Below are 144,179 nucleotides of genomic sequence, written 5' to 3' on the forward strand. Positions count from 1 at the left end.
GCAGGTACAGATTTCTTCATCTACCATACAGGATTCTCTCAGCGCCAGAGGTCTACCACAAAACAATCCACATGATCTTCGAGCACATTCCAGGAGTAGAGACCATGATGGACGACATCATCAACTGGGGGTCCACAAAAGAAGAACATGACGCGAGAGCGAGACAAGTGCTGGACCTGACACGGAAAGTCCAACCTGAAACTAAACAAGGCAAATGCGAGTTTGGTGTGAAAACACTTACCTTCGTGAGAGACGTACACTCAGAGGAGGGAGTCAAACCAGACCAGAGGAAAAGTAGCGGTCATGACATTTTGTCAGCCGGTTATTGTCATGCAAATGACTGCCGGTCTCACGATAATTGATCGTTAATTAACATAAACATGTTAAGCATCTCCAAGCCTCCACTCATACAAGCTGCATTCAAGCCCTGATGCACACCTTTGGAACATCTACATATTAAAACTTGAATAAATCAATTTAATATACAACATCACAATAAATTCATTATTTATTTTAGGCAGGTCTAAAGAAACATTATGATATGAAGAAAATGTATTTCAGAAGAACAGAATATGAGTTGACCTACTGTATGTTATCTGTCTATGCTCCATGCCATAGGCTGTAGGCTTGTTCATTTAGCTGACAAGATATGCTTATAAGTCCCGTGCCATTGTTTTATATTACATGATTTTATAGTAAGAATAATATAATTGAACTTAGCTGAATAAAATAGAAAGGATATTTTTCCCATTTCGAGCGAGTGCGCATATGAAGTGGCTATGTTGAGCATAAAAGTGATCATTTGAAACAGGTCCTATACGCCAGATTTAGAGTTATTTCTCAACTTTAGTTGTGAATGGAATGATACAATCCTTAGAATGTCTTGGAAATCCAAACATATAAGGGCTGCATGATGCGGCTATAGGCTATTGATGATTTGAGAAAGTCACAAAAAAAGTTTGCTCTCTGTTCCTTGCCTCACACGCTGTTCTCTCATCAAAACCCTGCTTTCAATAGCCATCACTAGGTGGCTTCCACCCGGTTAAATAACCCTGCACCTTAGAGGCTGCTGCCCTATATACAGTTGAAGTCGGAAGTTTACATACACTTAGGTTGGAGTCATTAAAACTTGTTTTTCAACCACTCCACAAATGTCTTGTTAACAAACTATAATTTTGGCAAGTCGGTTAGGACATGTACTTTGTGCATGACACAAGTAATTTTTCCGACAATTGTTTACAGACAGATTATTTAATTTATAATTCACTGTATCACAATTCCAGTGGGTCAGAATATTACATACAGTAAGTTGACTGTGCCTTTAAACAGCTGGGAAAATTCCAGAAAATGATGTCATGGCTTTAGAAGCTTCTGATAGGCTAATTGACATCATTTGAGTCAATTGGAGGTGTACCTGTGGATGTATTTTAAGGCCTACCTTCAAACTCAGTGCCTCTTTGCTTGACATCATGGAGAAAAAAAAAAAAATCAGCCAAGACCTCAGAAAAAAAATTGTAGACCTCCACAATCTGTTTTGTCCTTGGGAGCAATTTCCAAACGCCTGAAGGTACCACGTTCATCTGTAGAAACAATAGTACGCAAGTATAAACACCATGGGACCATGCAGCCGTCATACCGCTCAGGAAGGAGACGCGTTCTGTCTCCTAGAGATGAACGTACTTTGGTGCGGAAAGTGCAAATCAATCCCAGAACAACAGCAAAGGACCTTGTGAAGATGCTGGAGGAAACAGGTGCAAAAGTATCTATATGAGTCCTATATCAACATAACCTGAAAGGCCGCTAAGCAAGGAAGAAGCCACTGCTCCAAAACCACCATCAAAAAGCCAGACTACGGTTTACAACTGCACATGGGGACGAAGATCGTACTTTTTGGAGAAATGTCCTCTGGTCTGAAGAAACAAAAATAGAACTGTTTGGCCATAATGACCATCGTTATGTTTGGAGGAAAAAGGGGGACGCTTGCAAGCCCAAGAACACCATCCCAACCGTGAAGCACGGGGATGGCAGCATCATGCTGTGGGGGTGCTTTGCTGCAGGAGGGAATGGTGCACGTCACAAAATAGATTGCATCATGAGGAAGGAAAATTATGTGGATATATTGAAGCAACATCTCAAGACATCAGTCAGGAAGTTAAAGCTTGGTCGCAAATGGGTCTTCCAAATCGACAATGACACCAAGCATTCTTCCAAAGTTGTGGCAAAATGGCTTAAGGACAACAAAGTCAAGGTATTGGAGAGGCCATCACAAAGCCCTGACCTCAATCCTATAGAAAATTGGTGGGCAGAACTGAAAAAGCGTGTGCGAGCAAGGCGGCCTACAAACCTGATTTAGTTACACCAGCTCTGTCAGGAGGAATGGGCCAAAATTCACCCAACTTATTGTGGGAAGCTTGTGGAAGGCTACCCGAAACGTTTGACCCAAGTTAAACAATTTAAAGGCAATGCTACCAAATACTAAGCGAGTGTATGTAAACTTCTGACCCACTGGGAATGTGATGAAAGAAATAAAAGCTGAAATAAATCATTCTCTCTACTATTATTCTGACATTTCACATTCTTAAAATAAAGTGGTGATCCTAACTGACCTAAGACAGGGAATTTTTACTAGGATTAAATGTCAGGAATTGTGAAAAACAGAGTTTAAATGTATTTGGCTAAGGTGAATGTAAACTTCCGACTTCAACTGTACATAGACTTGAAATCACTGGCCACTTTAATAATGGAACACTAGTCACTTGAATAATGTTTACCTATTTTTGCTTTACTCATCTCATATGTATATACTGTATTCTATTCTACTGTATTTTACTCTATGTCACTCCGACATTGCTCGTCCTAATATTTATATATTTTACTTTTAGATTGGTGATGTGTATTGTTGTGAATTGTTAGACATTACTGCACTGTTGGAGTTATAAACACAAGCGTTTCGCTACACCCGCAATAACATCTACTAAACATGTGTATGTGACCAATAAAAGTTGATTTGATTTGAAGTGATCATATTTTCACCCATGAGACTATTCTCAATTTAATCTTGTCTTTACTAATATGTGAAATTAGTTTAGATTTAGAATGGCCCATTGTCAAATGGGCAGGAACAGGGACAGGGAAAAAAATACATGTCATCCGTATGCACTCCAATAACGAATGGAGGCCGCTTTCACGCAGTTAGTTTTTCAGGTTGCTCCGGTTTTATAGCAGCTGAGAAATAAATATAGTAGCAACTGGGATCCTCCTCTTTTTAGTGGCAACCATCAAAACCCTGCTTTCAAACGGGATTGCATAAAGAAATGTCTGGGCTGATAAGAACACTTATTTCACTCCACACATCAATCATATTTCATTAAACTGTTGACAGCCACCCTCTCTGCGCGCTCGACAAAAGGAATGAAGGAGAGAGAGGAGATGGAAACGCATGGTGGTGAGACATTCTGTAGCTAAAGGTAATGTGTCAGCCTATTAATTATGAAAATATAAAAAAATGCCCCATTACCAGGCTATTCAAAATAAAATACAAATTCACTATAATTGTAGGCGAACTCCGCCCTGCGCAATCAATGAAACAATAGCATTGCCTAGGCCTATACGTTCTCTCCCACACTCATGGATAGAAAGTTTAGAGCGTAGCCTAAGTCCATCCAGTATGCATAATAATATAGTCCACACTCAAAGGCCATTACTCGAATTTGTTTAATTTTTGAGTATAGAGTATTGGCTACACCAATTATGTATTAAAGACAACTTTCTGTTTTTCTTCCATAAGTAATATGCAGTACTGTATTGTATAATGGTACAATCATTATTTTAATTCAGGTTTTTTGGCGGGCTTGGGCTCATATATACAGTGCCTTGCAAGTGTTCATCCCCCTTGGCGTTTTTCCTATTTTGTTGCAATACAACCTGCAATTTAAATTGATTTTTATTTGGATTTCATGTAATGGACATACACAAAATTGTCCAAATTGGTGAAGTGAAATAAAAAAAATTACTTGTTTCAAAAAATTCTAAAAAATAAATAATGGAAAAGTGGTGCGTGCATATGTTTTCACCCCCTTTGCTATGAAGGCCCTAAATAAGATCTGGTGCAACAAATTACCTTCAGAAGTCACATAATTAGTTAAATAAAGTCCACCTGTGTGCAATCTAAGTGTCACATGATCTGTAACATGATCTCAGTATGTATACACCTGTTCTGAAAGGCCCCAGAGTCTGCAACACCACTAAGCAAGGGGCTCTCCAAACAGGTCAGGGACAAAGTTGTGGAGAAGTACAGATCAGGGTTGGGTTATAAAAAAATATCTGAAACTTTGAACATCCCATGGAGCACCATTAAATCCATTGTAAAAAAATTGAAAGAATATGGCACCACAACAAACCTGCCAAGAGAGGGCCGCCCACCAAAACTCATGGACCAGGCAAGGAGGGCATTAATCAGAGAGGCAACAAAGAGACCAAAGATAACCCGAAGGCGCTGCAAAGCTCCACAGCGGAGATTGGAATATGTGTCCACAGGACCACTTTAAGACGTACACTCCACAGAGCTGAGTTATACGGAAGAGTGGCCAGAAAAAAAGCCATTGCTTAAAGAAAAAAATAAGCTAACACATTTGGTGTTTGCCAAAAGGCTTGTGGGAGACTCCCCAAACATATGGAAGATGGTACTCTGGTCAGATGAGACTAAAATTGAGCTTTTTGGCCATCAAGGAAAACGCTATGTCTGGCGCAAACCCAACACCTCTCACCACCCTGAGAACACCATGTTTTTCATGGGACTGGGAAAATGGTCAGAATTGAAGGAATGATGAATGGCGCTAAATACAGGGAATTTCTTGAGGGAAACCTGTTTCAGTCTTGCAGAGATTTGAGACTGGGACGGAGGTTCACCTTCCAGCAGGACAATCACCCTAAGCATACTGCTAAAGCAACACTCGAGTGGTTTAAGGGGAAACATTTAAATGTTGTGGAATGGCCTAGTCAAAGCCCAGACCTCAATCCAATTGAGAATCTGTGGTAAGATTTAAAGATTGCTGTACACCAGCGGAACCCATCCAACTTGAAGGAGATGGAGCAGTTTTACCTTGAAGAATGGGCAAAAATCCCAGTGGCTAGATGTGCCAAGCTTATAGAGACATACCCCAAGAGACTTGCAGCTGTAATTGCTGCAAAAGGTGGCTCAATAAAGTATTGACTTTGGGGTGTGGGGGGTGAATAGTTATGCACGCTCAAGTTTTCAGTTTTTTTGTCTTATTTCTTATTTGTTTCACAATAAAATATATTTTGCATCTTCAAAGTGGTAGGCATGTTGTGTAAATCAAATGATACAAACCCCCCAAAAATCCATTTTAATTCCTGGTTGTAAGGCAACAAAATAGGAAAAATGCCAAGGGGGGTGAATACCTTCGCAAGCCACTGTTGGCCTATGTGTATGCATAAACTCTAGTAATATGGATGTTTTGAATGAATCATCACCTTAGAAAGAGCTGTCCATTTAGTTTTACATTTACATCATTTAGCAGACGCTCTTATCCAGAGCTATGCTTTGAAACAACATCCACAACGACCATGTTTTCCACTCAGTTGAGTGAACTTGAACTTCTCTCTTCAAATTAATCCATCACAGTGAGGTGAGTTTTAAAAGCATGATACTGTTTTGATGATAAGTGTGTGATGAGATTTTTGATTGATGTCAGAGTGGTTAGAGGGACAATAGAGCGCTGAGTACCAGTCCATTAGCGACCTGATGGTCGTTGGCGAGTTAGGTACTACCAACGCATGTCCAGAGTGCATAAGAGGAGATTACCGAGACTCAACGGTTATGTGGAATTTTACTGCGGTCCTGACTCATGACTGCCGGTTTGGTGGTAATACGGTCACTGCAATAGCCTTAACCAGACCCAAGGAAAACATCAGCCATCAACAACATGGAGCGCCCGCAAAACAAGGACGACGTGAGATGCATGATCACCTAGCTTGCGAAGTTCATACCTCAACTATAACCACTCAGATGTCTTCTGGAACAGAAAAGCGAATGGGAATGGTATACCATGAGCAGACAAAATTGCTTCACAAACCTGAAAAAAGACAATCACAGAAGAGCTATTGCTCAGGTTCTACGATCCAGATAAAAGCACAAGGATTTCTGCAGACGTGTCACAGTTTGGTCTGGGAGCAGTTCTTCTGCAACAGCATGACGACACCTGGCAACCCATCGCTTATGCATCCAGAGCCTTGACAGGAGCATCCAGAGGATCCAGAACCTTGACAGGAGAATTCAGAGCCTTGACAGGAGAATTCAGAGCATCCAGAACCTTGACAGGAGCATCCAGAGCCTTGACAGGAGCATCCAGAGGATCCAGAACCTTGTCAGGAGCATCCAGAGCATTGAAGGGAGCATCCAGATGATCCAGAACCTTGACAGGAGCATCCAGTGCATATATAGCCTTGACAGGAACATCCAGAGCATCTAGAGCCTTGATAGGAACATCCAGAGGATCCAGAACCTTGACGGGAGCAGAAACAAGGTACGCACAAATAGAGAAAGAACTACTGGCGAGGACCAACCCGTGCAAAAGGTTTCACCAAGACGTCTACGGACAAGCCTTCGAAGTATAAACCGACCACAAACCATTGGTGTCAATCATGTCCAAGCCACTGAATGATTGTCCAATGAGAATCCAGATAATGTTGATCAGACCGCAAAAGTTTGATGTGAAGATGATCTACACCCCGGGAAAGTTCATGTTCACCGCCGACACTCTTTCTCGAGCAGTCGACAAGAAAGAGAGCGCCGACACACAGACAAGCGTTGAGATCCAGGCCTACGTCCACATGATCGTAGTGTCACTTCCTGTGTCTGCCGAGAGAATAGTGCAGATCAAAAGAGAGACTGCAGCTGACCAAACAATGACAGAGTTGAAAGAAACAATACTGAAAGGGTGGCCTTCACAGAAAAACAGCTGTACAAGGAGTACACAGGATTGCTGGATGTGTCATGATTCCTCTTGTCCTTCCTACCTCCAGCAGAGCTTGTATTCACCTACCTGAAAACAGTATTCTCAAGACACCGGGTTGCATCAAAACTGTACTCTGTCAATGGCCTGCAGTTCTCCAGTTCCGTATTCCAATCTTTCACCAAAGACTGGGGATTCCGACACGACACCTCCAGCCCCAACTACCCAAGGTCCAATGGCTTAGCAGAGAGTTCAGTTAAAGTAGTCAAAGGTCTGATGAAACACGATGATCTACCGCAGCGCACCGCTGTAGAGTGGACTTCACCTGCACAAATGTTGATAGGACGTTGCATCAGAACCAACCTACCCATCCATGAGGACTTGCTAACACCCAGAGGTGATCACAAAGTCAAACTCGCAAAGGAAAAACAGGAAGACAAACAAAAACAGCGACACAACAAAAGTGCAAGACACTTACCTGAACTGAAACCTGGAGATTAGGGCCAGGACCATACCAGTATCGCGGTATTGTTTTCCATGGCAAAAAATGAAAACACGAAGCAGACCAATCTCTTTGGTCCTTTAAACACCTGCTGTATGTAAAGTATTGTGTGCTATAGCTTGGAAAATAAATAAATGTGACTCTGGGTGACAACATAATGATGTTTGTTTACAACATTAGGACTAAATCCGCTTCCTTGCCACGATAGTAACGAGTATCGCGATACTGGAATCGTCCCGGCCCTACTGAAGATCATGTACAGCAAGGACGTGTGCAGAGAGAAGTTGCCCCTCGATCCTACGAGATCCAAGGGTCACAACATCTCAGATGAAACCCAGATGGATTCTGGATCTTAGGATTCAGCCTTTCACTCAAGTGACTGAGAAGCTTCCGGATTACAACCCTGAAATGCTTTCAGTAATGAACAAAACAGTCAGAACACTCACTGACAACGAACACTGTCCAACTGCTTCAGTAAGCACTCTGGCATGAGATTTGATACGTTACAGAGAAAAGTGGTTTTCTTTTAAACGAAGGAAGATACTGTATGTTGCCATGTGTTAATAACATTAAGACTATGTTACCCATGAGGCAATGCGCCACCCACAAGGGGTTGTTGGGAGTATGCCTTGCATGTCTACACACAGTGATATTGCTAGCTGAAGTGTCTGTTTATTAAAAGTAGTTAAACCTACGCCCCGGTTTGTCATTAAACAAGAAACATACATAGTACCATGTACAAATACTATTTTCCTTCACAGTCTGATGCAGTATCAGACTCAAATGAAACATTTTGATATCTTGAATGGGATTATATAATTGTATAATTATATAATTGTGAGTACAGTGAGGGAAATAATTATTTGATCCCCTACTGATTTTGTACGTTTTTCCACTGACAAAGACATGATCAGTCTATAATTTCAATGGTAGGTTTATTTGAACAGTGAGAGACAGAATAACAACAAAATCCAGAAAAACGCATGTCAAAAATTTTATAAATTGATTTGCATTTTAATGAGGGAAATAAGTATTTGACCCCTCTGCAAAACATTACTTAGTGCTTGGTGGCAACACCCTTGTTGGCAATCACAGAGGTCAGACGTTTCATGTAGTTGGCCACCAGGTTTGCACACATCTCAGGAGGGCTTTTGTTCCACTCCTCTTTGCAGATCTTCTCCAAGTCATTAAGGTTTCGAGGCTGACGTTTGGCAACTCGAACCTTCAGCTCCCTCCACAGATTTTCTATGGGATTAAGGTCTGGAGACTGGATAGGCCACTCCAGGACCTTAATGTGCTTCATCTTGAGCCACTCCTTTGTTGCCTTGGCAGTGTGTTTTGGGTCATTGTCATGCTGGAATCCCCATCCATGACCCATTTTCAATGCCCTGGCAATGTACCGTCAAATCATCACCCAAGATTTGACGGTACATTGCCCCGTCCATCGTCCCTTTGATGCGGTGAAGTTGTCCTGTCCCCTTAGCAGAAAAACACCCCCAAAGCATAATGTTTCCACCTCCATGTTTGACGGTGGGGATGGTGTTCTTGGGGTCATAGGCAGCATTCCTCCTCCTCCAAACACGGCGAGTTGAGTTGATGCCAAATAACTCGATTTTGGTCTCATCTGACCACAACACTTTCACCCAGTTCTCCTCTGAATCATTCAGATGTTCATTGGCAAACTTCAGATGGCCCTGTATATGTGCTTTCTTGAGCAGGGGGACCTTGTGGGCGCTGCAGGATTTCAGTCCTTCACGGCGTAGTGTGTTACCAATTGTTTTCTTGGTGACTATGGTCCCAGCTGCCTTGAGATCATTGACAGGATCCTCCCGTGTAGTTCTGAGCTGATTCCTCACCGTTCTCATGATCATTGCAACTCCACGAGGTGAGATCTTGCATGGAGCCCCAGGCCGAGGGAGATTGACAGTTCTTTTATGTTTCTTCCATTTGCGAAAAATCGCACCAACTGTTGTCACCTTCTCACCAAGCTGCTTGGCAATGGTCTTGTAGCCCATTCCAGCCTCGTGTAGGTCTACAATCTTGTCCCTGACATCCTTTGAGAGCTCTTTGGTCTTGGCCATGGTGGAGAGTTTGGAATCTGATTGATTGATTGCTTCTGTGCACATGTGTCTTTTATACAGGTAACAAACTGAGATTAGGAGCACTCCTTTTAAGAGTGAGCTCCTAATCTCAGCTCGTTACCTGTATAAAAGACACCTGGGAGCCAGAAATCTTTCTGATTGAGAGGGGGTCAAATACTTATTTCCCTCATTAAAATGCAAATCAATTTATAACATTTTTGACATGCGTTTTTCTGGAATTTTTTGTTGTTATTCTGTCTCTCACTGTTCAAATAAACCTATCATTAAAATTATAGACTGATCATTTCTTTGTCAGTGGGCAAACGTACAAAATCAGCAGGGGATCAATTACTTGTTTCCCTCACTGTATGTGCTGTTCTTAAATCACTGTAAATACGCTAAATTCCCAACGTGATTATTCCATAGCCTCCTGCTTATAGGTCTTATTTTAACATTCTTAGTGAACATCTTGAGCCAAACTCTGGACTTGCAGAATTTAGCTTATCACGGGTGGATTTTTAATATCCCAGTGTCGTCAAAGACTGAAATCAGCTCTTTTTAAAACGAGCTCAGGGAGAGAAGAAGCTAGGTTAGGGATCAGAGTGGAAGCTTTGATTGGTTCAAGGCCTGGGTCACACTCTCCCTAGACGTCCCTCCCGTCTGACCTTAATATCCTCTGCCACTCTGCTGGCCTCTGGGCCCAAATGGACAAACAGCCCAGAATACGCTGAGTCTCTCCTTCTCCCCCCGCAGATCCATGGGACACAGTGTGTGCAGATCCATGGGACACAGCGTGTGCAGATCAAGCAGGCTGTCAGACATGGTCCACTCACTGATCTGATCTGGGTGTACTAGATGCACTGGCTGTTTGTGCCCTTATGAAAAAAAAGGATTGCAGTCAGAGCGCAGTATAACTGCAGTATTATTGCAAACACTGTGACCAAAATACTACAGTTGTCTTTACTGCAGTACTTTTGCACTGTAAATGCAGTTAGACTGCAGTTAATTCTGCAATTACTGCGTCCAAAATACTACAGTCGACTGCAGTGACTGCGCTTTTACTGCAGTTTCAAAACTGCAATCTTTTTTTGTAAGGGGGACCTGAATGTGATCTGCACCATATATTCCTAAGATGGTTATGCCTCTATATTTCAGACTGTTGTGCCTGTGAGCCTGTTATGATGCTGAGCTTTCCTTGTTGTCAAGTTTTATTAACCAACCGTCTGCAGAATGAGACATTTCCTTACTGGTTACTGATGAGCTTTAGAAGTTACAAAGTCCTAGAATGTCAGGATTCCTGAGGCCCAAGGTCTGAAATCATATCGTCATTTTATTTGTCACATGCGCCGAATAAAACTGGTGTAGACTTTACCGGGAAATGCTTACTTACGAGTCTTTCCCAACAATGCAGAGACAACGAGCGACAGCTGTCTCTGATTGGGAATCACACCCGGCCAAACATAGAAACACAACCTAGAACTGCAACATAGAAATAGACTAACTAGAACATAAACATAGAATATATAACATAGAAACTCACGCCCTGACCAAACCAACTAAAGACAACCAGCCTCTCAAGGCCAGGGCGTGACAACAATAAAACACAAGAGGAATAAAATAAAATACACAAGAATGGTGTGAGCTCCAAAAGTACTGGGACAGTGACTCATTTTTTGTTGTTTTGGCTCTGTACTCCAGCACTTTGTATTTGAAATTATACAATTACTATGAGGTTAAAGTTCAGACTGAGGGTATTTTCATCCATATCAGGTGAACTGTTTAGAAATTACAGCACTTTTTGTACATAGTCCCTTCATTTTAGAAGACCAAAATTATTGGGACAAATTCACTTATATGTATTAAAGTATTCAAAAGTTTAGTATTTGGTCCCATATTTATAGCATGCTTGATGGATTTGCTGTTTGTTCGAGAGCCGCTGCTCCAGTACTGTTTACTGGACAGTAGCAGAGTGAACAGTCAATAACTTGGGTGGCTTGAGTCTATACAGTGCATTCAAAAAGTATTCAGACCCCTTCCCTTTTTCCACATTTTGTTAAGTTATTCTAAAATTGATTAAATAAATAAAATAATGAAAAAATGACCAAGCGAAAACAGGTTTTTATAAATTTTTGCACATTTATAAACAATTAAAAACAGAAATACTTTATTTACAGAAGTATTCAGACCCTTTGCTATGAGACTCGAAATTGAGCTCAGGTGCATCCTGTTTCCATTGATCATCCTTCAGATGTTTCTACAACTTGATTGAAGTCCACCTGTGGTAAATTCAATTGATTGGACATGATTTGGAAAGGCACACACCTGTCTATATAAGGTCCCACAGTTGACAGTGCACGTCAGAGCAAAAACCAAGCCATGAGGTCGAAGGAATTGTCTGTATAGCTCAGAGACAGGATTTTGTCAAGGCACAGATCTGGGGAAGGGTACAAAAGAATTTGGCAGCATTGAAGGTCCCCAAGATCACAATGGCCTTCATTATTCTTAAATGGAAGAAGTTTAGAACCACCAACACACTTCCTAGCTGGCCGCTCGGCCAAACTGAGCAATCGGGGGAGAAGGGCCTTGGTCAAAGAGGTGACCAAGAACCCGATGGTCACTCTGACAGAGCTCCAAAGTTCCTCTGTGGAGATGGGAGAACCTTCCAGAAGGACAACCATCTCTGAGGACTCCACCAATCAGGCCTTTATGATAGAGTGGCCAGAGGGAAGCCACTCCTCAGTAAAAGGCATATGACAGCCCACTTGGAGTTTGCCAAAAGGCACCTAAAGGACTCTCAGACCATCAGAAACAAGATTTTCTGGTCTGATGAAACCAAGATTGAACTCTTTGTCCTGAATGCCAAGCGTCACATCTGGAGGAAACCTGGCACCATCCATATGGTGAAGTATGGTGGTGGCAGCATCATGCTGTGGGGATGTTTTTCAGTGGCAGGGACTGGGAGACTAGTCAGGATCGAGGGAAAGATGAACAGAGCAAAGTACAGAGAGATCCTTAATGAAAACCTGCTCCAGAGCGTTCAGGATCTCAGAATGGGGCGAAGGTTCACCTACGAACAGGACACCGACCCTAGGCACACAGCCAAGACAATGCAGGAGTGGCTTCGGGACAAGTCTCTGAATGTCCTTGAGTGGTCCAGCCAGAGCCCGGACCTGAACCCGATCTAACATCTCTGGAGAGACCTGAAAATAGCTGTGCAGCGACGCTCCCCATCCAACCTGACAGAGCTTGAGAGGATCTGCAGAGAAGAATGGGAGAAAGTCCCCAAATACAGGTGTGCCAAGCTTGTAGCGTCATACCCAAGAAGACTCGAGGCTGTAATCGCTGACAAAGGTGCTTCAACATAGTACTGAGTAAAGACATTTTACATTTACATTTTAGTCATTTAGCAGACGCTCTTATCCAGAGCGACTTACAGTTAGTGAGTGCAGACATTTTTTTTTTTTTCATACTGGAATCGAACCCACAACCCTGGCGTTGCAAATGCCATGCTCTACCAACTGAGCTACATCCCTGCCGGCCATTCCCTCGCCTACCCTGGACGACGCTGGGCCAATTGTGCGCCGCCCCATGGGTCTCCCGGTCGCGGCCGGCTATGACAGAGCCTGGAATCGAACCAGGATCTCTAATGGCACAGCTAGCACTGCGATGCAGTGCCTTAGACCACTGCACCACTCGGGAGCATCTGAATACTTATTTAAATGTGGTATTTCAATTTTTTACTTTTAATACATTTGCAAAAATTTCTAAAAACCTGTTTTTGCTTCGTCATTATGGGGTATTGTGTGTAGATTGATGAGGGAAAATAAAAGTTAAGTGGTCTGAATACTTTGCGAATTCACTTTAGATGTCCTGAAGGGCAGGCAACATGGCCCTAGTGATGTACTGTGCTGTCTGCACCACCCTTTGTAGCGCTTTGCGGTCAAGGGCGGTGCATTTGCCATACCAAGCGTTGATGCAGCCAGTCAAGATGCTCTCGATGGTGCAGCTGAGGATCCGAGGGCCCATGCCATATCTTTCCAGCCTCCAGAGGGGGAAGAGGCGCTGCCATGCCCTCTTCACAACTGTGTGGGTGTGTGTGTTCCATGTTATGTCCTTAGTAATGTGGATGCCGAGGAACTTGAAGCTCTACATGGGCAGTGGGGTTTTCTGACAAATCTGTCTGATCAACCACATTTCTGCCTTACATTAACGACCGCAGCCTAATCATGAGTCTGACTAGAGTGGGAATGACAACGTTGTTTACTGCACGCCTCACCACCAGCAAAGGCACTCTGAGTCACTCTCCAGACACTAACAATCTGTGGCATTTTTAATATAGAATGGTTGCTATGTGTCTGCAGGGAAACGGTTACAAATCATTGTTTTAAATGCCTTGGCCCAAGCATCCCAATATTATATTTAACATTGCAGTGTGGGATAATATTATTGAAGAGACTGCTTAATATTCTGTCATGCCTACATATAGTCATAATTATTCCTCCTGTTAGAAACTGGGTGGGATATAGGAGTAACTCATTATGGGCTTGCAATGGGCATTATTAGGAGTATCGTGGCCTCTTGGTCTGCTGTAATGTCAATAGCTATAACTGACACACTGAGTGTACAAAACATTAGGAACACTTTCCTAATATTGAATTGCACCCCGTTTTGCCCTCAGAACAGCCTCAATTTGTTGGGGCATGGACTCGAAAGCGTGCCACAGTTGTGTCAAGTTGGCTGGATAACCTTTGGGTGGTGGACCATTCTTGATACACACAGGAAACTGTAGAGCTTGAAAAAAACCTTCAGCTTTGCAGTTCTTGACACACTCAAACCAGTGCACCTTGCACCTACTACAATACCCTGTTTAAAGGCACTTCAATATTTTGTCTTGACCATGTCTTGACCATTCACCCTCTGAATGGCACACATGCACAATCCATTTGTCTCAAGGCTTAAAAATCCTTCTTTAACCTGTCTCCTCCCCTTGGATTTAACAAGTGACATCAATAAGGGATCATAGCTTTCACCTGGATTCACCTGGTCAGTCAATGTCATGTTCCTAATGTTTTGCACACTCAGTGTATAGCCAACCTCCTGTCAGATGAGAATGTCATTCTTTGTAAAAGAAAGACTGTAGTAGCTGGTGCCTTCATCTACATGGCTGGTTTAATTCAAGACGTTATAAAGTAAGACTAGGATTTGTTTTAGCTACTTCTTAGAAATGTAAAACGCATTGTGATGGCACTTCACGAGAGAGAGAGAGAGCGAGAAAGAGAGAGGGAGAGAGGGAGAGAGAGAGAGAGAGAGAGAGAGAGAGAGAGAGAGAGAGAGAGAGAGAGAGAGAGAGAGAGAGAGAGAGAGAGAGAGAGAGAGAGAGAGAGAGAGAGAGAGAGAGAGAGAGAGAGAGAGAGAGAGAGAGAGAGAGAGAGAGAGAGAGAGTCTGAGTAGATTGTCGTTATTACCAAGGAGAGGAGCACGTTTTATCAGGATAACGGTGGCCTCTTGGTGCTTTTTGACACAAGGGCCAGGTCTGCAGTGTAGGGTGTAATTAATGAGGGACGATCCTTCCTCAATTGGAAAATAGACATTCAGTGACCCATCATTTGCATGTGAGACTGCACAGTGGGCTGACTCTGGTCCAAGGTGGTATAGGCTACATTCCAATATGTTTCCTTTGCTAATATCCTCACATCCATCAACATGATCAATTCCGTAGACCATATTGAAAATGATTTTTTTTAAAGCAATGGCTTTACATGAAATATAGGAACCTTTACATGGAATATAGGAACCTTTACATGGAATATAGGAACCTTTACATGGAATATAGGAACCTTTACATGGAATATAGGAACCTTTACATGGAATATAGGAACCTTTACATGGAATACAGGAACCTTTACATGAAATATAGGAACCTTTACATGAAATATAGGAACCTTTACATGGAATATAGGAACCTTTACATGAAATATAGGAACCTTTACATGGAATATAGGAACCTTTACATGAAATATAGGAACCTTTACATGGAATACAGGAACCTTTACATGGAATATAGGAACCTTTACATGGAATACAGGAAACATGGAAAAGATTCAAACTCAAAATGTGAAAAATGACTCCATTGCTTGAAGCATACAGTTGACATGCTGCTGACTAGTTCAATGGCTAGGAATCATAGGAGCACCATTGATTAATCACACATCCTCATCTTTCATTATCCTCCACCTAATAGGTTAGGTGCCCTGAATACCACCAGGTTACATAGCATTTCAGGACTGAGGTCTGTGCAAAAAAAAATACTATTTCAGTGGTTTTACAATGTAGGAATCATGTCCTGAGTTGTTAGACTGAAATACTGCAGTCTCTGTGTGTCCTATCACATGGTCATATCAATGTGTTTGGAGATGGTGTTTTTGTGAGCGGCTGTGGAGGGTGGAGGCCTTGGTTATCCAGCCTCTGAGGAGAATGACAGGCTCGCTTTCACTTCTAGTCCCTCTGCTCCTCTATGGCCTTGGTGCTCCTTTATTGTTTAGTTCATCTCTCTCTCTGTCACCTCCTCTGCTGCTGTGGATTCTCCTCCTTCATCCTGTCCTCTCCTTTCTGAAAACACGACACATGATGTCAGGAATTGATGAGTATGTCCTTTCTAGAGGAGAGGAGGAATTGATGAAACTATCCTTTCTAGAGGAGAGGAGGAATTGATGAGAACGTCCTTTCCAGAGGAGAGGAATTGATGAGACTGTCCTTTCTAGAGAAGAGGAGCAATTCAAGGGAGCCGGCTGCATCCATCAGCAGTGATTTGTGTCCCCACAACCCCAGCTTCCCCTTGCATCCCCCTACAGCCCCAGCTTCACCAAGCTTCCCCCTATAACCCAGCTTCCTCCTATAACCCAGCTTCCCCCTACAACCCCAGCTTCCCCCAGCTTCCCCCTACAACCCCAGCTTCCCCCTATAACCCCAACCTCCACCTACAACCCCAGCTTCCCCCAGCTTACCCCTACATCCCACCCCCTCTCTCTCTCTCTCTCTCTCCCTCGCTCTCTCTCTCTCTCTCTCTCTCTCTCTCTCTCTCTCTCTCTCTCTCTCTGTGTGACTCTCCCTCTCGCTCTCTCTCTCTCTCTCTCTGTGTGACTCTCCCTCGCTCTCTCGCTCTCTCTCTCTCTCTCTCCTCGCTCTCTCTCTCTCTCTCTCTCTCTCTCTCTCTCTGTGTGACTCTCTCTCTCTCCCTCTCTCCCTCTCTCCTCTCTCTCTCTCTCTCTCTCTCTCTCTCTCTCTCTCTCTCTCTCTCTCTCTCTCTCTCTCTCTCTCTCTCTCTCTCTCTCTCTCTCTCTCTCTCTCTCTGTGTGACTCTCTCTCTCTCCCTCTCTCCCTCTCTCCCTCGCGCTCTCTCTCACCGTGTCTCTTCAGAGCGGTTGTTACTGCACGGCCCCTGCACATCATTCCACTGCGATGGAAATTAAATGAAGGTGGCTTAACGAACGCATCCGAACGGATCCAGGCATGCTTTGAAGGATGTAGGTGAGGTAGCGCCACTGCCAGATCCTTTTCCACAGGCTGTGGGATTTGTACCGCTGATGCGAGGACACAGCGATCACTCAGCCATGCAGAAGCCCCGACAAGAGGACTAATCTCTCCACCTGACTTGTGGAAGCTCCAGATTTTTTTCTCCCTGTATTATTTATCCCCACTGCTAAAGACAGTGGGACAATGGAGCCAGCTACCTGAAGTAGATGGTCGATTTGTAGCCCGACGGACGGACGGACCACAGTCTGCTGCACACATGGATGTGTTTAGCTTTGTGAAGATGCCAAAGCTGTCAGGGTGAGTCTAATGGATGCTGTTTAATTTGCCTGTCTGCTTCCATACCACTTGTGTAATAAGCGGTGGTGGATCCACAGGCAGGATTCACATAGAAACAGGGGATTTAAAAAGCACCATTTAGAATGGAATCTGGTGTAATGTTTGTAGATACGGCACATCCTGTTAAATTATTATTATAATGACTTAGTGCAAGTGCTGTCACATGCGATTCATGTGAGATGTATAGAGAGAGAGAAAAAGAGGGACAGAGAGGGGGAGGAGGAGAGGGGGAGGAGGAGAGGAGGAGGAGGAGAGGGGAAGGAGGAGAGGGGGAAGGAGGAAGGAGGAAGGAGGAGAGGGGAAGGAGGAGAGGGGAAGGAGGAGAGGGGGAGGAGGAGAGGAGGAAGGAGGAGAGGGGGAGGGGAAGAGGGGGAGTTAGCAACAGAGACTGAAGTGAAGTGTTCCATGTGTCTAAACTTAATGAGGTGCTTTTTTCAGAATGTGAATATATGGTCAGTTTTCAATCTGGCACATTCAGACTCAGTTGCATATGTAATGGATGTTTTATGGTAGGGTTTATAGCATATGTACATACCCATGAACTATTGGGTGGCAATGACACTTACTGTAACTGAAAATCATATTTTAATGAATTATATAGTTGCATGGAATATTAGATATTTATACAGGAGTGTTTATAAGGTTTTATTTCTGAATAAATCAACCATGTATAATGACAAAGATATAGTAATATGTTATGAGTACATTGTATGAGTGTATATTTTAGCTTATTGTGTCTACAGATTGAACTGGGTAAAACTTTTGTCAATGATTGCAATAGTGCGCTATGAGGCAGACATCTTGCAGTGTTATGTTATTTTAAGCAAATAGTGAGCACCTAGAAGACAACAACTCCATATGAAGTGTGTTGAGCCTCCATGAATCAGGGTGAGCTGCCAAACTCTAATGTCATTGGTCATTGACTGAAGGACAGGCCTGTCTCTGATGACTCTAATAAGGTTGCAACATTATGTTTTCAACACATTACTTGCACATACAAGTCATTTGTAATCCTCTGAGGTTCTAGGGACCCACTGGCTGATTGTAGCTTGACTACAGTGCAATGCAGTTATAAATAAGCAACAGCATAAAATGAGAGGAAAGGTGACTGGAATTTGTACACTACCAGTCAAAGTTGTAGATGTTTTTCTTTATTTTGACTATTTCCCAGAGGTGTGGACTCGAGTCATGTGACTTGGACTCGAGTCAGACTCGAGTCATGAATTTGATGACTTCAGACTCGACTCGACAAAATGTACAAAGACTTGCAACTCGACTTGGACTTTAACATCAATGACTCGTGACTTCACTTGGACTTGCGCCTTATGACTCGAGAAGACTTGCTACTTCCCATGAAAACTGGGGAAAAAAAAATTTCTACACGGCCGCGCCCTCCGTTTATCTGCATCTGTGAAAAAAATGTGCACCATCCACCTGTATGCATACAGAGAGCGCGCGCTGCCTGCACGTTATCCAATCACTGTAGTCCCACGTTGTTTTGATTCGACAGCATCTAAGCAGGCACATTGCAAGACAACCAATGAAGCACATCAAGCAACAACGCGCCAGTTGTCAAAATGATACCGAAGATAGTTTGGTTTGGCTATAAAAATTACGAGGTAGTCGACAAAAACTAGTTGCAATCTGCAAAACATGCGGATCGAAGATTACAGACGGAGCTGCCACAACGTCCAACTTTGTTCGACACCTGAAGTTGCACAAAGAAAGGTAAGTTTTTGAACAGATGCTACGCACCTTATCGGATGTACCGTAACTTACTAGCTAGCTGCTGCATATTTACTGTATCAACGAGACAAACGCACGTCTCCCTTGCTGGTTCATGCTTACAAAAAATATGGATTTTTGAACTGCTATTATATGGACATTCTAAAACGCTTCGTAGAAAAAACGCTTAACGTTCTTTAATGTACTAAGACAGTGTTATTAAAAGACCAAACTCTGTAAATATCATATTAATAAAGTATACTATGTACAAAACATCAGATGAGCCCAGAATATGAACGCAAACACGTTTAATAACACGTTGCGTTTTTCCTCCCATAGAAAACTATTATAAGAAAAGGCTTAACGTGTCTTAATATACTGAGACAGTAATATTAAAAGACCAAACTATAAATATCATATTAATAAAGTATACTAAATGTACAAAACATCAGATGAGGCCAGAATATGAACGCAAACACGTTTAACAACACGTTAAGTGTTTTCCTCCCATAGAAAACCATTATAAGAAAAGGCTTAACATGTCTTATGTAGGCTACTATGTATTCTGGGCTCATCTGATGTTTTGTACATAGTATACTTTATTGATATGATATTTACTTAGTTTGGTCTTTTTAATAACACTGTCTTAGTACATAAGACACGTTAAGCCTTTTCTTATAATGGTTTTCTATGGGAGGAAAACGCAACGTGTTATTAAACGTGTTTGCGTTCATATTCTGGGCTCATCTGATGTTTTGTACATAGTATGCTTTATTAATATGATATTTGCAGAGTTTGGTCTTATAATATTACTGTCTTAGTATATTGAGCATTAAGCAACGTTAAGCGTTTTTCACGTTAAGCGTTTTAGAATTCAGTTTCAGAGTTGCTGGTGTGCTGCCTCATTGAGGTCGTTTATGTAATTTTGGTTAATCACAACTAAGCAGAACTGTCGCTGAAGACAAAATATCACAATTAAACAATGAATGCACCCCCTTTCACAACTCGGATGTAGTTGGTGCATCCCTAAACCCATCCAAGTACAACAGGAAACATAGTAAGACGTATACATTGTAAAGAGGAAAATGATAACACAGTCACAGTAGATCCACCATTAGCCTTCCCTTTTCATATCATGCCCAAACAGCAGACAGCGCATGGACAGAGTGCTACCGTAGTCTACAGTAGGTCTGTGAGGCAGCGCACCACTGGGATATATACAGTATATAATAAAATAATAACGATTATAGTAGTAATGTTCAGAGATGCAATAGATGATTATAGTGCAGTTCTTAACTAATGGGAATATTGTTTAGCTTATTTTTGGTTTAATTTGGTTTACTTTAGTTATTTAATTTATTCAATTATTTTGTTTTTCTATACTTTTCATGCCAACTTGCCATGGCCCCCTAGAACCCCCTCGCGGCACCCAAGGGTCCCCGTCCCCACTTTGAAAACCACTGCTATAAAGCATATGACTTCAGTTTCTTGAGGGAAAGGGCTTTCTTATGAATTTTGAAGCAGTGAAAATATTCTTAATATTGCATACACTGAAACTGAAATGTATTATCGTAAACCGTAGTGTACAATAGGCAATGAATATTAACACAACAACATTGATATGAGTAAAGAGTAGTTTCAAATACAACATGTGTGGCTGTAAAGGATTTTCTGACATCTGTTTCATATTCTTCTCTGTTACAGGTATGAAGAATACCAGATGAACAAAATCATCGTAGATGAACCACAACAGCCTTCAATCTCACAATTCCTTGACACTCGTGTAGGGCGTTACAGCCTGACCCACCCACAGCAGAAGGCCATCTCCAATGCGATACTGTCTGACTTGATTATTGATTGCAATTTCCCTCTGTCTATTGTGGAAAATAAGAGCTTTCGTCACTTTCTGGCTGTGCTGGACAGCAAGTATACCCCAGTATGTCGCCGAACGCTGACCACAAAAACAGAGAGCCTTGCTGAGGAGAGACGGTCAAAGTTAAAAACTCAATTGAGCAACACTGACCATGTTTCAGTCACTGTGGACATTTGGTCTGATCGAAAGATGAGGGGATTCCTTGGTGTCACTGTGCACTGGATGGAGCGAGATGCAGAGAGGGTACAGCTAAAGACTAATCTCTTGGCCTGCAACCGCTTCAAAGGCTCTCACACAGCAGAGCGAATCTGTGACCAATTTGAGGCAATATGTGATGAATACAACATCAAAGCTAAATTGGACTATATAATTAGTGACAATGCTGCTAACATGCGCAAGGCATTTACAGTCTGCTTCCCCAGCGAACAGGAGGAAGATGAAGATGCTGGAGATAATCTTGATGATCCTGAGCTATGGCATGACTTAACCCAAGAAGACCAGCAAACCGTCGATGCTGCTATGGCAAAGAAACAGCGCCTGCAGTGTTTTGCACACACATTGCAGCTGGTTGTGGGAGACGGTTTGAAAGAAACAAAAGCGGCATGTCCTTCTCTCTCCAAGTTATCAAAACTTAGCTCCCTGCTCCACACAAGCACAACGGTTTAAAGACATCTTCGATGGTGAATTTGGGGAGCACAGAGGCATCCCTGCTGCAGTGAGCACGAGGTGGAATTCCACACTGCGGCAGGTAAAAGCAGTCCTTCATTGTGATCAGCAAAAGCTCTGCGCAGTTCTTGAGAAGGCCGGGCATAAAGAACTGTCATTCACACCACGAGAGTGGAATCTGCTGAAGGAGTTGGTGGACATCTTAAAACCGTTCGGAGAAGCAACTGATTTGACACAGGGGAGAAAGTCATTACAATCAGTGCAGTTGTTCCATCCATCTTGTCCCTCAATCACCATCTTGAGAAGCTGAAGCCTCAAGTTCGTTTCCTGAGTGGCCTGGTCAGAGGTCTGCAGGCATCCCTGAAAAAAAAGATTTCTTGGGATCTTCATTAATGTAAAAAATGGCCCAGTCTCAAGAAGGGATCACTGCCCCCTTTTTCAGACACAGTCTACCTGAAAGCAGCTGCCTTGGATCCAGCCTTTTGTCTGCTGTGGATTGAGCCCCATGTGCTGGTCAACCGTGACATCAAGGCAGAGGTGGCACAACGAGTTAAAGGTAAATATTATTGACTTGCAATGCAACTTAAAATGCAACGTACAATAATTTGATCTTAATCTGATATAGGATCTAATGTGATATTAATCTGACTTTAACAATAATAAAAATTTCAGTCTTGAACAGTATCATCAACATCAGAAATAAGGGCTCTTTTGTTTCTGCTGTTGTGACACGTTTTTATTTTTATTTTTAGAATTGATCCTGCAAGATGCTGCAGAGACAGAGCAGCCTGTGCGGGTGCCTGCTGAAGAAGAACTAGAGGACATGGAAGGAGAAGGGCTGTTTGCTGCATACCATAAGAGGCAGAAAAGGGATGTTGGGACCCCCACCAGCAGTACAGCTAAGTCACTACATTGACATGGCAGAAGGACAGAATGCCCTTTTGTTCTGGGCACTGAACAGTAAGACTCTTCCTTCACTCTTTCAAGTAGCCATCCGAGTCTTGGCAGTGCCTGCTTCTAGTGCTCCAGTGGAGCGAGTTTTCAGCCATGGTGGCATCATTCTGCGTCCCCCATCGTGCACAAATGACTGACAGACTTTTGGCCAATTTGATCTTTTGCAAATGCAATGCAGTATAGGGGCCTCCCTCCACCTGTCCACAGCACGCATGCGCGCACACACACTCACTCTCTGCTCATCACCTGTCCACACAGCTCTCTCTCCCTGTGGTAGGAGTTTCACATGGAGTAAGATCTGTTCATTTGCAGTGCAGGTTCCCACACTGTTTTTACTTCCAGAGCTTTGGTGTTTGTCCTTCCCCGTAAACCATTTTCTCTCTCTCTCTCTCTCTCTCTCTCTCTCTCTCTCTCTCTCTCTCTCTTTCTTCTCTCTCTCTCTCTCTCTCTCTCTCTCTCTGCATTGTTCTAGTGCAATATGCTGTTCAAATACAAGCATTTTTTTTGTGAAAATTAAATGTTATGTTTTTTGCTGTATTTGATTAATGTTATTGTATAAAAAGGTTTAAATAAATACAAATCTTACAGACATACATGATTTGTATACATTTTATTTCTGTGGTAAGAGGACTTGAAATGACTCGAAACTAAAATGGTAGGACTTTGGACTCGACTTGAGACTTGATGGCTTTGACTTTTGACTCGACTTGGGACTTGCCTCATCTTTGACTCGACTTGACTCGGGACTCGAGGGCAAAGACTTGAGACTTACTTGTGACTTGCATAACAATGACTTTGTCCCACCTCTGCTATTTCCTATATTGTAGAATAATGGTGAAGACATCAAAACTATGAAATAACACATAGGGAATCATTTAGGAACCAAAAAAGTGTTAAACAAATCAAAATATATTTTATATTTGAGATTCTTCAAATAGCCACCCTTTACCTTGATGACAGCTTTGCACACTCTTGGCATTCTCTTAACCAGCTTCACCTGGATTGCTTTTCCAACAGTCTTGAATGAGTTCCCACATATTCTGAGCACTTGTTTGATGATTTTCCTTCACTCTGCGGTCCGACTCATCCCAAACCATCTCAATTTGGTTGAGGTTGGGGGATTGTGGAGGCCAGGTCATCTGATGCAGCACTCCATCACTCTCCTTCTTGGTCAAATAGCCCTTACACAGCCTGGAGGTGTGTTGGGTCATTGTCCTGGTGAAAAACAAATGATAGTCCCACTAATGGATGCTGTTTAATTCGCCTGTCTGCTTCCATGCCACTTGTGTAATAAGCGGTGGTGGATCCTTTACCCACAGGCAGGATTCACATAGAAACAGGGGATTTAAAAAGCACCATTTAGAATGGAACCATACCACCTCCTCCTCCATGCTTTACGGTGGGAAATACACATGCGGAGATCATCCGTTCACCCACACGCGTCTCACAAAGACACGGTGGTTGGAACCAAAAATCTCCAATTTGGATCCCAGCCCAAAGGACACATTTCCACCGGTCTAATGTCCATTGCTCGTGTTTCTTGGCCCAAGCAAGTCTCTTCTTCTTATTGGTGTCCTTTAGTAGTGGTTTCTTTGCAGCAATTCAACCATGAAGACCTGATTCACACAGTCTCATCTGAACAGTTGATGTTGAGATGTGTCTGTTACTTGAACTCTGTGAAGCATTTATTTGGGCAGCAATTTCTGAGGCTAGTAACTCTAATGAACTTATCCTCTGCAGCAGAGGTAACTAAGTCTTCCATTCCTGTGGTGGTCCTCATGAGAGCCAGTTTCATCAAAGCGCTTGATGGTTTTTGCCACTGCACTTTAAGAAACGTTCAAAGTAATTTTTTATCGTATTGACTGACCTTCATGTCAAAAAGTAATGATGGACTGTCAATTTTGTTTTTTTATTTGAGCTGTTCTTGCCATAATATGGACTTGGTCTTTTACCAAATAGGGCTATCTTCTGTATATCACCCCTACCTTGTCACAACACAACTGATTGGCTCAAACGCATTAAGAAGGAAAGAAATTCCACAAATTAACTTTTAAGAAGGCACACCTGTTAATTTAAATGCATTCCAGGTGACTACCTCATGAAGCTGGTTGAGAGAATGCCAAGAGTGTGCAAAGCTGTCTGTATGTCGTAACAATTCTGAGTGAGATTAATTAATTTCCCAGACAGACAGTCACCTTTTTGCCCCTGTTGGGATTTCTGCATTTTCTTGATCTGAATCTAGGTAATCTTCCTGAGGGATTAGCAACACTACATGTCTATGGCGGGGATGTAATCAGTTTATCATCTAACAATATCACATTTCATCAAATTTCACATTCAACTCATTTCCTGTTAAAACAAACACAAGTGCCTCAATGAAACACAAGTAGGATGATTCACTGTCCATACCTATTGAATGACAAATTAAAAACAAATTAGAAAAATGAATGGCATTGATTTCTGAATATTCCCTATCTTTGTACTAGGAATGATTAATTGATGAGTTTATCCAAAACGCTATATCCACCAATTTTTCACATTTATGTTTTTTTCCCCCAGAAATTATTGCTAATGAGAACCTTTGTGTGTGTAAAATAGGACTGTTCTATCATTTTTTTATTCATACATTTTAGATGTGTACGAAAATAGTATTTTAGATTTTTTACACTATATTGTCCATTGTTTAGCTGGAATGGAGTGTTTGTATCCTGTATATTTGACTGTGATATGTGGTTGTCTCACCTAGCGATCTTAAGATCAATGCACGTTTGCCACTTACTGTAAGTGGCTCTGGATAAAAGGATCTGTGAAATGACAAAAATGTCAAATGTACTGTAAATGTTTACATACAGATCTCCTATTTCTGTATTAAATTATTTTGTATGTATACATTTAAATATTGATGTCACACATGTATCATTTGTACATTTCTTTATAAAAAAGTTAGTTATTAGTTACATTTATTGACTGTGTGTCAGGCGATCAGTGTGATGCGGTAGGATGAAGTCAGGCGCAGGACACAGAGCTAATCGAAAACGTACTTTATTCGTAGGTAACGTAAATAACATAACCTCCACGCAGGGAGGAACAAACCCACTCACCAGACGACAACCAAACATGAACAAACACGCACAAAATACAGTGGGAGCCAGAGGGTTAAATAGGGAAGAAATCAATACATAATGGGAACCATGTGTGAACAATAAAGACAAAACAAGTAGAACACAGAAATATAGATCGGTAGCAGCTAGTACTCCGGCGACGACGAACGCCGAAGCCTGCCTGAGCAAGGAGGAGGAGCAGCCTCGGCTGAATCCGTCACAGTACCCACCCCTTGACGTGCGGCTCCAGCCGTGCGCCGACACCGGCCTCGGGGACGGCCAGGAGGACGCGGCGCAGGGCGAGTCGGATGACGATGGTGGAAATCCCTCAAAATGGAGGGATTGAGGATGTCCCCTCCCACTCCACGAGATACTGCCTGTCCCCCACCCGACGCCTCGAATTCCAGGATGGAACGGACCGAGTACGCCGGTGCCCCCTCGATGTCCAGTGGGGGCGGAGGAACCTCCCGTACCTCAGAATCCTGGAGTGGACCAGCTACCACCGGCCTGAAGAGAGACACATGGAACGAAGGGTTAATACGATACTCAGGAGGAAGCTGTAACCTATAACAAACCTTGTTCAATCTCCTCAGGACTTTAAATGGCCCCACAAACCGCCGACCCAGCTTCCGGCAGGGCAGGCGAGGGGGCAGGTTTCGGGTCGAGAGCCAGACCCGGTCCCCCGGTGCATACACCGGAGCCTCACTGCGGTGGCGGTCGGCGCTCGCCTTCTGTCGCCTGATGGCCCGTTGCAGGCGTACATGGGCAGCGTTCCACGTCTCTTCGCACGCTGAAACCACTCCTCCACCGCAGGTGCCTCGATCTGGCTCTGATGCCACGGTGCCAGGACCGGCTGATACACACTGGAATGGAGACAGGTTAGTGGAGGAGTGGCGGAGGGAGTTTTGGGCCATCTCTGCCCAGGGGAGGAAAACCGACCACTCCCCCCGCCGGTCCTGGCAATAGGACCGCAGAAACCTACCCACATCTTGGTTCACTCTCTCCACCTGCCCATTACTCTCAGGGTGAAAACCTGAGGTCAGGCTGACCGAGATCCCCAGATGTTCCATGAACGCCCTCCAGACCCTTGAAGTGAACTGGGGAAGCCGATCAGATACAAAATCCTCAGGTACCCCGTAGTGCCGGAAGACGTGTGTAAATAGGGCCTCCGCAGTCTGTAGGGCCGTAGGGAGACCGGGCATAGGAATGAGACGGCAGGACTTAGAAAACCGATCCACAACGACCAGGATCGTGGTGTTCCCTTGTGACGGGGGAAGGTCCGTAACAAAATCCACCGATAGGTGGGACCACGGCCATTGTGGAATGGGTAGGGGTTGTAATTTCCCTCTGGGCAGGTGTCTAGGTGCCTTACACTGAGCGCACACTGAGCAGGAGGAAACATAAACCCTCACATCCTTGGCTAAAGTGGGCCCCCAGTATTTCCCACTAGGTGCACTGTCCGACCGTTGCCAGGATGACCAGAGGAGGGTGACGTGTGAGCCCAATAGATCAATCGATCACGGACCTCTAACGGCACGTACATACGACCCTCTGGACACTGGGGGGAGTGGGCTCTGTACGTAACGCCCGCTCGATGACTGCGTCAACCTCCCACACCACCGGTGCCACCAGACATGACGCCGGAAGTATGGGAGTGGGCTCAATGGACCTCTCCTCTGTGTCATACAGTCGGGACAGGGCGTCTGCCTTAGCGTTCTGGGAACCTGGTCTGTAAGAAAGGGTGAACACAAAATGAATGAAAAACATGGCCCACCTTGCCTGGTGAGGGTTCAATCTCCTCGCCGCCCGGATGTACTCCAGATTGCGGTGGTCAGTCAAAATGAGAAAAGGGTGTTTAGCCCTCTCAAGCCAATGCCTCCACACTTTCAGAGCTTTAACCACAGCTAACAGCTCCCGGTCCCCCACATCATAGTTGCGCTCCGGTGGCTGAGCTTCTTCGAAAAGAAAGCACAGGGGCAGAGTTTTGGTGGCGTACCCGAGCGCTGAGACAGTACAGCTCCTATCCCAGCCTCTGATGCGTCCACCTCTACTGAGAATGCTAAGGAGGGATCCAGATGAGCCAGCACTGGAGCCAAGGTAAACAGGTCCTTCAGGTGACCAAACGCCCTGTCCGCCTCGGCTGACCACTGCAGGCGCACCGGTCCCCCCTTCAGCAAGGAGGTAATGGGAGCCGCTACCTGACCAAAGCCCCGGATAAACCTCCGGTAGTAGTTGGAAAACCCTAAGAATCGCTGCACCTCCTTAACCGTGGTTGGAGTCGGCCATTTACGCACGGCTGAAATGCAGTCGATCTCCATCTCCACCCCTGACACGGACAGGCGGTGCCCTAGGAAGGAGACGGACTTTTGAAAGAACAGAAATTTCTCTGCCTTGACGTACAGGTCATGTTCCAACAGTCAACCAAGCACCTTGCGCACCAGGGACACATGCTCGGCTCGTGTAGCGGAGTATATGAAAATGTCATCTATATACACCACTACACCCTGTCAGTGCAGGTCCCTGAAAATCTAATCTACAAAGGATTGGAAGACTGATGGAGCGTTCATCAACCCGTACGGCATGACGAGGTACTCATAGTGCCCAGATGTGGTACTATATGCCATCTTCCACTCATCTCCCTCCCGGATACGCACCAGGTTGTACGCGCTCCTGAGATCCAATTTTGTGAAGAAGCGCGCCCCGTGCAATGACTCCGTCATACTAGCAATGAGCGGTAGTGGATAACTGTACTTGACAGTGATCTGATTGAGACCCCGGTAGTTAATGCATGGGCTTAAACCTCCATCCTTCTTCTTCACAAAAAAGAAACTCGAGGAGACAGGTGAAGTGGATGACCGAATGTATCCCTGCCCCAGAGATTCGGAGACATATGTTTCCATAGCCGCCGTCTCTTCCTGTGACAGGGGATACACGTGACTCCGGGGAAGTGCAGCGCCTACCTGGAGATTTATCGCACAATTCCCCTGTCGATGGGGTGGTAATTGAGTCGCCTTCTTTTTACAGAAGGCGAGAGCCAAATCGGCATATTCGGGTGGAATGTGCATGGTGGAGACCTGGTTTGGACTTTCAACCGTAGTTGCCCCTATGGAAACACCTACACACCTCCCCGAGCACAGACTTGACCATCCCTTGAGAGCCCTCTGTTGCCATGAAATCGTGGGGTCATGAGAAGTTAACCAGGGAAGCCCCAACACCACTGGAAATGCAGGAGAATCAATCAGATGGAGACTAATTTTCTCCTCATGACCGTCCTGTGTCGTCATCCAGAGTGGAGCTGTGACCTCCCTAATCAGGCCTGACCCTAAAGGGCGACTATCTAAGGCATGTACAGGGAAGGGCACATCAACAAGAACAATATGAATCCCTAAACTACGGGAAAACTGACGATCAATAAAGTTCCCAGCTGCGCCTGAATCTACGAGTGCCTTATGCTGGGAATGAGGGGAAAACTCTGGAAATACGATATCAATACACATATGCGCAACAGGCAGCTCTGGGTGAGTCGGGTGCCTACTCACCTGAGACGGTCCACCAGTGCTCTGCCTACTGCCTCGACTCCCTAAAGACCCTCCCCAGCACCGACCAGCAGTGTGTCCTCTGCGGCCACAGTTGGTGCAGGAGATGGCCCTTCTTCCGGTCTCCCTAAGCGCAGCACCTCCGAGCTCCATAGGGGTAGGGTCGGAGGTGCTGGGGGATGGAATTGACGGCCCCTGATCCGGACGTCCGCAGGTTGCCAACAGGTTATCCAGCCTTATCGACATGTCCACCAGTTGGACCAGGTTAAGGGTGGTGTCCCTGCAGGCCAGTTCCCGACGAAGTCCTCCCGTAGACTGCATCGGTAGTGGTCGATCAGGGCCCTCTCATTCCATCCTGAGCTGGCAGCCAGAGTCCTGAAGTCCAGTGCAAAGTCCTGTGCGCTCCTCTTCCCCTGTCTGAGGTGGAATAGACAATCCCCCGCCACTCTCCCCTCCGGTGGATGATCGAATACCGCCCGAAAGCGGCGGGTGAAATCCTCATAGCGTACTGACGCTGCATCTATTCCTCCCCACTCTGCGTTGGCCCACTCGAGCGCTCTTCCCGACAGACAGGAGATGAGGGCAGACACACTCTCGTATCCCAAGGGAGCCGGGTGGATGGTAGCCAGGTAGTAATCTACCTGGAGCAGAAAACCCTGACACCCGGCAGCTGTACCATCGTATGCCCTCGGGAGCGAGAGCCGAATCCCACTGGACCCAGGTGACGAAGGGGTGGAAATCAATACATAATAGAACCAGGTGTGAACTATAAAGATAAAACAAGTAGAACACAGAAACATAGATCGGTAGCAGCTTGTACTCCGGCGACGACAAACGCCGAAGCCTGCCCGAGCAAGGAGGAGGAGCAGCCTAGCCTGAATCCGTGACACTGTGTAAACCTAGCAGTACTACTTATTGCACAGAGAGTGAGGCGGATATATAGCATCTCGCAAACAAACACGATTATTTGTCTCTCTGAAATGAAACCATCAAGTGTAATTGAACAACCCCATGGCATGATTAGATAGTAAAAAAACACACCAATCTCTTTCATAATTTATTTAAATAATAAAAGCTCAATTGCCGTCAATTCTGAAAACGGATATATAGCGTTTTGGAATAAAACTCGTTAATTGTTATCTCAAGTAATTTTTGTGGATGTCAGTTGATTCACCAAATCTCTTAATATCTAAATATTGATGCAGAATATAGCCTAACTGTAAAACAATGCACTGCTGCGTGTTTTGGGAAACAAAATGTAAATGTCTTATTTGGAAGGAAGAAGGAAGAAGGAAGAAGGACATACATCTTTTTAAGTGGAACTGACAGCGTTTTAACTACTTTTTAGATATGAAACAAACAGACAATCATAATATCAGTCAAAAATATCAAATTCCCAGTTTATGCTTCAAAGCCAACAGTATAAGAGGTTTTAAAAATAGGGTCTATTTGACTCTAAATTCCATGACGTATAGTTTAGGCATTGTTCGCGGAATAATAACCCATTTGGGATGCACTGTTGCAGTTTCAATCACTCAATATTTTTGAACAAAAACGGACAACTGTAACTAAGGCTGGGAATGTCAATACAATCAAACTAGCAAGGGCAATGATCACAAGTCAGTCATAACGTGGCTAATAGGCCATGTCAAACACAAGGCCCACGGGCCGAATAGGACACACAGGCGAGTATAAATGAGTCAACAGTTGAGTCATCTGCTAATTACAGCCTGATGCGCTCGCATTGGGGAATTAACCTTTTACTGCAGTGGGCTAAATCAACAAAATGAAACAAAAGTATACATCCCAGTATTACAGTTAACGTACACTACCAGTCAAAAGTTTGGACACACCTACTCATTCAAGGGTTTTTCTTTATTTTTACTATTTTATACATTGTAGAATAATAGTGAAGACATCAAAACTATGAAATAACACATATGGAATCATGTAGTAACCAAAACAGTGATAAACAAATCAAAATGTATTTTATATTTGAGATTCTTCAAATAGCCACCCTTTGCCTTGATGACAGCTTTGCAGACTGTTGGCATTCTCGCAAACCAGCTTCATGAGGTAGTCACCTGGAATGCATTTCAATTAACAGGTGTGCCTTCTTAAAAGTTAAATTGTGGAATTTCTTTCCTTCTTAATGCATTTGAGCCAATCAGTTGTGTTCACATTGATACACTGTGATACATTGCCGGCTAAAGAAATGAGAGAATAGAACTCAGAGATAGCCTATAGGCCAACGCAGCAGTAGGCATATAACTTCCATCATCAACTAAGTAAAATACATAGGCCTAAAGCTAACAAATAAAAACAGTAGAAAATATCTTGATGAAAATTCTGGTTCTTTCGACGACATTCATCTCTCCTCTCTGCCTGTCTGCCTCCTTTTCTATCTGTCTTGATTTGAGCTATTGCTAGTGAAGTTCAACATTGTATCAAATCATCACAGCGTCCGGCACCGAAGCTGTCGCCGTTAGCAACATTGTATCAAATCATCACAGGTTCGGCCTGAAGCTGTCGCCGTTAGCAACATTGTAGATCTCGGGACAGAAAGCTTTTTTCTTATGACGTTTCTGCTGGATATTTGGGATCATCAGATCATGGTATTTTGTTCTTTCACACCGAGGCTTGGTGATTATCGAGGCTGGGCGTGTTGGAAAGATGTTTTAAATACTGAGGAACTATCATTCGCAATGGATGTTAAAAAAAAACAGACTTTGTTGACTTGTGTGAGGCGAAGAAAAAATTATTGGTGTACGTGGTGAGTTAAGACGATCAGAAATAAGACATTGCCAAACACTTTCCTACATATTCATGCATTCTGGAGACGCACAATATCTTCGCCACACCCCCCTCCCCTTCATCTTGACTCATCATACACTATCACCACTTTCCACTACAACACAACACTACTCTTGCTTCCCACCTTGGCCCTCTTTATGCTTTCTTTACTAGACGCTCCACTGCTTTCTGTATCATGATCTCTCTTTTTCCTGTGTCTTTCCACTTTTTTTTAAGAAGCTAATGATCCTCTGTCATGCTCCCTGGTGAAGTATTTTGAATTATTTTATTTACATTTACATTTACGTCATTTAGCAGACGCTTTTATCCAGAGCGACTTACAAATTGGTGCATTCACCTTATAGCCAGTGGGATAACCACTTTACAATGTGTTTAATTTTTTATTGTATTTTTTTATTTTTTCCCCCTTTTAAATGTATAGTTTTTAAATCTTTATTTTTTTATATTATTATATATTTTTTAATTTTTTAAATATTTTTTAAATATATTTTTTATTTATATGTTATTTAAATTTTTTAAATATTTTTTTGGGGGGGGTGGGTTCGGGTAAGGGAGGGGTAGAAGGATTACTTTATCCTATCCCAGGTATTCCTTAAAGAGGTGGGGTTTCAAATGTCTCTGGAAGGTGGTGAGTGACTCCGCTGTCCTGGCGTCGTGAGGGAGCTTGTTCCACCATTGGGGTGCCAGAGCAGCGAACAGTTTTGACTGGGCTGAGTGGGAACTATGCTTCCGCAGAGGAAGGGGAGCCAGCAGGCCAGAGGTGGATGAACGCAATGCCCTCGTTTGGGTGTAGGGACTGATCAGAGCCTGAAGGTACGGAGGTGCCGTTCCCCTCACAGCTCCATAGGCAAGCACCATGGTCTTGTAACAGATGCGAGCTTCAACTGGAAGCCAGTGGAGTGTGCGGAGGAGGGGGGTGACGTGAGAGAACTTGGGAAGGTTGAACACCAGACGGGCTGCGGCATTCTGGATGAGTTGTAGGGGTTTAATGGCACAGGCAGGGAGCCCAGCCAACAGCGAGTTGCAGTAATCCAGACGGGAGATGACAAGTGCCTGGATTAGGACCTGTGCCGCTTCCTGTGTAAGGCAGGGTCGTACTCTCCGAATGTTGTAGAGCATGAACCTACAGGATCGGGTCACCGCCTTGATGTTAGCGGAGAACGACAGGGTGTTGTCCAGGGTCACGCCAAGGCTCTTCGCACTCTGGGAGGAGGACACAACGGAGTTGTCAACCGTGATGGCGAGATCATGGAACAGGCAGTCCTTCCCCGGGAGAAAGAGCAGCTCCGTCTTGCCAAGGTTCAGCTTGAGGTGGTGATCCGTCATCCATACTGATATGTCTGCCAGACATGCAGAGACGCGATTCGCCACCTGGTTATCAGAAGGGGGAAAGGAGAAGATTAGTTGTGTGTCGTCAGCGTAGCAATGATAGGAGAGGCCATGTGAGGATATGACAGTACCAAGTGACTTGGTGTATAGCGAGAATAGGAGAGGGCCTAGAACTGAGCCCTGGGGGACACCAGTGGTGAGAGCTCGTGGTGCGGAGACAGCTTCTCGCCACGCCACTTGGTAGGAGCGACCGGTCAGGTAGGACGCAATCCAAGAGTGAGCCGCGCCGGAGATGCCCAGCTCGGAGAGGGTGGAGAGGAGGATCTGATGGTTCACAGTATCAAAGGCAGCAGACAGGTCTAGAAGGACAAGAGCAGAGGACAGGGAAAACATAAATTTAGTTCAGGGCAATCCAGTATCATAACAGTGCACTGTGCACACACCAACTTTCCAATTTGCAAGAGGCTGAAAGCAGAGATCTGTATAGATCTGAGTCTTTGTCCCAAAGGGGGGGGGAAGGCAGGCGACAAGCTTAGGTATGCATATTATTCCCATAGAAACGCATTGGGTTTATACTGTAAAGATTTTGGTGAGAGTGAGCCCTCTCGCTTAGGCTCTTCCCCTCTGCTGAAACTATATCACCAGAGAAAGCATCCGAGTGAGCGAAACAGCACCCCTCTATTTGCAGCCCATGTATCTGATGCTGTCTGGCCATAAATAGTATGACATGCCATACTCTTTTTGTCCAGACAGTACCAGATACATGGTCTACACATACTGAGACAGAGGGGCGCTGTTTTGCTCAATCGGATTCATTAACTGAGATTAATGCGTCTTTCTGTCGGCGCACGTATCGGTCAAATAAATGATCAATATTTCAATATTTTATTTGGACGGGCAAGGAGGTACGGTAGGGTGGGCCAGGCCCCCTAAGGCCTGCCCATAACGCCGGCCCTGGTGAGTAACCGACTTTTCCCCCTCACATCGTTGTTCTATGGCTAAAGCTAACGATTCAGGTGTCATTTGGTTAGCTAGCAAGACATCGTATTGCTAGCTATGCTGAACTTGAACAGCTGTTATCCACAGTTAGGATATCTATATATAACTCAGCAAAAAAAGAAACTTCCCTTTCTCAGGACCCTGTCTTTCAAAGGTAATTCGTAGAAATCAAAATAACTTCACAGATCTTCACTGTAAAGGCTTTAAACACTGTTTCCCATGCTTGTTCAATGAACCATAAACAATTAATGAACATGCACCTGTGGAACGGTCGTTAAGACACTAACAGCTTACAGACGGTAGGCAGTTAAGGTCACAGTTATGAAAACTTAGGACACTAAAGAGGCCTTTCTACTGACTCTGAAAAACACCAAAGGAAAGATGCCCAGGGTCCCTGCTCATCTGTGTGAACGTGCCTTAGGCATACTGCAAGGAGGCATGAGGACTGCAGATGTGGCCAGGGCAATAAATTGCAATGTCCGTACTGTGAGACGCCTAAGACAGCGCTACAGGGAGACAGGATGGACAGCTGATCATCCTCGCAGTGGCAGACCACGTGTAACAACACCTGCACAGGATCGGTACATCCAAACATCACACCTGCAGGACAGGTACAGGATGGCAACAACAACTGCCCGAGTTACACCAGGAACGCACAATCCCTCCATCAGTGCTCAGACTGTCCGCAATAGGCTGAGAGAGGCTGGACTGAGGGCTTGTAGGCCTGTTGTAAGGCAGGTCCTTAGTTGCGGTTTTGTCTCACCAGGGGTGATGGTCGGATTCGCGTTTATCATCGAAGGAATGAGCGTTACACGAGGCCTGTACTCTGGAGCGGGATCGATTTGGAGGTGGAAGGTACGTCATGGTCTGGGGTGGTGTGTCACAGCATCATCGGACTGAGCTTGTTGTCATTACAGGCAATCTCAACGCTATGCGTTACAGGGAAGACCTCCTCCTCCCTCATGTGGTACCCTTCCTGCAGGCTCATCCTGACATGACCCTCCAGCATGACAATGCCACCAGCCATACTGCTCGTTCTGTGCGTGATTTCCTGCAAGACAGGAATGTCAGTGTTCTGCCATGTCCAGCGAAGAGCCTGGATCTCAATCCCATTGAGCATGTCTGGGACCTGTTGGATCGGTGAGGGTGAGGGCTAGGGCCATTCCCCCCAGAAATGTCCGGGAACTTGCAGGTGCCTTGGTGGAAGAGTGGGGTAACATCTCACAGCAAGTACCAGCAAATCTGGTGCATGCAATGAGGAGGAGATGCACTGCAGTACTTAATGCAGCTGGTGGCTACACCAGATACTGACCAGATACTGTCAGTGGATACATGTCTGTGGAACTTGTTCATTTTATGTCTCAGTTGTTGAATCTTGTTATGTTCGGTCTCCTGAGTGGCGCAGTGGTCTAAGGCATCGTATGCAGTGCTAACTGTGCCATTAGAGATCCTGGTTCAAATCCGGCAGGGATGTAGCTCAGTTGATAGAGCATGGCGTTTGCAACGCCAGGGTTGTGGGTTCGATTCCCATGGGGGGCCAGTATAAAAAAAAATATGTATTCACTAACTGTAAGTCGCTCTGGATAAGAGTGTCTGCTAAATGACTAAAATGTAATGTTCATACAAATATTTACACGTTAAAACATGGGTTGGGACAAACATGCATTGGCAGGCAAGCTGCAGAAGGATGACCAGGCTACTATTCCCCATCGTTTATCAGTGCAATTTTGATGGCCAATCAGGTGAAAAAGTTTGAAAAGGTTTATCTAATGGTCACTCGTTAGATTTGAGCTCATCTCGCTCTGGCTAGCATTAGTTGTTGATCTTGTTGTTGTTGATGTGCTTAAGCAACTTTGGGAGAGAGAGAGCCTACCTTTTCATGGTTGTTTGATCAATAGGACTGAAGTTCCCAAATGTAAGAGGACTCCCTTGGTATTTACATATTTGCAGAAATCCATTAAGGTGGCTTTTGGCGAATGCGTTATAATGATCTAGTTGCGCTGTTGCTACTGCCTGTAAACACACAGTCCAGTTCAAAGTGAATGATGGCAGGACCGTGTGCCAAATGCCTTATTTGCATATAGGCCTACTGTAGCTCTGATTGGCTATGGCGCACCGGTCTGTGTTGACTCTGAACAAGACAGAGTTTTTTGGTTTTATTTATTGCAGTGTCTATTAATTGTGCAAACGCATTGCCACTTTCCAACTCTATATTGCTATATGAAAATGTGAAAATGACCATATATAAGTGCTCGTGTCCATATTCTTCCTGGGGGTGTATATGAACAGATTTTAATAAACAGTTTACGATGTTACTCCTAACGTGAGTGCACCACTATCACTGTAAAAACATGTATTTATCTAGGCAAGTCAGTTAGGAACAAATTCTTATTTACAATGAATCCCTACCCCGGACGACACTGGGCGCCGCCCTATGGGACACCCAATCACGGCCAGATTGTGATACAGCCTGGAATCGAACCAGGGGGTCTGTAGTGACGCCTCCAGCACTGAAATGCAGTGCCTTAGACCGCTGCGCCACTCAGGAGCCCTAATTATTATAATAATAATAATAATAATAATAATAATAATAATAATAATAATAATAATAATAATAATAATAATAATAATAATAATAATAATAATAATAATACAAATGGAACCTGTGATTATGGGCTCATACTGTACTGCTGCATGGGCTTCCTCTACTGCCAGCCTACATAGCAGTCTACCCTATAGTTATCTTATTATTAATAGACTGTACATGTATGTGTTTCAGAGACCCAGGAGAATACAGGGCTCTTTTATTCTCATCTCTGCCTCACGATGTTCTTTCGTCTCAGCTGGCACACAAAAGAGCTTGTTCTAGCCTTGATTTTCTGCCACTGCAACAATGGGCTGAATGCTTTACGTGGCTCATTTCGCACTGGTTTTTAGAGTCCCACTATAAGAGCTAAGACGTTAATATTTGTGTAAACTCTACACAGTTGTGCTCTGTGAGTGTCAGAGAGTAGGCTGATACACCATTTCATGGGGGCGACATCCATAGGTTAGGCTTTAAGTCTGCCCCCAATGCAATTGTAGAGTCTGACACATCCACAGTGAACTTCTTTTGTTGAATTTATTTAACAACATTCGGACCTCGTTTAGCATTATCTCGTCCAAATATGGCATGATTCCACTATTTGTATCCGTTTGAATCACTTTCAATGGCGGACTTTTTATTTTTTCAAGGTGAACCACAAATTACACTATTGTGGCTAATCCTTTTTACTCGCCCATGCACCTCTGCCATGCACGGCCATTCCAGTGGCACGGTACTAGGGGTGGGGGAGGGCTAATGCCCCCCTCCAAACCCAGATTATATAATTGTATAGGATGCATAACTCGGCAACGCTTTAGGCTAGAAACAAGCTGTTAAAGTAACAAGAAAGACACGGCTCTAATGTTCATGGGGATATCTTTGTTTAGTATGGCTAGTATGGTTTAGTATGGCTAGTATGGTTTCAATGCTCCAGTCCCTTCTGACCGTTTTTTAAATTGAATAACTACCTGTAATAGGTCAGTCTGCCGTGTGACATCATGGGTATAAGTCTTGTTTTACCACAGTATGAGGGTTAAGTAGGAAGGCCAATCTGTCAGAGCAGGACCAGAAATGATTCCTCTTCCGGAAGGTTCACCAGCCCATACTGTGCATCAGCCACCGGACAGATCAAGGAAGTAGAATAGCAACATGTCAGGAGGATATAAAAGTAAGAGTTATGTCTATCCATTGCTGTACTATGATTGTGGTAAAATACAATTTTTTGGCAGTCGAAATTTCACCCGGTTTCTACAGCCCCAGATATTTTGCATTTACAAATACACATTTTTGACAAAAGGTCCCAAACAGTTTCTCACTTGTAGACGTGTTATGTAAAACTAGTTGGAGTCAGCCAAGCATGTCTTTATTAGGGCGGCAGGTAGCTTAGTGGTTAAGAGCGTTGTGCCAGTAACCGAAAGGTCGCTGGTTCTAATCCCCGAGCCGACTAGGTGAAAAATCTGTCGATGTGCCCTTGAGCAAGGCACTTAACCCTAATTGCTCCTGTAAGTCGCTCTGGATAAGAGCGTCTGCTAAATGTCTCAAATGTAAATTTTTATGGTAAAAGCTCTAATATTTGGTTTATGAAAAAGAAGCACGGGCAGATGTATGGAACATGTTTAATGCATGATTCCCCCATGCCTTAGTTTAAAAATAAAATAAATAGGTCTAAATATACTGTAGCGAGATTGCAATTCAGCCCCACCAGTGGTTGTTTGGCTCACAGCACTTTGACTTTTTAGAACCATGAAGCCTACTTATAAAACAAAGCCACAGTGTGTTGAATATGTGACAACTAGACATGTAGGCACTTGAGTACTTTCTGTTGTTTACTCAATGTTCTCTGTGCCTAGATCAAGACTATTTTAGCTATCCAGAGTTTCCACATACATAACTCACTGGACTGGACACCGTTCGATTAAATGTTTCATTAGACCAACATTTATTTGTTGAAAAATTGCTGTTTTAGAAACTGAGGCCTCAGGGGGACAAGTGTAGCGGAGATAGCATGGTAGAGGACACAACTGGCTTTTGAAGAGAGAGAGAGAGAGAGAGAGAGAGAGAGAGAGAGAGAGAGAGAGAGATAAAGAGAGAGATAAAGAGAGAGATAAAGAGAAAGAGAGAGAGAGAGAGAGAGAGAGAGAGAGAGAGAGAGAGAGAGAGAGAGAGAGAGAGAGAGAGAGAGAGAGAGAGAGAGAGAGAGAGAGAGAGAGAGAGAGAGAGAGAGAGCTTGTGCATGAAAGCATCAGCACAATAGTGTGCAGTAGAATTCAAAGGCAACCCTGTGGCCAAGAGGCGATTACATCACTGGGTCTGGGATGGTTTATACTTTACAGTCTGAAATGGTCTGGGGAGGTTTATACTGTACGTCTGAAGGGGTCTGGGGAGGTTTATACTGTACAGACTGAAAGGGTCTGGGGAGGTTTATACTGTACAGTCTGAAAGGGTCTGGGATGGTTTATACTTTACAGTCTGAAATGGTCTGGGGAGGTTTATACTGTACAGTCTGAAAGGGTCTGGGATGGTTTATACTTTACAGTCTGAAATGGTCTGGGGAGGTTTATACTGTACAGTCTGAAAGGGTCTGGGGAGGTTTATACTGTACAGTCTGAAAGGGTCTGGGATGGTTTATACTTTACAGTCTGAAATGGTCTGGGGAGGTTTATACTGTACAGTCTGAAAGGGTCTGGGGTGGTTTATACTGTACAGTCTGAAAGGGTCTGGGGTGGTTTATACTGTACAGTCTGAAAGGGTCTGGGGAGGTTTATACTGTACAGTCTGAAAGGGTCTGGGGAGGTTTATACTGTACAGTCTGAAAGGGTCTGGGATGGTTTATACTGTACAGTCTGAAAGGGTCTGGGGAGGTTTATACTGTACGGTCTGAAAGGGTCTGGGGAGGTTTATACTGTACAGTCTGAAAGGGTCTGGCCAGGTTTATACTGTACAGTCTGAAATGGCCTACCTGTCTTTCTGTCTGTCTATCTGTCTGCCTGTCTTCCTGTCTGCCTGTCGGTCTGTCTTCCTGTCTGTGTACAACTGATGTCCAATTATATAGTATCTTCTTCCCACTACCAGTTGCAATGGCATAGTGCATTGTATTAGTTGTACAGTACATTGACTGGTGCAATGAGAGTTATTGATTGGTTTGATGGGGGATGTTCTAACATAATTGGTGCGGAGCCCAGTGGGTTCCTGCAACTAGTGTAAGAAAGAAAACAAGTAGGCAGCCAGTACGATGCAGAACAGGATGCACAATCACAATGGAACTGGTGTAGACAGACACAGTTCCTCCCATGCTCCAGGAGGAAGAACATCTCTACTGGATGATGTTCTGGCTAGGCCTGAACAACAGGTCGACAGCAGTGGAGGCTGCTGAGGGGAGGGCGGCTCGTAATAATGGCTGGAACGGAGCCAATGGAATGGCATCAAACACTTGGAAACCATGTGATTGATGTTGTTGATACCTTTACACCCATTCCGCTCCAGCCATTACCAGGTGCCCGTCCTCGCCAATTCAGGAGCCACCAATCTCCTGTGGTAGACAGTGTTCAGACTCAGAGCCAGCAGGATTTCAACCACACTCACACAACAATAAAACTAAGATGTTGGCGGATGGGTTCATTCCCAGATATAGTTTTCTCAACACAGAGGAGATTAGTCCTGAGACCACGTAAACAATGTCGTCTCAAGGCAATTTGTATTATTGTGTCAGTAAATCTGTGACACTTCATTTAGTATGATATGTTACGTTATGTTAGGTTACATTATGAATGGAATAGCGGTTGTACAATATCATACGGAATTAGAAGGCGTATGTTATCATAAGTCTTACCCAGTCGTACAATAGCATACGAATTGGATGATGTAACTTATCATACCTGTTGGAGGACGGATAATATTGCACGTGTTTATCTGAGACCAGGTTGCGCCATAACACCAAAAGAGAATTATAGGGAGAATTTACGTTGGCGATTAGAGGAACTAAAACGACCGAGGTTAGGTGAATTTACGTAGCAGGTTAGGTGAACTGGGTTAAGTTTAGAATAAGGGTTAGGGGAAGGGTTATCTAAAATGCTACAGTTGTCCCTGACGCGACTCGAACACGCAACCTTTGAATTGCTAGAGAGTCGCAGATTATGCCAACCCGTCCTCCCCAATCAACCTCCCTACTTTTAGTTTCTGTCTAAAGTAACTAGACCATTAGTAGGTAATATTAGTCTGGGAGGTCCTCAGAAATACATAAAGTATGTTTCGTATGGCTCTGAGGCCAGGCTCAAGTAAATTGTCCTATAATGAAATGGTAGAGAGAGAGAGAGCTGCCTGCCATGATGTAGCAGCTGCCCATGGCAACAATATCAGCACTTACAAAGACAAATAGGGAAATGTAATATTCAGCTCTTTTGAAATTAATGTTAAAATATGTAATAAATGGTGTTGCCCAGGGGCAGAATCCAAATGCAAAGCGTTAGATACCAATACCTCCCTTCCTTACTGTATGGAAGACAATTGTGAAAAATACATACCACTCTTGGGTCTGGATTTGGTTTCGTTTGCTGCGTTGATTATTCTCTCCCCCTGCTGATCACGTGTGATGTAGGTGGTTTACATCATATTGTTAGCAGTACAGATGCAAAAAAAAAATGGCACACAAAATGGACCTTATGCTCACCATGACAGAAAGTGGTTATACGTTTCGACTGCATGGCAAGCATTCAAGTGTAGCGTTCATACTTTTAGCTTGAAATGAGACAAGGTTTTCATTGGTTTCAGTGAAATGCATTTGTGACTGAATGGAGATAGAGAAACTATCTGTATTAACTGTCATTGGCCTACGGTAGGGACTCCTTTAGATGGGTCAAACAGAGGTGAGACGTTACTTTTACACTGTGTCTCAAATAGGGTGCCATTTGGGATGCATCCAGGGAGTCTAAACGTTCCGATCAACTCCCCCTGGCTCTCTCTCGGTCTCCTCCTCCCCGGGGGACGCTCATCTCAGCTGCTGTTTGTCCACAGATTAGATATCCAAACACATTTACATGACATCACTTCCCCCTCACAAACTACTGACAGGGTAAATGTACAGTGAGATTTGTAAGTAGCACTGAGCAGAGTTTCTGGAGTACTCCCCAATGCCTCCGTGAGAGCATACCCTGTCACCCTAGTATTTCAAACGGAGCCCAACTCTTTTCTTTGGAATCTGTTGTGGACATACAGTGAGGGAAAAACGTATTTGATCCCCTGCTGATTTTTTACGTTTGCCCACTGACAAAGACATGATCAGTCTATAATTTACCTAACAATGGTAGGTTTATTTGAACAGTGAGAGACAGAATAACAACAAAATAATCCAGAAAAACGCATGTCAAAAATGATATCAATTGATTTGCATTTTAATGAGGGAAATAAGTATTTGGCCCCTCTGCAAAACATGACTTAGTACTTGGTGGCAAAACTCTTGGTGGCAATCACAGAGGTCAGATGTTTCTTGTAGTTGGCCACCAGGTTTGCACACATCTCAGGAGGGATTTTGTTCCACTCCTCTTTGCAGATCTTCTCACTACCCATACACAAAAAAATGTATGCACGCATGACTGTAAGTCGCTTTGGATAAAAGCGTCTGCTAAATGGCATATTATTATTATTATTATTATTCTCCAAGTCATTAAGGTTTCGAGGCTGACGTTTGACAACTCGAACCTTCAGCTCCCTCCACAGATTTTCTATGGGATTAAGGTCTGGAGACTGGCTAGGCCACTCCAGGACCTTAATGTGCTTCTTCTTGAGCCACTCCTTTGTTGCCTTGACCGTGTGTTTTGGGTCATTGTCATGCTGGAATACCCATCCACGACCCATTTTCAATGCCCTGGCTGAGGGAAGGAGGTTCACAGCCAAGATTTGACGGTACATGGCCCCGTCCATCGTCCCTTTGATGCAGTGAAGTTGTCCTGTCCCCTTATCAGAAAAATACCACCAAAGCATAATGTTTCCACCTCCATGTTTGACAGTGGGGATGGTGTTCTTGGGGTCATAGGCAGCATTCCTCCTCCTCCAAACACGGCGAGTTGAGTTGATGCCAAAGAGCTCGATTTTGGTCTCATCTGACCACAACACTTTCACCCAGTTCTCCTCTAAATCATTCAGATGTTCATTGGCAAACTTCAGACGGGCCTGTATATGTGCTTTCTTGAGCAGGGGGACCTTGTGGGCGCTGCAGGATTTCAGTCCTTCACGGCGTAGTGTGTTGCCAATTGTTTTCTTGGTGACTATGGTCCCAGCTGCCTTGAGATCATTGACAAGATCCTCCCGTGTAGTTCTGGGCTGATTCCTCACCGTTCTCATGATCATTGCAACTCCACGAAGTGAGATCTTGCATGGAGCCCCAGGCCGAGGGAGATTGATAGGTCTTTTGTGTTTCTTCCATTTGCGAATAATCGCACCAACTGTTGTCACCTTCTCACCAAGCTGCTTGGCGATGGACTTGTAGCCCATTCCAGCCTTGTGTAGGTCTACAATCTTGTCCCTGACATCCTTGGAGAGCTCTTTGGTCTTGGCCATGGTGGAGAGTTTGGAATCTGATTGATTGATTGCTTCTGTGGACAGGTGTCTTTTATACAGGTAACAAACTGAGATTAGGAGCACTCCCTTTAAGAGTGTGCTCTTAGTCTCAGCTCGTTAGCTGTATAAAAGACACCTGGGAGCCAGACATTTTTCTGATTGAAAGGGGGTCAAATAATTATTTCCCCCATTAAAATGCAAATCAATTTATAAAATTTTTGACATGCGTTTTTCTGGAATGTTTTGTTGTTATTCTGTCTCTCACTGTTCAGATAAACCTACCATTAAAATTATAGACTGATCATGTCTTTGTCAGTGGGCAAATGTACAAAATCAGCAGGGGATCAAATACTTTTTCCCCTCACTGTAGAGCAGCAGAGTAAAGGTCATGGTTTGACTAAAGGCATAACGTGCAGCAGCAGTTGCTGCCAGTCAGTTCAGTGTGCTGTTTCAGCACTGATTGACAGGACAGCTCCCAGAGGTCAGCATGACTTGTGTTATCTGGAGGGAGGAGTTTAATGCTTGCCATGCATTTAAGAAAATTGGTATGTGTGTGTGTTTGTTAGGCTTGGGCGTTATACCATATATACCAGGGTATTTTGAATTACGGACGGTATGATTTTCAATACCGTCCCACATTTCTCTCTTTTCTTTCTCACAAAAATTATATTGATTCTCATTATGTTTTTTTACAAGTAGCACATGGAGCAAACGGAAGTTTCGTGACATGACGTCCACTGTTGAGCAGCACAAGAGATGTGATCAAGTTACACTTGAAATTCACTTACTACTGTTGGCCAGCTCAATATATAATAAGTATAAGATAACTATCTAAGATATGACAAATACATTTTCTCCAGCTCAAGGCCCCAGCTATGAATTTGGTTTGCTACTTTTATAGCTAAATATCTGGGCATTTGGATTGACAAGGATTTAACTTTTTAAAAAAAACATACTGATGAGCTAGTTAAAAAGTGAAGATTTAAAGTGGGCTTCTTTTTTAGAACTAGATCTTGCATCTCCCTAAACAGCAGGAAGCAGATTGTACAGTCAACTTCCCTGCCAGTTCTTGACTATGGTGACTCCATTTACCAGAATGCAGCAGCAACTACTCTTAAACCTCTGGATGCCGTCTACCATAGAGCCCTTCGCTTTATCACAGGTGACAGTTTTAATACTCATCACTGCATCCTGTATCAAAAGGTTGTCTGGTCCTCATTAAAGTCTCAGTAGATCACTTCACTATTCCCTTTTTGTTAACCAACCTCTACTACGCAAGCTTCCGACCCACCTAACTTCGTTTTTTGAAGTATACAAAATGTGAGTTACCAAACGCGTTCACAGGGTTGGTCAACTCTTGAGGTTCCTCTGGTCTCCACCGAATTAGGTAAATCTGCTTATAGTTTTAAATGCACCTCACTGTTGGAACAATTGACAAAACATTACAATTGGATGTTCTGGTGTCGCTCGGGCAATTTAAAGTATTGATTGAGGACGTAGGAGCTGAGGAAAATAACTGTTTTCTTAAAATGTTGTGTTCTGCTGTATTTGTATTTTATTTGACATTGTATTGATCGTTGTTTATTTTGTATTTGATTGATGTGTACTTTGATCAGGGTACCCTTGTGAATGAGATCCTGGTCTCAATGTGTTTCCCTTGAATAAATGAAGAATACAAAAAATATTTTTAAAAAAATTGGTGACTAGCTTTGCAAGATTAAGCGCCTTGGTTACAGCAGAGACAATCAATCCCCTCCTGGATTCAGTGTGTGAGTAGTCTTTTGAGATAGTTGTATAACTTTATAACTTTATGAGCTGGGTTGTCTGTCCTTGCATTTAGTTTATGTTCGCTTGCGCTTGTTAGCATTTAGCTAGTGTCCGCTATGAGAATTCGCTAGTATTTTGTTAGCATTTATATAGTACCAATCAAAAGTTTGGACACACCTACTCATTCAAGGGTTTTTCTTTATTTTTTACTATTTTCTACATTGTAGAATAATAGTGAAGACATCAAAACTATGAAAAAACACATATGGAATCATGTACTAACCAAAAAAGTGTTAAACAAATTCTCTCAACCAGTTTCACCTGGAATGCTTTCCCATCAGTCTTGAAGGAGTTCCCAAATATGCTGAGCACTTGTTGGCTGCTTTTCCTTCACTCTGCGGTCCAACTCATCCCAAACCATCTCAATTGGGTTGAGGTCGGGTGATTGTGGAGGCCAGGTCATCTGATGCAGCACTCCATCGCTCTCCTTCTTGGTCAAATAGCCCTTACACAGCCTGGAGGTGTGTGTTGGGTCATTGTCCTGTTGAAAAACAAATGATAGTCCCACTAAGCCCCAAACCAGATGGGATGGCGTATCGCTGCAGAATGCTGTGGTAGCCCTGCTGGTTAAGTGTTCCTTTTTTATTGTTTAAGCTGCCGATTGCCCCTTTAAGGATAGCTGTGTTCCACCCCACAAGCATAATAAACATCAGAAGTCATGCCTAATTCCGGTTTATAATTATGTGTGTCTTGTTAGAGCCGTAATGGCCGACAGCTACTTAACCCTCAATACGGGTAATAGGAGTGATGTCAGTGCCAGGGTCCGGCTTTAGTTTCACTACACAGCCTACAGTTATGGAGACTGTCCCTGTGAATTATTCCGGCAGAGTGGAGTGGTTGCTCCTCCTGTGTTCCAATGCTCCTGCTAGGTCTAGTCTCTGCCACCTATCAAACAAACTCAGATCATTCATCAACACCAAGCCTTCAGGGGACATGACATGTTCTCACCATATGTCACGATCGTTCATGAACGGGACGGACCAAGGCGCAGCGTGATATGCGTACATGTTTATTAAATATTAACCACAACAAACGAAACGTGAAGTCCAAGGCAACACAACATACCTTAACTGGAACAAGATCCCACAACCCACTAGTGCCAATAGGCTGCCTAAGTATGGTCCCCAATCAGAGACAACGAGCGACAGCTGCCTCTGATTGGGAACCACACCGGCCAACATAGATCCACACATACTAGAACTACAACCTAGAAAAATACAGCAAGGAAAATACACACCCTGACTCAACATACAAGCATCCTCTGAGTCAGGGCGTGACACCAGTGATAACCTGGTTGGGAATGAGAGAGAGAGAGAGAGAAAGAAAGGGAAAGAGAGGGGTAGAGAAAATGAAAGGTAGTGAGTAAGAAAGAAAGGATGAGATTAGTTTAGTCATGAGATGTTTACAATCCACTGAAAAGGGATAGCGCCTCTGACTGCATAGAGTCTAGAGACCACTGGATTTTTAGGATCGAATGTTGGTTTGATGTGGGTTTGATGTGGGTTTGAAGTTGGTTTGATGTTGGTTTCAACTTGGAAAATAAGCTATGCTCAGAAATCAGACACCTTTAGAGGCAAATATACTGCTTCCTCCTCAACACATATAATATAATATGATATGCAATTTAGCAGGCGCTTTTATCCAAAGTGACTTACAGTCATGCGTGCATACATTTTTAGGTATGGGTGGTCCCGGGGATTGAACCCACTACCCTGGCATTACAAGAGCCATGCTCTACCAATTGAGCTACAGAGGACCCCATACTGTAGATATAGAAATGTAGCAGGTGTGAAATTAAATCCCTTTAATAAATTAGGCGGGGTCGTGATCTTTGTGTTTAAACTTGGATTATAATGTGGAGCCTGAAGTCCACAGACCTTCATTGCCATGGCAACAAAGGCTACAACACTCCCAGGAGTGCCATACTTTTATTGGATATTACTCACCAACTGTTATGTTTCCAGAAGGCTGACTGCTGGTGGAAAATTGGTACTCTGAGGAGGAGGATTTACTATTCTTGATCTTATTATTTTGGGGGGGTTTATGGGCTTTGGTTCCTTTTGTTTTCATTTGTTTTCCTCATCTACAACATTGAATGTAATATTGGAATTTAGAAAAGATTGATAATTTATTAGAACTGATTAGTTGATTATGAAACTATAGTAACAAAATACACACATTATCCTCTTACTGTTTATCCATTTTCTGTTTTTTTCTCAGAGCAAAACATTAGATAAGGGTTCCCAGTCCACGTATAACCACCGCCATTGTTGAGCATCAGAAACAAACCAAACGTCCAGAGCCCCACTTCCTCTGACTCTTAGCTAACCTGGTCAGGAACTGTGCAGCCCGGCCTGGGCCCGGCCTGGCACTCCGTTACTGCATCCTACCTGACAGATGGAGCCGTCATCATTCATTAAAGCCTACCTAGGCTCACTTTCCCTGTCCACCACTGGAGCGAACTTCCTCAACTCCTCTACTGGCTATAACACAATGGCATAACTTAAGCCCGAGACTACAGACAAAATAAATCAAAGATCAAAATATCTATGACTGTGACATTACGAGAGGGAAAGATCGGGGATGGATTTTATACAGCTTCCGGTCCATTCAGAATTGTATTTTGAAGGCACATCTATATAATCTGTGAGTAGAATCATGCTCCATGTATACATAGCAAAGGCTTGCGGAGGGATTGCCATTGCCACCATTGGAGAGCTTCTATCTGCATTTATCGACACAGCCTTGTTCTGTTCAGTGTTCTCTACCTACTGTATATAGTACTCTAAATACCACTATTCATGTTGTTAAGTAAAAAACTATTTACAATACCAATAATGGTTCGGAGCTTTAAAGCCAATTATCTCAGAATCATCTTTTTGAGATAGAACCTTATAGTCCCAAGCTTTCACATAGCTGCATGGAGCCCTGCTTGTTGGTCTGAATGTGGAGTATTGAACATGTGATTATGGATGTCATTATTGTTCAAGGACTTCTCTCAATTGTGAGGACAGACTCAACTCTACACTGTTAAATTACCGGTAAACTACCTGAATTTTTGTATCTTTCAAGGATTGGATTATTTATGTAATCTATCACAATATATCTAGTGGCCCTTTTGCTATTCAGTACACAACTTTGACATTTAACTTTATTATCAATGGTTTTTGTAGGATGGTACTACAACAAAATCTTCACTTCTGAGGAAGAATGGACAATATTTATCAAATAAACCAAATACCACAACATGGTATTTGTTACAATTCTAACGAACAATTCTAACACATTTTTCAAATGTCGAAAAAGATAATGCAATTACGTGTAATGATGACCTCTGGTCGGATGCAGTCCCATACGTGTTAACTCGGCTGTGTAGAAAATATGGGTTCTGTTAATGCACCGTGGCTCCAATAAATCCATGGCATGTGGAAACGCTAGTACCTCTCAAACACAATCAGATCGCATCGCTCTGTTTGGAGCCCAGCCTATCCTACTGCTATGCTGTTCTACAGGTTACAGAGTAGGCTACAGATGCTAGTTCCAACAGAAGCCTCTATAATTTAACACACACACACACACACACACACACACACACACACACACACACACCAGAGAGAGAGACATTAAGCCGGGTTGGTAACTGGGGGAGAAGTAAAGAGTGAAAGAAAGAAAGGCTTTGAATAATGAATTTGAAGAGAGGCCTGTTACACGGCAGAGAAGCCTTTGAAGTGACATAACTTACTGCCACAGTGTTCATCTCATCACCCATCATTGTTCACATATGGAGAGACACAGAAAGAGAGGGAGGGAGGGAGGGAGAGAGAGAGAGAGACCAAAAGATAGAAAGAGAAGGGAAGGGAGGGGGCAGGGGGAGAGCGAGGAAGGACACAGAGAGAGAGAGACGTAAGGAGAAGGAGAGAGAGAGAGAGAGAGAGAGAGAGAGAGAGAGACGTAAGGGAGAAGGAGAGAGAGAGAGCGAGAGAGAGAGAGAGACGTAAGGGAGAGAGAGAGAGAGAGACGTAAGGGAGAAGGAGAGAGAGAGAGAGAGAGAGAGAGAGAGAGAGAGAGAGAGAGAGAGAGAGAGAGAGAGAGAGAGAGAGAGAGAGAGAGAGAGAGAGAGAGAGAGAGAGAGAGAGAGAGAGAGAGAGAGAAAATGTTTGTTTGGTTGAGGGGAATTTCTTATTATTACGTGAATACCGACTGGGACTATTCTGAGTTCCCATCACCCTGTTAGATGTAACATGGTGTGACACAAAGATAGTGTTACTTGAACAATTAAGATATAGGAAGGGTTTTGTTTAATGACTTGATTTAAGTGTTGTGGCAAAATGAGGATTAGAGCCTTTGGTGACTTTACTATTTAGATTTGGACTGTTGGATTTTCATAATCTTCAGTTGGTATACAAAATACAGGCTCTGTCGTAGCCGGCCGCGACCGGGAGACCCATGGGGCGGCGCACAATTGGCCCAGCGTCGTCTAGGGTAGGGGAGGGAATGGCCGGCAGGGATGTAGCTCAGTTGGTAGAGCATAGCGTTTGCAACGCCAGGGTTGTGGGTTTGATTCCCACGGGGGGCCAGTATGAAAATAAAAAAATAATGTATGCATTCACTAACTTTAAGTCGCTCTGGATAAGAGCATCTGCTAAATGGCATGAATGTAAATGACAGATTCTATAGGAAAGACAGTTTCTTCTTTGCTCATTCAGAACTGCTATCCATTATTTCCTGAAAAGTGACATGTTAAGGCATGGGTTTCTGTTTGCTTCCTGATAAACTCTTCCTGCAATTGCCCATAATTCCTTAGGGCTCCCTGCTTTCTAATAAATCTGCTGACATTTCATGCCTCTGAAAACACAAGAGTGAGACATGATAATTACTCCTATGTTTTTTTTTTTTTTACGTGTCTCAATTACATTATGAATGTGATTCACATTGTCCGTGACATTAGACATCCACTTGTTCTGAGTTGGGATTAGGGTTGCAAAGTGAGGGTATTTTACAGGAAACTTTCTAAGTTTACCGGTAAACTACCAGAATTTTAGTAACTTTCAAGGATTGTATTATTTATGTAATCTATCACAATATATCTAGTGGCCCTTTTGGGTTCTTCAGATTATCACAGGTGTCTGTAATTATCTCTGGCCTGCTGTGTGACCTTATAACATGTAAATACATTAAATAATTGAATAAAATGATTTTAAAGTACAAAATAGAATAAGCTGCCCCTTTTCATGACTGTGCTTGCAACCACGTGAGCGCTAGCTAGCTACCGACCAGAACATTAAGCTAGTCAAGACCAACAACACAAACAAATGGACAATACAGCTACAAGTAGTGAGTGGAGTTACAAATGGACTGTACTAAACCAGTTAAATGTCTTCCACACACATAGCAACGTACGTGTAGCCTACTTGGACACTGGGTCCCCACATTTCCCACTCTCCCACGCCAAATAGCCTGAAGCCACAGGGCTCTTCTCGCATGCTCTATTTCCCTACGCGGGAGCATTGTAAACCGTAGGTCAGGATTTTTCACCTGGTACATTGAACAGCACAGCAGCTTTTCGGCATGTTTTGTTTTTTCTGTATAACAAAAATTGACAACGAAGTTGGCTATTTTACAATGGGGGTCAGTTGGAAAGAATGTTTGTTTTCCCCAATTTCTGGGCGTGGTCGAGGAGAATTCGTTATTATTACGTGAATATTGGCTCGGCGAATAGGAATTTGTCATTACTCTAAAAGGCTCTGCATGGCCGACATCTGCAGTGGCCGTACACCATTTACTGCGATGCGTCCTCCGCAGAAGACAGAGCATTCATACTTGCACTTCGCGGAACGGAACAGAGCAGAGTTGTTGTCAAGGAAGTGAGTTTGTGTTTATACATGACCTCCCGCACCTACCTACCGTCAACCAATCATGTCAATGCAGAGATATACGGAGCCCTCCGCATTATTACAAAATTTGGGAGGCGCACGGCGATGCGATATTTGATTTGGCCTCCGAAAGCCTCCTGATATAGAATAGGGTGCTATTTGAGACTCAGCCAATAGGACTTTACTGTAAGTTTGATATGGCTTAACTCCTCTTCTCCTCCCCTCTCCTCCCCTCCTCTCCTCCCCTCCTCTTCTCCTCCCCTCCTCTTCTCCTCCTCTACAGCCACAGGACCAAGTCATCAGGCTGGCAGCCTCCTGGCACCTGCAGCGGTGCACATGGACCCCCCAATGGATGGGACATGGCCACCAGTAGAGACTGCTATGTCAAGTAAGTGGGGAGGGGAGAGGAGAGGAGAGGAGAGGAGAGGAGAGGAGAGGAGAGGAGAGGAGAGGAGAGGAGAGGAAAAGCTAAGAGAATAGTAGAGGGAAAGAGGAGAGAGGCTCTGTCTCAGTCCCAGATGTTTTGGAGGCTTTGGTAACCTGTGATTATTCCAGCCACGTCATTGCTAGTGCCTCCACACTCTCTCTCTCCCTCCATCCTTCAGAATACTGATTCTCCATTTCCTTTTACTTCTGCGCACAGACACATGCCCTGCCCTGCCCGCACACACACTCTCTCTCTCCCTCTCTCCCTCTCTCTCACACACACACACACACACACACACACACACACACACACACACACACACACACACACACAAACACGCTCCAGCCTCCTTACTGTAGCTCTTTGGAGCACAGAAGTGAAGCCTAGTTGTTTTCTGACTCCTGAAGAATTCACCTTCAAAGGGACTTACTTAGATCTCTATGAGACTGCATGTAGCTGTGGAGAACTCAGGGTGATGTAGCTGTGGAGATGCCAGGGTGATGTAGCTGTGGAGATGCCAGGGTGATGTAGCTTTGGAGATGCAAGGTTGATGTAGCTGTGGAGATGCCAGGGTGCAGTGCTATCAGCATCATTGATCTTTTGCCAGAGGACTACAGGTAAAATAATCCTCTCTCTCTATCTGATTGTGGTTTCACTGTGGTTTCATTTTAGTGTACTGTACTGTAGTATACTGTTTTATACTGTACTGTACTGTAGTGTACTGTAGTGTACTGTAGTGTACTGTAGTGTATGGGGACAACAAAGCCCAGTGTAACAAGTAAGGGTTGCTTCTTCATCTTTTATGCTGTTTCTGTAGGAGGATGAGGATGTATTTTATCCTTCTTTCCTCTCTCTCTCCTCTCCTCTCCTCTCCTCTCCTCTCCTCTCCTCTCCTCTCCTCTCCTCTCCTCTCCCTCCTCACCTCTCTCCTTTCCTCTCCTCACCTGTCTCCTTTCCTCTCCTCTCCTCTCCTCTCCAGGCAGTGATGTTCAAACAATAGAAATATGACAGCCTGCATAGACAAGATTCCCAGGCCTACTGTGGCATTCTAACTTTCCTATCTCTTCATGCATAATATGGTGCATTCTTATTTAGATCCAGTATGTACTCATGGTATATATATATTGTGATGTCACGAGAGGCTACACAGCTTTCAGCGGGATTGCTCAAGTAGTGCAAGGAGACCAGGTTCAACCAAAACAAGGATTTTATTAAAGGTCTTGGGAAACTAACGAAAGTATAACACAATTCTGTTCTCTGGTGGCTCTTTAAGGGTTAACAGTTCAGGGATGTCTCTTCCACATCCAAAATCATAACTCTCCCTCGCTCAAATAACTTTTCCCCAGTCTTACTGTATTCCACGTTGCAGCTAGTGGCCAACCCCGCAAAACGTCCTTCCAAATGTCCCACACGTATTTCCACAGGTGCATATATCCAAAGGTGAGTATTTCCCAAAGGTAAGTATCTCCAAATCCTTATATTCCTCATGGAAGTGGACGTGCAGCACTCTTGTCCTCCAGAGAGCCCAGCTTGGAGACCGTGTCTCTTCCCTTCAACAAACCTTCAGCTCATCAGCTCCTGATTTGTTTCAGCTGCGTGGGAAGATTGGCCATAGAGGGGTGGAGTTCCCGACCATACCAGCAGATTTATTTTTATTTATTATTATTTTTTTTTTTATTTCACCTTTATTTAACCAGGTAAACCAGTTGAGAACAAGTTCTCATTTACAACTGCGACCTGGCCAAGATAAAGCATAGCAGTGCGATAAAAACAACAACACAGAGTTACATATGGGGTAAAACAAAACAAAAATAAAAAAAAATAAAAAAATACAACAGAAATACAATTAATATACAGTGTGCAAATTTAGCAAGTTATGGAGGTAAGGCAATAAAATAGGCTATAGTGCAAAATAATTACAATTTAGTATTAACACTGGAATGATGTGCAAGAGATGATGTGCAAATAGAGATACTGGGGTACAGATGAGCAAAATAAATAACAATATAGGGATGAGGTAGTTGGGCGGGCTAATTTCAGATGGGCTGTGTACAGGTGCAGTGATCGGTAAGGTGCTCTGACAACTGATGCTTAAAGTTAGTGAGGGAGATAAGCATCTCCAGCTTCAGAGATTTTTGCAATTTGTTCCAGTCATTGGCAGCAGAGAACTGGAAGGAATTGCGGCCAAAGGAGGTGTTGGCTTTGGGGATGACCAGTGAGATATACCCGGCTGGAGCGCAGACTACGGGTGGGTGTTGCTATGGTGACCAGTGAGCTAAGATAAGGCGGGGATTTGCCTAGCAGTGATTTATAGATGGCCTGGAGCCAGTGGGTTTGGCGACGAATATGTAGTGAGGACCAGCCAACAAGAGCGTACAGGTCACAGTGGTGGGTATTATATGGGGCTTTGGAGACAAAACGGATGGCACTGTGATAGACAACATCCAATTTGCTGAGTAGAGTGTTGGAGGCTATTTTGTAAATGACATCGCCGAAGTCAAGGATCGGTAGGATAGTCAGTTTTACAAGGGCATGTTTGGCAGCATGAGTGAAGGAGGCTTTGTTGCGAAATAGGAAACCGATTCTAGATTTAACTTTGGATTGGAGATTCTTAATGTGAGTCTGGAAGGAGAGTTTACAGTCTAACCAGACACCTAGATATTTGTAGTTGTCCACGTACTCTAGGTCAGACCCGTCTAGAGTAGTGATTCTAGTCGGGTGGGCGGGTGCAAGCAGCGTTCGGTTGAAGAGCATGCATTTTGTTTTACTAGTGTTTAAGAGCAGTTGGAGGCTACTGAAGGAGTGTTGTATGGAATTGAAGCTCGTTTGGAGGTTTGTTAACACAGTGTCCAATGAAGGGCCAGATGTATACAAAATGGTGTCGTCTGCGTAGAGGTGGATCTGAGAGTCACCAGCAGCAAGAGCGACGTCATTGATATACACAGAGAAAAGAGTTGGCCCAAGAATTGAACCCTGTGGCACCCCCATAGAGACTGCCATAGGTCCAGACAACAGGCCCTCCGATTTGACACATTGAACTCTATCTGAGAAGTAGTTGGTGAACCAGGCGAGGCAGTCATTAGAGAAACCAAGGCTATTTAGTCTGCCAATAAGAATGCGGTGGTTGACAGAGTCGAAAGCCTTGGCCAGGTCAATGAAAACGGCTGCACAGTACTGTCTATTATCGATCGCGGTTATAATATCATTTAGGACCTTGAGCGTGGCTGAAGTGCACCCATGACCAGCTCGGAAACCGGATTGCATAGCGGAGAAGGTACGGTGGGATTCGAAATGGTTGGTGATCTGTTTGTTGACTTGGCTTTCAAAAACTTTTGAAAGGCAGGGCAGGATGGATATGGGTCTGTAACAGTTTGGATCTAGAGTGTCACCCAGACAGCCATAGCTGTCTGGGTTTGCAGCCACCTCAGGGGGATGTAACGTCCCTCCAGGACACAGCCTCTCGTGACATCACACATCCCCCTCCTCGGGACCGACGTCCTCGTCGGGGTAAAGGCAGCGAAGAAGGCATCACGCCGGGAGAGGGCGTCCGCCTTGCCGTGGTGCTTGCCAGACTGCTCTCTCTTCAACTCCTCCAACTCTAGGACCAGGGACTCAGCCTCCTGTTGTCTCTCCTTGAGTTTCTTACTGAACGCATCAGCCTTGGTTTTAGCAGAGTTTAGCTTCTGTTGAGCAGCTTTCAGTTCCTTCTCTCTCTCTGCCTCCGCATTCTTCATCTTGTTCTCCAACACCTTGTACTTCTCCTCTGCCTTCTTCTGGACCTCCTTACTCCTGCGCAGGGTCTCCTCACACTCCTCGATGGTCCTGCGCAGCCTCTCCAGCTCCCTCCTGTTGCTTAGGGAAGGAGCTCTGTTGGAGTTTAGCCTGGAGGATATCTAACTCTTCTGTCTTCATGTCTAACTGTTGCTTTAACAAACGATACCTCTCAGCGGTCCCCTTCAGACCAGACAGTTCTTTGTCCAGATTCTGTAGCTCCGTCTCTGTGTCGGTCTGGGCACCTGCCATCCCTATCAGAGCCCGGGCGGGAGTGAGTAACTCTGAGGATTGCACCGGAGCCTTCCCAGGATGAGTCTTGCCTCTCCGTTTCCGAGGTACTCGGGTTATCCTCTCCTGAGACTCTCTCCAGAGTGGGTAAAAGGCTGGGCAGTCTCGTCCAATAAGGACAGGGACGGGGAGGGAATCAACCACCCCCGCCGTCGTGTGTATGGTTCCCCGTGTGCTGGTCATTGTAAGTTCAGTAATGGGGTATTCTCTGGTGTCCCCATGGACACAGGAAACTGGGAGGACTTTCCCGGGGTCAGACACGTGGGGCCCACCAAATCCTTACGCACCAGGGTGGCCCGGCTACCAGAATCCAGTAAGGCCTCCACATCATGGTGATTCACAGTTACCGGGCAGGTGGGGGGTCGATCTGGGCCGCCATCTACGACTCCCAAGAGCGAGGCAAAACGATGTGTGGGTGCTGAGCTGGAGGACTCCGCAGTGGGCATAGGTTCATCGGCTGGTTTCCCACACTGCCAGGAGATATGTCCCATCTCCCCACACCGGTAACACTGTCGAGGTTCCCCATCCTGGTGTACTCTTCTTGGACCCGCCTGGTTTCTGGCTCCCCCTGGAGCCGGGATAAGTCCTGACGTGGCTGGGTTCGAGACCTTGGGGTCCTTTGGACGGGTTCTTCCCATTTGTGGTGGGGCCGCACTCCTGGGGTCTTTTTCGGGAAGCATTCAGCATCTCCGCTGTGGCCTGGTACTTTTCCACAGCTTCCACGGTCAGATCAGCCGTGGTCAAGGCCTGTTGACTGATGAACCGTTTTGCCTCATAAGGCAGGGCGCGTAGGTAACGATCCACCACAACGGCCTCCACCACCGCCGCTGCTGTATTCCTCTGCGGATCCAGCCATTTCCTTGCGATTCGGACAAGTTCATGCATCTGCGCCCGAGGAGGTTGGTCTGGTTGGAAGGTCCAGCTGTGAAAGCGCTGGGCCATACCAAACTTTGTGAGTCCATATCTGCTGAGGATCTCAGACTTCAGGGCATCATAGTCAGTAACCTGGTCAGGGCCCAGGTCCCGGACAGCATTCAGTGATTCCCCGGTTAGAAAGGGGGCTAACAGACCAACCCACTGTTGCTTGGGCCAGGCTTCCCTAGTGGCCGTGGCCTCAAATGCATGCAGGTATGCCTCAATGTCATCGGTAGCTCCCATCTTAGATATAAAGTCACTTGCCTTTATTGGGCGGGTATTTTGGACCACCCTCTGTCTCTGCAACTGCAATTCCTCTGCCTTCAGAAGGTTGGCTTTCTTTTGCTCCTCCAAGAGAGCCACGTTTGCTTGCATCTGGGCTTGCTGGCCAGCAACAAGGGCTTTCAATATGTCCTCCATTTCAGTCGGCGGGGAGCCTACGGCCAACTTGGAAAACTGGGTGATCAAACCTTCGGTATCCTCCTCTGACATGCACTATTAACGCTTGAGCGTGCCTGTATTCTCCACCATCTGTGATGTCACGAGAGGCTACACAGCTTTCAGCGGGATTGCTCAAGTAGTGCAAGGAGACCAGGTTCAACCAAAACAAGGATTTTATTAAAGGTCTTGGGAAACTAACGAAAGTATAACACAATTCTGTTCTCTGGTGGCTCTTTAAGGGTTAACAGTTCAGGGATGTCTCTTCCACATCCAAAATCATAACTCTCCCTCGCTCAAATAACTTTTCCCCAGTCTTACTGTATTCCACGTTGCAGCTAGTGGCCAACCCCGCAAAACGTCCTTCCAAATGTCCCACACGTATTTCCACAGGTGCATATATCCAAAGGTGAGTATTTCCCAAAGGTAAGTATCTCCAAATCCTTATATTCCTCATGGAAGTGGACGTGCAGCACTCTTGTCCTCCAGAGAGCCCAGCTTGGAGACCGTGTCTCTTCCCTTCAACAAACCTTCAGCTCATCAGCTCCTGATTTGTTTCAGCTGCGTGGGAAGATTGGCCATAGAGGGGTGGAGTTCCCGACCATACCAGCAGATGGAGCCATAGCTGTCTGGGTTTGCAGCCACCTCAGGGGGGATGTAACGTCCCTCCAGGACACAGCCTCTCGTGACATCACAATATATATATATATATATATATATATATATATATATATATATATACAGTATATATAAAACCCTGCTGTAACACAGTGGTAAGGGTGTACACATTGTTTCCCTCGTGATTACATGTAGCTGTCATATAAGGGGGGATATGTTATATTATGATGTTTTGCATTGAGATAGGAACAGTAGGAAATAGACTAGGGACCTATTCACACATGGGTTAAAGCTTGAGCAGCGTGACGGCAGAGGGGTTACATAAGAGTAGCGCTCCAGAAGAGAACTGAGTGTATTGGATGCAGAGAGTCTGTCTGTACGAGGCACATCACTGAGGCTCGTTTGACTCTAACCTTGCTAAATTTGAAGAAGACTCATAAATAATGTGGCGTGTGTGTCAGTAGTGAACAATCAGTTTTCCAAGGTTCCAGTCGTTTGACGTCAAGTTGTGGTGTTGCTTAATAAAACAGGTACAGTATGCATGACAGGAAGACATGAATAATACAGTGACAGCGAGTTGGCATGAGTACTGTAACACAGCATATGTAACTGATTAAGCTAGCTACATGGCTTTCGAAAAAAGTGTATATTTATAGTCCAGGGGGTTAAAAGGTTGGATTAATAGCATTATGGTGACATGGTAAAGAGCCTACTTTCATGAAGACTGGTCATAGGAGAGGATAACCCTATACGATATCTAGATTCTAATGTACACTGCAAATTGACCACAACTAAGCCCAAAAATAGGTTGTATTTGAAATTAACAATAATTTCATAATTTGATTACATTGAAACACGATCACATTTGTTGCTTCTTTTTTTTTCTTCATGATTAACCTTTATTTTAGCAAGGAGTCCCATTGAGACCAAGGTCTCTTTTGCAAGGGAGCCCTGCATCTCAACAATTACACAACAATTACACAACAATTACACAACGATTACACAATCAGCAGAATAGGGACATAGGAAATACTCCAAAATTAGAGTGGGACTAGCTACATTAGTAACTAATGGTCCATTAAACACAGGGAAGTCAGGCGGTTGGGAGGCAGGCCATCTCTAGCAGGTGCTCGTGGTTGGAGACCAGACGGCACACTTCCTGGTTGCAGAGGCCCATCTTTTTTTCCACTGTGAACAATAGAGTGCTTGCAGTTGTCACAAATCACCTAGCAACCGCAGCTTGGAAGTTCTCCAATCGTCCACATGGCTGGCTGCGTTTTGCTAACACCGGAAACTTCTGGAAGATTGCCCATTATTTAGTTTTTCTAAGGACCCAGAAAACGGAGGCAGTGGCAAAAACCTGTTCAAGTAAGTAAATATATTTTGAAAATTATCAAAAACAATGTATTATTAGCTAGTTAGCTTGCTACAGAAACGTAGTGTACTGGCTAACTCAACTGAGCTGCTAACATAATCTTCGCTAGTTAGCTAACTTTACCGTGCATTCGGAAAGTATTCAGACCCCTTGACTTTTTCCACATTTTGTTACTTTACAGCCTTATTCTAAAATTGATTAAAATGTTTTTTTTTCTTCTCATCAATCGACACACAATACCCCATAATGACAAAACAAAAACAGGTTTTTAGAAATATTTGCAAATGTATTACAAATAAAAAATTGAAATATCACATTTACATAAGTATTCAGACCCTTTACTCAGTACTTTGTAGAAGCACCTTTGGCAGAGATTACAGTCTCGAGTCTTCTTGGGTATGACGTTACAAGCTTGGCACACCTGTATTTGGGGAGTTTCTCCCATTCTTCTCTGCAGATCCTCTCAAGTTCTGTCAGGTTGGATGGGGAGCGTCGCTGCACAGCTATTTTCAGGTCTCTCCAGAGATGTTCAATCGGTTTCAAGTCCGGGTTCTGGCTGGGCCACTCATGGACATTCAGAGACTTGTCCTGAAGCCACTCCTGCTTTGTCTTGGCTATGTGCTTAGGGTCGTTGTCCTGTTGGAAGGTGAACCTTCACCCAAGTCTGAGGTTGTGAGCGCTCTGGAGCAGGTTTTCATCAAGGATCTCTCTGTACTTTGCTCCGTTCATCTTTCCCTCGATCCTGACTAGTCTCCCAGTCCCTGCCGCTGAAAAACATCCCCACAGCCACCACCATGCTTCACCATAGGGATGGTGCCAGGTTTCCTCCAGATGTGACGCTTGGTATTCAGGCCAAGGAGTTCAATCTTGGTTTCATCAGACCAGAGAATCTTGTTTCTCATGGTCAGAGTCCTTTAGGTGCCTTTTGGAAATCTCCAAGCAGGCTGTCATGTGCCTTTTACTGAGGAGTGGCTTCCATCTGGCCACTCTACCATAAAGGTCTGATTGGTGCAGTGCTACAGAGACGGTTGTCCTTCTGGAAGGTTCTCCCATCTCTACAGAGGAACTCTGGAGCTCTGTCAGAGTGACCATTGGGTTCTGAGGCCCTTCTCCCCCGATTGCTCAGTTTGGCTGGGCGGCCAGCTCTAGGAAGAGCTCATGGTTTTTGCTCTGACATGCACTGTCAACTCTGGGACCTCATATAGACAGGTGTGTACCTTTCCAAATCATGTCCAATCAATTGAATTTACCACAGGTGGACTCCAATCAAGTTGTAGAAACATCTCAAGGACGATCAATGGAAACAGGATGCACCTCAGCTCAATTTTGAGTCTCATAGTAAAGGGTCTGAATACTTATGTAAATAAAGTATTTATGTTTTTAATCCTTTAAAAATGTGCGAAATATTTTTTTTTTTTAACTGTTTTTACTTTGTCATTATGGGGTATTGTGAGTAGATTGATGATGATAAAGCTTATTTAAATCCATTTTAGAATAAGGCTATAACGTAACAAAATGTGGAAAAAGGGAAGGGTCTTTATACTTTCTGAATGCACGGTATATAGTCTACTGGTATTGTTTTTAAATTGAGAACATAAAGATTTTAAATTGCTGAACAATATGTAAACAATGTGTGAGTTAAGCGATTCTCTGCTTCAGATGCACAATGTCAAGGGCTGCATTGCAAATGCCCATAAGGCTAATGCCATCATACTGTTGGCCAGTGGTTCCCAACTCCAGTCCTCGTGTACACCCAACAGTACTGTTTAATTTAGCCCCGGAAAAACACACCTGATTCAGGTATGTTTGTCCGGGGCTACAACAAAAATGCGTGCTGTTGAGGGGGTACTGGAGGACCGGAGTTGGGAACCACTGCAGTAGGTCTATGGCTGCATTGCCGTTGCATGCCATTATCAGCTGCAAAATTAGCAAAATTAGTTCACATGGCTGATATCCTGAAGAAATGGTGACAATCAAATACAACTAATTGGAGAGCTGACAACAAAAAGGTAATGTTCATTTGAGAATACAACACAGAGACAGATTCCCTTCCCCTCTTTACAGCAAGATTGTGATCTGTGATTAATCAACATCAACACTAGTTAATCTTGAATAATAGTTGAGTTGACAATGAAAACAAGTTTAAACACTTCACTTCAAATAATCAACACTATTTCATATCATTTAAAAGTGTACAAGCAAGCTAACTCATATGTAAACGTTAGACATTTTAGTAACAAGTAGGCTATTATTACTAAAACAAAATTTCAGGTGAACAAAAAATAAGTCAATACCATAGGTGGCCAACCTCGCTCCACTGATCCCTGAACTACTGGGGGAGCAGACTTCTGTTCCAGACCAGCAATAGCACACTTGATTATTATCTAATTAATTGATTCATTGAATCAGGTGTGTTAGTACTGTGTTGGAACAGAAGGGTGCACACCCAGCAGGGTTGGCCTGCTCCAGTTGAAATAAGTTTATACACTGTGTGTGACTTTTTAAACTGTATTTTTATTCACAAAATGTGCTAACATAGGTACACATATAATCCATCATATACACGGATATACCCTTATTCTCTTGGGACATTCATTGAGACCTCAAATTAGACAGCACTGAATATTATGTTGCTCTCTGTCTGGAACTCGAGAATAGTCTATAATAATAATAATATAATATATATATATATATATATATATATATATATATATATATAATATAATATATATATATATATCTATATATATGTATATATATATATATATATATATATATATATATATATATATATATATATATATATATAATATATAATACTCTCCCTTCTGAAAGCTGGAACTGCAAGCTAATCCTTTCACCCTCTTCCATGGCTGTTAGCTAGCTACATAGCTACAAATGCATTTAGAGTTACAACGATAAATTCATCAAGATAGCTATCTTAACTAGCTAATATTAAGTTAGCAAGCTGGTGATATTTACAGTTGAGGTCGGAAGTTTACATACACCTTAGCCAAATACATTTAAACTCAGTTTTTCACAATTCCTGACATTTAATCCTAGGAAAAACTCCCTGTTTTAGGTCAGTTAGGATCACCACTTTATTTTAAGAATGTGAAATATCAGAATAATAGTAGAGAGAATTATTTATTTCAGCTTTTATTTCTTTCAACACATTCCCAGTGGGTCAGAAGTTTACATACACTCAATTAGTGTTTGATAGCATTGCCTTTAAATTGTTTAACTTGGGTCAAACGTTTCGGGTAGCCTTCCACAAGCTTCCCACAATAAGTTGGGTGAATTTTGGCCCATTCCTCCTGACAGAGCTGGTGTAACTGAGTCAGGTTTGTAGGCCTCCTTGCTCGCACACGCTTTTTCAGTTCTGCCCACAACTTTTCTATAGGATTGAGGTCAGGGCTTTGTGATGGCCACTCCAATACCTTGACTTTGTTGTCCTTAAGCCATTTTGCCACAACTTTGGAAGTATGCTTAGGGTCATTGTCCATTTGGAAGACCCATTTGTGACCAAGCTTTAACTTCCTGACTGATGTCTTGAGATGTTGCTTCAATATATCCACATAATTTTCCTTCCTCATGATGCCATCTATTGTGTGAAGTGCACCAGTCCCTCCTTCAGCAAAGCACCCCCACAGCATGATGCTGCCACCCCTGTGCCTCACAGTTGGGATGGTGTTCTTCGGCTTTCTATTTTTGTTTCATCAGACCAGAGGACATTTCTCCAAAAAGTACGATCTTTGTCCCCATGTGCAGTTGCAAACCGTAGTCTGTCTTTTTTATGGCAGTTTTGGAGCAGTGGCTTCTTCCTTGCTGAGCAGCCTTTCAGGTTATGCCGATATAGGACTTGTTTTACTGTGGATATAGATACATTTGTACCTGTTTCCTCCAGCATCTTCACAAGGTCCTTTGCTGTTGTTCTGGGATTGATTTGCACTTTTCGCACCAAAGTACATTCATCTCTAGGAGACAGAACAAGTCTCCTTCCTGAGCGGTATGACGGCTACATGGTCCCATGGTGTTTATACTTGCGTACTATTGTTTGTACAGATGATCGTGGTACCTTCAGGTATTTGGAAATTTCTCCCAAGGATGAACCAGACTTATGGAGGTCTAAAATTTGTTTTCTGATGTCTTGGCTGATTTCTTTTGATTTTCCCATGATGTCAAGCAAAGAGGCACTGAGTTTGAAGGTAGGCCTTGAAATACATACACAGGTGCACCTCCAATTGACTCAAATTATGTCAATTAGCCTATCAGAAGCTTATAAAGCCATGACATCATTTTCTGGAATTTTCCAAGCTGTTTAAAGGCACAGTCAACTTAGTGTATGTAAACTTCTGACCCACTGGAATTGTGAAACAGTGAATTATAAGTGAAACAATCTGTCTGTAAAATGACCTAACCGACTTGCCAATACTATAGTTTGTTAACAAGAAATGTGTGGAGTGGTTGAAAAACAAGTTTTAATGACTCCAACCTAAGTGTCTGTAAACATCCTACTTCAACTGTAATTCACTTAGCTAGGTATACAGTGCATTCAGAAAGTATTTAGACGCCTTGACTTTTTCTACATTTTGTTACGTTACAGCCTTATTCTAAAATGGATTTAAAAAAAAAATAATCCTCATCAATCTACACACAATACCCCAAAAGCAAAGCAAAAACAGGTTTTTTAAAATGTTTGCAAATAAAAAACAGAAATACCTCATTTACATAAGTATTCAGACCCTTTACTATGAGATTCGAAATTGATCTCAAGTGCATCCTGTTTCATTGATCATCCTTGAGATGTTTCTGCAACTTGATTGGAGTCCACCTGTGGTAAATTCAATTGATTGAACATGATTTGGAAAGGCACACACCTGTCTATATATATCGTCACACAGTTGACAGTGCATGTCAGAGCAAAAACCAAGCAATGAGGTCGAAGGAATTGTCCGTAGAACTCAGAGACAGGATTGTGTCGAGGCACAGATCTGAGGAAGGGTACCAAAAAATGTCTGCAGCATAGAAGGTCCCCAAGAACACAGTGGCCTCCATCATTCGTAAATGGAAAAAGTTTGGAACCACCAAGACTCTTCCTAGAGCTGGCCGCCTGGCCAAACTGAGCAATTGGGGGAGAAGGACCTTGGTCAGGGAGGTGACCAAGAACCGGATGGTCACTCTGACAGAGCTCCAGAGTTCCTCTGTGGAGATGAGAGAAACTTCCAGAAGGAAAACCATCTCTGCAGCACTCCACCAATCAGGCCTTTATGGTAGAGTGGCTAGATGGAAGCCACTCCTCAGTAAAAGGCACATGACAGCCCGCTTGGAGTTTGCCAAAAGGCACCTAAATGACTCAGATCATGAGAAACAAGATTCTCTGGTCTGATGAAACCAAGGTTGAACTCTTTGTCCTGAATGCCAAGCGTCATGTCTGGAGGAAACCTGGCACCATCCCTATGGTGAAGCATGGTGGTGGCAGCATCATGCTGTGGGGATGTTTTTCAGCGGCAGGGACTGGGAGACTAGTCAGGATCGAGGGAAAGATAAACTGAGCAAAGTACAGAGAGATCCTTGATGAAAACCTGCTCCAGAGTGCTCAGGACCTCAGACTGGGGCGAAGGTTCACCTTCCAACATCAGGGCTCTTAATTGTTTGGTTGTGTTTAATTCATTCAGGTGTTTTAGTGTCATATAAAAATGTAATCTATTGTTGGGCTGGAACAACCAATAGTCAACAGAGAAGGTTGTCCTATCCCATTGAGGCCTTTGTCCTATGTCCATTCATTTTCCCTCCTTATTAATAAAGTTCTCAACAAATCTCATTGGGTTATTATATGAATATATGAGATCCACTGGAGTTTTTTGGACAATAATGTCCTCCAGGGTATATTGACGTCATATCGTACAATTTGTGTCTCCCCTTTTCATGGTAATGGCTAGAAGGGATCCAGCTGGGTTCAGGTCTTGACGGGAAACATTTTTTATTTGCTTTACTGACAGTTCTTGAGTCTTATCTCATTGGCATCCCCAAACAAGACAATTGTGTTTCATGATCGCGGGGAATCTGTCAAAAAATATATATATCCCGTTGTCTTTCCTGCCTTGTTAGAGCAGCGAAATACTCCCCAGAAAATGACAGAGTGTCTGTTGCCATAGGCCTCCATGTAAATGTTGAGAAAGACCCTGCCTTCAACCTCCCTGCTCTCGCTCCGTGTCTTGAAAGATTAATTGTGGGTATTCAGTGCCGAGTGGAACATGTGTCAGGAATGACTGTGAATTACACACTGGCTCCCCAGCCAGCCCACGAGCCTAATTACCCAGAACAGTGGGAACCATGGGGAGAGCTGCCTCTGATACTACAGTCCTGCTCCTGGAGAGTGGAATTGGAGAAGGGAAAACTGGAGGAAAATACAGAAAGATGCAAAGCTACACAATTTATGTGGTGTAAAACTGTAGCTGGCAATGTAAAAGCTGTTATCATGTGTGTACTGTACATGATCTACAAATGCATGTATTCAACACAGTTAGCATGATAGTCAAATTGAATAGCAGTGTATTTAAATAGATTAGGGAATATCCCTAATTAAATTCAACGTTGACTAGTTGAACTGACAGGGAGGGGGGGGGATCAGGGGATATAGGAACATTGAGTAACAATCTGACAGGTGTCAGTGACAGGTTGGCCAACCACAGGGGTGCCACAGGTCAAACATGATGCCAGTATGTCTCTGTCTGAACTTCAGGACCTGGGCTTTTACTGACCCCTCACTGGCACTTCACTAACCACAATGCACCACTTCACACAGGCCAAAGGCTCATTGGCTAATGGCCACAGTGTCTATTTCTGGTTTCCCATATGGCTGAATAATCACATGCAAGTAAGATGTTGCCATATACTGTCTTAGTGCTGAATCTTGAAAAGGCATTGAGTACATTATCTGTGTGACTGTGTGTGTGTGTGTTTTGTTTGAGATTTTCTTAATAAGAGTGGCAGTGAGCGTTGGCAGCAGGAAGATACAATGGCAGCTTGATTGTCATCGCCCACGTGTTCTATTTCGAAGCATGGCAGTAGTTTGTAATTTCGGACTAAATGCTGATTTTCAGCGTTGGACGTTTAAGGAACTTAATAAACTGGAAAACATCCAGTTGGTTCATATCGAAGAGACATTTAATGCTGTACTACTACTGTATGTTTTAGATTGTGGAAGAATCTGGCCAAAGTTACGGCAGTATTTCATAGAATATAATGCTGTTGTTGTTGTTGTTTTTTTTTGGGGGGTAGATCAGCTTAATATTGCAGATAGATTGTATCATCTATCAATGTAATTGTCTGCATCACTTCCAGTCCCCCATGTTTTTATATATATATACTCCCCTTTATTACTTTCCAACCCCGCCATCCTTTAAATTAGTAAACAACAACGCTTAGGCCTCTACTTCCAGCTTATACTTACTATCTACATTTTATGGACACAGTCAATTTTACAATAATTCTATTTTATTTGTTTTTGCTCCTGAACTTCTTCTACTCTCAACCTCTCTGATCATTTTCATGATGTCCATCCGGTTTGCTTCTATATGCCATATCTTCCCAAAAGCTCCCAACATACAACCTATATACTTATTATGGACACAGTATGCTTACATTATTAGTTATCTTGTTATTATTTGTTGTTAGTTGTTATTAGTCCCTTCCTTCAACTCCATTCAACACCTCCCATCTATCTCTTAACACCATCCATATAGGATTTCTATTTGCCATATATAGTTCAACTGTACTGTGATGTCTTACAAAAGTTCTGAACCTTTCTATTCTCATTGTTTCTACAGATTGTGAATTGAAAATAAAAAAAATTGCTAATAGTATTATTATGTTATTGATCGATTGACTATCACTTTTCAGATCACCCAGTAATGCTATCTGCAGGGTTAGCTCCAGGTAAATATTGCAATCCTTTAGCCATTCCTGGAACCGTGTCCAAAAACAAGCTACAAATGGACAGTACCAAAACAAATGATCTAATGATTCTGTCTCTTCGCAGCAAAATCTGCAGAGCTGGGAAGATTGTATCCCCCATATAAATAACATTCTATTGGTAGCAAGAATTTTATATAATAATTTAAATTGAAAGATTCTAAGTTTTGAATCCGGTGTCGTTTTGCGTATCAGTTCATTAACACTATGCCATGGGATCGGTACGTCAAACATCTCTGTCAATCGGCTGTCAATCCCTTGGTCCTAAAATGAAACTGATATACCTTTTTATTTATCACAGTTTTCCTTAACCAATTATGTTCTTTAATGCAAGGCCGACAGACAAGTTCCTTACTTTCTCCCCCTTCCACTTTCCTCTTCCATTTTTGCGGTAAGGCTGCAATTATTTGGTTGTAATTTTGGGTAGAGCAGACATTTCCATGTGTTTTTGTTAGCTGCATGTGCGACATAACTCCACCAGTCCTACTGATGATATCATTTACAAAGATTATACCTTTTTTAAACATTTTGTCAAAAAAAAAAGTTTTTGGGTCAATTAGTATATTTGAGTTTAACCACAATATTTGTTGCATTATTTGTTCTGTCGTTTCTGGAGGATTAAATTGAAATTGCAACCAACTTTCTATGGCTTGTTTTAGAAATAGTGATATCTGGGAGATTATTTCCCTTTCAAATAACTGAAAGTGAGTGGTTGTAATCTGAATAAAGGGAAAAAGGCCATTCTTGAACATTGGGTGAGACAATCTTACTAATTTGCTAGAGAACCAGTTCGGGTTTAAGTATAACTTTTGTATGACTGAAGCTTTTAATAATAATTTCTGTCCTCCGAATTCATATTAATTATATAAATAGGCCCGTTTAATTTTGTCTGGCTTGCGGTTCCAAATAAAATGGAATATTTTTTTCTCATATAATTTTTAAAACTGAGTAGAATAGAATAGAATAGAATGTTGGTGCATATAGATTTTGACATACTTTGTTAGATAGATTTTAAACACATTGTTGGCCTATTTTCATTTTGGATATACTGAATCTCACATCTGTTTTAAATAGGAAAAGTATGGTAAAAAAAAACTAACAGATTTATGTCTTTCAGCTGGGGTGTCAGTCTTTTAGTGACACTATTAGGGTTGCAAAGCTACCGGTAATTTACCAAAGTTACAGGAATCTTCAATAATTTTGGTAATTAACAGAAAATAGGGAGGAAATCTATTGTACCTTTGGTAATTTATACACTCTTAGAAAAAAGGGTTCCAAAAGGGTTCTACTTGGAACCAAAAGGGTTCTACCTGGAACTTTAAAGGGTTCTCCTATGAGGACAGCCGAAAAACTATTTTAGGTTCCAGATAGCATCATTCTTTCTAAGGGTATACTTGAATAACTATATGTATTCATATATAGTGTTAATGTATTATATGTGTCCATATTGTCCATGAGTTTCTAGTAGATAGACCATATGGTTTAATAATTAATGAAAAAAGCATCTAATTAACAATGGCATTCTTTTCAATTACCTCTGCAACTGACTTTTTTCACAACTTCCACCAATTTGACGGCAAAACATTGACAACAATCAAATATTGACAGTAAAATATATACACGTTTGTAAAAACATTTAAAAGGATATTTGAATGCTGAAAAAAATCATATTTAACACCAGTGGTATTCACTAAGTTGATTATTTATATTTAGGATAATGTTTTACAGCTTTGTCATTTATTTTTATTTTTAAATGATTTTATTTTATATGTTTTACATGTGATAAGGCCACACAGAGGGCCAGAGATAATTACAGACACCTACAGTGGGGGAAAAAAGTATTTAGTCAGCCACCAATTGTGCAAGTTCTCTCACTTAAAAAGATGAGAGAGGCCTGTAATTTTCATCATAGGTACACGTCAACTATGACAGACAAACTGGAGAGAAAAAAAATCCCGAAAATCACATTGTAGGATTTTTAATGAATTTATTTGCAAATTATGGTGGAAAATAAGTATTTGGTCACCTACAAACAAGCAAGATTTCTGGCTCTCACAGACCTGTAACTTCTTCTTTAAGAGGCTCCTCTGTCCTCCACTCGTTACCTGTATTAATGGCACCTGTTTGAACTTGTTATCAGTATAAAAGACACCTGTCACACTCCAAACTCCACTATGGCCAAGACCAAAGAGCTGTCAAAGGACACCAGAAACAAAATTGTAGACCTGCACCAGGCTGGGAAGACTGAATCTGCAATAGGTAAGCAGCTTGGTTTGAAGAAATCAGCTGTGGGAGCAATTATTAGGAAATGGAAGACATACAAGACCACTGATAATCTCCCTCGATCTGGGGCTCCACGCAAGATCTCACCCCGTGGGGTCAAAATGATCACAAGAACGGTGAGCAAAAATCCCAGAACCACACGGGAGGACCTAGTGAATGACCTGCAGAGAGCTGGGACCAAAGTAACAAAGCCTACCATCAGTAACACACTACGCAGCTAGGTACTCAAATCCTGCAGTGCCAGACGTGTCCCCCTGCTTAAGCCAGTACATGTCCAGGCCCGTCTGAAGTTTGCTAGAGTGCATTTGGATGATCCAGAAGAGGATTGGGAGAATGTCATATGGTCAGATGAAACCAAAATATAACTTTTTGTAAAAACTCAACTCGTCGTGTTTGGAGGACAAATAATGCTGAGTTGCATCCTAAGAACACCATACCTACTGTGAAGCATGGGGGTGGAAACATCATGCTTTGGGGCTGTTTTTCTGCAAAGGGACCAGGACGACTGATCCGTGTAAAGGAAAGAATGAATGGGGCCATGTATCATGAGATTTTGAGTGAAAACCTCCTTCCATCAGCAAGGGCATTGAAGATGAAACGTGGCTGGGTCTTTCAGCATGACAATGATCCCAAACACACCACCCGGGCAACGAAGGAGTGGCTTCGTAAGAAGCATTTCAAGGTCCTGGAGTGGCCTAGCCAGTCTCCAGATCTCAACCCCATAGAAAATCTTTGGAGGGAGTTGAAAGTCTGTGTTGCCCAGCGACAGCCCCAAAACATCACTGCTCTAGAGGAGATCTGCATGGAGGAATGGGCCAAAATACCAGCAACAGTGTGTGAAAACCTTGTGAAGACTTACAGAAAACCTTTGACCTGTGTCATTGCCAACAAAGGGTATATAACAAAGTATTGAGAAACTTTTATTATTGACCAAATACTTATTTTCCACCATAATTTGCAAATAAATTCATTAAAAATCCTACAATGTGATCTTCTGGATTTTTTTTCTCATTTTGTCTGTCATAGTTGACGTGTACCTATGATGAAAATTACAGGCCTCTCTCATCTTTTTAAGTGGGAGAACTTGCACAATTGGTGGCTGACTAAATACTTTTTTTCCCCCACTGTATGATAATCTGACGTACCGAAAAGGGCCACTAGATGTCTCGTGATAGATTACATATAATCCTTGAAAAATACCACAGTTCTGGTAGTTTACTGGTAAACTTTGAATGTCTCCTGTAATTCACCCTCCTTTTCCAACCCTAGACTCTATAATTGGTTAATATGAAAAAGTCTCTGCACACTTCCACTCAGATGCACATTTCTTTAATGTAGCTGAGCTTTCGGTCAGATGACCTTCATCAGAGTGACACTATTCTTACTTGTTCTATGGTTGTCTCTTTCCCTCTCTCCTCTCCCAGCCACGTGTCCCAAAGCAGCTCCTTGGACAAGGTTCGTCTGGACGGGGACAAGTTTGTACCTCCGGCCACCCGTAAGGTGGAGATGAAACGAGATCCAGTCCTGGGCTTTGGCTTTGTGGCAGGCAGTGAGAAACCAGTGGTGGTTCGGTCAGTCACACCAGGTAAACACACCAGCCCACCTGTAAACCAATCACCATTGCATATATATATATATATATATAGCCATTAGCAACAGGAAGTAAGATGTAGTACTATACTGTATATCCAATGGTGACCAGATGACAAAAGATGGCGACCAATGGGTGATGATGACATCCAATGAAAGCCTGTGTTATATTAATTGACCATGCACTTTAGGGTACTTCATAAATTAGTTAAACCTAAGCCTAAAGGCCAGAGTACAATGGATTCAGAAAACAAAGATGAATTACTAGCTAGAAACATTGTTAATTGGTACCACTGTGGTTCCCTGTGTGTTGGTAGGGGGTCCCTCGGAGGGCAGACTGACCCCCGGAGACGAGATCATCATGATTAACGATGAGCCGGTCAGCTCCGCCCCCAGGGAGAAGGTCATCGACCTCGTCAGGTACAGGAACTCAAACTTCTCTGATAAACCTGCCGAGTTTAGATGGGATTTATGTTTGTACTGTAGCCCAGTTCTTTCCTGGAACATTGTGACGTCAAGCTGTGTGTGCTTTGCGTGGCTGAGTCATTTTCATCACTAGTGCGTCATTAGACAGTAAATGTCTGTATGAATCCATGAATGCCTGTTTAAATTGGATAACTAACTAAAAGAAACAAACAGTGAACGTTATACTTTTAGGATAATTCCCTCTGTATAGTTTCAATGTCAACACCAATAATAATGTGTAGGTACATGTAGACAGCTTTTAGCCCACTGCTGCACCATGCGGGTCCAACCATATACCAGTGGGAATTATTTCCATGCGTCTTATTAGATTGATGTGTTTGACTCAGTTGAGTGAGTGAGTGAGTGAGTGAGTGAGTGAGTGGTGAGTGAGTGAGTGAGTGAGTGAGTGAGTGAGTGAGTGAGTGAGTGAGTGAGTGGCTGAGTGGCTGAACGGTCAGAGTCCTCTCATGACCAACAGTACATGTTGTGTATGTAAACTTCTGACCCACTGGGAATGTGATGAAAGAAATAAAAAGCTGAAAGAAATAATTCTCTCTACTATTATTCTGACATTTCACATTCTTAAAATAAAGTGATGATCCAAACTGACCTAAGAAATGACATTTTTACTAGGATTAAATGTCAGGAATTGTGAAAAACTGAGTTTCAATGTATTTGGCTAAGGTGTATGTAAACTTCTGAATGTTGTGTAGTGGGTCTGTACAGCAGATTATATGACAATAAGGAGTCCAGTTACTGCTCCCATGGCCTTGCAGTGTGCTGTTTCTCAGCAGTAAACCACTGTACCAATACAGAATTAACGGCCAGGCTTGAGTTATCGCTAGAACAGATTGCCGTAACACTTTATTTAGAGACCGTCTCTAGATGCTCTACAGACTATCTACAAACTATCAGTAACATTTCAACTAACTATCTACTAACCCTAACCCTAAACGTAACCCTTACCCTAAACTTAACCATTACCCCTAACCCTTATTCTGAACCTAACCCTAACTGTAACCTTAGGAAGCAGTTATCAACAGATACACTACATTACCAAAAGTATGTGGACACCTGCTCGTATTACGTCTCATTCCAAAATCATGGGCATTAATATGGAGTTGGTCCCCCCCTTTGTTGCTATAACAGCCTCCACTCTTCTGGGAAGGCTTTCCAGTAGATGTTGGAATATTGCTGCGGGGACTTGATTCCATTCAGCCACAAGAGCATTAGTGAGGTCTGGCACTGATGTTGGGCGATTAGGCCTGGCTTGCAGTCTGCGTTCCAATTAATCCCAAAGGTGTTCGATTGGGTTGAGGTCAGGGCTCTGTGCAGACCAGTCAAGTTCTTCCACACCGATCTCGACAAACCATTTCTGTATGGACCTCGCTTTATGCACGGGGGCATTGTCATGCTGAAACAGGAAAGGGCCTTCCCCAAACAGTTGCCACAAAGTTGGAAGCACAGAATCATCTAGAACGTCTTGCTTCCGGACAAGCTAAACACCTTCTTCGCCCATTTTGAGGATAACACAGTGCCACCGACGCGGCCCGCTACCAAGGACTGTGGGCTCTCCTTCTCCGTGGCCGACGTGAGTAAGACATTTAAGCATGTTAACCCTCGCAAGGCTGCCGGCACAGACGGCATCCCTAGCTGCGTCCTCAGAGCATGCGCAGACCAGCTGGCTGGAGTGTTTACGGACATATTCAATCTCTCCCGATCCCAGTCTGCTGTCCCCACTTGCTTCAAGATGTCCACCATTGTTCCTGTACCCAAGAAAGCAAAGGTAACTGAACTAAATGACTATTGGTCCGTAGCACTAACTTCTGTCATCATGAAGTGCTTTGAGAAGCTAGTTAACCTCTTAAGGATCTGACCCTTTTTTTCAATTTTCGTCTAAAATGACATACCCAAATCTAACTCCCTGTAGCTCAGGACCTGAAGCAAGGATATGCATATTATTGGTATCATTTTAAAGGAAAAACTTTGAAGTATGTGGAAATGTTAAATTAATGTAGGAGAATATAACACATTAGATCTGGTAAAAGATAATACAAACAAAAAAACATGCGTTTTCTATTTAATTTTTTTTTATCATTAGCTTATACACTAACTTGATGGATGATGGATGATTAGCGTATACACTAACTTTCACACATCTAGATGGCCGGGTGGGGTGGGTGTGGAGCCACAGACAGCAGGGGTTCAAACTGTAGAACCCAGTTCCTACATTTGAATATAAAAATAGATTTTTTCAAAAACAAAATACGCTACATTTTATCTCTGGGACCCTTAGGATGACAAATCAGAGCAAGATTACTGAATGTAAGTACATTATTTAGAAGTGAATGTATCAAACCAGTTGCCGTGATACGTTTTTTGTTGATGTGCACTCTCCTCAAACAATAGCATGGTATTTTAATTTAAGCTTTTTAAATTTTATTTAAGCTTTCATGCCCATATAAGACATGTCTATGTCCTGGAAAGTTTGCTGTTACTTACAACAGTCATGCTAATCACATTAGCGCATGTTAGCTCAAACGTCCCATATACGGGACACCGATCCCGTAAAGGTTAAGGATCATATCACCTCTACCTTACCTGACACCCTAGACCCACTTCAATTTGCTTACCTCCCCAATAGATCCACAGACAATGCAATCGCCATTGCACTGACCACTACCCTATCCCATCTGGACAAGAGGAATACCAATGTAAGAATGCTGTTCATTGACTATAGCTCAGCCTTCAACACCATAGTACCCTCCAAGCTCATCATTAAGCTCAGGGCCCTGGGTCTGAACTCCGCCCTTTGCAACTTGGTCCTGGACTTCCTGATGGGCTGCCCCCAGGTGGTGAAGGTAGGAAACAACATCACCATTTCGCTGATCCTCAACACAGGGACCCCACAAGGGTGCATGCTCAGCCCCCTCCTGTTCTCCCTGTTCACCTATGACTGTGTGGCCAAGCACGCCTCCAACTCAATCATCAAGTTTGCAGACGACACAACAGTAGAAGGCCTGATTTCCAACAATGACGAGGCAGCCTACAGGGAGGAGGTGAGGGCTCTGGGAGAGTGGTGCCAGGAAAATATCCTCTCACTCAACGTCAACAAAATGAAGGAGCTGATCGTGGACTTCAGGAAACAGCAGAGGGAGCACGCCTCTATCCACACTGACGAGACCGCAGTGGAGAAGGTGGAAAGCTTCAAGTTCCTCTGCGTACACATCACTGACAAACTGAAATGGTCCACCCACACAGACAGTGTGGTGAAGAAGGCACAACAGTGCCTCTTCAACCTCAGGAGGCTGAAGAAATTTGTCTTGGCCCCTAAAACCCTCACAAACTTTTACAGATGTACAATTGAAAGCATCCTGTCGGGCTGTATCATCGCTTGGTATGGCAACTGCACTGCCCGCAACCGCAGGGCTCTCCAGAGGGTGGTATGGTCTGCCCAACGCATCACTAGGGGCACACTACCTGCCCTCCAGGACACCTACAGCACCCGATGTCACAGGAAATACAAAAAGATAATCAAGGACATCATCTACCCGAGCCACGGCCTGTTCATCCCGCTATCATCCAGAAGGCAAGGTCAGTACAGGTGCATCAAAGCTGGGACCGAGAGACTGAAAACAGCTTCTATCTCAAGGCCATCAGACTATTAAATAGCCATCACTAGCCGGCTACCACCTGGCTACTCAACCCTGCACCTTAGAGGCTGCTGCCCTGTATACATAGACATGGAATCACTGGCCACTTTAATAATGGAACACTACTCACTTTAATAACATTTACATACTGCTTTACTCATCTCAAATGTATATGCTGTATTTTATTCTACTGTATTTTAATGCTACCCCGACATTGCTCGATCTAATATTTATATATTTCTTAATTCCATTATTTTACTTTTAGATTTGTGTGTATTGTTGTGAATTGTTAGATATTACTGCACTGTTGGAGATAGGAACACAAGCATTTCGCTACACCCGCAATAACATCTGCTAAATATGTGTATGTGACCAATAAAATTTGATTTGATTTGATTTGAATGTCATTGTATGCTGTAGCGTTAAGATTTCCCTTCACTGGAACTAAGGGGCCTAGCCCGAACCATAAAAAACTGCCCCAGACCATTATTCCTCCTCCACCAAACATTACAGTTGGCACTATGCATTTAGGCAGGTAGTGTTCTCCTGCCAGATGGTGAAGAATGATTAATCGCTCCAGAGAACGCGTTTCCACTACTCCAGTCCAATGGGTTCGAGATTTACACCACTCCAGACGACGCTCAGAATTGCGCATTGTGATCTTAAGCTGCTCGGCCATGGAAACCAATTTCATGAAGCTCCCGATGAACAGTTCTTGTGCGTTCAGCACTCGGCGGTCCCGTTCTGTGAGCTTGTGTGACCTACCACTTCGCGGCTGAGCCGTTGTTGCTCCTAGATGTTTCCACTTCACAATAACAGCACTTACAGTTGGCCGGGGGCAGCTCTAGCAGGGCAGAAATTTGACAAACTGACTTGTTGGAAAGGTGGCATCCTATGACAGTGCAATGTTGAAAGTCACTGAGCTCTTCAGTAAGGCCATTCTATGGAGATTGCATGTCTACGTGCTCAATTTTATATACCTGTCAGCAACGGGTGTGGCTGAAATAGCCAAATCCACTAATTTGAAAGGGGTGTCCACATACTTTTGTATATAAAGTGTAGTTTGTTGATAGTATGACCATCTATAGAGCATCTACAGATGGACTATCCAGACCATACAAATAACGTGTGGCCCAGATTGCTCATCTTGTTAGCCCATCTTCGTAGGTTTATTTCTAACAGTCATAATCTGCCCACTGTAGGAGAAACAATGCCTGACTCAGAGTTGATTAATCGACTTCTGCTGAATTTGACATATTTATCTTTTCAATCTATAATGATGTTTTTGGCTGGTTTGTGTTGTATTTCCTTTCTGTAGGAGCTGCAAGGAATCCATTGTGTTGACAGTGGTTCAACCGTATCCAGTAAGTCTCACTCCCAGATTCAGAGCAAACTCCTGGGGAACAGATTTCAATAGACTGTTTGTCTGCGATGCTGATTAGTTTGTTGACTCTGTGAATCCGAGACAATCCGAGACATGAAACGTGTGACCATATGTCTGTCAATGTGTAGTAACAGGCAGGACACTGCTGAGTGTTCCCCTGGTTAACTCACTGGGACTCCAGCCCAAACGGTGAATACTGAACATGGTCCAAGTCCTCTCATGGTTGCTTCAAACCCTAGCATGAGACCCCAGGTTAACGTGAACCTGCCATGTCAACAGTTGTTAGGACTAGGGAGGACTATGTGGTGATGGATTCAATGCCACAGTAACAGCTATTGCGAATGTCAGTGGTATGATTTGTAGAATAGGTCAATGAGATGGATGTGTATTGTCATCACCAGAATAGACAATGATTTGATTTTGATTTTGTCTATTGTGCTGTGTGTTCAAGCTCTAGCAGAAATCACACTGTGTTGTAACCTGGCTTTAGGAAGCACATTTCAGAAGTAACTGTAGAGAAAACAATAGTGGTTTATGTATTAAAAAAGTAGCAATTACATCCAGAAAGGCTGCACAAAAGTTTTAAAACGTATTAAATTGAGAGAGAGAGAGAGAGAGAGAGAGAGAGAGAGAGAGAGAGAGAGAGAGAGAGAGAGAGAGAGAGAGAGAGAGAGAGAGAGAGAGAGAGAGAGAGAGAGAGAGAGAGAGAGAGAGAGAGAGAGAGAGAGAGAGAGAGAGAGAGAGAGAGAGAGAGAGAGAGAGAGAGAGAGAGAGAGAGAGAGAGAGCTGATTTTCTGTGACTTTTCTGAAGGGGAAGACCTGTTGACAACAGTTGTTTTTATTCTATTTCTCCCTCCCACCCCCACTCCTAGTCGCCCAAATCTGCGTTCATCAGTGCAGCCAAAAAGGCCAAGTTAAAGTCTAATCCAGTGAAAGTCCGCTTCGCAGAGGAGGTCATCATTAACGGTCAGGTCCCGGTAAGACCTAGAGCACTGTACTAAAACAATACATCCCTCACTGTGTCATGTCATTGTATACCAGTGTTCTCCAAAAGCCCAAAAGTATGCACCAATGATAATGACCTTGAATCTTCTAATATTTCAAAATACATTACACTGTTTAAAACAGTATTGGATGCAGTCGTGTTCTTCTTCACATTGCCATTACTGATCGTTTTTCCCATTATCTTCCATTTCACGGTGTAGCCTACTGATCAATATGGAAGCTATTGTAATCATCTCCATTATCTTCCCCCATTTCACAGTGTAGCCTACTGATCAACATGGAAGCTATTGTAATCACCTCCATTATCTTCCCCCATTTCACAGTGTAGCCTGCTGATCAACATGGAAGCTATTGTAATCACCTCCATTATCTTCCCCCATTTCACAGTGTAGCCTGCTGATCAACATGGAAGCTATTGTAATCACCCTCATTATCTTCTTATTTCCAGGAATCTCTGAAGGACAACTCTCTACTCTTCATGACAAATGTTCTGAAGGTGTACCTGGAGAATGGACAGACCAAATCCTTTAAGTTTGACAGAAACACATCCATTAAGGTATAGCACCCGGTGCCATTCATTAAGACATTGTAATGGTGATAGTGATTAATTAAAAAACGATTTTTCTATTTTTCTATCATTCATAGGCCACTTATAGAAAAGTTAATTATTTTGATCACAGTAGCATATCGTATTATCTTTACTTAATTAGGATTCAGCAGGTGTCCAAATGTTCCATTGCACAAAGCACTCCCACAAAGACATGTCAGCTGTAACTTAATTTAAGTGTGATGCATGGAGAAGTAGGCCAGGGCTTTTTTTTCTCATAGAAAAAAACATCTCAAAAGTGTACGGTTTTAATCTGTGTAATATTGTGTAACGCGGCTGACATAATGTCAAGTTGTGCACTGTATAAATATGATTATGGATGTGAAAGAAATCCTCCATTTTGAATAGCTTTTATTGAGTAAAACCGCATTTATTTTTCCCATTATCTTATTAGGATATGCAGCATTCCATAATTGAATTGTTTGCTTAAGAACACATACCTGTTTAGCTAGGGTATGTGTAACGCAAATGAGTGCCTGACACATACCATGTTAATAATGAATGTGTCTTCTGTCCGTGTGAAAGGATGTCATCTTGACCCTGCAAGAGAAGCTCTCCATTAAGAGTATTGAGCACTTCTCGCTGATGCTGGAGCACAGAAACGAGGGCTCGGCCAGCAAGCTCATGCTCCTCCACGAGCAGGAGATGTTAACTCAGGTGAGACGTCATGGGGGGTAACGACAGTGGAGCGGCCTCATGCTCGGATAGCCGACAGATTGACAATATTAGGCCCTAATACAGTGTAATCAAATATGACCCGCCTTCTTTCTCACAGCCAGTGTGAAATGAAGTCCCCGTGTAGCTCAGTTGGTAGAGCATGGCGCTTGCAGCGCCAGGATTGTGGGTTCGTTGCCCACGTGGGGCCAGTATGAAAATGTATGCACTCACTAACTGTAAGTCGCTCTGGATAAGAGCGTCTGCTAAAATGACAAAAAATTTAAATGTAATGAGTGTTGGTGGGCATGTGATTGAATGATTGTAGAGGGATTGTATGTGAAAATAATGATTGTAGGGTAACGGTGAACACGATGCAGACCCACCCATCAGACAGACTATAGATGAAAATAAAGTACAATGGGGTTGGAGTATTGTTTCATCACCTTTTTCTCATTGTAAATATGTTAATACAGTCAAAAAATAAATAAAAATAATTAATAATATATATTCAATATAAAAATGAAAAATGTGTTGTTGTTTTTTTACCTTTTCAATGATTAACATTCTGGTCTTACATCAATTTGTTATAACAAATGTGAGTTATAATTTTTTTTTTTACATTGATGTTGTTTCTGCAAGCATACAAATGAGGATATAGATTTTAAAGCAATTTGATATTTTATAGGTTTTGTAATGAGTTTTTAAAATAGATGTCAGCATTTAAATCGCAGTATCTTTAATCCATTATTCATTATTCATGACATTTCATCACTAAATGTTGATTCCTTGTCCTGGCCTGGTGCCCTAGGCAACACAGAGACCAGGGGCACAGAAGATGAAATGCTTCTTCCGTATCAGCTTTGTCCCGAAGGACCCCGTTGACCTCCTCAAGAGAGATGCAGTGGCATTTGAATACCTCTATGTTCAGGTGAGTCTCAGCACATGGAAGACAACACTGCCTGATTGAAAAGTATCACGTTTGTTGTGTTATCAAAATGTTTATTTTTGCATGATATTCATTGATATGTATTTGGTAAGATTCCTTATAGAAACATTAGCTCAGAAAAAATGTAAATTATCTGTTGTTGACTTGGAGCCCACCTCAACCAGAGTTACTAGGGGAGCCAAATGTAACCATACCATAGTTACTGTTACTAGGTACTACTGTCTGGTTCATGGTAAGGAACAATAGTCTAACCAGTGTAACTCCTCTCCTCTCCTCTCCTCTCCTCTCCTCTCCTCTCCTCTCCTCTCCTCTCCTCTCCTCTCCTCTCCTCTCCTCTCCTCTCCTCTCCTCTCCTCTCCTCTCCTCTCCTCTCCTCTCCTCTCCTCATCTTCTCCCCTTCAAGAGCTGTAATGACGTGGTGCTGGAGAGATTTGGGTCAGAGCTGAAATACGACACAGCCCTGCATCTGGCTGCCCTGCAGATGTACATCCTCACCATCAACACCAAACAGTCCCAGAAAGTCTCCCTCAAGTACATTGAGTGAGTAGCTTGTGTTTCACACTGCTGCCCCACCACCAAGTCAACAGGGAACAGATCCGATGTCTGTTCTGGTCCCTTAAAGTTCACACATGGCACTTCCTCACATGTTCAATCCAGCAACACATTGTTATGAGATCTTTTGACACCCTCACAACATTAGACTCTCAACACTTACTCGGTGACTTGTGAATAATCTGGAGAAAAAAAAATCCTTATCTGGCTTGGGTGTCTTCATGAACAAATTACATCCCTGACAGATACAGTAATGATTTCCCCACTGATTGGTGCGTCGTAAATACCACAGGTAATTACTATGCATATTGATTATAATCGACTACCTGTTGGCCAATCAATGTACCCCCTCTTTATGATTGATTTTCACTGGACGAATGCATTCTGCTGTTGTACATTAAATCTGTGTTACCATGGTTTCTTGCTCTCCAGGAAGGAGTGGGGTTTGGCACTGTTCCTCCCTCCTGCAGTACTGTCCAGTATGAAAGAGAAGAACATCAAGAAAGCCCTAACACACATTCTCAAAACCAACCAGAATCTGGTAACTCCTGGAAAAAAGGTAGAGTACCTTTATTATCTCTCTCCTGTCTCTTCTTCTCACTCTCTCTCCTGTCTCTTCTTCTCCCTCTCTCTCTCTCTCTCCCTCTCTCCCTCTCTCTCCTATCTTCTCTTCTTCTTCTCTCTCTCTCCTGTCTTCTCTTCTCTCTCTCTCCTGTCTCCTCTTATCCCCCTCTTCTCCAGCTCACTCTTAACGCACCACCTAGGGGAATACTCAACCAGAATTGTGAATATTTTCTGATTTGTCATGCTCTCATACATTTCCCACGGTTAGATAATGTAATGCGTCACTGTGACCAATCACAGCGCCACTTTCTTTGTAAAATAAATCGTCTGTGCACATTCATACAACGTCAATAGCCTAAATTGCTCATGTTCTCTTTCAGCTGTCAGCATTGCAGGCCAAGGTCCACTATCTGAAGTATCTCAGTGACCTGAGACTGTATGGAGGGCGGGTGTTTAAATCTATACTGCTGGTAAATAACTACATCTTCTTTTCTGAACTTTTGAGTAACGACACATCAAATATCAGAATATCATATCTCATAATAAGTTATTAATGGAGTCTGTGTATTCAGGGGTGGACTGGCCATCTGGCATTTCGGGCAAATGCCAGATGGGCTGGTCCATTTTTAGCCCAGTGGGCCTGTTTAACTTTTTTTTTTGCAGAAAATGATCATTTTCTGGCTAATAATGGGTGCCTTAAGGGAAAAATGGGCCGGTGTGGGAGCCTCAAGAGAAAAAAAAAAGGTCCTGTGTGTTTGAAATGCCAGGGCCGATTTGTGTTCCCAGTCCGCCCCGTGTGTATTGTCTTTAAATGGTTTCCCTTCTGCTTTATGCCCACAGCAAGGAGAGAAGCACACAGAGGTGACTCTACTAGTGGGTCCCAGGTATGGCATCAGTCATGTGATCAACACCAAGACTAACCTGGTGGCCCTGCTGGCTGACTTCAGCCACGTCAACCGCATCGAGATGTACACAGAGGAGGAGAAGGAAGTCAGAGTAGAGCTTCATGTTCTGGATGTCAAGGTAAAATCTATCTTCTAAATGGACTCATTCTAAATGTGGTATTTTTTCCCCCTGTTAATCATATCACATTGAACTTTTACCAGTTGAATATGGATACATTTAAAATACTTTTTTTGTGTTCAGCTTTTTCTGAAATATTTTATAAAAATACGCAAATTAGGCGATATCTCATTAAATATGTGCATATTTGCATACCACACAAATTCATGTTTCTGGACACTGGATGAAGTCAGCTCAAACATTTTAGTTTCATTTTGTTAAGACACTCTAAGGATAACCACACAGAGCATGGTGTGAATGCAGATGCTTCTGAAGCTGAGAGAAATGAGTTGGCATGTGAGAAAAGTCTGACTTTCAGGAAATGACAGTTAAAGACAAGTACACTGAATTTAGACTACCAAACGCCAAAAGCCTGTTTAGACCCAATCACCATCTCTTCAAGGCGAAGGTCGAGAGCCATGCGTCCTCCGAAACATGACCCTGCCAAGCCGCACTGCTTCTTGACACACTGCTCGCTTAACCCGGAAGCCAGCCGCACCAATGTGTTGGAGGAAACACCGTCCAACTGGAGACCGTGTCAGCGTGCATGCGCCCGGCCCGCCACAGGAGTCGCTAGAGCACGATGGGACAAGGACGTCCCGGCCGGCCAAACCCTCCCCTAACCCAGACGACGCTGGGCCAATTGTGCGCCGCCTCATGGGTCTCCCGGTCGCGGCCGGCTGCGACACAGCCTTGGATCGAACCTGGATCTGTAGTGATGCATCTAGCGCTGCGATGCAGTGCCTTAGACTGCTGCGCCACTCGGGAGTCCCACCAAAGTAAGTTATTAAATGTAGTCCACTTTGTAACATTCTCTATGAACTGGGCTTAAAACCTCTTAGATGTAAAGTCCCGTTTTTAGGGGACATGCGTGGTTCTGGTACCGGTTCCGTCCAACATGTTCGCTTATAAATCGATCTGTGGATTCCCGTAGATCGAAATGGCTTGCATGTCCTGGTTCCCACGGACACACTAGTATGAGCCTGTGTGACCTACTATAGGATGTGAAATCTGAAACCACTTGAAGCTGGGATGTCCCTCCTACCATTTCATTCGCTCTTCCGACTGTCCATCAACTCCTGGCTGAACCCTGCTATACATCACAAAGCACATGCCTGCAATGGTTACACCGTAGCACATTCAGAGATCGATTTATAGCCATTCATCTCAAATAATTCATAGATTTTAAACAAAAAACACTTTCTGTTTTTTGTAGATGGATGTGAAATGAAAGGCGAGCTCCTAACGAGTTCAGGAAGCCAAGCTACAGGCCTGTGAGACGGTCACAGGGAAGGGGGCAGACATTTTGATCAAGGGAGACCTTTAGAAAATATGCACATTTTCTCTAACACTAAACATACAAATATGTATTTTACAGTTATAAGGAAGGTGAAATATTATAGTTAGTCAATTTATCATTTGATTATGCTATATTTAGAAAGCATATAAGTAATTTCAAGCCTTATTCATACAGTTTTGTTGAATAGGAAATACATAATATGGACTGCCCGCTCCATGATCTCGCCATCACGGTTGACAACTCCATTGTGTCCTCCTCCCAGAGTGCAAAGAACCTTGGCGTGACCCTGGACAACACCCTGTCGTTCTCCGCTAACATCAAAGTGGTGACCCGATCCTGCAGGTTCATGCTCTACAACATTCGCAGAGTGCGACCCTTCCTTACACAGAAAGCGGCACAAGTCCTAATCCAGGCACTTGTCATCTCCCGTCTGGATTACTGCAACTCGCTGTTGGCCGGGCTCCCTGCCTGTGCCATTAAACCCCTACAACTTATCCAGAACGCTGCAGCCCGTCTGGTGTTCAACCTTCCCAAGTTCTCTCATGTCACCCCGCTCCTCCGCACACTCCACTGGCTTCCAGTTGAGGCTCACATCTACTACAAGACCATGGTGCTTGCCTACGGAGCTGTGAGGGGAACGGCATCTCCTTACCTTCAGGCTCTGATCAGACCCTACACCCAAACGAGGGCACTACGTTCATCCACCTCTGGCCTGCTAGCCCCCCTACCTCTACGGAAGCACAGTTCCCGCTCAGCCCAGTCAAAGCTATTCGCTGCTCTGGCACACCAATGGTGGAACAAGCTCCCCCATGACGCCAGAACAGCGGAGTCACTGACCACCTTCCGGAGAGACTTGAAACCCTGGAATAGTATAAAGTAATCCTTCTTCCCCCACCCCCCATTTAAAAAAAAAAGGACAAAAAAAATAGGACAAAAAAAAAAGTTTAATGCACCATTTTGTAAGTCGCTCTGGATAAGAGCGTCTGCTAAATGATGTAAATGTAAATAATATAAAATATTTCATATTTTAATATTTTAATCATATTTGTACTGTGTACTTGAGCTTGTGTCCCCAAATGTGACTACACCTCAGGAATGTATAACTATTTTAACCAGAAAAGTGAGATTTTCCCCTTTCTTTGAGTATGCAGCATTACTAGTTATTGTTTATGGTAAATTAGAATTGTCTCATGATAAATAATTACCTTTGGGGATTACACTTTTTAAATGAAGTGTCATTACCTGTAGTGAGCTTTGAAATTATGGATTTATGTCGATTTTAATATGGTTCAAATTCCTGAAAATGATAAACAAAATAAAATATATATCTACATCAAGTTTTAGAAATGTTATGTTTACCTTTTAAAGTACTAATATTAAAGGACCAAAATACCCCAAAAATCTCAGAACTGATAAGTTGATGCAAAAAAAAATGTTCAGCCTGCGGTGCCTCGCCTTAATAAGCAACAAAATCATATTCAGTGATAATATTGAGCAAATAAATTAATGCTCAATGAGAACCATTAGAATAACACTAAGCCTTGACATTACTTCATCTGACGGTCTATTTCCATTTCGTGTGTGTTCATTGTCGTCCTCTTATCTCCCTGTTCTCCAGCCCATCACTCTGCTAATGGAGTCCACTGATGCGATGAATCTGGCCTGTCTGACTGCTGGATACTACAGACTACTGGTGGACTCTCGCCGTTCCATCTTCAACGTGTTCAAAACAGGGAATGCAGACACCGGTGAGTCTAGACTCTGTACAGTGCCATCTACAACGTGGTCAAAACAGGGAATGTAAACACCGGTGAGTCTCTAGACTCTATTTAGTTCAAAAGTCTGCTATTGCAGAAACCTGATTATCAACCCCTGGTTTGGTTCCTGTCCTCAGGCCATGACTCCAGAGTAAAGCAGAAATACCAGGCCATAGAGTTGACGTACAGCACCTCCTTTAGGGGATGTGAGGAGCACCAGCACCACAACAGTCAGAGCTGCACCAGAGAGCCCTGCACCAACAGAGACTCAGACTACATGGACCCCGTCTATATCACTGAGATCCAGCAGCCGCCCCAGTACAGCATGCACATGGCAGAGAGGGTGAATGCCAGAGGGGGGACCAGAGGCACAACTCATCCCCAGCCCTGCCTCTGTGTCCCCAGTGTCCCCAGTGTCACCAGGCCCAAACCCCAGGACTCCCCCCACAGCGCCAAGGTCTCCTTCATCTTCGGGGATCCTCCGTTAGACAGTGTGGACCCCCAGAACCTGGGCTACCAGAGGCTGATGGAGGAGGCCCCAGAGGTTCTACACGACCACAGCCCCGTGTATGAGCGACTAGAGGAGGACTACAAGGGCAGGGATCACATGGCGATGGACGGGGAGGGATATCCGTACGCCGCAAAAATCTTCGGCAACACTGAGTGCAGCGAGGAGCCGCTGCTGCACGACATCTGCTACGCGGACATCACAGACGCGGACGAAGACGAGGAGGACGTCAGCTGCGAGGAGGACGTGGGACCGACGGGGGATCTGGACAGGGCTACGTTCCTCTCGCTCTCTGGGTCCAGCGATGACATCATCGACCTGACCTCCCTGCCCCCGCCATCGGAGGACGACAAGGATGCCGAGGACGTGTTCCTTCGTTCCCTCAACCTGGCCATCGCAGCCCCGCCCCCAGGCTTCAGGGACCGCTCTGATGAGGACGAGAGGCACGGGGCTGCCCAGGGGCCTGTCAGGAAGAGCCAGGGGACCCGTGATGATATCCCAGCGTCCCTCATAGACTCAGTCACCACACAGGGGGAGGAGGGCCCAGAAGGGGACGGGGCCCTGGACGATGCTGTGGTGTCCACCTTACAGGCCCTGGAGGCCCTCGCAGCTTCCGAGGAGCAAAGCCCAAAACCACAGTCAGAAAATAGCACAGGTTCTTCTTCTTACACTGTTGTAACATTTATTAATTAACACCACGTAAATTATCCAGACATTAACGTTTTGATTTGTTGTTGTTGATTTTTCAATAAAAACCCATTTTGTTCTATGTTTCCATTTTGTGTGTGTATTGTTTCATTAGTTTTGAATGTAAATCATTTGCTGTGTCACACTCATTTTGTCTCCAGAGATTTTTTGTTGTTGTTTTGTGTATCATTTTGTTTGTTTTATAATTTATGAACAATGCACAAATGCATTTCAACTCACAACTTTCATACTTTTTGTACCAATTAAATATGTGCTATTTTATAATATCTCTCAGGTGCCTCAGGTGAAGTTGTTAATAAAATGTCTGTCTCTCTGTGGCACACAGGTGTAGAAATATCAAGGGCATTTAGCCCTGAGTCCTCGTCAGACTCTGGCAACGAGACTAACTCCTCAGAGATGACAGAGAGCTCAGAGCTGGTCGCTGCCCAGAAACTCTCTGAAACCCACCTGAGACTGTATGTGGCCACTGCTGAGGGCTACCACACTCTGACTGAGGAGAAAACAGAGTTTCCCGTAACACAGTATGAGGACGGGGCGGACCTGGGCATACAGCACAACCCTCAGGAGACCCAGGGGGAGGAGGAGGAGTTGGAAGAGGAATTGGAGGAGAAGAAGGAGGAGGGGGCCAAGTCCTTGGGTGTGTCATCCACCCAGATCCTACACTCAGAAGGGGGAGAGATGGAGCCAGAAACCATTGAGACCAAGTCCCTCACCGACTACTTCAGCAAACTGCACATGGGCTCTTTGATGAGCAAGCAGCCAGGGAAGCACAGTGACCCTGAGGGCAGGATTCAGGGAGAGACCAGTGACTCAACAGAAAAACGGAACAGCAACGTCCAGATCTCAAATAGAGGGGAGCCACCCAAATATAACGCTATTGTAAGGGAATCTCCATACATGAACCAATTCGAGTTGGGGCGAACGCCGTATCCGTATCGAGAGAAGCCCCCAAGATATCACCGGCCGCCTGAAAACAAAGGGGCCAACAATCTCTCCCCAGACTGTGTGAGTGACTCACACGCCTCCCACTCTGACAGGGCAACAATTAAAGGAGACAAGCAGGACTGGGATGAAAGGAGCCAGCAGTTAGACGCTCATTCACACTCCCCTGCCAAAGACCCCCACAGTACCCAGGAAGCCAATTTACCCAGCAGCGACCGGCAGCAGACGAGGATCCCATCGGCCGAGCAGGATGTCACACGGCTATATGAGTACCACCTGAGTGAGCACATGCCATTGTTACAGAGCAACGAGGGTGTTGACTCCCTGCAGAGCTCCCAGTGCTCCTCCATAGACGCTGGTTGCAGTACAGGAAGCAGCAGATGTGTCACGCCCATGGACTCTCCCCTCTGCACTGGAGAAAACACGCATCTACTGTCGGAGTCTTCCCTTAAGGGAATGGGCTATATGAGTTGGGAGGAGAAGGGCTATGGCAGCCAAAGCCAGGGGACACAGCAAGGCAAGGCTAGACATCAGACCATGGACCCCACCCTGCTGAGGAAGATCCACGCAGCCACCAGTGCCGAGCCTGGGTTCGGTACCATGCGGGGAGATGGCTGCCACCGGATGCTGAAGATAAAAGAAACCACAGGTAAATAAATAAGTTGTTTCCTATGACGTCTGTGTGCTTACAGCTCTTATTCCAGTCTTATTCCAACCTCATAGTGTGGAAATATATATATAAAACACAGGATGTTTAAGTGGAAGTGGGAAACACAATTCTAGGAGGAAAGTGTGGCTGTTGATAAATAATTCACTTTTGGGGATTAGGATGACAGGGTACTATTATCCATTCAGGCAGAAAGACAGTAACAAGAATGTCACTGGCATTTATACAATAATACAATGCAGACATGAGTAGCACAGGAGGCTGCTGAGGGGAGGACGGCTCATAATAATGTCCGAAACGGAGCGAATGGAATTGCACCAAACACCTGGGAACCATGTGTTTGATGTATTTGATACCATTCCACCGATTCCGCTCCAGCCATTAACATGAGCCCGTCATCGCTAGTTAAGGAGCCACCGACCTCCTGTGATGTGTAGAGGATTGGTGTAAGATGTAATAATATTGCTGTGTGTGAGCCCTTCTAAGTACATTATGCAACACTTGCTGCAGGGAGAGTTTGTCAAAGTGCTGAAATGCACCTCTGTTCTATTTTACACCACTCTCTTGAAATCAAGCTATGTTATGAAAGCATCATTAGATAAAACTCTTACAAAAAAAAGTCCTCTAATGAAAACAGGAAAGGGTGATGAGTGATCAAAGCAATGCACCATGTTGTCAGGGAGATGCTTAATGATTATCTTTGTATTTCTGCTCCCCGTAGTGTAGCTTGCACACAGCTGGAGACGGCTGCAGGGAAAGACTCCTCCTCAGCTCTCTCCAACGAGGTCAACGCCGCCGCCACCACCACCTCACCACCTCACCACCGTCATTCACCAGTAGCAGCAGCACGGAGTCCAGTGTGCCCAGTGTGCCAAAGCAGCAGGGGTGCCACAATCCTGAGACCCTCCCGCACCGCACCCAGGCATTCCCCTCAAGCTTACACCCATGTGACCGTATCACAGGCAGCCTCAGGTTGTCGGATGCTGAGGATTTGCTGGAGCAGCCTCATGCCGGGCTCTGGGAGCCTCGAAGCGCTGCTGGAGAAAGCAAAAGCCACTCTGAGCGGGAGGAGCGGGAGGAGCGCCCAGAGTCCAGTCACCTGACGACCCCACCAAGCCACAGAGGAGATCTGCTCTGAGCGGGAGGAGCGCCCAGAGTCCAGTCACCTGACGACCCCACCAAGCCACAGAGGAGATCTGCTCTGAGCGGGAGGAGCGCCCAGAGTCCAGTCACCTGACGACCCCACCAAGCCACAGAGGAGATCTGCTCTGAGCGGGAGGAGCGCCCAGAGTCCAGTCACCTGACGACCCCACCAAGCCACAGAGGAGATCTGCTTTTTCCAAGACACTTTCCATGAGCTTGTCCTTGTCTCATGGTTCAGTATTGGTCCGTTAGAACGGTTAGCGCTCAGTCCTCTGGCAGGAGGCTCATCAGAGGTGCCTCCATCATGCTGCCAGCATCATGGGATGCCAAGCAGCTCTGAGCCATGCCACTACCCAGACTGGACAGTAGGAGGTGGTGGAGGTGCCTGGAGGAGGTGCCACGGGCCCTTCACTCACTGCTTCCCCAAGAGGAAGACCAACATGGATGGGGACGATGTAGATGAAGGTGGAGAAAAAAAAAACACCCCCCCCAGCCGTTCTCTGGGGGTCGAAGGGCCCAGTCACGCCCTACCAACACAAGTGTTGAGGCAGAGAACACAATCTCTCTATACGCCTCTGGAGCTGAACCCTTCGCTGTGGCTGAACAGCTCAACATGGCCAATGGTGTGACTGTGAGTGACATGAGTCTGGGAGCTAAGCTGGCCCATGGGAACTCATTGGAGGGAAGACCTACAGCCTCCCCAATGGGGTCCCAGACACACAGAGAGATGCCCTTTAGATAATGGCCCTGGTGCGCTCCAGTGTAGGCCAGGGAGAGGGCCAGAGGTCAGAGGTCAGAGGTCAGGTAGCCAGACCTGTTGGGATTCAGCCAGCTGCTCTCCATGGAGGCCCTAGAGCGAGGCAGCGCCTGCAGTCACATGGCCCTGGTGCACCCTGCTCACCCTGACTCAGTTTCCACATGCTCTGCTGTTTAACACAGGGCTGCATGTCACTGGTGGAGGGCTTTAGCCATGAGAGCCGGCAGCGCAAGATGGTAGCCAAGGTGGACGAGCTGGTAGACAAGGTGGACGAGCTGGTAGCTAAGGTGGACGAGCTGGTGGCCAAGGTGGATGAGCTGGTAGCTAAGGTGGACAAGCTGGTAGCCAAGGTGGATGAGCTGGTAGCCAAGGTGGACGAGCTGGTAGCCAAGATGGATGAGCTGGTAGCCAAGGTGGACGAGCTGGTAGCCAAGGTGGATGAGCTGGTAGCCAAGATGGATGAGCTGGTAGCCAAGGTGGACGAGCTGGTAGCCAAGGTGGATGAGCTGGTAGCCGAGGTGACCAGCTGGTAGCCAAGGTGGACGAGCTGGTAGCCAAGGTGACGAGCTGGTAGCCGAGGTGACCAGCTGGTAGCCAAGGTGGACGAGCTGGTAGCCAAGGTGGACGAGCTGGTAGCCAAGGTGGACGAGCTGGTAGCCAAGGTGGATGAGCTGGTAGCCGAGGTGACCAGCTGGTAGCCAAGGTGGACGAGCTGGTAGCCAAGGTGGACGAGCTGGTAGCCAAGGTGGACGAGCTGGTAGCCAAGGTGGATGAGCTGGTAGCCAAGGTGGACGAGCTGGTAGCCAAGGTGGATGAGCTGGTAGCCAAGGTGGATGAGCTGGTAGCCAAGGTGGACGAGCTGGTAGCCAAGGTGGACGAGCTGGTAACCAAAGTGACGAGGTCATCATGAACTATGTCTGCTTGGGTGTGCTGAAATGGCTTCGGGCAGTTCCCCCGATGACCAAAGTGGGAATGCATTGACACGACACTCTACCACCATGTCTGCTATTGTCAACACACTGAGTCGCTCACTTACAACACTCCTTTACAAGTAAACACAACAACACGGTTGTCTTTCTGATTAGCGATTTCAAAGCCATACATAAGAGACACGGGTTTATTCGACCCAAACCAATGTGATCCGCTGTGACAAACCTTACCTTGTGTATATCTTGTTTGATATGTAAAGTAAAATAAATTATATGAATCATGATGACACTTTTAAAAGAGATTATATTCAGGCATCTGAGAAGAAAATAATTAACCTTAGGGTATATACACTGATATTACTGAAGTATACTTTTACAAATTGATAATTAACTTTTTGGGGTGTAATGTGTAGATGGACCTCTATTAGATCTGTATTATATTTGTATTCAATATATTAAAAGTTATGTTACACATGATACATAAATATATATATGACAAAGAGCTCTAGACAAATCAATGTGCAAGACAATACATTTTATTAAATGATACAGTCCATTATGACCTCAGTCTTTTTCATTTGCTGAATCCAACGTAGTTTATGAATCTTTGCACATGATCACTGAGTACCTTCCTGTTATTTTAGTACTCAGCACTACTGTAACATATTAAAGGTTTAAAACGCTGCAACCTGATTATTGTCTCCTTTGTTGTGCTTTGTTGTTCTCAAAACAAAATGTCATACAAAGTAAATGTCCATTTCAATTTCAATGATCAATTTCAAAATATTTCACAAATATTGTTTTCTTGTTCTCTAAAGCCCAAGCCGCTTTCTGCTGACAGTGAGGGCAGCTTTTTTAATCTTTCTCATAATTTATACCAGAGACTCTCCTGGACCATGTTTGGTTGAATAACAATGTTTAATTATTTACTGTTTGGAAGCTGGAGAGTGTGTCTGCATGATGTATTCTGCCCTTGCCAGGCACAGACAGTACTGTTTTTCGTGGCAGCTACTAGCTAATGTCCCAGCTGTCTACGCATGCCCAACTAATGGAAAGTTTTGTGATGTGTTTTCTCTAAACCGAGGTTTCACTTTCATTTACAGAAGAATTGTACTTGAAACTGTGGTAACACGAGAGATAAATCTGTCTTCACGTCTCCCAGTAAACACACGTTTCCTCCTTTTTATACAGCGCATAGAGTGAAAGTCCACTCACCCTTCGCAAAGTTTTCATATTTTACTACCTTAAAATTCTATCTAAACGTGAAACAAAATGTATTGAAATTCTTCCAAATAAATACAAAATTAAAAACTAAGATGTCTTGATTGTGTATGTATTCACACCCCAGAGTTAATACTGCGGAAGCACCTTGGCAACAATTACAGCTCTGAATCATTTTGAATAAGATTTTACCAACTTTGCACAAATCTTAGGGCTACATATGTATATCAATTGTTTTGTCAAAATTGATCAAGCTCAGTAAATGTGGTTGGGAATCTTTGATGGACAGCAATAATCAAAACCGTGTCGGTGATAACTAACTAAATAACTAAAATGTAAAATGTAATATGTTCAGAAGACTAAGAGCTCTATTCAATATGTATTGCTGAACCGTTACAGATTGCGCTATAGAAATGCAAAGGTCATTTCTGATTGAGCCGACATGTGCAACGTTTACCGTGAACGCAGTCTCCGCTGACGTGGGAACATTGCCTTTAAATTTAAATCATGCTGTAAAGCTGAACTTCCGCAATACGTATTGAATAGAGCCCCCGAGGCACGTTTTCTTTTAACTTTTTACCTGGGCTTTGCTCCTTTCATATTTATTTTGGATCCTGACAAACTCCCCAGTCCCTGCCAGTGGCAAGCATACCCATAACATGATGCTACCACCACAATATTTGGAAATACAGAGTGTTTCACAACATTTCATTCACCACATTACTGACCTGTATGACAAAGTAACAAGAAGGAAGTGTTAAATATACATTCTGTTTGCCATAAGGCCCTTAAGTAATACTGTAAGACAACACGGCAAATAAATGTACTTTTTAGCCTAATTAAAAACTTGAATACAACACATCACAAAGTGAAACCCTCTGTATTTGGTGGCAGCATCGTGGTATGGGTATGCTTGTCACCGGCAGGGAGAGTTTGTCAGGATCAAAATAAATATGAAATGCGCTTCCGCCAAGTATTAACTCTGGGGTGTGAAGACATTATGCGATCAAGACATCTTTGTTTGAATATAATTCTTATTTCGCTTTGAAAATGTGGAGTAGATTATGTAGATCAGTAGCGGAAAAAATCCACTTTAATCCCTTTTTAGATTTAATATTAAGGCAGAAAAAATTGAAGACTGCAATGCTATCATAAATAAGACAAACTGTATGCGTATTCGTATCAATAAATGCTACAAATCAAGGACGAGCACATGCTTGAAAAAAGCTCTATTCATCCACAATTAATCAGTACTGCTACAAAAAAAAATTAAGCTATTGCATGTATAGTATTGGATTTATATAAACCAAGGAAGCCTACATACAGAAAATGCTGCTCCAAAGTGCTTAAATTAAGCCTGCACCAAAATTAGACAACAACATTGATTGATTTAACAAATTTAGATTTTAGGAACTTAACTTTGACCTCAGGCAACAGTTGTACTGTATGCCTATTGATAGATAGTTGTCTGGCATCTGCCTAAAGGGAAGTGGAGACTATTAAAGACACTTTCACTCACACATCTGTTGTCCTTCGTGCCATCATCCTGTGTTTTCATGTGATCGTTCTCAGTCCTCCTTTCATTTTATAGTAAGAGTGAAATGAACCATGAGAACTTATCGACACAAACATTGATCTGAACAATGCTGTCTCACATGATGGTAAGAATTCCTTTCATATGATAATACCTTTAATATGATAATAACTTTCATATGATAATACCTTTCATATGATAATACAGTTCATGAATATAAGGTGTAGTATGCTAATCTAAATATTATGTTTGATGTGCAAGGAGAAAAAAAAAGATAGATGAAAATGAAGAAATTATGTCTTTAACCTCTAAGCTAACAGGATGGTCATACCATGGATCATTTAGCTATTTGATTTAGAATTTTAGGACCCCTTAAGGTATATAACAAATAAAAATATTGCAGTTGGCCTTTACTGCTATAGAAACGCATTGAATAACACATTCATAAATGGTTAAGACAGTCAAAAAATGTCATCGTAAGGAATAAGGTTTTGAAGTGTCTGTCCTGTATCTAGGAGATGTAAGAAAGTTCAGGAAATATTTAGATTTTTATTTTTTTTGGAACACATATCTAACCCCTTGTTTTTGTTGGCACAAAACCACCTCCATACTTCCATTTGTTTGTATGAGTAACCATCAGACGGGTCGTAGAGCAAAACAGAAAACACTGAACGGTTTGGCCTTTGGAAAGGATAGAGGGGTCAAAACAGTCTGAAGGCCAAAACCGTTCGGACGCTACAGACCTTTTTTTCGTGAGAAAGACTGACTTTCAGGACGTCTCATGGTCCTGACAAACAACGCTGTAGCTCGGACACCTTCCACCGCCGATGGAGAAGGCCAACATAGGTCAGATGTAGAGGATTGAGACTAGCTTAAAACGGACAGATTTTTGATGGAGATTTGTTTTATTATGATACAGAGATTGATGCATGGGTGGGTCAACAGACTCTTAATTAACCATGATTATAAAGGACTCAATAGAGGTAAAAGGAAATATATAAATTTACATTTGTTTATGTTATGTCTATGCAGAACAACATAGAAAAGGTAAATAGAATCAGAATAAGAAATAGTAGAAAATAAAAATGCCAACCTTTTCATGAATTAACCAACATCTGCAATAGCTTTGTTTAGCTGAGCCACTGCGAAGTTATTGGTTTCTATATTTGTATATTTTATTGAGCAGTTAATTTATTGAGCAGTACATTTTTTAAAGACTCTCTTGTGTCCTGTGGTTTAAGAGAGGCAATATGCTAATAAAACTTGTCATCATTACCCCTCTAGTAATAACACTGTCCTGTTCCCCCAGAGGTCAGAGTGTGTTATCATTACGCCTCTAGTAATAACACTGTCCTGTTCCCCCAGAGGTCAGAGTGTGTTATCATTACCCTTCTAGTAATAACACTGTCCTGTTCCCCCAGAGGTCAGAGTGTGTTATCATTACCCTTCTAGTAATAACACTGTCCTGTTCCCCCAGAGGTCAGAGTGTGTTATCATTACGCCTCTAGTAATAACACTGTCCTGTTCCCCCAGAGGTCAGAGTGTGTCATCATTACCCCTCTAGTAATAACACTGTCCTGTTCCCCCAGAGGTCAGAGTGTGTTATCATTACCCTTCTAGTAATAACACTGTCCTGTTCCCCCAGAGGTCAGAGTGTGTTATCATTACCCTTCTAGTAATAACACTGTCCTGTTCCCCCAGAGGTCAGAGTGTGTTATAATTACGCCTCTAGTAATAACACTGTCCTGTTCCCCCAGAGGTCAGAGTGTGTCATCATTACCCCTCTAGTAATAACACTGTCCTGTTCCCCCAGAGCTCAGAGTGTGCATCTTTCCAGGTGTGTGGGGTGATGCTGCTGGGCCTGTGGTGCTCCTCTGTGCTGGCAACTGGAGGTTGGTACCCCAAAACCCTACCCTGTGACGTCACCCTGGCCAGCAACGACACCGTGGTCAATGTAGATTGCACTGAGAGAGGACTCCTGGAGGTCCCAAAGGACATCCCCAGAAACACCACCAACCTGACCCTCACCATCAACCACATCCCTCACATTAACTCAACGTCCTTCCAGGGCCTGGAGAACCTCACCGAGATCGACATGCGCTGTAACTGCGTGCCCATCAAGATCGGCCCCAAGGACCGCATGTGCACAGAGAGTGTGACTATCAAGCAGAACACCTTTAAAGACCTGAGGAATCTGAAGGCTCTGTATCTGGATGGGAATCAGCTCTCCAGCATCCCAAAGGGTCTCCCTCCAAACCTCATTCTGCTCAGTTTAGAGGTGAATCAAATATATACCATTCTGAAAAGGAACCTCTCTGACATCACTAACGTACAGATTCTTTACCTGGGACAAAATTGTTACTATCGTAACCCATGTAATGTTTCCTATCAAATTGAGGAAGGCGCATTTCTACAGCTTGGTAACATGACTGTCCTATCCCTCAAGTCAAATAACCTATCCTACATTCCCCCAAGATTACCAACAAGTCTCAGAGAGTTGTATCTCTATAATAACAAGATTGAAATGGTTACTGACAAAGATTTTCATAACTTAACCCAATTGGAGATACTTGACCTAAGCGGAAACTGCCCACGATGTTATAATGCGCCATTTCCTTGTATTCCATGCCCTAACAATTCACTTCAGATAGACGCAAGTGCCTTTAAAGCATTGCCCAAACTGAGGATACTACGCCTGCATAGTAACTCCCTCACGTATGTCCTTACAGAGTGGTTTCAGAACTGTACAGATCTGCGAGTACTTGATCTCTCAACCAACTTTTTAGCTCGAGAGATAACAATGACTTACTTCCCACGAGCTCTACCCAACCTGGAAGAATTGGACCTGTCTTTTAACTATGAGCTGCAGAGGTATCCAGCTACACTGCGCCTTAGTCCCTCATTCTCCTTCCTGAAATCCCTGAAAGTACTCCGCATCAGGGCCTTCGTCTTCCAGCAGCTCACCTTCAAAGACATCAGCCCACTGATTCCTCTAAAGAACCTGGAGGTCATTGACCTGGGCACCAACTTCATCAAAATAACCAACCTCAGCATTCTGATGGAACTGAAAAACTTCAAAATAATAAATTTATCTGACAACAAAATATCGTCCCCTTCTGAAAGTGGTCAGTCTGTTGCCTTTTCGGGAGGAGAAGCCCTGCATGGCTCACCGATGTCAGATGCTGGGCATAACCGCAATGGAGAAGTGAGAGAGATTCATTATTTTAGATACGATGAGTATGCTCGCAGCTGCAAATACAAGGACAAGGAGGATGGGATGCTGAATTCATTCGTCAATACCCAGTGCAGCCAGTTTGGGAAAACCCTGGATATCAGCAGGAATAATATATTTTTCCTTCACTCCAGATTCTTGAACCTTGCTGATCTTAGATGCCTAAATCTCTCTGGAAATGCCATGAGCCAAAGTCTAAATGGTTCTGAGTTCACTTACCTCACTAACTTAAAGTATCTTGACTTCTCATACAATCGTCTGGACCTTCTCTATTCCTCAGCGTTTCGGGAACTGAAAAGTTTAGTTATCTTAGATATAAGCAACAACAACCATTACTTTGAATCCGAGGGTTTGACCCACATGCTTAATTTCACCAAAAATTTGACCAATCTGAAGATATTACTCATGAACTATAATAAGATTTCCACCTCCACCAACACAGAGCTGGAGAGTTTCTCTCTGGAGAAGTTAGAGTTCAAAGGTAACCGTTTAGATATGCTATGGAGAGATGGCGATACAAGATACATCAACTACTTCAAAAAACTGCTCAATCTGAGGGTCCTAGACATCTCTCACAACAACCTCAACTTCATCCCTCAGCAAGTCTTCCAAGGCCTGCCAGACAAACTCACTCATCTCCACATCAACAACAACAGACTAAAGATATTTAGTTGGGAGAAGCTGACGATTCTTCAGTCCTTAGAGGTTCTAGATCTCAGCAGTAATAGCCTATCAACAGTTCCCCCAGAGCTCTCCAACTGCACCGAATCTCTCAAGACTCTCCTCTTACACAGAAACCAAATATCCAAACTCTCTCCGTATTTCCTCAAGGACGCCTTTAGTTTGAAGCATCTGGATCTCAGCTTCAATCACATTCAAAACATCGAGCAGACCAGCATCCCTGATGACGTTGTCGATCACATGGACACGTTAGTCCTGAACAACAACAAGTTCATGTGCAACTGTAACGCCCTCATGTTTGTGATGTGGCTGAACCGCACCATGGTGAACATCCCCAGACTGGCCACCGATGTGACCTGTGCTGCTCCAGGAGCCCAGAGGGGTCATCCGGTCATATCCCTGGACCTAGAACTGCAGGCCTGCCAGCATAACTACATGTCCATCATCCTCTACATCCTTCTCACATCCCTGGTGCTCAGCTTCGTCACCCTCTCCATCTCCAGCCACCTCTTCCTCTGGGACGTCTGGTACATCTACCACTTCCTCCTGGCCAAGTTCAAAGGCTACAGACGCCTGTCCTCGCCGAGCGCTCCCTACGACGCCTTCGTAGTGTACGACAAGAAGGACCCGGAGGTGTCTGAGTGGGTGCTGAAGGAGCTGCTTGTTCAGCTGGAGGACCGCGGGGACCATCCTTTACAGCTTTGTCTGGAGGAACGAGACTGGATCCCTGGCTGCCCCCTGATCGACAACCTCTCCCAGAGCATCCACCAGAGCAAGAGGACCGTGTTCATACTGACCAACAAGTACATCAAGAGCGGGGACTTCAAGACTGCGTTCTACATGGCCCATCAGAGGCTTATGGATGAGAGAGATGATGTGATTGTCTTGATTTTCCTGGAAAAGGTCCCCAGTCACTCAAAGTACCTGAGACTCAGGAAGAGGTTGTATAGGCGGTCAGTGATGGAGTGGCCAACAAATCCTCAAGCACAGCAATACTTTTGGTTTAGCCTAAGGAGTGTACTGGCAACAGACAGTCAAAAACAATACAGTAATCTCTTCAAGGAGACTCTTTGAAAAAGGCCTTAACACAATGATTTCGCCATGTGCATAGCATTTCCCTTTTTTTTTGTGATTGTGTAATCAAGGGAAGCAAACCATGGGAGAACTTCCTCAATTAATCTATGAAGTTCCTGTTTCATTTAGCTCTTATGGTGGGATGAGAATCTGTGGCTATGTTGCCAGCCAGTCAGAGGCACTTGTTCTTTCTGGGGGATTTTTTACTTAGAAAACTATACTGTGATTAAATTGAACTGGCAACAGATAGTCAAAAACAATACAATAATCTCTTCAAGAAGACTCTTTGAAAAGGGCAAACACAATAATTTTGCACTTAGAATACACCTTACCCACTGGGCACACACTGGTTGAATCAACATTGTTTTCACGTAATTTCAATGAATAGTCTGTGCCCAGTGGGTAGTGTAGACCTTTTTATGTGGTGACAATTATCTTAAAGACAGTTTTAAGGTTCAAAGTAAATGTAATGTATCTCATGAGAATGTATAGATATGAACTTCCATCTCTAATACTGACTGATAATTTTTTTGCTGTACTGCAATGCTTATAAATATAAGGTAACAATAAATTAATAAAATAATAATGATTCACAAAATCATATTAAACTGATTCTGCCTTTAATCTCTTGATGCATTTCAGAAAGAGGAAAGAAATTCAGAGGAGAACTTCCCCAACCAGCTTGTTGAACACATTTGACTAACTAGAGCAGCAAGGGGAAATTGAGTTGCACTTGATGTGTGTTTGAGTAGAGAGAAGTTGAGTCATTACACAAGGGACTACATCGATGGAAACACAAAGAAAACGAACAGCCCCCTGTAGTTTTATTACACTTCTTTGCTTACTGGTAAATAAATGACCAGGCCCTACTTATTTGATAGGCTTTCAAAATCTCACAAGGAATCAACGGTAAACAATATGGTAAGTTTGATTAATTTCTGTTATTAGTATTGAAGTTAGTCACCAAGTCTATGTAGGGTACATGCTTTTCTCAAGTGGCAAAATTAATAATGAAACATGAGAAAATAAATTACTTTTTAAAGGGGAAGTAGCGTTATACACAATTGTTACATTCACAAATGCCATTTCTATCTAGGCAAACATATTGTAGATAACTAGTATCCTGAAATTAGTAGAACGTACACCATCACAAAGCTATTGCTATTGAGCTATTGGCCATAACATGTGTGCTTGTAGGCTAGCCCTTGATCTTGACTTTTAGTTCCATTATATTACACATAAGAGTCATTGGACGAAGGCGTCTTCTGTAGGGGGGAGTTTTGTTAAGAACCCCGATCCTCGGTCAGAACATTAACACGCATTGCTTGCAGTACGTTTCTGGAAGCATAAGGACCTTATCGTTCATATCAGCAAGAAATAACTTTAAAAAAAACTAAAGGTTAAATTGATACACACCTTTATAGGGTTAGTGTTAGTGTTCCCACACAGCCACATCTCCATGTTACAGTGTGTGTTTACGGAAGACAGACGGAAGACAGAGGGACCACCTGTGCTAATTAGCTATCTAGCATGCTCCGAATACCTGTGTGTAACGGAAGAAGGCCAAAAGAAACGTGTTGTCACCTGAAAAATACTGTCGGCTGAAACCGTGATAAAACAGTGTACAGTAAGTGTGTATTTTGCATCTGTGAAATTATTTTGATGCGATATGAAAGTGAAAGGGCATTACGTATCTAGAACCGTATCGCAAATTGATAATCGATTCACGTTTAGATGGAGTATTAGGCTGTTTTGTCTACCAGAGCCGGTCTACCTCTGAAAATAACATATAAGGTCCTTGGACTTTAAGGAGTAACGGTAGGGTCCTTAAGAGTACATATCGGGTTACTTGTAGACCTACTCCACACAGAGGAGGCTGGTGGCCGTTCCATCTACTCCATTCCAGCCATTACAATGAGCCTGTCCTCCTATAGCTCCTCCCACCAGCCTCCACTGACTCCACGGTTCGTTAGACATCTCATCGTTAATCATTAGTCTTTCGTTAGTCTGTCGTTATATTTCCATCCTCACACGTTTTTTACTTTATGCTTACAGGCTGCTACCACCTGCTGGTTACAGTTGGCATCGTTGTTCCTGTGTCACTTCCTGGCCGTAAATACCTCATGTACATGGATGCCAAGGCAGTTTCCATGTGACATTAAGGTGGTCAATACTACCAATACCACTGACGACATCATCTTCAATTGTGAGGATCGTCGACTGATAAAGGTACCTGTTGGCATCACCAGGAATGTGACCGTGCTGGACCTATCAGAAAACAACATCCAGAATGTATCTCTTGATGCATTTTCTAATCTGGAGAACATGACCATTCTCAATCTCAACTGGGTCAACAAAAACCAGAAGAGTCACATTGCCGAAGGTGCCTTCAAAAATCTGACAAACCTGCAGGTCCTAAAGCTTAATGGCAATGGCCTCATCGAAATTCCACAAAACCTTCCACTCCGCCTGGAGATCCTCGTGCTGGACAATAACAAGATCAATTTCTTGAATATGAGCAACCTCTCTGGTATAACACATGTGAAGAAGCTCTTCTTATCCAAAAACTGCTTCTACTGGAATCCTTGTGAGAATAATTTTACTATTGGAAACGGCACATTCTCAGCATTGATTCACTTAGAGGTTTTGGCGTTGGCCTATAACAATTTAACTCAAGTTCCAAAAGAACTTCCAAGCTCTTTAAAAACATTATTACTTGAATCGAACAAGATACAGTATATCGCTAAGGATGATTTCCATGGACTAACCCATCTAGAAATCCTTGAATTACAGGGAAACTGTCCAAGATGCTCCAATGCTCCATATCCGTGTGTCCCCTGTCCTAATGTTTTTCTAGATATTCATTCTCATGCATTTCATGGCCTTACAGAGTTACAGACACTGCACCTAGCAGGGAACTCACTCCGTTTCATCAAGAACTCCTGGTTTGAGAGTTTAAACAATCTTAAACAGCTGTTCCTCTCCTATAATTTCTTGTCTAAGGCTATGACTGAAGGAGATTTTTTTTGCTATCTACCAAAGCTAGAAGTTATGGATTTTTCATTCAATTATGATTTGTTAGTCTACCCTGACACCCTACTGCTTTCAAGACAGTTTTCTAAATTGGTGTCACTTAGAACATTGCATATAGCAGGTTATGTTTTTAAAGAAATCCAGTCAGATACCCTCAGCCCCCTTCATCATCTAAAAAATCTGTCAGCGTTGAACATGGGAATTAATTTCATTGTTCGCTCTAATTCTACCATATTCAGCAAATTCTCACACTTGAAACTAATATACCTCGGAGAAAATAGGCTGTATCCAGTTTCAGTGAGCGATTCCCCAGGCCGTGTCTTAGGAAGCAATTCAAAGCCAACGCTGCACAAGTCACCACTCACTGGTCACTATTCACATTCAAAGGACTTTTCCTTTGAGTTAAAACATGGCCTTGTGAAGCAAGAGTGCTTTGACTCCGGTCGAGTGCTGGTCCTCAGTTCAAACAATATCTTCTTCATTTCTCCAAAGCAATTTGAGGGCTATGGTGACATTGCATGTCTGAACCTATCAAGAAATGGATTTTCTGCAGCACTGAATGGGACAGAGTTCACGTCGTTACCAACCCTAAAATATCTGGACCTGTCCTTTAACAAGATTGACCTGGCCTATAACAATGCATTTAAGGAATTACACAAACTACAAGTATTAGACCTAAGCTACAACAGTCACTACTTTGAGGTGTCTGGTGTGACACATAATTTAAATTTTTTGACAAATCTACCGGCTTTGAAAGTACTGAATATGTCACACAATAACATTTTTACCTTAACAACTAAGCAGATGACAAGTGCATCTTTGAAAGAGCTTCAATTTCAACACAATTGGTTGGCCATATTATGGAAAGAGAGGGACAACTCATACAACAGCCTTTTTAAAAACCTGATGAATTTGACCTATCTGGATATATCATTCAACAGCATTGAGAAGATTCCATCAACAGTCTATGAAAACTTACCATACACCCTTCAAAAACTATGCATTAGTCATAATTTACTCACACATTTTAATTGGGATAAACTGGCTAGTTTCCAACAACTGAATACCCTGGATCTAAGCTATAATTATTTATATCACGTGTCAGCAAATCTCTCAAAATTCACAAATGCACTTCAGATGCTTGACTTGAGCCACAATCAGATTGCTCAACTCTCTGATGGATTTCTTAAGGGTGTTCAAAACCTTCAGATACTTGACCTCAGCCACAACCAACTGACTATCATCAACGAGACCACCTTCCTATCGGGCCCTGAGAACTACGTGAAAACCTTGTCCTTGCAAGGTAATCCATTCCAGTGTACCTGTGACTTATTAGAGTTCATCCTGTGGATTGAGGAGAACAAAGATGTGGAGATCCCCAGACTGGCCACTGAGTTGATCTGCAACATGCCAGCCAAAACGAGAGGCCAACCAGTGATACGGTTTGACATTAAAGAATGCGTCAACGACAACATAGCCTTCCTGATCTACTCCCTCTCCACTTCCTTGATCATGCTCACCATGGTCATGACCATGGCAGCTCATATGTTTTATTGGGATGCTTCCTATATTCTATACTACCTGAGGGCGAAGCTGAAGGGCTATCATTCCTTGAGGTCCGCAACAACAGACAATCTCTATGATGCCTTTGTTACCTACGACACCAGAGACCTGTTGGTGTCAGACTGGGTCCTGAACCACCTGCGGATGCAGCTGGAGGACAGTGGGGAGAGACAAGCACCTCTCTGTCTGGAGGAGCGAGACTGGGCCCCGGGGGTCCCACTGATAGACAACCTCTCCCAGAGCATCCGACAGAGCCGCAAGACCGTCTTCGTGCTGACCGAGGCCTACGTCAGGACCGGGACCTTCAGGATGGCCGTGTATCTGGCCCACCAGAGGCTGCTGGATGAGAACATGGACGTGATCGTGCTGGTTCTCCTGGAGCCTGTACTGCAGCACTCTCACTTCCTCCGTCTGCGGCAGCGTCTGTGTGGGAAGAGTGTTCTGGAGTGGCCCCGGACTGCAGCCGCAGAGCCCTGGTTCTGGCAGAGCCTGAGGAACGCTGTCAGGTTAGACAACCAGGTGATGTACAACCAGATCTACTCCAGGTACTTCACCAACAAGTAGAGCACAGGCCAGACCAGATACTCAAGAGGGAGGTTGCTTTCTCACACAAATAGACTGAGCAGTTAAACACAACAACTGCAATCTCTTTTACAAGCTCTGAATCTTGACTATATAATTTTGTCTAACCCTGCACTGAACAATATGGATGATACTGTACATCTGAAACAAAATGTAAATCAATGTTCTATTCATTGCTTTAATGCCGAGCACTATGGCCCCCAGTTATTATACTATAATATCTCAGTTTTTCAGTTTTATGTTATAATAATATGCCATTTAGCAGACGCTTTTATCCAAAGCGACTTACAGTCATGCGTGCATACATTTTTTGTGTATGGGTGGTCCTGGGGAATGGATCGAACCCACTACCCTGGCGTTACAAGCGCCGTGCTCTACCAGTTGAGCTACAGAGAACAACATTGTTATCTATGGTTAGTGGGGTGGTTGTAATGAAATATAAACTGTATTTGCAAAGGTTTCTGCCAATGTGTTCAAACTTTATGCCATTTGTAAGTATACATATCTGATTCTTTTTTAAAGAATTGATAAAAAAATATATTTCTTGGAGCAGTCAGTCTGTGAGCATCTGTCTTTATGGGATAACAGTCAAGTTCCTGTTTCGTTAGGCTCAGATGGGGGGGATGTGAATCTGTGGCTATGGTGTCAGCTGTTCAGTGGTACTTATGGTATGTGACAATAAAACGTTTTTTTTATTAAACTATCCTCCGGTGATTGAATTTAACTGAAATTGTTACAACTCACTATTTTATTCTATTAATGATCATTTCAAAATATCACAAATTAAAAACATTGTATCGGGAATCTCTTTGAACTACACAGACAGTCACAGCATCCAGGTGCCTTATGATCATGGAAAATGCATTATCTAAATGTAATCAATGACGTAGGAATCAACAAGTAGTCCTACTATGTTTCTGATGCAAACCAATGAAGCCAGTGTTACCATCTGATGTAATACTGTGTAAATCCACAGGATGTCGGTATTGACTCAATCACGAAGAGTTACCGGGGACAGTGGACTGGTTTGGGTTGGCAGCAATGCTCTGAAAGGGTGCCCAAAATCAAATCAGATAAAAATTCGTTGTCCAATAAGTTAAACAAATAAAACCATAACTATTATTTATGCTCTCTCTCGCTTGTAAAGATGACGTAGTATATATTTTTCCCGACCAAGTTGTGCTCGAGAGTGAAGGGACGTGACGTCATGCTCAAAATTAGCATATTGCGGAGTATAATAGACTTTGATTGATTTGCGCGCCTTCACTCGTGCTCTACGCCATCGGGATTGAGACGCATCTGTATCCAGTACACATCCGGTGAGTGCGCAAACAAATTATAAATTCTCATAAGGCCTACATAGCCTGTTTAACCAACTGACTTTACAGCCATGTAATATGTTCTGTCGTGTAGGTTATACTAGGCTACAAATGGTCCAACCGTTGCAATAGCCTAGTGCATAAAAGCCTAATCAATAAATGATGCTCACTTGATGTATTTCTAGATGTTGGTAAAGCCCTATTCAATAGCGTGTAATTGTTCCTTCTCTCATTTCAAGTGCGTACCGTAGTAGTCTGTCGGGTTCTTTGAGTGGAACGTACCTATCAATATGTAGTGTGGATCTTTTCATGTAGGCTACAATGTTGCGTAAAAATGTTTTAATGGCTTGATTTAGGATGTGCTACAATGTCAATATGACAAAGCAAGTGTCGGAAGGTCGACGCCACTAGTTAGCTTCAACCTGTTTTGCGATGCTGCCAAGCAGGGCGGTGGTTGTTCTGCCTGCAGAAGGCTCTCAGAATGGAACAATGCTTTTCTCAAGGTGTTGTCGCCAATAATGAGATCACGTGCTCGTGGAATAAACGGCCTGAATAATGCAATTTACGTTTTGTAAATCTAGACTAATACTTGACTAGGTTGCATATATACTCGAATTAGATGTGGGCTGCTTGCCCTGCCCTACAGGGAGAGAATGAGAGCATTTTATTCCCCATGTGCTGTGGGGGATTGTGCTCTTTGTCTGCTTTTTGGGTTTGGTTCGCATGTATGGGCCTATTGAGATTAACTTTTTGACGGAAGCTGTGTGAAAGGCCTATGTTGTCATTGATTTTTCATATTTGAAAATGACTCTAATATCTTGAATAAACTGTCTTGCTGCTTTTTTAATTTGCGTTAACCTAAATGTCTTAATTGTTAGGTTTCATCTGCTCTTTGACCAGATCCTCTGCGAACATGTCTGACAAGCCAGATCTTGCGGAAGTCTCCAACTTCGACAAGACCAAGTTGAAGAAGACCGAAACGCAGGAGAAGAACCCCTTGCCCACCAAAGAAAGTACGTTTTGTTAGGTTTATTCTACTTCAAATGCAGACTATCCCTTGTGAAATTGGTGTCTTACTGAAAAGTTGACAGTGCATACAAGCGTTGAAAACTAACACATTTTATCCCCTTCCTTGCAGCCATTGAACAGGAGAAGCAAGCAACAGCATGAAGTCCAAGCCTCCACTATGCACATTCCACGAGCATTGCCTTTTTTTTTCTCACCACTTCTAGCTGTATAACTAACCAAAACCTAAGTTGCATTGTGATTGGACAAAAGCAGATGACTGTACAGCCCCCTTCCCTAGAACCCCTCCCTTTTTTTGTTAAATCAAGTTTGAAAAGAAACAACTACGGACTGGCAGTCTGACTAGGAGGATGTGTTGATTGTCTCATCCTGACTCACTTCAGTGCTCTGTCACCTGTCCCTGCAGTGTCCCCGGCTTCCGGCCACTTGTGGTTGTGAAGGGAGGAGCAAGGGTGTGATGGATCAGCCCTACCAGGGACCCACACTTTAGACGTCCAGTGTTCAGCTTCTGGCCACCTGTGAAACGCTTTCAAATCAAGCAGTGTTTTTGTTTGACTTGTTCAATTGTTTTGTATAAGTTCAATTCTTGGAATGCACAAGTTTGTTTTTGATATGCAATTAAAAAAAAAAAAAAAAATGATTTGTTTGGTATTTTAATTTTGAATATGCTTAAACTTGTTTCAAGTTTTTCACATTGTACACCTGTTGTACATCATGTTAATTACGACTCGGCACATTAGGCAAGTGTGTACCAAATCAATTGGGGCTATCCCTTTGGACTACTGGAATTGCTTTGTATACCTCTGAGTCACTGTTAATCAGAACCCAAGCAATGTGTGCCCAACTGCTGCAGTGTATTTGCAATTTAATCATATAACACCCCTATCCAGACCAATTTAGTTTTGTGCATTCATCTTAAGCTGGCTAGGTGAGAACCTATTTCAATTGTAAGTAAATTTTTTCCTCTTATCAGCTAAGCTGGTGCTAGGAGGAAAAGACAAGTGCTATTTATTTTGTGTTGCCGGTGATGTGGCTTATAATAATAATATGCCATTTAGCAGACGCTTTTATCCAAAGCGACTTACAGTCATGCGTGCATACATTTTTACGTATGGGTGGTCCCGGGGATCGAACCCACTACCTTGGCGTTACAAGCGCCGTGCTCTACCAGCTGAGCGACAGAGGACTGACGCACTAGTGTGCTTTGGAACGCTAAGTGGATGACGAGACCTTGACACGGTCTGCAGCCTGGCACAGTGCACACAACTGGCCTACAAATGCACCCCACGGCAATCATCACTGCTAATGGCCTGCCTGCCCCAGCAAAACAATGAACCCTTTGGAGTTGGACTGGCAGCCACATTCTTAAAGTACTCCATTACTTACAGCTGGGCTGGAATTGGGACATATTACAACAGTCAAAATGGCTGTTCCCACAACATTACTTGCATAGCTTTAGTTTTACTGGATGTTTTCATTGAAAAGGTGACCTTATTGTAATGGTAACAATGATACCTTGTCTGACTACAACAATCCCTTCTCATCCAACGGGCCATTATCAGCATTTTGGCAATACATTCTCACTATAGTTAAAAAGTTTAGCCACCAATGGAGATGGCTTGGACACTACAGTACAGGTTTTACTAGTCATTTAAATCATCCCCATCCATATGATTTTAATACAGATATCAGTGGGTTTATGGTCCAGGTCGGGATAAGTGGATTGCTGTTAAACTGGTTAATCTTAATGACGTTAATCCCACTGAAAGCAGCTGAGATCTCCAGCCGAGTGTTTCTGATGTCCCCATTCTTCCTGGACACCATGGCCTCGTACCAGATTAATGAGGTCAGATCATGCTTATGCCACGTTCAAGACAACTGGGAACTCGGAAATATCCAACTTCAGTCCGTTCAAAACAACTGGGAACTCGGAAATATCCAACTTCAGTTCGTTCAAAACAACTGGGAACTCGGAAATATCCAACTTCAGTCCGTTCAAGACAACTGGGAACTCGGAAATATCCAACTTCAGTCCGTTCAAAACAACTGGGAACTCGGAAATATCCAACTTCAGTTCGTTCAAAACAACTGGGAACTCGGAAATATCCAACTTCAGTCCGTTCAAGACAACTGGGAACTCGGGAATATCCAACTTCAGTCCGTTCAAGACAACTGGGAACTCGGAAATATCCAACTTCAGTCCGTTCCAAACAACTGGGAACTCGGAAATATCCAACTTCAGTTCGTTCAAGACACCTGGGAACTCAGAAATATCCAACTTCAGTCCATTCAAGACAACTGGGAACTCGGAAATATCCAACTTCAGTTCGTTCAAGACACCTGGGAACTCAGAAATATCCAACTTCAGTCCATTCAAGACAACTGGGAACTCGGAAATATCCAACTTCAGTCCGTTCCAAACAACTGGGAACTCGGGAATATCCAACTTCAGTTCGTTCAAGACAACTGGGAACTCGGAAATATCCAACTTCAGTCCGTTCAAGACAACTGGGAACTCGGGAATATCCAACTTCAGTCCGTTCCAAACAACTGGAAACTCGGAAATATCCAACTTCAGTCCGTTCCAAACAACTGGAAACTCGGAAATATCCAACTTCAGTCTGTTCAAGACAACTGGGAACTCCGGGGAAAAAAACGAGCTCTGACAGAAATCTTTTGAACGGTCATCGAACTCGGAAATCCAAGTCACAACCTCGGGCATCTTTCTAGAGCGCCGACTTTCCAACCTGAAGGTCACTGACGTCATGATTTGACCTCTCCCCCCCCCCCCCAGTGTTCCCAGTTGTCTTGAAAGCACTAATAGCATAAGGCCCACAGGTACTTTCTGATGTCACAACTCCCCATGACAAATGAAATGTACTGTAGAAAACATTGTAATCATGCACAACAAATGCTGTGTTTACACAGGCAGCCTAATTCTGATCTTTTGACCTATTATTGGCTAAATATATGATTGGTGAAAAGACCAATTAGTGGCTAAAGATATGAATTTGTCTGCCTCTGTAAACATTGCCAAAGTGTACAGCCATTTCTATCTGCATTTCTATGGGAATTTTGACTCATTAACTCGGGCAGATTACAGCCTGTGGTAATGATGTCCCAAAGACACTGTTTGTCTACCCTCATCAAGCTGTAATGATGTTGTCCCCAAAGACAGTGTCTGTCTACCCTCATCAAGCTGTAATGATGTTGTCCCCAAAGACAGTGTCTGTCTACCCTCATCAAGCTGTAATGATGTTGTCCCCAAAGACAGTGTCTGTCTACCCTCATCAAGCTGTAATGATGTTGTCCCCAAAGACAGTGTTTGTCTACCCTCATGAAGCTGTAATGATGATGTCCCCAAAGACAGTGTCTGTCTACCCTCATGATGTTGTTATCTCATGAAACCACCTCTACCATGACTAAGGCCAGAACAACACACCGTTCTCTGACCCGGGCTTATGGTGGAGGAGTCCATATTCTCTTTGGATAAGTCAGGAACATCCTTAGGCTGAGATATCCCACCCCCTCCACACAGCCTCTAATCACAGTGGTATAGCATAACACAGCACAGTATAGCTATAACCTCCACCCAGTCTGATCCAGCCCAGTATAGCTATAACCTCTACCCAGTCTGATCCAGCCCAGTATAGCTATAACCTCCACCCAGTCTGATCCAGCCCAGTATAGCTATAACCTCCACCCAGTCTGATCCAGCCCAGTATAGTTATAACCTCCACCCAGTCTGATCCAGCCCAGTATAGCTATAACCTCCACCCAGTCTGATCCAGCCCAGTATAGCTATAACCTCCACCCAGTCTGATCCAGCCCAGTATAGCTATAACCTCCACCCAGTCTGATCCAGCCCAGTATAGCTATAACCTCCACCCAGTCTGATCCAGCCCAGTATAGCTATAACCTCCACCCAGTCTGATCCAGCCCAGTACAGTTATAACCTCCACCCAGTCTGATCCAGCCCAGTATAGCTATAACCTCCACCCAGTCTGATCCAGCCCAGTATAGCTATAACCTCTACCCAGTCTGATCCAGCCCAGTATAGCTATAACCTCCACCCAGTCTGATCCAGCCCAGTATAGCTATAACCTCCACCCAGTCTGATCCAGCCCAGTATAGCTATAACCTCTACCCAGTCTGATCCAGCCCAGTATAGCTATAACCTCCACCCAGTCTGATCCAGCCCAGTATAGCTATAACCTCCACCCAGTCTGATCCAGCCCAGTATAGTTATAACCTCCACCCAGTCTGATCCAGCCCAGTATAGCTATAACCTCCACCCAGTCTGATCCAGCCCAGTATAGCTCTAACCACCCAGTCTGATCCAGCCCAGTATAGCTATAACCTCTACCCAGTCTGATCCAGCCCAGTATAGCTATAACCTCTACCCAGTCTGATCCAGCCCAGTATAGCTATAACCTCCACCCAGTCTGATCCAGCCCAGTATAGCTATAACCTCCACCCAGTCTGATCCAGCCCAGTATAGCTATAACCTCCACCCAGTCTGATCCAGCCCAGTATAGTTATAACCTCCACCCAGTCTGATCCAGCCCAGTATAGTTATAACCTCCACCCAGTCTGATCCAGTCCAGTATAGCTATAACCTCCACCCAGTCTGATCCAGCCCAGTATAGCTATAACCTCCACCCAGTCTGATCCAGCCCAGTATAGCTATAACCTCCACCCAGTCTGATCCAGCCCAGTATAGCTATAACCTCCACCCAGTCTGATCCAGCCCAGTATAGCTATAACCTCCACCCAGTCTGATCCAGCCCAGCATAGCTATAACCTCCACCCAGTCTGATCCAGCCCAGTATAGCTATAACCTCCACCCAGTCTGATCCAGCCCAGTATAGCTATAACCTCCACCCAGTCTGATCCAGCCCAGTATAGCTATAACCACCCAGTCTGATCCAGCCCAGTATAGCTATAACCTCCACCCAGTCTGATCCAGCCCAGTATAGCTATAACCTCCACCCAGTCTGATCCAGCCCAGTATAGCTATAACCTCCACCCAGTCTGATCCAGCCCAGTATAGCTATAACCTCCACCCAGTCTGATCCAGCCCAGTATAGTTATAACCTCCACCCAGTCTGATCCAGCCCAGTATAGCTATAACCACCCAGTCTGATCCAGCCCAGTATAGTTATAACCTCCACCCCAGTCTGAACCGGCCCAGCCCTGCCCAGCCCTGCCTAGAGTCGATCCCAGATCAGCCTAGCACAGCCCTGCACAGGAGGACGTCTTTCGTCCTCTTAGCTTCACCGGGCCGTTGTTCAGTCAGTCTAGAAAAACAGGAGCAGCAGCCCCCCTCCCTCCCCAGTCTGCCTCCAGCTGTGCTGCAGCTATTTCAGACAGTCATCTGACATAGACACAATGAGAGGCTCCCCCCTCCGCTGTCATGGCATCCTCCTACTCCACACACACTCCCTTGGACAAGACTCCTGCATGTCTCAGTGTGGAGGAAGGATGTACAGTCTCCCCATGCAAGCTACTACACACACACACACACACAAACACACACAGAGAGAGAGATTCTGGTGTGAGGTAAGAGATATGAGTAGCCTGATAAAATACAGCAACAGAAAGATGGGTGCTACTGACTTCCGCACTGTGGTCAAATAAAATGTCAGCGATGATGCATTCACCTGCCTGTTGTATTAGTTATTTAGGAGCTGGAGCAATCTAGACGATTACACACTCCATTGAGCAGGCGTTCACTATAGGAATGTAAGGTATTCCTATGGGAGGAAATGTTACAACACACACAGACAGGCAGGCAGACAGGCAGACAGACAGACAGGCAGACAGACAGGCAGGCAGGCAGGCAGACAGACAGACAGACAGACAGGCTACTGGCAGACAGGCAGACAGGCAGGTAGGCAGACAGGCAGACAGACAGGCAGACAGACAGACAGGCAGGCAGACAGGCATACAGACAGGCAGGCAGACAGGCAGGCAGACATACAGGCAGGCAGAGAGTGTCGTTTTCTGTGTCTACTGTGGCTTTGTGACGACCTTCTCCATAATGAGGGGTGACGGGTACACAGTTGACAGGTACCTGAACCTAATCCAAGGTGACAAGCACTGGCAGGCAGCATGTAGGTCATGTGCTAACACAGGTGCGGCCTCTGTGCTGTAAGGGAATACCAACAAGTTTGAACTCTCCTCTTTGTGCCTGAATTGATTCAGGTTTCTTACAGTTAAGCAGTGTGCTCATGTCAAATCCAGTTGGATAATCTGAATAAGTATCTTTTTCTAGCCTGCTGATACTGTCAACAGTGATGATGTTGTTGGTAGGGGTCATCGTTTTCCACCGTGGATTATCATCTGACCTAATTCATGCATCTATCTCATAGTGATTAAGTATACATTGGGAGACTTGTGACACAAATAAACAGGAACGTCACTATGTTGATGTCTTTTCGGCAACATATTATAGTCCGTCGTCAGATTATGACTGACCATTACATAATGGAAAGCCTAGTGTTTTTGACTCTTGTTCCTGATGCTCTGATTTTCAATGCCTGTGTTTAGAGGAGTAGGAGTGGGTGTGTCCTTTCTCCTCAGGCAGGACTCTGCCACTGCCTGGCCCCTGGCCATCTGCCAGCTGAAGGGGTGAGTGTGGAGCAGCATTAGTGGACTTGTTTAGTGGCTGTCAAAAGAAATGAGGTCCTGAGTGTCTGACTGTTTTGTGTCCTACCCCCTCTGGGCTGCATCCTCTCTCTCTCTCGCCCTCTCGCTCTCTCGCTCTCTCTCTCTCGCTCTCTCTCTCTCTCTCTCTCTCTCTCTCTCTCTCTCTCTCTCGCTCTCTCTCTCTCTCTCTCTCTCTCTCTCTCTCTCTCTCTCTCTCTCTCTCTCTCTCTCTCTCTCTCTCTCTCTCTCTCTCTCTCTCTCTCTCTCTCTCTCTCTCTCTCTCTCTCTCTCTCTCTCTCTCTCTCTCTCTCTCTCTCTCTCTCTCTCTCTCTCTCTCTCTCTCTCTCTCTCTCTCTCTCTCTCAATTCAATTCAATGGCTTTATTGGCATGGGAAACGTGTGTTAACATTGCCAAAGCAAGTGAAGTAGATAGTAAACAAAAGTGAAATAAACAATAAATATTAACACTAAACATTACGCTCAGAAGTTCCAAAAGAATAAAGACGTTTCAAATGTCATATTATGTATATATACAATGTTGTAACAATGTGCAAATAGTTAAAGTACAAATGGGAAAATAAATAAACATAAATATGGGTTGTATTTACAATGGTGTTTGTTCTTCACTAGTTGCCCATTTCTTGTGGCAACAGGTCACAAATCTTGCTGCTGTGATTGCACACTGTGGTATTTCACCCAGTAGATAAGGGAGTTTATCAAAATTGGGTTTGTTTTCGAATTCTTTGTGGATCTCTTATCTGAGGGAAATACGTGTCTCTAATATGGTCATACATTTGGCAGGAGGTTAGGAAGTCTCTCTCTCTCTCTCTCTCTCTCTCTCTCTCTCTTTGACTGTGTAACACAGTCAACTTCCAGGCCTGCATAGAGCATCTACAGAACATAATAGCCAGGCTCATTCTGATTCCCAGGCTTCATTTACAAAGTGAACGTGTTGTTTATTTGCCATTTGAGGGAACAACAACGGCGTCATAATGAAAATACCTCCTACAGGGAATAAAGCAACACACTGATCAGAAAAACGCAGAAACAAATGTGATATCAAGAGAAGTTGTTTTTGGAATAATAATCCTATTACCGATAGCAGACCTGTAGGATTCAAAGACCCCTCAATACACAATACAATACTATGGGTTGTAGTCTTTCACTGAGCTGCAAAACCGTTACACATCTGCTTGCCAACCTCTCCTCCCCTCCCTCTCTATGTGCCTTCCAGTGCCTTTCAGTGTACAGACACAATGTGGACAGACACAATGTGGACAGACAGAGGAACAGCCCATGCCACACGCCCCGGGGGACGAGGGGCTGCCACGCCAGCTACGGAAGCTGCCACCCTTCTGTGCCCTCATTAACACTAATACAGTGAGCAACTGCTGGCTGTATCAAAACACTTTCCAAAGACACAGAACTTTCAATAACTTTTACTACAGCTCCTGAGTAGTGTTTATGTAAAGCTGATTCAGACCATTCTTAGAGCAATGGCAGATTTCATCTTGGCACCCTGGCATGGATGGAATAGATGAGCCCATGTAGTTGAACGGTTTCTGCTTTTTAGTAAGACATCTGCCCCAGAGTGCTCCTTCAGCCAACCCCAACAGTTAATAAACTGTTTAGAATGTGTCCAATGTCCATCCGTTGAACAGCATCCACAAAAGGATCATCCGTTGTAGTGTCTAACTAATAGGATTTTAAACTGACAGGGTAATGTAATCTCCCCTTCTTTCCAATCAGGGTCTCCCTCCCACATCCTCTGATGTATTCATGGGCCGTGATGTCATCGCCATTATGGTGTCTGCATCATGGAGGAGAGAGTTGGGATGCAAATGACGGTTACACACACACACACACACACACACACACACACACAGAGAGAGAGTGTGATTGTGATGAACGTGGCCCACAGTGAGGGCCAAGAAGGCCATCTGTCAGTGTTGTGATGGGAAGGCACTTGCCTCTCTGCCTGACTGGGCCGGCTGTGGGCTGCAGCTCAGCTCTCTCTCTCTCTGGGAGGAGCACAGATGTCTTTGAGTCCCTGGCTGCCTCAGCCTGATCCTCATGACAGCTGGAGTGTCAATCTAATCAAGGGCTTTGAGTGTCAGGCCACATACTAGATGCTGCAGTTACTGTACTGTTCTGTGTTCTGTATTCTGTATACTGTGTTCTGTATTCTGTATACTGTATACTGTGTTCTGTATACTGTGTTCTGTGTTCTGTGTTCTGTATTCTGTATTCTTTATCCAGTAATGTAGGCAGACTACCTTCTCAATTCTCATCTCCACAGAATTATAATTATTTGATGCTTCATAGCAGAGCCTTTTTATTTACAATGAATGGCTCTGCTTCATATTTGACAACATTCTCATTCTGAAAGTTTAGCAATAAAATAGTACAGTATGATTCCAAATCCACTACAAACTCTGTCAGCCATCAAATACTATACCCCCTCAAACGCTAAATAAATGAAATAGTGCAATTCATTCATGTAAGGACATGCAGATGCTTTCGCCACCAGCACCAGCAATTCATTTTCTGAACAGGAAACACTGCAGGGGTGAAAGAGTGCTGGCTGGTTCCTACAGGAAGTTGCAACAGCCACCAGAATAGCTGCACCTAGCAGCCTCTGTGGTGCTGAAACACTTTATCTCTGTCTCTGTGTTCAGCCTCGGAGCTGAATGGCCAGGTCCCTCGTTCTCTCTCTGTTTCCATGGTAGCAGACAGGTGCTTACCGCTCATAACACCCCATGCCTCTTACAGAGACTGGTGCTGTACACAATTCTAAATCAGTGCGCTTTGGTTGTAAGGATACAAATGAACAAATATGCCCTTTGTCCTCAAGGAACCAGGAGAAAGCTGTTGAACCTTTTTTTGCTGTAAAAAAATATTTCTGATTCATCCATGGCTGAAAGAATAAGGTGATCATAATTCCGTCCACATTTCTCTGTTGAGGTATCTTTCACCTCTCACCTCTCAGAAAATGTTTTACATGTTCGACACATACACAGTCATCTATCATATGTAATCGTAATACAGTTGAAGTCGGAAGTTTACATACACTTAGGTTGGAGTCATTAAAACTAGTTTTTCAACCACTCCACAAATTTCTTGTTAACAAACTATAGTTTTGGAAAGTCGGTTAGGACATCTACTTTGTGCATGGCACAAGTAATTTCTCCAACAATTGTTTACAGACAGATTATTTCACTTATAATTCACTGTATCACAATTCCAGTGGGTCAGAAGTTTACATACACTAAGTTGACTGTGCCTTTAAACAGCTTGGAAAATTCCAGAAAATGATGTCATTGCTTTAGAAGCTTCAGTTGGTAGAGCATTGCGTTTCCAACACCAGGGATGTGGGTTCGATTCACATGGGGGGCCAATATGAAAATGTATGCACTCACTAACTGTAAGTCGCTCTGGATAAGAGCGTCTGCTAAATGACTAAAATGTTTTAAAAAATGATAGGCTAATTGACATCATTTGAGTAAATTGGAGGTGTACCTGTGGATGTATTTCAAGGCCTACCTTCAAACTCAGAGCCTCTTTGCTTGACATCATGGGAAAATCAAAAGAAATCAGCCAAGACCTCAGAAAAACAATTGTAGACCTCCACAAGTCTGGTTCATCCTTGGGAGCAATTTCCAAATGCCTGAAGGTACCACGTTCATCTGAACAAACAATAGTACGCAAGTATAAACACCATGGGACCACGCAGCTGTCTTACCGCTCAGGAAGGAGACGCGTTCTGTCTCCTAAAGATGAACGTACTTTGGTGAGTGCAAATCAATCCTAGAACAACAGCAAAGGACCTTGTGAAGATGCTGGAGGAAATGGGTACAAAAGTATCTATATCCACAGTAAAACGAGTCCTATATCGACATAACCTGAAAGGCCGCTCAGCAAGGAAGAAGCCACTGCTCCAAAACCGCCATAAAAAAGCCAGACTACGGTTTGCAAGCCGAAGAACACCATCCCAACCGTGAAGCATGGGGGTGGCAGCATCATGCTGTGGGGGTGCTTTGCTGCAGGAGGGACTGGTGCACTTCACAAAATAGATGGCATCATGAGGAAGGAAAATTATGTGGATATATTGAAGCAACATCTCAAGACATCAGTCAAGAAGATAAAGCTTGGTCGCAAATGGGTCTTCCAAATGGACAATGACACAAAGCATACTTCCAAAGTTGTGGCAAAATGGCTTAAGGACAACAAAGTCAAGGTATTGCAGTGGCCATTCCAAAGCCCTGACCTCAATCCTATAGAAAATGTGTGGGCAGAACTGAAAAAGCGTGTGCGAGCCAGGAGGCCCACAAACCTGACTCAGTTACACCAGCTCTGTCAGGAGGAATGGGCCAACATTCACCTAACTTATTGTAGGAAGCTTGTGGAAGGCTACCCAAAACATTTGACCCAAGTTAAACAATTTAAAGGCAATGCTATCAAATACTAATTGAGTGTATATAAACTTCTGACCCACTGGGAATGTGATGAAAGAACTAAAAGCTTAAATAAATCATTCTCTCTACTATTATTCTAACATCTCACATTCTTATAAATAAAGTGGTGATCCTAACTGACCTAAGACAGGGAATATTTACTAGGATTAAATGTCAGGAATTGTGAAAAACTGAGTTTAAATGTATTTGGCTAAGGTGTATGTAAACGTCTGACTTCAACTGTATTTTTCATATCACTGGTGGGCTTGAGAAATTGTTGTTCTATTTATGGCAATGAAATGCTGTTGCAAGTTGGAAACAATGTGAGGGCATTCTGGTCTATGGCCTATTTTTCAGTAGTTTAGTTGTCAGGAAGTTAGTTCCTCATTAAATCAAATCAAATCAAATTGTATTTGCCACATGCGCTGAATACAACAGGTGTAGACATTACAGTGAAATGCTTACTTACAAGCCCTTAACCAACAATGCAGTTTTAAAAAAAGAAAAAAGAAAAAGAAAAAAGTGTTAAGTAGCCATGATTAGCTGTTCAGGAGTCTTATGGCTTGGGGGTAGATGCTGTTGAGAAGCATTTTGGACCTAGACTTGGCGCTCCGGTACCGCTTGCCGTGCGGTAGCAGAGAGAACAGTCTATGACTAGAGTGGCTGGAGTCTTTGACAATTTTTAGGGCCTTCTTCTGACACCGCCTGGTATTGAGGTCCTGGATTGCAGGAAGCTTGGCCCCAGTGATGTACTGGGCCGTACGCACTCCCCTCTGTAGTGCCTTTTGGTCGGATGCCGAGCAGTTGCCATACCAGGCGGTGATGCAACTGGTCAGGATGCTCTCGATGGTGCAGCTGTATAACTTTTTGAGGATCTGAGGATCCATGCCAAATCTTTTCAGTCTCCTGAGGGGGAATAGGCTTTGTCGTGCCCTCTTCACGACTGTCTTGGTGTGTTTGGACCATGATAGTTTGTTGGTGATGTGGACACCAAGCGCTCAACCTGTTCCACTACAGCCCCGTCGATGAGAATGGGTGTGTGCTCAGTCCTCTTTTTTTTCCTGTAGTCCACAATCATCTCCTTTGTCTTGATCACGTTGAGGGAGAGGTTGTTATCCTGGCACCACACGGCCAGGTCGCCGACCTCCTCCCTATAGGCTGTCTCATCGTTGTCGGTGATCAGGCCTACCACTGTTGTGTCGTCAGCAAACTTAATGATGGTGTTGGAGTCGTGCCTGGCCATGCAGTCATGGGTGAACAGTGAGTACAGGAGGGGACTGAGCACGCACCCCTGAGGGGCCCCCTGTGTTGAGGATCAGCGTGCCAGATGTGTTGTTACCTACCCTTACCACCCGGGGGCGACCCGTCAGGAAGTCCAGGATCCAGTTGCAGAGGGAGGTGTTTAGTCCCAGGATCCTTAGCTTAGTGATGAGCTTTGAGGGCACTATGGTGTTGAACGCTGAGCTGTAGTCAATGAATAACATTCTCACGTAGGTATTCCTATTGTCCAGGTGGGAAAGGGCAGTGTGGAGTGCAATAGAGATTGTATCATCTGTGGATCTGTTGGGGCGGTATGCAAATTGGAGTGGGTCTAGGGTTTCTGGGATAATGGTGTTGATGTGAGCCATGACCAGTTTTTCAAAGCACTTCATGGCTACAGACGTGAGTGCTACGGGTCAGTAGTCATTTAGGCAGGTTATCTTAGTGTCCTTGGGCACAGGGACTATGGTGGTCTGCTTGAAACATGTTGGTATTACAGACTCAGTCAGGGACATGTTGAAAATGTCATTGAAGACATTTGCCAGTTGGTCAGCACATGCTCAGAGTACACGTCCTGGTAATCCGTCTGGCTCTGCGGCCTTGTGAATGTTGACCTGCTTAAAAGTCTTACTCACATCGGCTACGGAGAGCGTGATCACATAGTCATCCGGAACAGCTGATGCTCTCATGCATGCCTCAGTGTTGCTTGCCTCAAAGCGAGCATAAAAGTGATTTAGCTCATCTGGTAGGCTTGTGTCACTGGGCAGCTCGCGGCTGTGCTTCCCTTTGTAGTCTGTAATAGTTTTCAAGCCCTGCCACATCCGACGAGCATCAGAGCCGGTGTAGTACGATTCAATCTTAGTCCTGTATTAACTATTTGCCTGTTTGATGGTTTGTCGGAGGGCATAGCGGGATTTCTTATAAGCTTCCGATTACTGATTAAAGTTCCTATGACTTGCAGTCAGTCAGTCAGCCAGGCACTCTGCTATTGGTCTTCTCACAGCTGTCCTTCTTTAAACACATATCCAAAATAAACCAAACAGATTATCAAGTGTGATCATACAGTGCTATGCTTCAGGGAGGCAAAAATATGTTATTAACATAACTCCTCTAACATCATATCACAGGCTATTTTTTAAACAAAGTGGTGGACTATTTTCTGCATGAGCGGTTCACAGTGTGACGAGTAGGTCAGTACTCGAAAGCTCCTCCCTGGTAGTTGTGTAGTGGTGTCTGGAGAAGTGGGTATAATGGTTTCTGGAGAAGTGGGTATAGTGGTGTCTGGAGAAGTGGGTATAATGATGTCTGGAGAAGTGGGTATAATGATGTCTGGAGAAGTGGGTATAATGATGTCTGGAGAAGTGTGTATAATGATGTCTGGAGAAGTGGTATAGCGGTGTCTGGAGAAGTGTGTATAATGGTGTCTGGAGAAGTGGGTATAATGATGTCTGGAGAAGTGGGTATAATGATGTCTGGAGAAGTGGGTATAATGATGTCTGGAGAAGTGGGTATAATGATGTCTGGAGAAGTGGGTATAATGATGTCTGGAGAAGTGGGTATAGTGATGTCTGGAGAAGTGGGTGTACTCTAATTTTGACAATAATTTCCCAAATGGCCTGTGTGAAAAAGGCTCCCCAGGGCATCACTTTTGAGGTCTGGGAAAAATCTAATAAATGTTTTGTGTCGTTTTTAGTGTAGTTACCCTCTAATTCAAGTGCGCAGGCACCTAGCACTGTTGTTTGGTTAGTTTGCGAAACAAATGGCCACTGGATTGATGCAAATAATCATCATGATAGCATTCTGCCAGTTAGGTATGGGCTACTTTGTAGCCAGTTAACATTTAATTGAAAAGGTTTTTGGGAAAGCCTTTCCATGTACTGGTTAGACCTATCACTAGCATCGCTATATTTGTCCTGTTCCTTAATTGTTTGAAACCTGGACGTTTTACTTCATATCGTGAGGCATGTCTTATCTTGCTTCAAAGTAGCCTATAGCCAAAATCCCACCATTGCTGCGCCTAAAATAATAGAAAATAACAGTTTATCAAAATGTTAAGCTAAACATTCTGATCTGTTCAAATAGCCTTATTAAATGATACGGCATACACCTCCACTACGCATCGTGGGGATTAAGAATTGGGTATATGCAATACCCTCTGAAAAATAAGTGGGTATACAGTGCATTCGGAAAGCATTCAGACCCCTTGACTTTTTCCACATTTTGTTACGTTACAGCATTATTCTAAAATGAATTAAATTATTTTTTTCCCTCATCAATCTACACACGATACCCCATAATGACAAAGTGAAAACCGGTTTTTAGAAATTTCTGCACATTTATTAAAAATAAAAAACAGAAATACCTGATTTACATAAGTATTCAGACCCTTTGCTATGAGAATCGAAATTGACCTCAGGTGCATCTTGTTTCAACTGGTCATCCTTGAGATGTTTCTACAACTTGATTGGAGTCCACCTGTGGTAAATTCAATTGATTGGACATGATTTGGAAAGGCACAAGCCTGTCTATATAAGATCCCACAGTTGACAGTGCATGTCAGAGCAAAAACCAAGCAAATGGGGGAGAAGGGCCTTGGTCAGGGAGGTGACCAAGAACCCGATGGTCACTCTGACAGAGCTCCACAGTTCCTCTGTGGAGATGGGAGAACCTTCCAGAAGGACAACCATCTCTGCAGCACTCCACCAATCAGGCCTTTTTGGTAGAGTGGCCAGACAGAAGCCACTCCTCAGTAAAATGTACGATAGCCCGCTTAGAGTTTGCCAAAAGGCACTTAAAGGACTCTCAGACCATGAGAAACAAGATTCTGGTCTGATGAAACCAAGATTGAACTCTTTGGCCTGAATGCCAAGTGTCACGTCTGGAGGAAACCTGGCACCATCCCTACGGTGAAGCATGGTGGTGGCAGCATCATGCTGTGGGGATGTTTTTCTGGGACAGGGACTGGGAGACTAGTCAGGATCGAGGGAAAGATGAACGGAGTAAAGTATAGAGAGCTCCTTGATGAAAACCTGCTCCAGAGCGCTCAGGACCTCAGACTAGGGCGAAGGTTCACCTTCCAACAGGACAATGACCATAAGCACACAGCCAAGACAACGCAGGAGTGGCTTCGAGACAAGTCTCTGAATGTCCTTGAGTGGCCCAGCCAGAGCCCGGACTTGAACCCAATCGTACATCTCTGGAGAGACCTGAAAATAGCTGTGCAGCGACGCTCCCCATCCAACCTGACAGAGCTTGAGAGGATCTGCAAAGAAGAATGGAAGAAACTCCCCAATTACAGGTGTGCCAAACTTTATAGCGTCATACCCAAGAAGACTCATGGCTGTATTTGCTGCCAAAGGTGCTTCAACAAAGTACTGAATAAAGGGTCTGAATACTTAATGTAAATGTGATATTTCCGTTTTTTATTTGTAATAAATTAGCAAACATTTCTAAAAACCAATTTTTGCTTTGTCATTGTGGGGTATTGTGTGGAGATTGATGAGAATCAAATGTTTTTAAATCAATTTTAGAACAAGGCTGCAACGTATCAAAATGTGAAAAAGTCAAGGGGTCTGAATACTTTCCGAAAGCACTGTCCTGTGTTTACCTGCGTATACCCTTCCACTACACCACTGTCCCTGGAAAATGTTAAGGTGAAAGTGGCAATTGACATGTCCAGGCAGGCTGACAGGCAGGTAGACAGGCCACATCTCTGCAGGCACAACACACATCTGGTATGGGCAGCATTTAGAAACTGGAGGCTGTTGACAGACAGCAATTGTGCTGGTTACTTTGGCTTTGTATTATAAAATATAAAAATCTGCTATGTTCGTCGCTAAAGTGACTAGAAATCAGAACACTCTCAAATTCCATAACGCAGCAAATACAGAATACATTGTCATTATACACAGTGCTAGAATGTGTACGGCAGCGGGTAACGGAAACATCATCTGACTATGAGAGAAAAATGCCACGTTTTCCTCATCTGAACAGACACCAGCAATGTACATGCCTCATTCATTGATGAGTGATTATTATGGTTATGAAATGAGCAGATAGGTTTACTGTTGGCTTCAGTAGTTCTATATAGGCAGATAGCTGTACCTAGACACATGGGAAACCCAGAGAGCCTATGTTTGTTTATGTTCGAGTGTGGGTTTCCATCTGGGCTGTGTTTCATGGGAAAAGCAGGTTTCTCAAGGACACTGTCTCAACAACGCCAAGCTATTCTTGACTCCACTTAGCCTACCACAATTTGATAATGATCAACATTAGTAATCTCAAAATAGAGGGCAGATACTTGTTGAAATTTGTGGTATTCACAGTACAGTCACTGCACTGTAGTCATCGAAAGTGGGGACACGGTCATTAGAAGAATTAGGGCAACACACTCCAGTCATACTAGTTAGATTGTCCTAACCACTGATTAACCCAATCAATGGGCAGGGGTGGAAAGAGTCCTGAATTATCCCATTCAAGTAGAATTACTGTTACTTTAATGACATTTTACTAAAGTCAAATCAAATCAAATTTTATTGGTCGCGTGCAGATGTTATTACAGGTGCAGTCAAATATTGATGTTTCTAGCTCCAACAGTGCCAATACAAAACAAATATACACAAATCCCCAAAATCTAAAGAAAGAAATGAAGAAACATCAGAACGAGGAATGTCTGAGTCCGGAATATACATTTATATGTATATAATGGTGTGCATAGACATTATCGACAGTATATGAATAGAAAAGGTGTGTACAGCAGTAGTTATATAGGATGAGCCTTGACTAGAATACAGTATATACATATGAAGTGGGTAAAACAGAATGTTAACATTATTAAAGATACCAGTGTTCAATGACTATGTACATAGGGCAGCAGTCTCTAAGGTGCAGGGTAGAGTACCGGGTGGTTGCCGGCTAGTAACAGTGACTAAGTTTCAGGTCAGGGTACTGGGTGGAGGCCGGCTAGTGGTGACTGGAGATAGAAGCTGTTTCTCAGTCTCTCGGTCCCAGTGTTGATGCACCTGTACTGCCTCCACCTTCCAGATGGTAGCAGGGTGAACAAACCGTGGCTCGGGTTCCAGATGGTAGCAGGGTGAACAGACCGTGGCTCGGGTTCCAGATGGTAGCAGGGTGAACAGACCGTGGCTCGGGTGGCCGGGGGCCTTCATGGTCTTCTTGGCCTACTTGTGACACCGGGTGATGCAGATGTGCTGGATATTCATATTCCTGTCCTGACAGAAGGTCATAGAAAACACATCCTATTAGGATTACTGTTATTTTATAGATTTTTCTTAGGACTAGTTCAGTCCGCACGTGATTAGTAATGAAAGGGAAATGTGTGTTTTTTGTCGATGAGTAACATTCTAGCTATTCACGCTAATGATTTTTAGATGAAATAAAAAATGCACTTCTACCTGTGAAAGCCCTTGGCCAGGTGAAGTGGATAACTAGCTGCATGAGATGAGGGCACTCAGCACGAGAGGGTGCTTCTGAACCAAATCCAGCCCGTCTGATGCCGAAACTGACTCATACTACTGCTGTGAAACCATCAGCACTGTGTCAAGGGTCCTACAACACTAAAAAGCAAGAACAATCCACATATTCATTGACTGGCTGTCACATAGAGAATGTAATAAATTATAGTTCTATGTATTCTGATTTATGTTGGACATTCAAATATATTCAAGAGTAATGACTACATTATTTTATATTAGATTACTTTTGACCCTCGTTTGACATCGTTATAGCGATCTCTCGATAGCACTCCTGAGGAAGAGCAGATGTTGTTGGCTAAGGAAAGTGTAAATAGTAGTAACGGCTCCGGGAGATGCTGAGCCTCTATTTTGAGCATTTTGAAAATGCACCAAGGGAATGACTGTCTTCATTATCATATCTATGGTGGGAAAAAAGCGCCTTTGCTATTGTGTGATTGGTAGGCACAAAAGCACAGTGTCAATCGGCCAATGGGGCAGCAGTTGCCATGCATGGCAAACAAATTCCTGGATTTTTGCTCACCTTAATTTGAAGAGAGAAGGAGTGAAACAGAGAAGGAGTGAAAGATGGAAGGAATGAAAGATGGAAGGAGTGAAACAGAGAAGGAGTGAAAGATGGAAGGAGTGAAAGACGGAAGGATGGAGGATGGTTTAATCACATAATTCAGTCTAATGCCACAATTCAGTCTAATGTTTATTACCAATATCTTTGTGTGCAGAATCTGATACTCAGGTGTTGCACAGCTAAGGAATGCTCAGCACAGTTATTTCACAATTTGATAGCCCATTATTATGTTTTGTTTGGCTTGGTAATAACAGGGCCATGATGATGACATAAAGGCAGAGAGAGCTCCCTAACCTGTTTGTTAATTCACTGTAGGGTGGAGGGGAACATAAAGAATAGTCTATTACAGGCCAACAGAGCTTCCTCTCACAGGAAGCTACTCCCACAATCCTTTTCCCCAAAGGTACAGAATGGGCAGAGAAGTCAAACAGTTCCCAACAACCGCCTCCAGCTGACCAGAGAATACACTGACATTCTGGAGGGGACCTTGACCATATCTTTCATAAAATATTTAACAGTGCACTTAAACGTAATCTAATAAGGTTTACTAAAGCATACACAATCACTGGGGCTACTGGAATGACGCATATTTTGAATACTCTTTTATAATGTCAAGTGAAGTCACTGTGTGAAAAGACTCCATATATTCCATACTATGGTCCAAAAGTTGGTATTACCAAATGATTTATTTCAGGTTTTCTTTCCATACGGTGATGTGATCTCATAGCTATCTCACTGTGGACTGAGCCCATGCCCATATTAGGACGTGGGGAAAAAAACAGACCTTTTTTCTGCAGAGGAATTTGTATTTTTCTCTGTTGGTCTGTCACAAAGGTAGCCTGTTTCTGAATGATTCGAGTGACAAACACTGATCCCGTGCACCCAATCAGAAGGAGGAGGTGTGACAACTCAGGAAAAGGACTTCTTAAGGATTGGAGAGCAGTACAGTTTACGATTCCATGTGGTTCTCATTGTATCAACCTTACTCGTGTCTGAAACAGCTCCAGTGTTTCTGTTTTCCCATTGTTATTGTACGACAGATACTACAGACTGTCCACCTATCAGGCCTCTGGGAGTTTACTCCAGCTCCTATTGCAGAAATGAATCCAAACGAGTCAAGTTATATACTGTATATTATACCATATAGGCAATGATACATATCTGACCATATGGCAACACCATATGTTTTTAACAAAGGGATTTTTTGTGACTGAGTAAGGTGTCCTGTGTCCTTAGAGCAACTTGGACATTCATATATTAAGATTGTCCATTTACTTGGATAGCATTGCCAAAAAAACACTCTAAATTGGACATGTACAGTATCTAAACTTTACAACCTTGGAAGCCTACTCTCCGGCCAGTCGCTGGGATATGAGGTAATAACAGGGCTTGGCCTAGACCTGTTTCCTCAGAGCTACTAACGTCAGACCGTTTAAAGCTAATCTTTGGTTTGGAACTTGCTAGAAGTCTTTAAAAAATGGAAGGGGGGGTAAATGGCTTCTATATACCGTACAGAAGAATGCTCTCAAACAGTCTTAAAGTCTGCTGCAGATCTCATGACCACAGTAAAGGCTCCTGAAGTATGGTACTGTGAAATTCTGTGGAATTTCATTGGTAGAAATATTCTTTGGAAATCAGCTATTGCCAGTGGAGTCTTAATCAGATTAGCCAAGCATACATTTCCTTGTTGAACCGAGAGAGATGCAGCCGGTGCAAAGTGACATATGCATGCAACCTTTCATCTGAAGGAGATTTGCCCTGCCGAGAGGAGTAGCACTCCAGCTGTGAACCTGGCACAGGCCCATACAGGCACACACACAAACACACGTACACACACACACACGTACACACACACACACACACACTTACTCATGCACAGTTACAACTTCTCCCCCAGCCCATCCTCCCCCAGCCCATCTGAACATGGCAGGACATGCACACTAAAGCCAAACATTTGTCAACACAAGAAAGCCCTGTCTGGCAGGCCAGTACCAACACTCTGCAACACTAGAGGCTTCAGGACACAGCTATTAGGATGACAGACGGCTATATCGGTCCACTAATACAGGACTAGTAAAGAGATAGCAGAGGGACTTTCTGAGGCCCATGGGTAGAGACAGCAGAGGGACTTTCTGAGGCCCATGGGTAGAGATAGCAGAGGGACTTTCTGAGGCCCATGGGTAGAGATAGCAGAGGGACTTTCTGAGGCCCATGGGTAGAGATAGCAGAGGGACTTTCTGAGGCCCATGGGTAGAGATAGCAGAGGGACTTTCTGAGGCCCATGGTTAGAGATAGCAGAGGGACTTTCTGAGGCCCATGGGTAGAGATAGCAGAGGGACTTTCTGAGGCCCATGGGTAGAGATAGCAGAGGGACTTTCTGAGGCCCATGGGTAGAGATAACAGAGGGACTTTTTGATGCCCATGGGTAGAGATAGCAGAGGGACCTTTTGATGCCCATGGGTAGAGACAGCAGAGGGACTTTTTGATGTCTATGGGTAGAGATAGCAGAGGGACTTTTTGATGCCCATGGGTAGAGACAGAAGAGGGTAATCCTGGGAGGTCCTGGGAGGGGGGCATAGCTAGGCTACATGGTCTCTGTGACACCAGCCTCTATCAGGGCACATCTGACTGGCTCATCTGAGCCTTATCTTCAACTATCTGACATCTATAACAGGAGTATGTGTGTTTTAGGGGAATTGGGGGGGGTTGACTTGACATGTATCTCAACATAGAAACAAAGCTAAGGGTGAAATGCAGAGACAGAATGCTTGCTCGCTTCCGAAGAACCCCGGAAGTCGCCAACACTTTTCAGAGAGGATCCGTAGTCACCCGAGTCTCCTTGGGAATCATCGGGAACGAGCTACTCACTTTCTCCTGAGCCTATGCAACTGGGCAGAGTTAGATTGTCGCCTCAGGAACGATTACACAGGCTTAACTCCAACAGTTGCCTGTATTGTGGTGCTACAGGGCATTACAAATCCACCTGTCCTGTAAAAGACCAGACTCATCAGTTAGTTACAAGGACAATGGTGGGCGATGCTGGGAGGGTTTGTCTCCTATTACTCATATCCCTTTCCATGTGATCCTGCTGTGGGGTGACCGGTCTAAATCTCTCTGGGTGCTCATTGACTCTGGGGCTGATGAGAGCTTCATGGACGCTGCTCTGGTATCTGAGCTGGGTATCTCCACACAACTCCTATCCTTTCCCATGAACGCCAGAGCACTGGACGGACGCTCCATTGGCAGGGTCACTCGTAGTACAGTTCCTATTAACCTGCGGGTTTCCTGCAGCCTGCCCTGACCTCTAGCCTGCCTGCCGCCCTGTACCTTTCAGACTCAGACCTGGTTTACGAACTTCTGCCTGTCCACAACCTGCCTCTTGGCTGCCCCTTGTATTTTAAAAAATATCAGAGACTCGAACCATCTGCCTCCTGTGTCTGCATCTGGGTCTCATCCTGTGTCGTTATATGATAAGCAACTGACTATATATTGATAAGCAACTGCTTGCTAAGGTTACTGTTAGGGTTAGGATAAGGTTTAGAATAAGGATTAAGGTAAGGATTAAGTTTGAGTTAGGGCTAGGGTTAGGGTAAGGGTTACGTTTAGGGGTAGGATAAGGTTTAAGGTTAGGGTTGGAGCTAGGGTTGGGGTAAGGGTTACGTTTAGGGGTAGGATAAGGGTTAAGGTTAGGGTTAGAGCTAGGGTTAGGGTTAGTAGATAGTTGAAATGTTATTGGTAGTCTGTAGAGCATCTACAGATGGACTATTCAAATAAAGCAATACCCTTAAATGTGTTTGTTTTGGGCTCATGTTTGTGCGATTATCCCTGAGTCATAGTCACAAGTTCAGATGGCAAAATGCTAATGTCTTCTGCATTTTCAAAGTCCTATCGAGAAATGAACGAATTGGCTTCCCGTTGTGCTCAGTATTTCCCTCATGGTTTGTAGAGCAGCAGAGCTACATCATAACATTGACCGGAGCCCTGTGGCGTAATCTACATTGCTGCAGCTTCGTCTGCCTCTCTGAGCACACAACAGGAAGTGTGCATAACTGTGATACAGAATCGATTGGAACAGTTTTGAACAGTACTTGTTAAAAACAACAAAACAAAAATTGTGTCTTTTCCATGAAATGGTGTGTTATGTTTGCCCAATAGTTATTCTCGTGAACTATTTATGTGAAAAACATTATTTCTATGTCGGATTTGGGGCCAGCTAAGACTCTTTTCAGTTGGGTAGGATCAGCTCTCCCTTTGATGCTCCAGTGCTCAACGTTAAAGTCTGAGTTTCAACTGAAGTGGGAGGAAACTGCTGTTAACGAACCCTCTGAGGTCCCTTAAGTGACATCACATCCTCTCCCTCCCGCTTCAGCAGTCACGCACACTTCCCATGTTCCTTTTACAGGCTCTAATCCATCACACCAGTCATCTTCAACAGTCTGCAGTGTTATACATGCTCTAATACATCACACCAGTCATTTTTAACAGTCCCCACAGTGTTAGTCATCCCACCATGAGAAGATTCCATTGGCTTCTGTGATTTGTGACTCCTGTAGCCTTGTGTCTCTACAGCAATCTCATTACTGCTTGTTCAGGTTCTGTCTGGATTTGGAGATACTACAGTCTAAAGATAACATGTGCAGTCAGTCCTCCAAAACACAACAATAACATTATGACTACCCTGCTAGAGTCTTTATCTTATCTTCAGCCAAAAGTTCAGATTTACATTTATCTCCACATTCCATATTGACCTGACACATGATCTCACCCACACTGCCTATTGATGAGACAAAAAAAAAGTATAAACATTAGCTTGACGTAAGGAGTAGTTCAACTAGCTCAACTCTACAATACAATTCCAGTGTGAGTGTTGTGTTCACTATATGGTTTGTGAGTAAAAACACTGCCAGGTAGCGTAGGCAGGAAGTGGTTAACAGCAGGAGATGCACGCTGACAGCAGGACTCCTGCTACAGTAACATTTGGGCCAGATACAGCTTGTCTGGTAGTATTGGCCCTAACACAGGGGTGGATCCTAGCCAAATGTGAGGATATATAGTGTTGTGGGGGGTAATCATACTACAGTATCAACTTTGAGGCTGCTGCAGACCAACTCCTATGGGTAGGTTATTCTAGTGTAAAGCCTGCCTGTTGTGAAATAAGGTAACTAGTGGCCAATGCTGTAAAAAGTAGGCCACAGTCTGAATCTTACTACAAATCAACTTCCAATGCAGTGTGTGTGTACGTGTGCGTGTGTGTGTGCGTGTGTGTGTGTGCGTGTGCGTGTGCGTGCGCGTGCGCGTGTGTGTGTATGTGTGTGTGCGTGTGTGTGTGTGTGTGTGTGCGTGTGTGCGTGTGCGTGTGCGTGTGTGCGTGCGTGTGCGTGTGCGTGTGCGTGCGTGTGCGTGTGCGTGTGCATGTGTCTGCCTGTGGAAGCTCTTGAGACAAAGCCTCTTTTGAACTATTCCTTCTGTCTTCCTCTCTTTGTAACTTGTTTCTGTTCCCTTTGTAGCTGGCTGCTTCCTGTCCACGTAGGGCACCAGTTCAGAGAAACCCGTGGGTGTTTCACACCAGCTCTATGAGGCAGTCCTCAGATGGAACCTCTCTTTACTGACCTTCAACACACAATGTTGAATAGATACTTCTTGTGATGTTTCTCAAAAGTTTGAGATGAATCGTACAGATTTTCATTCAGGACACACATCTATGTTACATTACATACATTTGTCATTTAGCAGACGCTCTTATCCAGAGCGACTTACAGTTAGTGCATACATTTTCATACTAATCTCTTCAAATTGCATTCAATACAATATTCAGGGTTTCGCGAATGAGCTGCTTAGTTTGATACACCGACCACACGGTTAACAGCTATAGGCAGTAACCTGCCCTTCAGGGTCTGGAGAACATGTTGGGAGTAGGTCAGCAACCTGATTCTGCACCGACAGGAAAGATGCTCTCAATGAGAAAGTGTTGCTGTGGGATGCTTAAGGATGCTCATGGGAAATGGTGTGTGAGGTCATGTCCTTTCAACGCAGTTAAAGCTATCAATAACCTGTATCTTTTCTATTGTTCAGTTGGCTCTGAGTCCTGTCACATTATCCAATAGGACTAGAAACAGGAAATGAAATGTGGTTGTTCTCGTTTTCACTGACTCAAAGGCTTCTGAGCCCCTAGACAATGACTCTGTCCTGAGCCATTGTGTGTGCTCCCATTTTTTGACCAAACATTTGTGTAATTTGGGCAAGCTTCATATCCAGGACCGGATATTGATGTTGAATCAATGTAGTCCGTATTGCTACAGCATTAGTTGAGGACTATGATTGTGTTTCAATTGCAGTTATAAGTCTGTTGAAAATGAGTTGTAACACTATGTCCTCCACACCAACCATTTTCATGCTTATTATATCCACGAGGGAACACTAGCTCACGGCTTGAAGCCCCCTGTTGAGAAGAATAAGGAAGCCGAGTTCAACTCTGACCCTTAGGACCTGACCTGGTCAAAGGTTAAAACTGACTGCAGTCATTTGAGCCAATGCGCCTGTTGACATGAAAGAAAAGTGAGCGACTGTTAATCTATGCCAATATGTCTCACTTCCTGTCTCCGTTTCTTAAGACTTCTGATAGGTGTCATTCTCCCAACAGAGTGGCATGTTATATATTTTTTTTGTCATTTAGCAGACAGTCTTATCCAGAGCGACTTACAGGAGCAATTAGGGTTAAGTGCCTTGCTCAAGGGCACATCGACAGATTTTTCAACTAGTCGGCTCGGGGATTAGAACCAGCAACCTTTCGATTACTGGCACAACGCTCTTAACCACTAAGCTACCTGGTTAGCTAACGCGGCCTACCTTTGATGATACAAACATCATCCAAAACAAGATGAGACATGACCCAAAACACTGTGAAGAATTTTATTCTCCAGATATGAGCGGTTAGTTAAAACCCTCCCCTGATGCATAGTAGTTAATGTAAGTGGAGTAACTTCTTGTGAAAGCTAAGAGAGCTACTCAGGAATGACTCACCACCACCAGAGGACCCAGCGGTATGTACTGTGGGATATCTGGAATGTGTATTAGATCTCCAAACACTAATGGTTAGAAAAAGGTCAAATCAAAGGTTACACTGAAAGGTCTTGTCACATTTGTGTCTTCTTTTTCCTGATTAGCTTGAGAACATCTGCGAAGGGGAAAGGCACACCTTAATTCAAAGGACACAGCTTTCATTTGAGCCTACGTTGGTTATTGGAGAGGAAAAGGGAAATTGCTTGGCAGAGGCCTGGGGTAAAATCCAGGCTCATTTGACTCAAGTGGGGATCTGAGGTCTCTCATCTCAATGGACAGTGCAGTGGTAGGGTTTGGTGATAAATCATAGAAAACAAATAGCACATTTCTCAAATATCTAACTCTGAAGCTCATCGGGAATACCTGAATAGCTGCAGGAGAACAAATACAACACGTTTTTTCACTCTTGTGGGGTCTAGTCTAGTGAGAGTACATCTCTCTCAGAGAGAAGATTCAAGCGGGATCATGGGAAAATAATACTGTGAATCACCAGTGAGATTAATTATAAAGTCAGTGTGAAGTCAGTGAAGGCACAGCCAATGAGAGCTCCACACCCTCACACAACACTGGCTGAAGGCACAGCCAATGAGAACTCTATATCCTAACACAACACTGGCTGGGAACATGGAGTCTAGTGGATGAAACTGAAGAACCAGTGAAGAAGGTTTTTGGAAGCAGACATGAGATACTATTGTCCAAAAACTGCAGTCTTGGTCTTATTTCAGTTCACATGACAGATCATTTCACAGTGTGAAACATTGACACACACTTACATATGTAGGATATTAATTTGATCACTCTTTTGTTTTAGAGAATTTGTATCAACCCCTGCAAAAAAAATCCATTAATTATATAATTCACATAATAATTCACATTTCCTGTTGCTGTAGAATTATTTTCCTGCTGTAGCAAACTGGCTCAATTTAAGATCCTACATCTGTAGGTACAGTAGACGGTCATAAGATCTATAACTTCCTAGCTTCCTCAATTGCCTCAATGGACCAGGCTCTCAGGACAAGAATCCCTGGAAGTGAACGGTATGAGCTGCCATGTCTGTGACTATGACAGAGCTAATGGGCCACCATAATCTAATCTCTCCAGCCAACCAGATAAATAAGTAATGGTCAGACATACTGCAAACCTCCAGGGAGGGCCTGCCCGAGCATCTTCATCAAGCACCCGCTAATAACATGGCACAACAGTGTTTGCTGGATAATTAATGAGCAGATAAAGGCAGGTGTCCAGCTGACGAGTGTTTAGCCCATCACACCAGGCTCAGAGGAGTAAGATCTCATGGACAGGCTAGCTGCCAGCCAAACCCTGAGGTCTGGCTCCCTGCCTGACTGACTTCCAGTGCCTGTTAGCACCATGGATAGGTCTAAAGCCGTTATGACGCGAGGACTACAGATGTTCATGGTTTAACTTGACCAATGGCCTTGAAATAACAGGTGGGTTCGGTCAAGGTTCATGACACCTTGGCTTGATGACCTGACTACAAAAAATGCCAAGAAAGACAAATGTGATCACAACTATGGACGGAATACATTTACAGCTGACGCAAGCCAAATGTAACTGTGACTGAGCACCACCAACAAAGCACAACCTGAAACTACTGTATTTATCACCTGCAGTGTTGGGGAAGCTACTCTGAAAATATAGTTTACCAAGCTACCAATTACTTCACACTGGAAGAAGTTAAGCTACACTAAAGCTACCCTTAAGAAAAATGTAGTTTACTGAACTAAAGTTAGTTGGAAAAAGTAGTTCACTACATCCAAACTACTTTTGTGATGAATTATCATATCTAAATCTGAAATGTCATAGACCACAAATTCCAAGAACAGAATGATCACTGTGGAGTCAGATGTTAACGGAATGTGTAATTTGGTGTATTGAACACAAAAAAACGATGTTTCATGTGAGAATGGGTCTGATGCCGAAAAAGAAAGACAATTCTGGCCTACCTCATATTCTCTTTTTTTTTTGGTTGTTGCAGAAAAAAGTAGTGTGTGGTTCCAGTAGTTAGCTACACCGCTACATGGGGGAAAAAACCTTACCAAGATTTGAATTTAGTTCAACTACCACCAAGCTACTGCAAAATGTAGCTAAATTACTAGTTGAATTACATGTAGTTCACTTCTCCCCAACATTGATCGCCCTGGGGTAGAGGTCAGCAAGAGAAGATGTTGTAGGATGATGCTTTTAGAAACCAAACTTCTCTGTATGCAGAGAAACCACGTTCAGACACTTCTGATGAGTCTGCTTTTAGGAACCACTCGTCAGTGACTTTGTTCACCCGTGTCACTACTCAGGTCAAACTGCGATCACTTCTTACTGTATGTCCACCTCCAAGATAAATGGTGAAATATCCTCACAAAAAAATGTTACAAGTGTAATTTGATTAAAATGAAAATATGTATTTAAAAAAAAAAACGTGTACAAGAAAATGTTATGTCATTAAAAACTTTTTCATGACGTACTACAGTGAAGACCGTTAACGGAAACTGCAGTCAGTCACCGTGTGGACATATTCACTGCTCAGCCAGAATCCTCTCCGGATGTTCCCAAGGTTACATCTGGTATTGCAGAGTTCAGCTTCTCCCTGTCCCTGTGGCAGCACTGTCCTCAGCCCAGACCAGCCACATCCCCATCATAGGACACTGTGATGACAGACACATTTAAAAAGACACAACAAAAAAAAAAGGCCCAGCTTTCAGGATGAACTTCTAATAGCAGTAGGCTATTTCTTATCACTGTAAAAGAAAACTGCTTTGCGGTCCCATGGATAAGGTGTTTGATCTTTGTGCTTGATTTTCAGTGTGCAGTGTGTGCTGACACAGTGGTATGAAGAACAACTGTCAATGGTAATTCTGACATTGTATTAATTACACTGCAACAGACAGTGATCCTCGCACACAGCAGGACCAAAAATCTATGCCATTTGTAGTGAAGCTGGACGGAAATAAGTTATTCAGCACTGTTTTATATGGTGTTTGATCCCAACACTCAACCCGTAACTGAGCACTGTTGAACTCTTTCATCCTCTGTGGTCTATGCCTCTATGGCCTTTAATTTAATCAGTCACACACACACGCGCACACACACGCACACACAAACGCACACGCACACACACACTACTCAGCTCATCTGTCACATAGGGCAGGATGTGGTTGCGTCAACGGCACTTTCAAAATAACTCCTCAACAGTCTTCTTTCTCCTTTTATAGTCAAAGATATGTTCACCATGTCACCGTCACAGGCCATGTCACAGTGTGGGACACCTGACAGAGCGCGTGTGTCCATCCGGTGAGGGGATGAACCCTCCATTCAGTGTACTAGCAGAGGTTTAAGCTGCTGACTATGCACAGGAACAGCCATATACTGTAGATCCATGGAACATGCAGCAGTGTTCTGATTCTACTTCCATAGGAACACCAACCTCTGTTCTATCCCTGCGTTATCAAGCAATGCTTTACTAGCCTGCTCCCTGATATGTGCTTTAGTCTATTCTAGAGCGCAAACTGTAGGCTAACGGATGGGGCAGGCTACTGCATTATCCCTTGATTATCAGACTGTAGGCTAACGGATGGGGCAGGCTACTGCATTATCCCTTGAATATCAGACTGTAGGCTAACGGATGGGGCAGGCTACTGCATTATCCCTTGATTATCAGACTGTAGGCTAACGGATGGGGCAGGCTACTGCATTATCCCTTGATTATCAGACTGTAGGCTAACGGATGGGGCAGGCTACTGCATTATCCCTTGATTATCAGACTGTAGGCTAACGGATGGGGCAGGCTACTGCATTATGTGAATTCCAGGAAGTAGTCTGAAAAACATCCTGAAAGAAGTTGGAGTAAAAAGTATCACGCAATATTATACTACTTTAGGCCTTATGTAACAGCTCTCATTTCTGAAGCTGATATGATCAAACATTAACTTAATTGCGTAAACAAACAATTACATTGTTTTGTTTGTGGGGGCAGGGAGAAGGAAGTGTGATGGTGAAATGGGTTCACTTTCAACATACTGAATGATCTGACAAATGATACTGTTACTGTGTAAAGCCTGCCAGTGTCTGCATCACATGGGACAGCCAAACGGAGGAATGGCCAGCACTTCTCTTTGTGATTTTTCATGCTGTATTCTCATACAGGATGTGAAAATATGCAACTTCATCTTGGCAGACTGAAACAGAAGCAGACAAGAGACCTCTTGTGACAGACAATTTCAGATGGTTGAATAAGTTAGCTCCACCTGGTAAAATTCCACTCACAAAGAACTGACCTTTCCACTCCGAGGCCAGGCAGTAGATTAAGACCCCCACAGAACATCATTTACCAGGAATTAGACTTAATGAATGATGAGCATAGACAAATCATTACATAACCACAATGATGTGCATACTGTCCTTGTGATTACTGTATCCCTCAGATGCATGTGGGCCCACATTTGTTTATGTTCTAAGAACGCTGTGATTGAAAGCATTGTACAGTAGAAAAATATGTGTTTTGGTGGAATAGAATGGCTCTCACTCAATACAATGAATAGAATGTCCATCTCCAGCCAAATAACATGTGAAGTTGTCTTTTTCATTAGGTTATCATGCATAGATTTTCAGCCTGAGAGGATCAATCGGTCCATAAACAACACGATTTGGTCTATGTGGTGGGCCTATCTTTGCGTTTCAGCCCATACAATCCTATCCTGTTGGAGCAGCGTTTGAGTTTGGCTAGCTCAGGACTCCCCCATGTGGAGAAAACTGTCACAGGAAAATAAGAGGAGGCAAGTTCAAATAATCAAGTTGTTTCATCGCAAAGCACCAAAACTGTCATTGTTGGTTTGACTCATGTAGCTACATACTGTATCATATAGGCTATTGTGTTAATTAGCGCCCTTGTACTGTAAGATATTGATATCTTAATTCCCTGTGAGATATTTCGATCTAAAAAAATATATATTATGCCATTTAGCAGACACTTTTATCCAAAGCGACTTACAGTCATGTGTGCATACATTTTTACGTATGGGTGGTCCCGGGGATGGAACCCACTACCCTGGCGTTACAAGCGCCATGCTCTACCAATTGAGCTACAGAGGACCACACATACGGGAATCAAAAACTAAATTTCACTCATTCATTTCCTTATTTCCCCTTTCTGATGCATGCTGCAGCAACACTTTATAGAGTTGCATCACCTTCAAAATGAAGAACACAGTCCAGATTTCTGCCAGATGGACGACATACAATAAAGGTCTATGGCACATTCACTAACTATTGAACAGTGGAACAAACAGCAGAATGGCCAATAGGGAGTCACCATCTGTCCAGAAGGCTTAAAGCCACTCAGATGAAACAGAAGCCTCTCTGGATCAAAGTCATGGGGCCAGTGGGGGCCAGTGGGGTCCGTGTCCAGTGGGAAACCCCCTGGTGTTTCCTCGGACTAAGCCCCAGATTGGCCTTGAGGACAGAGCAGGGTGATGTTGTTGTGGGAATAATCCCTTCATCACAGCCAGCTGTGAGCCAATCAGACGTGCAGACAGAGAGAGCAGGCTCCATCACCTGTCAGCCTGGACTGCCCAGAGCCTTGTGAGTGTCAGCCTAGACACCAGGAAACAGCTCCAGTGTCCACTGCTTGCAGGAGCGACATAACCCACATGCCTGAGATGTTTACCATACGGTGGCACTGACCAGAAGAAGAAGGGCATGAATGGTGTGAGAGACTGTACTCTTACTCACATTCTTGTCATGTGTGAATTTATGCAACCCAAAATGTCATCCTTATCAACCTTAATGGCAAAGTGCAATATGTACTCTAGCTGAACTTGAAATAGTGCAGGGAGAGGGCAAATGGAGTTCAGCTGAATTACTGTAAATACATATCTTACCTCTGGGTGGAAAAAAAAAAACCCGTTAAAAATAATTATTTGAAACCATTCCAAGATATGAAAGGGGGATTCCAATATTCTCAAAAGGTACTTATTACTGGACACAATCAGATGTACATCAACACGTTGACAGGGTTGCACTATCAGTAAGTATTGCGTTCTATAACTTCACTGATACAAGCTGAACAAAGTGATTTAGTAATGTCTCCTTCAAGTATCCGAGACTTTATCCATCCCGTACATTATTATTATTATTTCGCATATCAAATACATGCCCTCATTCAAACATTCCAGAGATAGAGGCTGACGTGTGAAAGATGAGAGGGCTTGGTAGAAACACCTGGGCCAAACAAGGCAGTATCTGCTAAAAGGCGGCAGATTTACGATCTCACTTTCATCATATCTCAGCGATGACAGGAATAAGAGGAAGTGTCATAGATTTTTTTGTTTTGTTTTATGTTTTAAAGACACTGGCCAAAAAATGTTGTTCCCAGACCTCCAAGTTTCACATATATCATGTGTCTGCCATAGGCCTACTTGAGGGAAATATTTTCCTTGTGGTATATTTGACTTCAGTTTCCTCCTTAATGTATTACAACCATGTCTTCTTAGATTACACTGTGTACATGTATAAGACTTCATAGAACGTTATCCCTGCAAACCAGAGGACAGGAAACATTCCTAAAGCAGGTGTGATGAGGTGATGTCGAAGGAGTCATGGGCAGGAGGGTAAATCACAGAATAACAGGCTTTATTCCGCAAATACAGAGTTACGCATTACTGCATCAAAAACACTCCAGTGCGCAAAACAGGCGCACTGGAAAATACAAGGCACACAAGGAAATATCCCTGCGATAATAAATACACAGAGCTTCACCGAGCTTCACTATCCTCCACAATAAACAATCACACACAAAGACAAGGGGCCAGAGGGAACACTTATACAGGTACTGATGAGGAGATATGAACCAGGTGTGTGTAATAGACAAGACAAAACCAATGGAATGATGAGATGAGGAGAGGCAGTGGCTAGAAGGCTGGTGACTACGACCGCCAAAGCCTGCCCGAACAAGGAGGGGAGGCAGCTTCGGAGGAAGTCGTAACAGTACCCCCCTGTTGACGTGCAGCTCCAGCAGTGCGCTGACACCGGCCTCTGGAACGGCCAGGAGGGCACAGAGCAGGGCGAGCCGGATGGCGACGGTGGAAATCCCGCAACAGGGAGGAATCGAGGATATCTCTCACCGGGACACAGTACCGCTCCTCCGGACTGTACCACTCCCAATCCACGAGGTACTGAAGGCCCCCCACCCGACGCCTCGAATCCAGGATGGAATGGACGGAGTACGCCGGGGCCCCCTCGATGTCCAGAGGGGGCGGAGCGACCTCCCGCAACTCAGACTCCTGGATCGGACCAGCCACCACCGGCCTGAGGAGAGACACATGAAACGAGAGGTTAATACAGTAATCTGGAGGGAGTAGTAACCTATAGGTAACCTTGTTTATTCTCCTCAGGACATTGAACGGCCCCACAAACTGCGGGCTCAGCTTCTGGCAGGGCAGGCGGAGGAGCAGATTCTGGGTCGAGAGCCAGACCCGATCACCCGGTACAAAGACCGGGGCCTCACTGCGGTGGCGGTCAGCATTGGCCTTCTGGCGACGCACGGCGCGCTGGAGGTGGACGTGAGCAGCGTTCCACATCTCTGCCGCACGCCGAAACCAGTCATCCATCGCAGGCTTTAGAAAAGCGATCCACAACGACCAGGATGGTGGTGTTACCCTGAGAGAGGGGAAGATCAGTGAGAAAGTCAATACACAGGTGGGACCATGGCCGTTGTGGAACTGGTAAGGGCTGTAACTTACCCGCTGGGAGGTGCCTAGGTGCCTTGCTCTGGGCACACACTGAGCAGGAGGAGACATACACCTTCACGTTCTTAGCCAAGGTAGGCCACCAGTACTTTCCGGTCAGGCAGCGCACTGTACGACCGATACCTGGGTGACCAGAGGAGGGGGATGTGTGTGTCCAATAGATCAGACGGTCACGGACAAGAGACGGCATGTACTGCAGCCCAGCTGGACCCTGAGGTGGAGATGGCTCTGTGAGTAACGCCCGCTCTATGTCCACGTCCATCGCCCATACTACCGGCGCCACAATGCAGGAGGTCGGGAGTATGGGGTGTCTATTGGCCTCTCCTCTGTGTCATACAGCCGTGACAGTGCGTCTGCCTTCACGTTCTTCATACCCGGGATGTAAGACAGTGTAAAATCAAACCAGGTGAAGAATAGGGCCCACCTGGCCTGGCGAGGGTTCATCCTCCTCGCTGCCCGGATGTACTCCAGGTTACGGTGGTCCGTCCAGACAAGGAAAGGGTGTTTCGCCCACTCGAGCAAGTGCCTCCACACGGTCAGGGCTCGGACAACAGCCAACAGCTCCCGATCACCAACATCGTAGTTCTGCTCCGCCGGGCTGAGCTTCTTGGAGAAGAAGGCACAGGGGCGGAGCTTGGGTGGCGTGCCCGAGCGTTGAGATAGGACAGCGCCTATCCCTACCTCGGACACATCCACCTCCACTACGAACCTTAGTGATGGATCGGGATGGGCCAGTACCGGGGCTGAGGTGAACAGACCCCTCAGGTTACTGAAGGCCCTGTCAGCCTCAGCAGACCAGCGGAGCCGGGATGGCCCACCCTTCAACAGAGATGTGATGGAAGAAGTGACCTTGCCAAAGCCCCGAATAAACCTCTGATAGTAGTTGGCAAAGCCTATAAAGCACTGCACCTCCTTAACCGTGGTTGGAGTCGGCCAATTATGCACGGCTGTAATGCGATCTCCCTCCATCTCCACACCTGAGGTGGAAATGCGGTATCCAAGGAAGGAGACGGACTGCCGGAAAAACAGACACTTTTCTGCCTTGGCATAAAGGTTATTTTCCTACAGTCGGCCCAGTACTTTGCGAACCAGGGACACATGCTCGGCGCACGTAGCTGAATACACCAGAATGTCATCGATGTAGACCACTACACCACGACCAAGCATGTCCCGAAACACCTCGTTGACAAAGGACTGGAAGATGGATGGAGCATTCATCAAACCATAGGGCATCACCAGGTATTCGTAATGCCCCGTGGTGTGCTGAATGCTGTCTTCCACTCATCTCCCTCTCGGACACGCACCAGGTTGTACCCACTCCGAAGATCTAATTTTGTGAAGAAGCACGCCCCATGCATTGACTCGATCACAGATGGAATGAGGGGTAGAGGATAACTATAACGTATTGTCCCATTGTTCAGTGCTCAGTAATCAATGCACGGGCGCAGACCTCCGTCTTTCTTCTTCACAAAAAAGAAACTTGATGAGGTTGGCGAAGTGGAGGGACGTATGAACCCCTGTCGCAGGGACTCGGAGACGTATGTCTCCATCGCCTCAGTTTCAGCCTGCGACAGGGGATACCCATGACTCCTGGGAGGCACAGCGTCTACTCTGAGGTTTATTGGGCAATCCCCCGACCGATGAGGTGGTAATGTGGAAAACGCATGCGCCAAATCGAGGTATTCGGGGGAATGCGCACGGTGGAGGTAGTGTCTGGATTTTCCACCGTGGTTGCACCAACGTAGACACCTAGACACCTATTCTGACACTCTCTTGGCTGAAATTCTCTCTTGGCGAGACCACCTCGTGAGAACCCTCTGCGGCCATGATAAGGTGGGGTTTGTAGTGCTAACCAGGAAGACCTAACACAACAGGGAAATCAGGACACTCAATAAAATAAAATAAAGTGACTTGCTCTCTATGGTCCTAGTGCGTAACCATAGTGACTGGTGCTGTAACTTCCCTAACGAACCTGGACCATAATAGTCGACTGTCAAGTTCTCTGATGGGCAGTGGAATGGATAGGGGAACCAATGTAATCCCTAGACTATGTGCAAATGACCTGTCCATAAAATTCCCAGCTGCGCCTGAATCGACCAGCGCCTTACACTGGAGCTACATTTAGCTGAAACCTCACAGAATCCCTAACCAAGACACAGACAGCCTGAGAGTGCATGCATGGCAACAGAACACCACTTTTCCCATGTACATATTGAAACCAACATCTTAGTAGGATGTAATAGTAGGATTTAAACAATGACATGTCTGTGATTGTCATGAGCTAAACTGAGTCGCTCTGGATAGAAGTGTCTGCTAAATTACTAACATGAGCGTGTCTGTCAGTAATGCTGTAGGTGGGTGTAGTGGTGGAATCAAGCGCAGGACACCGAAGTATAGTCCAAAAGACTTTAGTGAAATTTCCAACAAGGAAAAATAGAACAAACTTGCCCGAAGGCGAAACTACGCACGTAGGCGACAAAACAAAAGGCGCACTACACAGGTGCGTAAAACGCTCCAACACAGTGGAGTAAAGCTCAACCGAGCGAATAAGCAATTCCTACAAGCAAACACACGACAGAAATAAATCAATCACACACAACACTAGACAAACACAACGAGAAACTTATAGGACACTAATTACACTAAACGATAACAGGTGTCACAACAAACAGACAAAAGCAAACGAACATAGAAACATGCAACGGTGGCAGCTAGTATTCCGGAGACAACGAACGCCGAAGCCTGCCCGAGCAAGGAAGAGAGGCAGCCTCGGCCGAAACCGTGACAGTACCCCCCCCCCTTGACGCGCGGCTCCAGATGTGCGCCGACTCCGGCCTCGGGGACGACCAGGAGGACGCGGAGCAGGGTGCGTCGGGTGCCCACGATGGAATTCCGTCAGGAGAGACGGGTCCAAAATGTCTCTCCTCGGCACCCAGCACCGCTCCTCCGGACCGTACCCCTCCCACTCCACTAGATATTGGAGACCCCCCATCCGACGTCTCGAATCCAAGATGGACCTCACGGAGTACGCCGGTGCCTCCTCGATGTCCAATGGGGCGGAGGAGTCTCCCTGATCTCACTTTCTTGGAGTGGGCCAGCTACCACCGGCCTAAGAGACACATGGAACGAGGGGTTAATACTTTTATATTCAACAGGTAGTTGTAATTTGTAACACACCTCGTTCAACCTTCTCAGGACTTTAAATGGCCCTACAAACCGCCGACCCAGTTTCCGACAGGGCAGGCGGAGGGGCAGGTTTCTGGTAGAGAGCCAGACTCGATCACCAGGTGCGTACACCGGTCCCTCACTGCGGTGGAGATCGGCGCTCGCCTTATGACGACGGAGGGCCCGCTGCAGGTGGACGTGTGCAGCGTTCCATGTCTCCTCCGAGCACCGCGCCCACTCATCCACCGCAGGAGCCTCGATCTGGCTCTGCTGCCAAGGTGCCAGAACCGGCTGGTAACCCAACACACATTGAAAAGGGGTTACGTTAGTGGAGGAATGGCGTAGGGAATTCTGGGCCATCTCGGCCCAGGGAACGTACCTTGCCCACTCCTCCGGCCGGTCCTGGCAGTATGTTCTAAGAAACCTACCCACATCCTGGTTCACGCGTTCCACCTGCCCATTACTCTCCGGGTGGTAACCCGAGGTGAGACTCACCGAGACCCCCAACCGCTCCATAAAGGCTCTCCAGACCCTGGAGGTAAATTGGGGACCTCGATCAGACACAATATCCTCGGGTACCCCGTAGTGCCGGAACACATGGGTGAATAGTGCTTCGACAGTTTGCAGGGCAGTAGGAAGGCCCGGCATGGGGAGCAAACGACAGGCCTTAGAAAACCGGTCCACAACGACCAGTATAGTGGTATTCCCCTGTGAAGGAGGAAGGTCAGTAAGGAAATCCACCGAGAGGTGAGACCATGGTCGTTGTGGGAACGGGCAGGGGTAGTAACTTACCCCTAGGCAGATGTCTAGGCGCCTTACACTGGGCGCACACCGAGCAGGAGGAAACATAAACCCTCACATCCCTCGCCAACGTGGGCCACCAGTACTTGGCACTAAGACAGTGCACTGTCCGGCCGATACCAGGGTGTTCAGAGGAGGGTGACGTGTGAGCCCAATAGATCAATCGATCCCGAACCTCGAGCGGAACGTACTTCCGACCCTCCGGGCATTGCGGTGGACTAGGGTCGGTGCGTAACGCCCGCTCGAGTTCAGCATCGACCTCCCACACTACCGGTGCCACCAGACACGACTCCGGCAGTATGGGAGTGGGCTCCACGGACCTCTCCTCTGTGTCATACCGCCGAGACAGTGCATCTGCCTTACCGTTCTGTGACCCAGGGATGTACGTGATCTTAAATGTAAACCGGGTCAAAAACATATTCCATCTTGCCTGGCGAGGGTTCAGCCTCCTCGCTGCCCGGATGTACTCCAGGTTACGGTGGTCCGTCAAAATGAGGAAAGGGTGTTGAGCCCCCTCAAGCCAGTGCCTCCACACCTTTAGGGCCTGTACCACGGCTAACAGCTCCCTGTCCCCTACGTCATAGTTTCGCTCCGCCGGACTGAGCTTCTTGGAATAAAAGCACAGGGGCGGAGTTTAGGTGGCGCGCCTGACCGTTGTGAAAGCACGGCTCCTATACCGGCCTCTGACGCGTCCACCTCTACCTGAAATGGCAAAGAGGGATCCGGATGCGCCAGCACCGGGGCCGAGGTAAACAGGTCCTTCAGCCTCCCAAACGCCCTGTCCGCCTCGGCAGACCACTGCAGACGCACCGGACCCCCCTTCAAAAGAGACGTGATGGGAGCTGCCACCTGTCCAAAACCCCCGGATAAACCTCCGGTAGTAATTCGCAAACCCCAAAAACTGCTGCACCTCCTTCACAGTGGTTGGTGTTTGCCAATTACTGCACGGCTGACACCCGGTCTACCTCCATCTTCACCCCTGACGCAGACAACTGATACCCCAAAAAGGAGACCGACTCCTGGAAAAACAGACACTTCTCTGCCTTAACATACAGGTCGTGCTCCACCAGCCTCCGCAACACTCTGCGCACCAGGGCCACATGCTCGACTCGGGTAGGCGAGTACACGAGAATGTCATCTATGTACACAACCACCCCCTG

The 144,179-nt window shown here is 44.1% G+C and overlaps 5 protein-coding genes across 6 annotated transcripts; all 5 read left to right on the forward strand.

Moving 5' to 3' along the window:
• Window positions 1–16,980: 16,980 nt before the first annotated feature.
• frmpd4 (FERM and PDZ domain containing 4) lies at window positions 16,981–91,243 on the forward strand. Its single transcript, XM_041843752.2, has 17 exons — window positions 16,981–17,387; window positions 51,543–51,647; window positions 70,779–70,939; window positions 71,262–71,364; window positions 76,381–76,426; window positions 77,319–77,423; window positions 77,900–78,007; window positions 78,584–78,715; window positions 79,524–79,643; window positions 80,065–80,201; window positions 80,646–80,772; window positions 81,158–81,247; window positions 81,618–81,800; window positions 84,758–84,887; window positions 85,034–86,059; window positions 86,438–87,703; window positions 88,443–91,243. The coding sequence occupies exons 1-17, from the start codon at window positions 17,347–17,349 to the stop codon at window positions 88,445–88,447; spliced, it is 3,885 nt and encodes a 1,294-aa protein (XP_041699686.2). The 5' UTR covers window positions 16,981–17,346; the 3' UTR covers window positions 88,448–91,243.
• Window positions 88,456–91,243, forward strand: LOC123481765 (UPF0134 protein MPN_138-like). Its single transcript, XM_045206738.1, has one exon. The coding sequence runs from the start codon at window positions 89,783–89,785 to the stop codon at window positions 90,152–90,154; it is 372 nt and encodes a 123-aa protein (XP_045062673.1). The 5' UTR covers window positions 88,456–89,782; the 3' UTR covers window positions 90,155–91,243.
• A 2,102-nt stretch (window positions 91,244–93,345) lies between these two features.
• tlr7 (toll-like receptor 7) lies at window positions 93,346–98,832 on the forward strand. Its single transcript, XM_041843753.2, has 2 exons — window positions 93,346–93,432; window positions 95,119–98,832. The coding sequence occupies exons 1-2, from the start codon at window positions 93,415–93,417 to the stop codon at window positions 98,290–98,292; spliced, it is 3,192 nt and encodes a 1,063-aa protein (XP_041699687.1). The 5' UTR covers window positions 93,346–93,414; the 3' UTR covers window positions 98,293–98,832.
• Window positions 98,833–99,050: 218 nt separating this feature from the next.
• On the forward strand, window positions 99,051–103,785 carry LOC121536466 (toll-like receptor 8). Its single transcript, XM_041843754.2, has 2 exons — window positions 99,051–99,213; window positions 100,348–103,785. The coding sequence occupies exons 1-2, from the start codon at window positions 99,148–99,150 to the stop codon at window positions 103,450–103,452; spliced, it is 3,171 nt and encodes a 1,056-aa protein (XP_041699688.1). The 5' UTR covers window positions 99,051–99,147; the 3' UTR covers window positions 103,453–103,785.
• An 899-nt stretch (window positions 103,786–104,684) lies between these two features.
• On the forward strand, window positions 104,685–106,290 carry tmsb4x (thymosin beta 4 X-linked). Of its 2 annotated transcripts, none has more exons than XM_041843462.1 (3): window positions 104,685–104,789; window positions 105,668–105,802; window positions 105,928–106,290. In XM_041843462.1, exons 2-3 carry the CDS (start codon window positions 105,703–105,705, stop codon window positions 105,957–105,959), a joined length of 132 nt encoding a protein of 43 aa, XP_041699396.1. In that variant the 5' UTR covers window positions 104,685–104,789; window positions 105,668–105,702; the 3' UTR covers window positions 105,960–106,290. The 2 variants fall into 2 exon arrangements, with proteins under 2 accessions (XP_041699396.1, XP_041699397.1); XM_041843463.1 differs by having other exon boundaries at window positions 104,686–104,789; window positions 105,690–105,802.
• The last annotated feature ends 37,889 nt before the right edge of the window (window positions 106,291–144,179 follow it).

Source organism: Coregonus clupeaformis, chromosome 23 (assembly GCF_020615455.1).
Source record: "Coregonus clupeaformis isolate EN_2021a chromosome 23, ASM2061545v1, whole genome shotgun sequence".
Classification (NCBI taxonomy): domain Eukaryota; kingdom Metazoa; phylum Chordata; class Actinopteri; order Salmoniformes; family Salmonidae; genus Coregonus; species Coregonus clupeaformis.

Coding starts and splice junctions, on each gene's coding strand:
- frmpd4 (XM_041843752.2), top strand. CDS start 17,347: ATGGATGTGTTTAGCTTTGTGAAGATGCCAAAGCTGTCAGG. Junction 76,427..77,318: donor CAGTGGTTCAACCGTATCCA/GTAAGTCTCACT, acceptor CCCCACTCCTAG/TCGCCCAAATCTGCGTTCAT. Junction 81,248..81,617: donor TGTTTAAATCTATACTGCTG/GTAAATAACTAC, acceptor TTATGCCCACAG/CAAGGAGAGAAGCACACAGA.
- LOC121536466 (XM_041843754.2), top strand. CDS start 99,148: ATGACCAGGCCCTACTTATTTGATAGGCTTTCAAAATCTCACAAGGAA. Junction 99,214..100,347: donor AATCAACGGTAAACAATATG/GTAAGTTTGATT, acceptor TTATGCTTACAG/GCTGCTACCACCTGCTGGTT.
- LOC123481765 (XM_045206738.1), top strand. CDS start 89,783: ATGCTCTGCTGTTTAACACAGGGCTGCATGTCACTGGTGGAGGGCTTT.
- tmsb4x (XM_041843462.1), top strand. CDS start 105,703: ATGTCTGACAAGCCAGATCTTGCGGAAGTCTCCAACTTCGACAAGACC. Junction 105,803..105,927: donor CCCCTTGCCCACCAAAGAAA/GTACGTTTTGTT, acceptor CCTTCCTTGCAG/CCATTGAACAGGAGAAGCAA.